At 48.4% G+C, this 141,673-nt stretch overlaps 4 protein-coding genes and 1 long non-coding RNA gene across 9 annotated transcripts; 2 read left to right on the top strand and 3 right to left on the bottom strand.

The window, feature by feature from the left end:
• Positions 1-47,340: 47,340 nt before the first annotated feature.
• On the bottom strand, positions 47,341-48,470 carry FOXL1 (forkhead box L1). The gene has a single exon (XM_056361263.1). It carries the CDS (start codon positions 48,332-48,334, stop codon positions 47,450-47,452), a length of 885 nt encoding a protein of 294 aa, XP_056217238.1. The 5' UTR covers positions 48,335-48,470; the 3' UTR covers positions 47,341-47,449.
• Positions 48,471-54,109: 5,639 nt separating this feature from the next.
• FOXC2 (forkhead box C2) lies at positions 54,110-56,799 on the bottom strand. Its single transcript, XM_056361262.1, is given in 2 exon segments — positions 54,110-56,335; positions 56,337-56,799. Coding segments are annotated over 2 exon segments (1,476 nt in total). The 5' UTR covers positions 56,487-56,799; the 3' UTR covers positions 54,110-55,009.
• A 6,166-nt stretch (positions 56,800-62,965) lies between these two features.
• On the top strand, positions 62,966-78,977 carry MTHFSD (methenyltetrahydrofolate synthetase domain containing). Of its 2 annotated transcripts, none has more exons than XM_056360894.1 (8): positions 62,966-63,029; positions 63,224-63,327; positions 64,749-64,862; positions 65,459-65,572; positions 67,226-67,316; positions 68,213-68,325; positions 68,537-68,662; positions 76,852-78,977. In XM_056360894.1, exons 1-8 carry the CDS (start codon positions 63,002-63,004, stop codon positions 77,365-77,367), a joined length of 1,206 nt encoding a protein of 401 aa, XP_056216869.1. In that variant the 5' UTR covers positions 62,966-63,001; the 3' UTR covers positions 77,368-78,977. The 2 variants fall into 2 exon arrangements, with proteins under 2 accessions (XP_056216869.1, XP_056216870.1); XM_056360895.1 differs by lacking the exon at positions 64,749-64,862 and adding an exon at positions 64,594-64,707.
• A 9,669-nt stretch (positions 78,978-88,646) lies between these two features.
• Positions 88,647-92,812, bottom strand: FOXF1 (forkhead box F1). Its single transcript, XM_056361186.1, has 2 exons — positions 91,666-92,812; positions 88,647-90,086 (listed from the first exon to the last, which is right to left on the bottom strand). Exons 1-2 carry the CDS (start codon positions 92,723-92,725, stop codon positions 89,926-89,928), a joined length of 1,221 nt encoding a protein of 406 aa, XP_056217161.1. The 5' UTR covers positions 92,726-92,812; the 3' UTR covers positions 88,647-89,925.
• A 780-nt stretch (positions 92,813-93,592) lies between these two features.
• LOC130159486 (uncharacterized) lies at positions 93,593-118,023 on the top strand. 4 transcript variants are annotated; one of them, XR_008825751.1, is made up of 4 exons: positions 94,041-94,212; positions 105,538-105,675; positions 111,424-111,588; positions 116,134-118,023. It is a non-coding gene; the product is annotated as an uncharacterized LOC130159486 (long non-coding RNA). The 4 variants fall into 4 exon arrangements; XR_008825753.1 differs by lacking the exon at positions 116,134-118,023 and adding an exon at positions 111,862-113,416; XR_008825752.1 differs by lacking the exons at positions 94,041-94,212; positions 116,134-118,023 and adding an exon at positions 93,593-93,928 and having other exon boundaries at positions 111,424-113,416.
• Positions 118,024-141,673: the final 23,650 nt, after the last annotated feature.

Below are 141,673 nucleotides of genomic sequence, written 5' to 3'. Positions count from 1 at the left end.
AAGGAGAGGGAAGGAGCAGCGGAGAGGGCGCAGGAGGCACTGAACTGAAGGAGCTTCCTCTCACAATTCTTTCTCTCCATTACCCTATTACTTAGTCACTAACCACAGTTAATTAAATTATTTCATATAAATGCCGACTTAATAATTTGGGCTATGTACCTTCTACAACATATCTGTCTGGATGTCCCTATAAATGCAGGAATGTGAGGAACATGAAACATGTCCAAAAAAATCCTAAGGTTAGCTGGTCAGGTGAGTATTAGTACTTTCAAAAAGTTTTCCTGTTGTTAAATTAATTTCTATACAAGCTGCAGGCAGATGTTTCAGTGTAAATCACTTTTTACATCCATCTTAGGGGAAAACCAGAACAGGAGAAAGGACTGGTATAAAGCCGCTATAGAAGAAAGCACACGGAAGGGTATTACATTGTTATAAAGCACCATTTTCTCCCCAGGTCATCCCCAGACAGCAGCTGAAGTGGCAGAGCTGCAGCGAGGGAAACACCTGTGTGGGAGCAGGGATGTCCGTGTCCTTGCTCCTGCATCACCTTTCAGAGACACCCTCTCCTGAACACGCATGGTTCAGCTGTCAGTCCTTGTCCATTCCTACCCCACGTTCTTTGGATAAATGGAATTAAAGTAGACCCACAGCTGCTCACAGCACTAAAAGGGACCATGATTAACAAGCTCCTCACCTCTGTCGTCCACAAGCAGCTCCTCTTCCTGCCCTTCAGCGGCGGGCAGAGCTCCCTTTGCAGAGCTGGCACCAGTCCCACCTGCGCCAGCGCCAGCAAAGTGGCTGTTTTCTCAGAGCAAGGCAGCTGGGTTCCTCACCCTCAGGAGGTCAATGGGAAACTTTTAACTGATGCTAATGAGACCCATGAAAGGCCCAGGAAGAGCTGGGCTCCCAGCAGGGTCATAGGCTGTGCCTACACGAGCCAGCAAGGCAGCCCAGAGCAAGCATGTTTAGGGGGAACCCAGGTGGCACTGAGGACTTAGCACCCTGGGGTGACACGGTGCCTCTTTCTCCCTGGAAAGCACTTAAAATGCCGCAGGTCAAACAGAGATGCTCAGTGTGTGCATGTTTAATTGCGATCAGGACTATAATCAAGGCTGAAAAGAGTTTGTCTGCTTCCTACTGGGCTGTTACAGGATTTATTTGCATCTAATACCCCCTGAAAAAGTTGTATTTAGGTAGGATAAATCTGTAGATGAAAAGAGTGGCACGAACTCAGCTATGCCCCTCAGAAATAAATCACACCCAGGCCTCAATAAGAAGGCAAATCGGTCAAGTAAACGACAGCAAATTAACAAATTGCATCTGATCAGGAAGAAACAGCCTGTAAAATACAGCCCCAGCCAAGTGGCGCGGGGCAGCCAGGGAGGCGATGGGACAGGTTCACCCCCAGGTTACTTTCCCACACATCATGTTCTCCGTTTGCGCAGACGGATCCGTCTGTCTGCGTCTATATTTAACTAGTCCAGAAACAAAGCGAGATAACCAGGTTAAGGTTAGTGTTCGGGGTACATGTGTGCCTGTGTCAAATAGGGTATCCTGATTACATAATTAAATGCTTTCCTGTTGGAGTAATTAGGAGAGACATGCTGAGATTTATAGGCGTCTAATCATGGCAGACATTCTCAGCTCCCTATCTGCGGGACTGAGTCTGTACTTTTTGCCAGATTCTCATTGCCACCACATTTTTACAGTTGCAAAATTAGATTAAAAAATGAGACGAATGCAAAGGCTTCTCATGAGTGAGAGCTAGCTGGCTGCTGGCATTTTTATTTCCAGCTCACTTACATGGACTTTGTTTATGTGTTGCTCCACTTTAAACAAACTCTCTCTTTGTCTTTTCCCCGACAAGAGCTGTCTAGATGGACTTAGAGACCCAGCCAGCCCCGCTCTCACTGGGTGCCGTTGTACCTCTCTGGGAAAGGATGAAGCAACACGGACCACTTTTCCCCTGTCAGTATACATGAAAAAAAAATGAAAGCTGGCCCTTGTCACAAATTAAGCCGGGCAAACCAGAAAGCTGGCTGGCCGTAGCCAACGTGGCAACGGTGCAAAAGCCTCGGAAGATGTGAAGATTTAGGGCTCTGACTCACAGACGGAGCGGATTAAACTCAGGCTTCCCACAGCTTCCTGCCCTGCCCCGTGTTAAAGTCTCCCTCCTCCCCAGCATGGCCAGTTCACCGCCGCAGCACAAGCCCCGCCGGGCACCACCCGCCAGCCCTGGCCCTGTAGCAAAGGCGTTTGCATGGCACCTGCCCTCAGCCATTTGTATTTCTCGCTCCATTTCTGCAGGTGGGGAAACTGAGGCATGGAGACGCTTTGCCCAAAATCGTTAGGACCGGCTGGTCAAAAGCTGTATTTCTAAATCGGTACATATGCACTGACGACATACCTGCGCAGAAATTCAGGCGACTCATAATAGTATCTCAGTGTGGAGTTGGAAATCAGTTTCTTTGATGTTTTCCTCCCCTGGCTTGCCTCATACTATGACAGAGGGTAGAAACCAGACGGTGTGTGTGCCATTGTGGATGAATCATTACTAACAGGATAGGAAGAGTGCTTCCTCTCCGTGTTCTTAGCCCAGCTGACCACAGGCCGATGAGAAGTCTGGGTCCAACCTCACTCCCATCACCAGCAATCAGCTATAAGCCCAGCTCCAGGGCAATGATTAGCAGTCACATCTACATTTAGTTATCACAGCTAAAGATCCCAGGGACTGCTGATCGCAGCCCCAGTTCACAGCCAAGAGCATCAATGTGAGTTCAAGTTGATGGTGGTCATCATTAACACCAACCCCACCTCTGATGGGAGCCATGGGGTGGCAGGGGCAGGTGTAAACTCAACCCATGCGGTCATGAGGGTTTTCCCTTTGCAGTTTGCTTTCAGAAGTCCCTGGTGCCGTGATGTTTCTTTCTGGGGATTTTCATCCTTATCAACACTCAGCATCTGCCAAGCTATTGAAATGTGATTTAATTTCTCATCTATGTGGTCTGGACATTAGTATTCTGCTTCAGTGCTGAAAAGCCCAGAATAAGCCAAGATGTTCCTGGAGCCCAACAGTTAATGAGGAAAAATTGTCTTGGCAAAAGAAACGGTCTCACAGGCTGGTTCAAATATATTAAAGGTGAAATGTTTTGCAATGGGGAGGATGCTCTTTCCAGCCCAAGCTTTTAAGGTTGAGTTTCCTGATTTGCATTCTTTTGAAAGCGTAGATAAAAGCTTGGAGTGATTTCTGCTTCCTTTGCTGTTTTGAAAAGTCCAGGGTCTAGTGTGTGGATGCTAAGGGACATACTTGGCACACACAAAAAAAAAAAAAAAAAAAAAAAGGGCGGGTGAGTGGATGAAGAGAGGAAGAAATTAGGAGTTTGGGCATGTGGTAATGGGAGATGTTGTTCCCCTGATCTGAAGGTTAGTGACTTGCCACCGAGTTGAGCAAACTCATGTCCTGCCTCTCTGCAATGACATCAGCTGCAATGTTTCACCCAGGAAACATGAAATAACTATTTTGTTCAGACTAACTGATATCGGTGGAAGAAGACACCCCAGTGAGCTCCTTCCCATGATGAATATCTCTTGGCTGCCTCCCTTGCTGCATTCCATCTTTTCACGCAGGGCTGGTGCAGAGGAGAGCAGCCTGCCCATGCCTCGGCAAGCCAGGCATCTCACTGTCTTCAAGAGGCTGCTCCGTTTCTGAAAGGAGATTTACTCGTAGGGCAGTCACTGCTGGAGGAAAAGCATCTCTTTTTAAATCATTGCCATTTACCTTGCAGCATGAGAGTCCCTCCTGCCCATTTTCGTACGTCCATGGTGGAATACGATAAGTCATAATCATGCTTTCAAGCCTGCCTGTTTGGCTCCCTCGCCTCGGAGCGGCCACTTCACCGCCGCCTGCCTTTGAAGTGTATCTAAGCTCCCAGTAGCTATAAGATGACACTTAAGTTACACCTCTCCTGCATTCTTATCTCTGTCAGCGGTCTTTGAATCGCTGACACGTTGGCAGCCCAATGGCCCTTCTGGTGAGCGGGTTGTCCCCTGCATGACCTTTGGGTTTCTGAAGAAGACACCTGAAACCCCAAATGGAAGGGCTCAGAGGAAGGGGGAATCCCACCTCTTCTTCATCAGCTGCCAAGGAGCCGTCTCCCCTTCCACAGGAAACAGCATCTGTCTTATCTCTTTATTTGTTTCCCTTTTTTAAACTTTTCGTTTAGACATAGGACCTTTTGAAATCGCTTCTTGTTTTTCCTTCTTTCCCAATGCATCTTTGAAGCCACTCGCTCCTCCAAGTAAATATCATTACAAAAGGGAGGGTCACGGGAGGAAAGGAGGTTGTGCTGCTGTTAGTCGTGCAGAATAAAGATGAAATCCCAGAAAATATCTGCATTTCTGGTCAGCTGCAAGAGCATGGGGTACAAACCAAGCAGCACTGAGGCAAGTTTTCCCTCTTTTTTCGTAGTTCCTTTCACATCAGTGTGATTACCTCTAAAAGGGAGCAGCATGCTAATGCTTTTATATAACGATTAAAATAAAATTTAAAAAAACCCTCCACTCTACTTTGGATAATGTTCTTGAACATCAAAGAACAGCTGTTTCTCCCCATCTAAGGCTTCACTAGCACTCATTTGTCATTCTCATCCCTGTAATGTTACACTGATAATAAATCTGCAATTTATGAGCCTGTAAGTTAGTTATTTTATAGTGTTTTCCAATATGAATGGAGCAATCCCAGAAGCAGCACCAAGCCTGGTACCTCCAGCCAGAAAAGCCCACTGCAGTTCCACGTAGCAGGCAGAAATGGAAGTGTTGCTATGACAGTACCTGCAGGGTTTTGCTCCTCACTTCCCAGACTTGGATTTGCTGAATACCGATGGCAGAAGGTCCCTTGAGCAGTGAGGGGCACCATGGGGCTCCTGTATGTGTCAGATGGTCTTGGGCAGCACCATGCAAACCCACCGCTCAGGACTTTCCTTCGCTTTTTTACGTGGGCAGAAAAGCAGAGAAGCCACCATTTCTCCTCAGATGACCAACTTGTTATTGAAAATCTGCTGCCAGCATCATTCCCTCTTCTCAACTCCCTGTTTGTCCCTCCTGTGCTACAGATCCACAGCCCCATTTGCATTTGTACTTTTCAGCCACGTAACGAAGACCAGAAGGGCTGCTGTGATGGACAGAACCAGTTCAGCTTTTGCTGGATTTTGATGAAAGGCAATTTGATTTCCACAGCCAAGTTATTTAATGAGCCTCTAAAATTACAGCCACAAATTATGCACATACAAAACTATGCATTTGTGCACTGAAGAGGCAAGATTTCCAAAACAGGAAGCCATTGGTCTGCATTAAAGGAAAAACCCTGCCTGCAGAGCTGGGTCCCCATATCAATGCGTATAATTACTCAGTCTGCCCAGCATACACAGCGGATTGAATGCACAATGGCTCTGTAGGTACCTCCCTAGCCATTTTCACATTATAGATGTCTCCTGCTGTGTTTATACACCCACTTGCTACAACCGTGCATGCAAATTTACGTCTGGAACAAGGAAGGACACCGCTCCCATCATGCAAGAAATGTGTGCACCATTTGCTGATGCTGGGTAGGGGGGTAACCTTACCTTAACCCAACTCCCTCCTCCTTCCACCCTCAGGGATTCAACAGCTGCTTAAGCAACTCTTTGCAAGATGTCTGAGATGTCCGTGAGTCTGCAAAGGGCACCAGCTGCCTTTGCACCCCGTGCAGTTGTATGGGAAGAAAATGCCTGCATAAGCCAGGCGGTTATGCATTCATTCGTTTGCTTACGTGGCTGCAGCACTGGTCACAACGCGTTGCCTGCTCCACCAGCAAGCACTCTCTGCTCCCAGTTTTGAGACTGGTCACGATTTGTCAAGATGAGGTGACAGGGAGAGATGGGGAGCTCCACTGCGATGTGCAGGTTTTAGAAAAAGCAGGAGAGGAGAGGTACATGTCCTGCAAATGAAATTACTTTCAATTGATAAACCCCATCTTCCACTACTCTTCAGCAAAGGCAAGTCTTTCATCAAGGAGGCGTTTAATTACTTCTTGTCTTGTCTCTTCAACTACTTGCTTTCTTTTTATTCAGATCCAGAGGTCTGATCGGCCCTTAATTATAACATATCCTTTTTCTCCTCTCAGTGTAAGTGGTTTAGAATCTTATTCTTTTTATGACCTTTTTTTTTCTTTTCTTTTTCTTCTGAGAGTATCACAGGAGCCCACTGAACACTGACCTGTTATTTTAAACCTGTTGGCAACCTTACATCCGATCATTTTCCATCCCATCTTGTGACCCTCCCCTGCTACATCCCTCACATTTCCTACCACAGCCCATGAGAGCAGCAAGATTTCATCACACCAAAGGCAAGAGTCTTGTGTGGGTTTTTTCGAATCCCAGCTATCTTTCCCTGCTCAGTTAAACCTACTCTCAAAGAATTATGTTGGAATAGTTGTCAGAAAGGGTTTTTTTCTAATTCCTCAAAGCTCAAAAAAATCTCTAGGAATAATGGGAAAACTAACCAGTTTTCTGCTCTCAAAGTGCTTTTTACAGCAGAGAAAGGAGGTACTGGACTGACAGACCTACGGATGACAGCTGTCTTCTCCAGAGACCGTAGGGAGCATGACGAGCACTACAGAGCAGCATATATTATCCTTACACAGTGCTGTCTCCAGCACACTTGCTCCAGCTCAGTTTCCAGAAAGTCCAGAGCTCTGAGCCATGAGTTTCTGTTTTAACTCTTGCAAAACCCTCTGCAGCTCTGTGGGCACCGTGAGCAGCTGGAAGATGACTGATCTGCCCCTTTTTTGGCTTATTTTCTTTTCTGGTTTTCTCTTTCTTTTAGCAAGATCATTTTTGCCAATTCCTCTCAAAATGAACACAATCTCAACCTTTGCTTTTAAGAACTCGCACAGCTGCCACCACTATGCAAAAGCCAACAGCATTAAAGGAATCTCAATGCACAGTCAGCCGTGGCATGAATTTATTTTTATTTTCTTCCGAGACAAAATGCACGTCTTTGTTTTTCATCGCGTATTCCCTAATCCGACCTAAGGTGCTATTTAAGCACAGGGGTATTTTATCTTGAATAAGTCCTTTGTACAACCCGGCCATTTACCTAGCTGTTAGAGAATCAAAATTCTCCTGAACAAAACGACAACTCCCCAAAGTGCAGCTCCTGGGAGAGCAAAAGAGGTTCAGGAATAAGAGGAGCTTCCTGTGCAGCAGGAAATGCCACCACGCACCTCCCGGGCAGCGCAGTATTGGCCGGCCAACCCCAGGAGGAGGTGACAGCAAGGCTGGAAAGGCTGAGCGTGGCATTTTCTAACCATAAGCAACCTACGAAAATCGGAAAGGGTCAGCCTCAGAATAAAGCCTGGACTTCTCGATGCAGCTATAATCTTAGTGGTTAATATAGGGGACTGTGAGAGCTGGCAAGTCACTGAAAGATTAGGCAGAAAACTAGATGCTTTCCACAAAAAAAAAAAAAAAAAAAAAAAAAAAGGAAAAGACTGCAAGGAGGTCAGGGCAGAGTATGGAAAATTTTCATCACCAGCAAAAAGATTTGAGAATTCTTCCTCTTCCAGCTCTTCTCTGGAGATCTAAATATTTTGGGGGCACACATGCTGGACGACAGATGATTCCCACAGCAAGCGCTGGAAACCTACTGGTAAGCTGGAGTGAGCTGCCAGATAAAGAGCAAACACTCTGGTGCTGCATGGAGCGAAAGTAGGACCCTACCCCAGGAGGGGGACTTGAACCACATGCCAGTGCAGGGGGACCAGCGTCAGCCGAAGGGTGCGTGGTCAGCTCGGCTCCAACGGCAGAGCTGGGAGGGAGGACATCTTCGCGGAGGCAACTTTTAACAGCCAGTTCAGGAACCAGCTGCGACTGCAGCACTTGACTTCTGCCAAGCTGGACACAGCAGCTCACAGCTGAGCCTTGGAAATGTGCAGCAGAGCATCTCCAAGAGAAATCTTTTAAAAAGCCCTAGCAAAGGAAGCAGCAGAGTTGGTTTCAACAGAGTCGAGCTGATGGAAACCGCCGCAAAGGATGGAGAGAAGTGGAAGGCACAAGTTTCCACCCTGCATGCCAGCATTGGCCCAGGGAACATGTAACATAATGTAAAAATAATATGCTATTAAGCATAATGGACTAGTTGACCCAAATGAGTCAAAGGAAGAAAATCAAAATTAAATGTTTCTATGTCCTTAAGTTAAAATGACTTGCCATTATTAAAAAGAAGTGGGAAAGCCAAAATTCTACATCTCACCTTTTTGGAAACTGTAAATTTACCCCTAATTACTGCATTTCATATATAATTCAGGCAACATTCCAGTGTGGGTAGAAAATTGCTCCATCAAAAACTGTTGGCCAGCTGCACCCAAAAGTTGTTGATATGAGAATGACTATCTTTGATTTAAAATGGAACTTGGGTCAGCACCTTACAGAGCAAAAACCTTGCACAGAAATGCACACATCCTACTTTGTTATATCAATTTCAGCAATAACATCCTTTTAAATATTGCTTGCCAGTATCAGTCCATATTTAAAGCTGATTTCACGGCTATGCTTGAATGCCCAGCCCTTCAATGTCTTACTGTGCACCTGTGGGAGGGAAAAAGGGCATTTTGTGCAAGTGTTTTGAAAGAACGAGGTTCAGCAGAATGTATATGCCGTGTGGGATTGTTAGGACCACAATGGGGGGAAAAAAAGGTAGTTAAAGCATTAGGTAGTAAGTGCCAAATATTTACCACTACGTAATAAGAATGGGAGCGGATTTTATTTTGAAGGATGTCTGAAACCATACCTAATGTTTCTCTAAATATAGACGGCTCAAAGGTTCAAGTGCTTCAGGATGTATAAAATGTGGATTTTCCTCTCATATATTTACTGTTTATAATGCATGTTTCTGGCCATACCATACAGTGTGTGCTTAGTATGAGAAAGGAAGAAGGTTTAACTTATTTCCAGAAAACTTGCCAGTTCCCAATAACTTTCTATTTCTTCTAACACTGAGCTGGGAAACAATAGCTTCCAATTAACTACAGTACAAAGCAGCTGAAGTTTGAAATAAGCTGATCCTAACGACCGCTGAAAGTTCAGACTTCTCCTAGTTCCCAGCCATGCAAGTGTGCTCTAAACTCCCATTTTCAGCTGCTGCACGGAGACAATAATTAACATCTCTGTTGCAAATTGCATCTCCAGAGCACTTGGCACACATGACCTGGGTTAACCCTGAAAGCAGCCAAACGTGGTCGGTGCTCAAAATATTGAGGTCTTTGTCGAACGAGATCAAGGTCATCACGGGCAGGTCACAAAAAAGGTCCCTTTTGCCATTCCTGGAAGCACAAGTGAGAGGAAGGTGGGGAGAAAGGAGAAAATCCCTACACATTTCCTAGCAGGTAAAAAAGTGCTGCGCTCCCTTTCTCCTACCACAGGGATGTTTTCCACCCACATTTGACTGCTGCGGTGATAACTATTCTTGTTTTCTTCTCCTTTGATTTCTAATCCTGTTTTCATTGAACTCAGTTCACCATCTTCCCTCTCTCACGTGTCCAAAAGGAAAAATTGTGGATGTCTCTCTGAGCATCACCTTGCCAAGGCAGCAAAGGCTGGAACGGTATCACAGCTCAGCCATCAAAACTTCCATGCTGAGTATTTTTATGTTATTCAGGGTGCAGCAGTCCCACTTATTGCAGCCCCTGTGTTTTCACATTTTTCATTTCACATTTCACATTTCACATTTTCACACATTTCAGTTGTTCTGGTTTGTTTTTTTTTAATTCCCCAGCCAAGCAGGCGGGGGCGGGGGGGGGGGGGGGGAGGGGGGGGGGCGGGGAGAGGTGGGAATTATGTGGGATTTTGGTACATACAAAACATCTGAAACCAACATTTTTGGAACGTCTTGATTGCAAATAAAGAAAGAGGTGATTTGAGATTTTCATATTTGCTTGCGTCTTTGAGGATGTTTTCGGTCTTTCATCCCGTTTTGAAGGCGTGTCACCTAATTATGACTCTTTCATCCCTCTATTCCCTAGTTAGAACATGCCAATCCCTTTTACGGCAATTGATTATGACTTGGAGGTTTCCACATTCCAGCCAGTTCAGAGAGCTGGGATATTTGTGAATACCTGAATAAACTCCTTTAATCCAAAAACAAACTCCACCTGAAAGCGGCGGTATGAAAAGGCCATTCATACGGTGTTTTCAAACTTACTGGTTCATGGTTTCTTTGGATTTGACCCGGCTTCCTGTACTAATGGTCTCTGAATGCATTCCCAATTGTGGCTTATTGGTCTATAAGGTACCCAGCATTTATGGGGAAGAGGAAAAGGAGTTACACAGCAACTGCTTACACAGAAAACTCTGCCTGAAAGAGCAAAAAATGGACCCAAAGTTAAAAGGAAACATAAAGTGTACAAATAGCCTGCCCCTTCTGCTAAAATTTTTTAGACAAATATTCTCTTGATGTTGCTGCTTTAAAAAGACCTTGGCTTCTTGCAGATGAAAAATACCTTCAAAATTACCACTACAATTGCCGTTCCCAAGTGTGAGAATTGACACTTTGCTGATTAAGGTGGGACCGTGTTTAAGCAATCTGGTAACAGAAGTGCAAATGTGTCGATGATCTCACGGAGCAGGGAGAGACCGCAGAGGGAGATCTCCGCTCGCGATAGCTGGGGGACACGGCAACATCGCCAGAGTCACCGGGACCAAAGTACCTCAGCTACTGCCAAGATCAGACCAACAGAAGGAGATTAAAGTTCACAAACACACATAATCACCTAATACAAGCAATATTTTTGGAGGCTGTGAGAGGGTTTAGAGAGGTAGCATTACACATTTGCACTGTTCTTATGTATTTTCTTATGCATTCTCCACAGACCACTGCCAGAAACAGGACTCCAGTCTGGATGCTTTGTTCAGAACTGGTATCATCAGAACGTTTAATTTGAGCTCAAATGCTTCATCAACCAGGGAAGGCAAGTCCACCTAAAGAAACCTTCTCAGCCTCGTGAGTTCCTACAGAAGTCAATTAAACCTACTCAAGGGCGTTCACCTTTTTAAAGATCAGGCCAATTCCAGTTAGAAAGCCGCAGATGGGTTTTGATGGCTAAACATCAGGTCCTATCTTTAAGAAGTGGGGCCCTGAATTACAGAAATGGGTTAGTCAAAGCACTCCAGCCCCCATAGTAAGATGGGAGATGCCTTCCTTTTGCAGCAGTCCTGCTGTCCCCATCCAAAGGTCTTCCCGATGTTGAGGCCACAAGGCTGAGGTTCAGCAAATCAAGCTCATGATGACGGTCCTGCACCTAAAAGCCCTTTCAAAAAGGTAGTTGGTGCTTTTTAAAATCTTTTTCTTCATTATTGCACTTACCACCTCGTAGAGTTTTACCAGAGAATGTGAAAACCTAAGACCCGTAGATAGCTGCTCATGTTTGCGTTTCCATTATTTGCTGGTCTGAAGTGAGTTATCTGCCCGTGAACACACAGGGCCTTGATTTCAGCATCCTGTGAAAGGCAGGATCTAATAAGGCAGAGGAAAGAAGTGACAGATTTTGGCTTCCTGCAGCCCATCCTCAGAAATGGAAACTCCCGGTGTTGACTGACCAGCTTGGCTGAGAGATAAGCCAAAATGGATTTGGGCACCAGGCCAGGACGGGGACGGTTCCTCCTTCAGGATAAGATTAATGAGTTTCGGGAGGAGGGCAGAGGTTCGGGGCTCCTCTTACATCTGATTTCCCCCCTTGCGGCGGTGGCATTCGTCTCGCTGGCACGGGGTCTTTGTATTGCTTGCTCGGTTGCCATCTGACTCTGGACTGCTCAAGATGCGCCAAAAAAGCCCGTTCCCTGCAAAACAGACATTCCAGCCTGGAGAATTTGGCAGGTCTCCTTCACATACAATATCCTTGGTAAAGGAGATTTTTTTGGAACCTATAGCTAATGCTGCTTGCTGGTAGTGGCTGTTTGCCTGCAAAATAAACAGGACCAGAATATGCCTCATTACAGTCACACAGTGGGTTTTATTTTTCTCTGACATTTCAGGAGGTGGTGCAGAAAATGAGACTCTCTCCAGAGTGATTCACGCAGTGGCCAAAGAGGTCTCTGTGGCTGACAGTAAACCGTGTGACCTACCCATTTCCCAGTAAGGATCCAGCACCCGGCGCCAGCATGGGACAACGGGGAAAGAGGGAGAGGGGAGGGAAGAGTCTTGGTTTGGAAATATCTCTGGGTGAATTTGGGATGCAAAAAAGAAAAAGAAAAAAAAAAAGGAGGGGGGAGAAATGAAGGCAAAGTTTAAAAAACACCAAAACAACTAAGCCTCCTCAAACTGAGGCCAATCTTTGATTCCTTCTCTGAAATGACATCATCGCATACCCAGCGCAGCCACAAAGCATGACAGCTGTCATGGGCCTGCCTTGGGAAGGATATATCACTTCCCTTTGAGAAATACGGAAGGTATTGTCTGTAATCGCAGCCTGCCCCGGCCGGGCAGGGGGGCTGGTTTTTGCAATAAGATCCTTCTGCAGCCTTTTTTGTTTTTCCCTTGGTCTTTCACACAAATTAGACGACTCCCGGAGGCTGGAACGCTCTCCGCAGCGGCTGTGCGCATCCACAGGCATCAAGCGAGGAGGTCAGAAAGGGATGGAGTTGGACGAAGAAGCCTGATTCATGCGATTCATGCAGATGTGGCTGCTTGCAGCCCCGAGGTGAGGGCTGCAATGTCCCCCGGTGCCATCTGTTGCTGGTGGCATTCACTGCTGAATGCTTTCATGCTTAACCCCACGTCTGCCAGGCTGTAACTGCCTCCCGTTCTCCTTCCCTTCTTCAGCGATGGACCAGGAGAAGCAGGAAGGGTCTTGTTCTGCAGGAGGCATGGATATGCGACAACCCAGCAGTGCTTCCTTAGATGCAGGTAGATACATAGGAATTGTATTTCCAGGGATCATCTCATCTTGATGTCAAAGCAAGTCATCACAAAGAATGGACAAACTAAACCCCCAGGAGCAGAAGGTGACTTTGGTCTGGTTTTTGATGTGATGCATATAATGGGCAGCGGGAGTTTTACTGTCCATGACTGAAGGGAGAGAAAAGGAGGTTGGGGTTCCCTGGTGACTTGCTTTTGGCTGGTCAAATGGCCTGCAAGGACACGCATGCATCTGCCTTTCAATAAGCAAAGCTGGGTCAGGAGGAATTTGTCCCCAAGGGAGAGAGATTAGAGCCCTGCTTCGCTCCACAAACTGCAGTCTGGCAAAAAGATGGACAGATGCCATAGGAATCTGAAGGATGTATTATTAGGATATGTGTAGCTCATATTTCATTCTTCCAAATGTCTAGCTACATTAATGAAACCCATGTTTCATTGTTTCAGAGAATTTTAAGGCCAAAGGGACCATTAGATCATCTGGTTTGACCTGGGTAACAGGGGCCAGAGAATTTCATCCACAGAGACAAATAATGTGTGTTTGATTAAGTTCAGTTAACACAATGTTTCACCAAAACAATAGAAATGGATGCACTTTCATAATCCATATTTTTAGGAAAGATCTTACAATTTACGTTTTCCCTTTGGGAATAGGAGCTCAGCCTTTATTGTTCTTTTAAATGGCAATGCTGCCCGCACTGGTGGCCTGGCCACACGCCCACCAAGGGGGAGGATGGGGAGCGGAAGCCACAGCCACATCACAGGGGACCGCGCACCATCATGTGCCATGCCAGTGGGGCTGGAGCCCTCAGAACCCCCCCTGCATCAGGTCCATGGGGGTGGTGGGGTCTGCCCACTGCGCACCTGGACCTGTGGAGCGAATCCGGCTAGGGAGATCCTCTCTCCCTCTCCCAAAACCAGCTCAAATGAGCAGTGATTAGACTGAACACAAGCTGAGGATGCTTCTGCAATTTGCCGTTTTTTGTATTATTATTATTAGCAGAAATGCAGTGGAAGATACTCAGACATTCTGGCCATGAGCAGAGAAAGAAGCTTTGAAATAAAATATCATTATTATGGCTGCATATTTCAGCTGGCACCAGATGAAGACTGTTGCAATGAGCACTACACAAGGAATTGCTGGAAGACACCATGAACAAATGGCAGGAGAAGACTGACTAGTGGTGAGAAAACCAAAATATCTTTAGAACCACTGGAAATTATTGACGTTTTGACAACATTCTTCATGGCATCCCTCTCCTCTTTCATCAGCTGTGGAAATGATCAACATTTTTTCTCATTCAAATTTTGGCAAAAATCTGCCTTTTGCATCCCACAAAAGAATATCCCGTATTCTTATTTCCTTTTCCCAAATTATTGAGTAATAAACAGAAGCACAAGAAGGCTTTCCCAAGGTCAGACAGGAAGCCTAAGGAAGGGGCCAGGAATTAAAACCAGGATTTCTGGGTCTGAATCCATCATTGCAACCAATAAGGAAAAGATTATAAACCCTTTTATTCGCTATAGGATATACAATGCACATTCCTTAGCCTAAATAATGTACATTTTAGACAGGGGATAATTATGAAGCTAGGAAGAGCTGCAGCTAGCTATGATAGTCTCCCAGCTACTGCCAGTGATTGTGCAGTATTTTAAACTGTTTAAATGAGAGGAGAAAGGTTTGTCGCAGACAGCAATCACTGCCACTTTGCATTTTTGTGACGAAACCCATGCAGAAGGTTATGATCCTGAAAAAGAGGTATCTGTGAATGTCATTTTTCACAAGACTTTCCATTTCCAAAATGGTACAGCTTATTTGAACAGAACCTTTTGGTAATGGGGTTGTTCAAGATGTTCATAGCACATAGTAGAAAACACTGACTCTACAGTCTTTTCTCATTTCTTTTTTAAGACGCACTTTTTTTCTTCTTTTTTTTTTCATCTTGTGGTCCACATTACTCATGGACTGCAAATGATTCCCAAGAAAGCCACAATCAGTGGATTCTCCCTCTGTCTGTACAAACAAGACTGGATCCGACCTGCCGTGAGGTCATTGTTAGCAGCCTGCTTTTGGTTGGACCCAAGCCGTGAAGCCAGTTCACACACACACGGCCACCCCTCACGAGGTTTGCGTTGCAAAGGGCTAGCAATGCTCCCACGGCCACTGCCCACAGCTCAGGCAGCCAGTCCTGGCCGGTGAAGCAGGACTTCTTCAACCACCCTGCTATCTGCTGTGCTGGCCAGGCTAGAAGGGCATTATGCTTTCAAAGCAGCATCAGGAATAAAATAATGAGAGCGCAGCAGAGGATTATTTAGTGGCAGGTGCTGGGGTGCCCCAGAGGCATCGCGAGGGGCTCAGCATCTCTCGTGGTGCTCACTGAGCTGAGCTGCTCAGATGTGGCAGAGACAGAGGGACAGAAAAGGCTCCTCAGACAACCGTGGGCAACGCACCATTGCAGCCCAGGATTATCTGGTTTCCAGTCTGAAACATCGTGACCTCAGCCCCGTTCCCTGCAGACTTCAGCCAGCAATGCTAATTTAGCACCAGCATCCTGGCTGGCACAGTCAGCCGGGAGGCCACGAGCTAAAGCTCTCCTCCTCAGTGGAGATCTGAGTCAGACGGAGGGCTGGGAGACGGGTGGAGGAGGCAGGGAAAGGTGTCACTGGGAACAATCATCGTTTGTGCTACCTGCCCCTGGACACAGTGGGACTTTGTTCCTCCACCAGCTCCCACCAGCACGGGAGCCCCCCCTCCACCAAGCGCACGCATCCCCTTTGCCAAACAGTAGACTGAAGAAATTAGCCCTTACCACCAGGAGCGCCTTGAAAGGTGGCAGGTTTTAGCTGGTCATAATCACATTAGAAGGAGGAATTAATTTTAAGTTATCACAAAAGGTGACAGAGTTGTCTTGCTTATGAACTGCTGCTGATTCTGTGTGTACTGATCTGTCGAGGAGAAAAGAGCCAGAAGCCTTTATTGGCTTCGCCGTGCCTAGCGAAAGTGTCTGCCCTCTTCCAGAAGATAAGTTCAGCCTTGTTTATTTTCATTATAGCTATTCAGAAAGCTCCGTTATGTGCTGTACCAGACAATATCGCTGTGCCTTTAAAAAGGAAAGGAAGCGTGGTCCTGGCAAACATAACCGGAGCAATAAAATATAAATCTTTGTAATTGTTGTGGAGACAGAAAGCAAAACAAACTGTACTTAAGTACATTGTAAGAAAATGTCAGAGATTTGAGGGAATGGTCATTAGCATACGAAATCATTTATCTCCCATGAGTAAGTGAGTTGGACGGAGACCAACCCATTTAATTTTCAGTATTTTTCCTTTTGGGATTTCTTGGAATGTCAAAACTACTATTTTTTCCTCCAGAAAGAAAGATTGACTTCAAGGCTGATGTTCAGAGACCACAGAAACAAGTTGATCAGCGTGGCACCTCCCCCGGTCACCCCCTGCACACATGCGTAGCCAAGTGCCCGGCTACGGGTGCGGATGCCCCTGTGCCCAAAGCGCTTGTGCAGGTGCCCCGTCTGCAGTGACATGAAACATTCATGGGTGCTGCCTGGCATTGACCTTCCGAAACCTCTTAGACTGCCTCCTGTATCATCACCCCCACCCATCAGAGTGTCCCCAGGATGTCAAATTTGCTCAAATTAAAATGACGGTTTCCTGTAAATCTGCAATCCACATAGCCACTGCATAAAACCATCCCAAGAGCAGCAGGATCCTTTTAGCTTCACCTCAAACCACCCACTGTCTAACTGGTCCCGCTGGTCCCTTCCCTGCTGGGAATTTGGCCTGAAAGCCACTTTCACAGACAGCCACTTCTTCACCATGCCTGTGTCACCCGACCAACGTCACGTCTCCTTTCTTTATTTATTTGAAAGCTAAATTACGGAGGGAGAAAGCTATTGGGAAAAAAGTGATGTGAAGTATCTCCAACCAGCTGGCACCAGGTGATGGGTGAGGTGTCCCAGTACCCTCCAGCCCCCTCCAGATGGTCCCTCTCCAGGAAAGTCAAGGGACAGGGATGGGTTGAACCTGACGGGGAGCCCCACACCGCCATGCTTGGTTACACAGCTGCTGAGCTGAAATGCATGAAGTTATTTGAGACAGATATGGAAACATTTGGGTACCCTGAGCTTCTCCCTGCTGGATTCTCGTCCCAGATGGGAAGAAAATGAAGTTCAGATCTTCTGGGATTAATATAATCAGAGAATCTGAGAGGAAAACCCGTGAGTCATTTTCCTCCTTTCTTTGATGAGGGAGGGTGTCTCCAAGGTTAATGAACTGCATCCCTCACAGTAGGCAAAATGATATCACACATGTTTCAGAGCAGAGCAAGCTTGGAGGTACCATGGAAAAGGTTTATTCTTTTAATTATAGAACAGGAAAATCGTGTTTCAGCTCCCTATAAGATTGTTTCTAGCAGGAAAGTACTGGACAGGACCAAATGCAAATATCTTGCCTTCCTTTTTTTTAATAAGGTGGTCAAAAGGTCTAAGGGGAAGCAGGGATTTTGGAAGTATGCACAAAGTCAACAGTGCAGTTAGCAATGGGATAGTAAGATTTCACAGCTCTGCTTTGATCAGTATTTCAGAAAAGTGAAGCCATAGTACAGAACGTCCTCTGAACTGAAACCAAGGCAGGCTTTGTCTTTTATCTCAAATATCAGCTAAGAAAATTAGAATGATATGAAAATGCTGAACTCATTACATTTTATTCGCGGTTTTACAAAACTGCTCCAGGAAGGCATATGGTTTCTTAATGAAGGTAAAAATTTCTGAGACACTCTAAATGCTTTGTAGGGTCTATGTGTGAGCCAAAGGAGTCATCGACTCCCCAAAATGCTTTAGAATTTGAAGCTGCTGTCACTTTTTCACTGTCCTTGATTTTTGGAGCATACTGGTGGTTTCACTTTCTTTAAGACACTTTGAGAATTCCCGCTGCTAAAATGTCATGTAGGAAGGGAATGATTGATTTTGCTTTTCAGCCTAATTATTTTCTCCTTCCTCTCACTTTATTTAGTCCTTCTTTGTTATTTTTATTTCAGTGCAAAAGTCCTTAAGATGTTTGTTTGAACTAACACGCAAGCAAAAGGAAAATGCTCATCCATAATTCAAAGCAGATGCAGCTTCAGTACTCAAAGCTTGGATCGTACCTGGAGGTTGTGTTACGGACCTCTCTTCAGAAGATATTACAGATGCATTTGGTGACATCTGTGGCTTTGGTGACTTCACTGGATTTGGATCAGGCCTATAGTTGTATAATAGACATCCATTTTCTCCCTGAACACCAAAGTGATGTCCACCACCTGCACTTTCATGGCTCAGTGGAGAAAGACCTAGGTGAAAGGGAACTTAGGTAGGCAAACCAAGCATGATGTTAAGAGCCCTTGCTAGTACTTTCCTCCCTATCATCTTTTTCCTAAAGCACTTTCTTCCTCCAGAAAGTCATTATTAATAAACAATTAATTAGAGCTCAGAAATGTTCTTTGCTTTCCCCTTATTCTGTCAGCGAGTGATTTCAAAAACTCCTACCAAGCATCTTCTTATAAAAATATCTGCAGAACTGCAAGTGGCACAGAGTCAAGTGACAAACCCCATCCTCAGCTTGCATGAGAGGACCTCATCCTGTGCCACGGCACTGATGCTGGTCCAGACCTCTTGGATGTATTGGGAGGTCAGACAGAGCTGGAGGTCAGGGCTTATTTGTGTAATTATCCCGTGTCTGTTGTTCTTAGCAAAACCACAAGACCTCACTAAAGCAGCCTCACCCAGGATGCTTCTAGCCTGGGGGGTAGCACAACAGAGAGGAGAGTTGAGTGAAATTTTGTTTTCTTTAAAGCAAGCAGTGTCTTTTCATTGTTTGAATTTCAGGCTCAGCATCATAGGGGTGGTTTTTTTGCCCCAAATGATCTGCAAATAATGAGTGACAATACTGAAACCATTCTGCAGGTAGAAGTTCAGCCTGCCTGTGGGGAGGGGGCACGGGTGGTGGGGAAGAGCAAAGCCATCTCCAGCAATGCCACAGACAAAGCCAGGGAAAGCCCGTGCTCCTTGGGACAATTTAGCTTTTAAACTTTAAACTTTATCAATGCCTCTGCACATCGGTACCAGGCTAAACAATTACTGAGTGCATGATGGAAAATAAGGGACGAGGTCTAGGCAAACCAAATTTTGCTGTCCCAAGGATCAGGAGCTCTTCTTCCATGTCACAGTGAAGAAACAAGGGAAATGGTGCTGGTAACGGGGTGGGATGAAATGCTGGAGACCTGGGGCAGGTCTGGAGCAGGAGGTAAGCTTTGTGCATCCCAAACCCTCCCCTGACAGCAGTGTCACCATCACCCTTGGCATCCAGGGCTGCTCTGCTGTCACAAGCAACCCCAGCCCCTTTGCTTTGGATTTCTCCAGAGCAAATATCCATGGAATGATGATTTCTACATTCCATCAGCACATTTTCAGGGAAATAAAATCATGTGCTGTTAAGTGCAACTGTTCACACCAGAAATGCCCCGCATTCGTCCAGCTGAGGAACATAAACAGGTCCAGTGCACTTACCCGTCTGCAATCAGGACACTCAGCGAAAGACTTGAAGAAGCACTTCATAAATCAGTTTGTTCAAATGCACTTTGAGAACATAGTAATCGGCCTGGCAATATTTCTGAACAGAAAAAGAGGTTAAAATTGTGTTCTAAAAAAGCTGTTGGTGATCTTTTGCGAAGGTGCATCCCCACGGAGAGGAGCAGAATGGGACAGGAGAGGGCAGTGGCAATTTAAAAGCTGGTTTGCTCTGTGCTTGCCAGCACCACTCTTAGATAGAGCCTCGGGTCCTGCACTCACCTCCCGCAGCCCCTTCCCCAGCTCACCCGATCGAAGCGAGCTCACACTTTGCCTATGCCTTCCCTAGCATGCATTTTTTTCAACAGCTGCTAATTGACTTAAGATCTTACTTCTAACTCCAAACCAAATCCTGGGCGGCTCGAGGGAGGTTGTTCCAGCCTGTCCCTGCACATGGGGTATGACCATCAAACCAAGGAACAAAAAGCACGTACATGTTTATTTTGGGATGCTCCGGTCACCGGTGACTAACCTCGCTAAACCTTTAGCCCCAGGATGCGTCTTGGCTTGATTTTGCTTTTTGCAAGCTGGCAGGTGACACTGCGCCGCTGCAATTGCCTTTCCCACCCCAGGAAGGTTTTGTGCTGAGGCACACCACACCGGGGGCTGGCTGCTTGCTCAGCGGGGAAAGGCAGTGGTTCCCAGCCCTGGGCAGCACCACATCCTGCCAGAGCACCAGCTCCACGCTGCACATTTCCAGAGGCACCTGGGACACAAGGCTTCAGGGAGACCTTCCCTGTGCTTCTTATTTAACAAGCTTCCTGCTGTATTTAAGGATCACTTCTCCTTTCGCCTTCCTGATGTCATGTAGGGGCGTTATCAGCTCGAATGAGGCTTTACAGAGGCAAGACCCCTGGCCACAGATGAAAGCTTTTCAAAGATTTCCTTTTTTTGTTTTATATTTTTAAGTTCACTAGTCACAGACCCATAAAATGACTTTCTTCTTCCTTCTCTTCTTCCCACAACCTCCTCCAGTTTCTGGTTGGGGGATGCCACAGGAACAGCAGCCCACCCGCTCTGCTCCCCATGAACCCACCCGGGTCCTCCCCCCTGAAGACAAGGAGATCCAGCAATCCCCAAGCTGACCCTTGCAGCCACCCTTGTCACAGAGCTGCTAGAGACTGAGCCAGCCTGAAGCCTTTGCAAACATCTGTATGTGGGGAGAAACAAGGAATTTTACCGGTTTAAAAGTGCATTATTTGTGGGTGGCTGTGGGAACCAAGGCAAGGCTGCTAGAAGGGTCACCCACAAAAAGTATTTTCCCTTTCATTCAGAAACAGCTAGAACCTTCCCCTGCATTGGAGGATTTTTATGATAATGAGTGATGCTCTACTATATTTAAACAATTTTCACTTCTTTCTTTTTAATCATGTGGGATTTATAAGAACCTCCCCATATTCAGAGCATCCACTTAAAACCTTGTCGCCCATACATTTTCCATTGCAGATGTTCTGAGATGACAGAGCTTTTTCATCAAGGGCTTCTCCACAATGGAAAATCTATTAATACTAATTAACTGCACACCAAATTGTGATCCAGTGCTCGGATCCAGCTCACCCTAACCTTCATTTTCCCACTCCATTGCGCAAAAGTCCTCAGTGCCTCTCAAGTGGCACAGAAGTGCTGATTTAGCAAAGCCTGTAAGCAGATGCAAAAGTTTAACAATAAGCTGAAATCTTTTTAATTTCAATGAAACCACTCCCAGGCTTACAGTTAAGCATATGCTTAGAGTCTTTACTGCACCATTGCCTATATATAGAAAATAAAGCCAATATTAGGGTTTTTTTTCCTCTGGCTTCTATGGTCTTTGTGTCATCGCAATGTGGTGACAGTCAATATTTCCCTCGGTAGCATTATGGTGGCGTGTATTTGTTAAAAAGAGCTTTGTACCTTTGTACCAGGAGGCATGTGCCTTACTGCAGAAGCTGAAATGGTGATAATCAAATTGTATCAAGCTGAGCCCCTCTGTTATCTCTCCCTTTGGAAGCATGGACAGGTGGATGACCAAGGGAAAAACAAGCTCATGGGTGTGCTCAGCATGAGATACACTGTTCACAGTGATGTGGGAAATCAAATTGCACTGGAACAGCACAGATCTCTTCATCTTCTCCTACTAGAGATATTTTTATATTAAAAAATGGAAATAAAAGCAACCGTCCAACCATTACTAGATACTAATGTACATTGATATAGGTGCATTTTTACCTGAGCATTTTGCCAGAAAGCTATCATGCTTTTTAACTTTGGTAGGTACCCCACCCCTGGTAAGCCAGCTATCACTGACTTCAGTGATCGCCAAGGAACCATGCCATTTATCCAAATGTTAGCAAAATCGTGCATCACTGTGCTTTTTCCCAGTGCAAATCCATGTGTTGGCTCCCCATTCACAAGAAAGAGTTTAGGCTTTTTCTGTAGTCAAAACTAACTCTTCAAAGTTTACTTCACTGTAATCAGTTTTGGTAAGAAAAAAAAAATAAAAGGCAGGAAAGAAAGGAAAAAGAAGAGGCGGGAAATTCCCATACAACAAAAACTCCATGACAGCAGAATCCAGATAAACAAATAATTAAGAAGGAACCTCCTTTAATTTTACTTGGGTGCCATGGCTTTTCTGGTTTGGTGGAATTAGCTGAGAGCGAGAGTCCCCATGCAGTCCCATCCCCGTTCCAGCCCATACAAACAGAGGAAGTGGTTTCCTGGGAACAAAACCCACATGAAAGTTCTGCTGATGGTGCTTTACTTCCCGTCATTTCCTCCTCTGTTCGCATTTCACGCGTCAACCCACCAGCAGGACAGAGCACCTGGTGCCTGGGTCAGATTTACTCTCTCATCTGAAAGAAGAGGGGTACAACTCATCATCCATGCTGAGTAAACCAAGTCCTACCACGGCTCAGTTCAATGCCTCCTAAAATGGCAGAGGGTCATGGAGATTTGCTTTGGCTAGGCTCCATCATAGCAATTACTGGTGGGGCAAGAAGAGCTGAAAGGGCTTTCTCCCCTCCGTTAGCTCCGATACACATCTTTGTCATGATGGTCCATGTGGTTCTCAGGTCATATAGGTACTGTGTCTGTCCCTACTTAAAGTGATGCTGTTGCCACGGTTACTTTCGTTTCAGAATTAAAAGTTAATTGTCTCAAGGTCAGAGTGGTTGCAATTAAAAATACCTTTGGAGCAACCAAATATCTGCAGTGTTCAGGTCATTTCTGTGGTCCCACCTGGCTGCAAGCAAGGGTCATACAGGTCCAGGGGACGATGCCATATTACCAGTCCCCTGACCTACCCAATTCTTGCTGTGTAGAAGGAGTAAAGCCTAGATACTTCCAGAAGCACATCTCCCAGGTTGTGGCAAAGGTTAAAAGACTTTAATGCTTTAAAGGACCCTTCTCTGGGGTCAAGACTGTATCCAGAATATTGACTGGACTGTCTCTTGAACATGGCATGAACCACAGAGCAGGGACATGCCTGGGTTTTGAGGAACATTGCTTAAGTACATGCTGTTTAGGGAACCATGGGATATTTAATGGAGCAATGAAGACAGTGTGATAAGATTGGGCAAAGTAATCGGGGAGGTCATGGTCAAAAAGTTTCTGTAAAATTCATATATTTTGTTGTTTTGTCAATTACTTTATGTTAAAATACTGAAAGACTACATTGTGCAGATCCATGAAGAACAGCACAAGGTAAGGTGCTCTGCTGAACACCTCAAATGGTAATAGACTGCAGGTCTTACAGTGGTTTATGTCTCAAAAATTAAGCCTTTAGCATATGTTTGAAGATTCAAACTTCAGCTGTTTCAGTTAATTAGAAAGCTTAAAAAATGCAGCTTAATGAATTCAGTGCTTGTTTATGTTAAACTGTCAAGGAGTTAAGCAATGAAAAAGTGTGATTTGGGGAACATCTGATTGCAGCCCATGTGGAATTCCATATGTCAGAGAAGCTGGAAAGCATTTTATTGAACCATTGTCTAGAATGTGAATTAATTTCCTACTACTTCATAAAAGACTTCTTAGTAGGGTTGACAAAGGATTTATCATAATTATTGTTCTGGCTTGGATCATGATTATAAATGATACGTGTGTGTGTTTTGTTTATAAAATTCCCAGTTTGCAATTAAAACAATCTGTAATTTGCTTTTTCCCTGTTTTCTCGTCAGCGGCTGATCTGAAAATCTACCGTTTGTTTTCGAAGTTAATACCTGTCAAACATTTCTTTTACTTTACAGTGCCAGGAAAAGTGAAAAATAAGAAATGTTTGAAAGATTTTAACAGAAGAGGACTGGTACTGAGCTGGTAGAGAATAATGATGCTTCATATTTGTTAAGACAAAAGCTGCAACCACTTTTCTGTGCGTAGCTGTTTCATTGCTTGAGAGCCAAATCAAACACCCTTAATTATGTCAAGGGCTAGCAGTTTGTTTGATTTTAATGAAATCACTTCTGAGGTTCCTGAACTTAGTTTTTCTCTAAATTATCACTGAAAGTGTTTGCATGATTTTTGTTGCAGGTGTGGCTGTCACTTGCATGAAAGGGATGTGTGAAATTAACTGGATTTAATGTACTTCTCCAGGCAGCGTTTGGATGTGTTTCCAGACAAGGAACAGAAACAGCATCACAGGACCTACCTGGCCGGTATGTCCTAGTTGGTGGATATGGAGCAGCCATGCAGGACCAAGCAAAAATGAAGTGGCCACACGAGACCAGGAGTAGGGGAGCGCAACCTGCCGTCCCGGCATGGTGCCCTGTGGGAACCAGCGAACACCAGCAGATGAAAAGGCAACTTGGATATTCATAAATCAAGTGAATTGAGGATGCAACGAGAGGGGTTAGATAGGTCTCACTGGGCTCATCATCCCTAGCAGAATACTGGCAGTTACACAGCTGGGTCTGGAAATGAAGAGTCTCAGCCCAGGATAACCTACACAACTCTCATTGCAGCTGCGTGGATGATCCATCAAGCCGAACGTAACACTGTGCTTCAATAATAAACATATACCAAGGTAATTCAAGCTGGGCACCTGGGGTCCTCTGTCATTCCTCCTCCTTGTTTTTCTGTTACATCCCAGACATTGACCCAGTCCTTTAGAATGCACAAGACTCTGGGTGAGGAGCTGTCTGATTTCAGAGGGACCGGATCGATGGTTTTGGCTTTACAACACTGCTGTGACTATGAAACCAGCTCATCTCATACATGTGGAAAGCACTGGTTGAAGAGGATATTCTGAGTCTCTCAAAATACCTACTGATGGTAAAAGAAGGGACCTGAGTGGAGCTGAAAAGAAAGTTTTGAAAACATTTAACCCAAAGTAGTATTTTGAACAGCAAAAAATCCCTTTGAAGTCATCTTCTCATTTTCTTAACTGTGTACGATAGCTTCAAGTCTTTCAAATCTATTTTTTCCTCTTAGATGTCACCTCTAAGTTTGCAACTGGAGCCACAGCTATCCTGGACTACTTGAGAGCTGCAAGGATAAATAATACTGCAGATGTCGTCCAGCCTACAAGTCACTGGTGTCACTTGTGCTTTGTGTAAAGCCGTGGTCAACTCTCTTGTAAATCTTGTCTTAAATGCTGTTGCAAACACCAGTGGTACTGCATATACCCAAAGTCAATAGATGGTCCATTAAACATAGTAACTGCCTATGCAAAAGCTTTTTCCCCTCCCAGTAAATCAAGCTCCCATTTTCCATTCACAAAATTTGTGTGTCTGTGTGTTGTTTCTGCAAGTTGACTGTTTTGGACGGTGTTCAAACATCAATACATTTTTATCACAGTTTTTTGGGGGTTTTTTTTCATATGAAAGTTAAAAGCCTAGTGGGATCGCTGCACAGAGACGGAATAGTTCCAGGGGAGGAAGTAATATATGATAAAAAGAAGGGTGTTCGATTTCAAAGACTTCTCATAGAAAGTTTCAGAAAACCATGAATAGAAAACACTTAGGCTAATACTGCCAGCCTACATTATGTATATCAAATAAAATAAAATAAAAAAAGAAAAAAGTTTCTTTTTTTAGCTCTTGGGGGAAATTAAAATAACATACTTATACAGGAGAATATGCAATCGAAGCGAATGCTTTTTTTATATTTAATACAACACAGGGAAAGTATTTTTGAATTCACTGGAGCAGATCAAGCTGGATACAGTTTGGTGCCCTGGACTGACCATTGCAATGAGCCTTCTGTGGGGCCGTATCCTGAGCTTGGCTTCGGGGCCACCATGCCGATTTCACTGATTGGCATCACCAGGGCATCAAACAGAGCCCAGACATTAACTAAACCCCTTTCCATAATCTTAAATCTGTTTCCTTTCTTCTCACTCCTTCCTTTTCTTGCTTGACGTGAAGTTTTCCAGAGTGTTTTTCCTTGGTTGGGTTCCTGATTTTTTCCCTGGAGAGAGGATTGCATCCATCTTCCTGAAAACATTTTGTGTCAGTTCTCTGTCCCAGTTCCATAAATACGTGTGAGTTCATAAACCTATTTTCAAAAGGCCAAGTTTTCTCTGAAAAGAAGATATTTTGTAATGTATGATGGAAGTGATAAATAATAGCTATTTGTACGTGTAATGCAAGGTTTATGGAAGCTTCAGCCAGCTACTGGAACCTATGGAAATCTAAAATGGAGCTCTCAGTGTTGCTTCTGCTTGGTGGCCTGAGGAAAAATGCTTGGATCATCTGAACTTGAAACCAACCTTTTCTCTCAGTGGAAGCATCCCACCAGGGAAACCCACCTCTGCCTTCAGCCCAGCAGCAGTTTAGCAAACCTTGGCTCCAACTATGATGCTGGCTTGATGAGAAGCTTTAAACCTAATTTATTTTACTTTTTGGCATTTCTTTCCCTTTTTCCTTTCTCAGGCTTGTTTGTGAGCAAGCACTGCTTGGACAGTCCTGTGTTTGCCCCCAGCAACGCCCTCCCCGGAGGGTTCCCCCCAACCAGGACCCCTCCCCAGGCAGCGCAGGCACACAGGCTGCTCCGTCACACTGAGGTATCGTTTGTGCAGCATCAGCCTCTGCCGGCATCGCAAGGCAAACAGAGGAAAGATGTGGCTGTCTTCCAGGAAGCAGGATATGTCCCTTATTACATGGGAAGTAGCAGGACACTCACTTCAGTGCATCACATCTTCGCAAAGAGTATTCACAAACGCGCTTGCTAACTCCAACCTGCAGCTGGATTCAAGTGTGTGCAATGGCTTTTCTTCACCGTTTTTCTGCTAACAATGTTTGGCCCTTATTTATTTGTTGGAGTGTTTGAAGAGGGACGTTTTATTCATGTGAATACAGGTATTCATCATGTAAATGAATGTATTTATTCTGTAAAGGCTCACCCTGTCTCTGCTACACTCATGCAGTTACTTGATAGGAATGTGACAAGAGGAAATTGAATATAAAGTCGACTGGACAGCCAATAAATCAGGCTTATATCTTTCTCTCTACCTCAGACAGGAAGGAACCCAGCTATTTTTAAATCTATGGCCCATATAACTAGCCAGAGTTGTTTCTTCTGTTAAAAAGAGAAGGGAAAAAAAAAGAAAAACTAACAAAATTTTACGTACCCTACAATTCCTTAGACTTGCTCAGCTGGCTATGTGCCTGTCCCCCACCAATGGCATTGCCTCCCCTTCCCCAAGATGCCCAACATGCTCCCGACACAGCCAAAACCCACTCAAGGACCCAATGTCAAATCCAACATAGGGCATATTCATCACTCCTAACCAAGAGCTGGATAAAAAATACAGCAAAAGAAACAGTTCTCAGACCATTGCCAACGCCCTGAGCCTTGGTCACGATTCTGGAGCCGTCCTGTCCAGATGTGACAAATGCTCTCTGCCAAGCAGGCTGTGGCACAGGTCTTTGAAAGTCAAATTTCTCCAGCTCGGAGCATTTTTGAGTCGGCAGAGCCGGTTACACACACATGACCTCGCCAAGGCTGCCGGGTAGGAGTGATTCATTCCAAGCAATCCCCCAGTGTGAATCTTTGCTGATTAACATTTTCATTTGTCTTCCTTTAACAAGCAAGTTACTGCTGATGAGGAGATGAGGGATTCTTAAGTTTCCTAGAACTAAATTAACTATTCCTACTCGATTTGCTCTGGCTGAACTTATATTATATTGCCCTCAAGGCTGCTAATTTGAAAAATGCTCTTGGATATTTTATTTTATTTTTTTCAGTGTTCCTGATAGAAATCCAAGTGCTAATAAGGAGTTAAGTTACATTTTTTGGTAACATTTCTTAATTGCCAATGCTGGCTGAAACTTGAACAGTTCAGAGATTGTTGATTATGTCGGCATGAATATTATTACATAGAAATCCCTTCAGGATAACTGCAGCTTTTGTTGTATCCATTGCATCATTTTCCTAACGTTGTTCAAACCCAGTACTGCAATAATTCAGTGGATTGGAATGAAATTAACTGTGTTCATAACGCTGTGCCTCTCGAGTAGGCTCTGCCTTGTAACTGTCTTACAAGAGGATTTTTGGTTGTGTTTGCTCCACCACCTGGGTGAAGCCTCACAATGTTTTGAAGGAGATATTCACCAGTCTGTAATTCTTCACCCACACAGCTCAAATGTTTTAGGACAGTATGGGAGAATTCCCTGTGTCCATAAGCTCAGAAACAAGGGCTCCAGAAGAGTTAAAATCCACATTTGCTCCAGGGAAACCCAGTTTGGGAAGGGTGCTCTGGTCTGGTGGGGATACCCACATGAGGGCTGGGTGCTCTGGAAGGGAGGTGGACACCTGGAGTGAGTCCACTCCAAAACATACTGAAATATTTCTGCACAGATGCAAGGCAGAAGATCTGGGTCCTTTGAAAGCCCATTAGTGATTTCAAGTAGCAGGTCAATAAGCCGGGGGACACATGGCATTACCCCACCCCTCCCAGGGTCCCTGTTCCTGTACAGCTTCCAACACAAGCAGCCACAGTGGAACACATCCCCAGACACGGAGTGATGCTCATCCCCAGGCGAGGCATGGAAATCAGCCGGGACGCTGGCCCAGCCTGCCTGCACGAGGTCTGTGCTGCCTCGGCGGTATACCTGCACCCCCATTAGAGCTCATTTAAAAACATGACATTTCTACACATGCACCTAAAAAAACCTCAAAATGCCTTCAAACATATCATCCGTTACTCTGAGTCACCAGCAGCTTCAGAGGCCATTTGTTCAGTTTGAAAAATCGCGTCTCTGAAGGTACAATATTAGCTTTAAGCTGCAGCTATCACTGTCTCATATATCAGCTCATTAAGAACACAGCTCGTCTGGATGGGGCCGATGCAGATGATAAGAGACATCAAGTAGCAGCCCGTGACAGGAGGAGCACAAGAGCCTGGCCAGGCTGATTGGACTCAGCTGTCCTTCCCTCCCCATCCCATCCCCAGCTCTGTGAGGAATTCACATTATGTCTTATTTTTGTGGTTGCTTTTAGATTCCCCTCACTCAAGTCGCAGTGAGGTTTCTTGTTTGGTTTTATTCTCTTTTCAGGAAATGCACCATTTTCTTCCTCACCGCTTGTTACAATTGGTGTGCCCACAATGTGTCCTCTGCAAATTCAAATCTTTGCTCCACCAGGGAAATGTGTTTCTCGTTTTCCTGGTGTCAGTTTCTCAGAAGTAATTTCTGTATAAACTTTCCACCCTTCTTCTCCTGCTGTTTTCTGTCTTGTGTTCAAAAGGCCTTAAAACATGTCAATTTTCTGTTTCCTTCTATGGTACAACAATCCTTTTAGCAAATATGATAAGCATCTCTGTTGAAGATGCAAAAACAATCCACTGCTGTTGACTGTTGGGTAGGCACCAGGAATAAGCAAGAGATTACTTACAATCCACAGAGTCTGACTGGATCTCTGAGATGAATATAAACACTAGAAAAATACAATGGACATCATTAGAAAGTCTCATTTATTCTGTATTCACATGTACTTGGTTATTTGCAGTTTTCCCTACACCTAGGAGGAATGGCACAAACCTTACACTAAACAGGAACCTCAGAGGTGGCAAAGATGGGCAGGATTAGCAAGATATTTAAGGGTCTCAGTAATTTTGCTACTGTCATGTTTGCTGTTGTTTCTCATGTCCCCCCTCTGAAAGCAAGAATACTTGCTGTTCTTTCAAAAGCACAGAAGCAGGGATGAATTTGTCACTCAGATTAATGAAATCGAGTTTTCAGCCTTGGTTTCTAAGCTCTGCTACCGATTGCCTGTGTGGCCTTGGTTGGGTCTTTCCATCTCCTTATCCTCCACTTTCCCCTCCAACCATAAACTTGGGACTATGTCACAAGAAGCAGTTTGAGACCACAGATAGGAACAAATTCAAAAGTGCAAAATGTGAAAATGCTAATTTTTGTTTTGTTATATCAAATTTTGGTTAGGAAAAGAAAAAATCTTTCCACGCGGGGAAAGGGAGAGTTGTTGCTATCCTCATTACTCAGCACATCCACCATCTCATCGTCGCTCACACGGGCTCTGCAATGCTCAGCCCCCGCGGCACAGTGCTCTCTCCATGCAGGTGACACAGCCACGTGAACGTCACGTCTGTGCAATGCAATTTTCTCTTATAAGCGTGAACAGGTTCTTGCAAGGTGAAAAGTTCAGATCAAAACTATTTCCATCCTGAGCCTAACCTTCCTGCCATCAAAACCGATTGCCAGATTCCTATTGATATAAGTGAAAGCAGAATCAGCACTCGCATAATGGCAAGCTTTGTTTTTTCATGGTTTATTATTACTGTCAGTGACTCCTGGGTTACTGAGGGCTTATTCACGCTGTCTCCTGGATATATCTCTCTCTCTTTTCATATTCATTTTTCACTTCTTTGTGCTGTTCCTGTTTGGGTGGAGGAGATCATGGACCTGGCAGTGTTGGTTTTGGACAGACTCTTACCTTATCAGATGGGATCAGAGTATCCCATCTATTTGACAAAGCTACATAACTGATGGATTCTGCATTTTATAGGAGCTCAGATAGCAAAAACTGTGTGTTTGCTTATTGACCTGAGCATCTGTTTGGTAAGAAAATGCTGTGATGAACCCCATCTCCCCAGGGCCAGTCTGGGCAGCCGTGGGCTCGCCTGCCCCATGCATCCCAGGAAGCAGCTCCGACACACTGGGTGGGGAGCCCAGGGCATGGGGAAGGAAAGCAGCTGACCCTGACAGGGAATTTTGCGTAGTAGCAACTGCAGGGTGATGGGTTTGTGTCATCTGCCTTGCTGTTCCCAAATGCTGTGCACTAGAGCAAGCCAGAAAAACAAGGGGAAATGTCTTCCCGCTGCACACCCCCCCCACACACACTTTGGTCAGAGTCTGAAATGTTAAGAAGTCTTTTGCTGGCTCTCAGAGTAATGCTTGATCTGCTGCTGTTCCCATGTAAAGGGGAGAAATCAGGAAAATGCCATGTAACCCTCTGACTTCTTAAAACAAGAGTCTTCAAAAGAATGAGAACCAAATTATTTCCCTCTCCCTTTGTCTTACAGAAAATCACAAACCTGCATTGCAGCTTCCAGTGCAGCTCTCTGAAGGATGAAAGTCTCTGCAGTGAGTGATAATCTGATTTATTGGCACTAGGGCTGAGAAAACAGGGGTAAGTATATAGGAAGAGAGAAAGGGAAATGCAGGAGAAAATAGAAGATAGAAACCGTAAAAAAGTATGTTCTTGCTATCAGACTTCTCAAATCCTTTCACTGATTCAGCACACTTCTGGCAGCAGGTCCCACTTCCGTGACTAAGCTTTGCCTGGGCTGGCAAGCCCACTTTTAAATGCCACAAACCTACTTGGTGTCCCAACCCCTAGTTTGGGATCCACAGCTGGGAGGGATGCTCCATGCAGATAGAGAGCCTTTAAAAGCACCAACAGATCCAAAATTCCAATGTCTGAACAAGTAAAAATAGCAAGAGTTGATGTCAGTGGCTTGATCTTATGAATTTTATTCCGTTTAGCAAGGAAAGTCTTTATCAGATGAGAAGGTTTGGTGACATTTCTAAAGACAGACAAGCTTTGAGTTCGCCTGACACTCACTAGAAGCAAAGCTGATTTACTAGGAACAATATGTCTGGGGGTGAGCGAGGCAGCGTGCTTAATCGCATGCCTTCACCCAGCACCTCCAACTGGCATCACACCAAAAAGATTCAACATTCAAAACATTCCTTTGTTTTTCTTTGGGTTTGTTTTTTTTTTCATTTGCTGCACTTTTAAGTCCCAACCAGAATGAGAAAAGCCCAGAGCACTGTCAGAGAAGACAGCTCACTCTTCACCAGGAACAGGGGGAGAAGAAAATCAGAACATACTTTCAAACCAGATAAACCAGTTTCCAATATTTATCTTCTGTGATGCACCAGTTTCATTTTTGCTAAGTGAATAGCTCATTCTCTTTTCAAAACCCACTTGCCCGGAAGAAGGTTGATTAAATAGAGGAGAAGAGAACATCCCCAGAGCCAGTATCTAGTTAGCAGATGAACTGTCATCAATGGAAAGAAGGCAGAGGATGATTTCTAGCAGTCAGAGCATTTCCAGTGATGAAGAGGGGGAAAAAAACAGGGAAAGTTTAAGATAGGGTTGACTTGTTTAAGCAAAAGATCACATGAAGTGGCTGATTGTGCTAGGAGAGAATTTGACTTGGCAATTAAAATTTTTTCTCTCCATGAACTGTGTGAAATCCCCCACTGCCATTTTCAGCACAATCCTCACCTTTTGAAGAAAAGCCTAAAACTTTCTCCAAAGGCAGATGGTTTGGTTTCCATGTTAAGAGCTTGCAAAAACTTGCATCCTACTGCAGCCGGGTGCACGATCAGGGATCCCATGGTCCCAGTTGTGTTACGTGTGAAAACCCAGGTGCGTGTGGATGAAAAGTTTAGGACTGCACCAGCACGCTGCCACTGAGCGCCTCTCTGCAGAGGAGCCTGAGGTTACGGCTGCACCAAGGGGTAAATCTGCTAAAGGCAGACACTGCTGGTGTGCCATGAGATTGTAGCCAGGGGAATTCATCGCCTATCTCTGATTTCTTCTCTGGTGTGCTTCTCAAGGGGAAGCAAAGCATCTATAACCTTTAGCATCCTCTTCCGTTAAGGCAGGGAGGAGGAGAGGTGGGCACCAGTCCTCCAGCTGCTGGTGAGATCAAGCTTCCATCACTCAGAAGAAGCACGGTAAGCAGACTAAAGGGATTTACTCCCTTAACTAATATAGTGTGAGCAAGGAGAGAGACATTACCCCCAAATGTGAGGTCAGGGAGGCAGGAAAGTTCCTGGAGCCCACCACAGCATGCCTCTGTGGGGTGGCTGGAGGGCAAGGAGGATGCAGGAGACCCGGCTCTCACCCACTGAGCCAGCCAGAGAGAGGAGCTCCAGCGCACGAGTGCAGAGCAGCAGCGAGAGCTGACTGCTGCAAGCTCAAAAGACTAAAGGGACTGAATGCAAAGCTGATTTATTTCCCCTCACTTTTGCAGGCACTAGATGAGCCCGGATCCAGCCAGTCCAGCCTGGGGACGAGGCACGGGCTCTGTTTTACCTACTGTCACCAAGAGAGGGATCCTTTCGCCTGTCCCTGGAGGCTCGCCTGACATTTCTTTTAAAAATTAAAAAAAAAAAAAAGAAAAAAAAAGAAAAAAAATGTGTGAGTTGAGTGAAAGTGCAATTACACAACGCTTTGAAGTGCCTTGCTAATCCTCTTGCTCCCTCGGGACATGAGGCACAGGTTTGCAGAGTGACAGCCACATGGATTCACCCCAGTGAAAGGTGGTGGAGGAACTGCTGCCTCAGGACAGCTCTGTGCTCATGGACAGAAAGTGGCCCAAACCCCCTGTCCAGACAGGCAGCCCTCTGCTTCTACTATGAGCATAAAAGGAGAAATCCCACCAGAGAATATAACCCCAATGGATGCAGAAGCAGCCAGTACTGGTGATAATTATGAAGCCAATCTAACCTCCTGGGGACGAAATCAGAGAAGATTACGGTAGGAACGTGGGGTCTGTACTATTTTAGGACACCTCAATACAGCTGCTAGGATGCTCTGTAGAAGTAAGGACAGGTGAGGCTGGTGTGGACCCTGAACTTGGTTTTTTTGTTGGGTTTTTTTTTGAAGAAGGTTTGCCTCCTGCCTTCCCAGCCCTGCCCTCTTGGACTCAAGGATGGCCCAGCTGTGAAGAGAGCAGCAAGCCACGGAGCTCGCAGAGAGACTCGGGAGAGGCGTTCCCACCTGCCTCCAGCACGTTGGCAGAGCTCTTTGCCCCAATCTATTTACACAGCGTTTAATTCTCTTGATGTCAGTGTGGAGATGTGTTAATAACCTAATTAAACTGTTCACCCAGCTATGTCAAATCCAATAGCTTGAGGAAGACTTGTGTGTTTTGCTTTGTAATTCTTGTACCGCGTTACAGCATGCAAAAGCGATGTCCTTGCAGCTGACAGCTAGCCCCAGCTCATCGTCAGCAGGAACTCATGGAATATTAGGCAGTGAAGTGCTAACATCTAAAGTTGTCTTGTATGAACACCACCTGCACTAGCCGACCACTTCCTCCCCATCGTGAGGATGGAGGCAAAGGCACACAGGTGTGTGAGATCACATGTGACACTTGGCAGAAGGTGCCCAGGAGTAGGTCGTGGCTTTCTGAGGTGGGAAACATCAACACAAGATTTTGGCAAGTGGGCTGCAAAGTTGGGCAATTAAATGCTGCAGCAAGGACATTGCCTTGATGGCAGGACAGCCCAGCAGCTGCCCACTGGTAGAGCACGGTGCAGGGTGTACGTGGCACCTACCACACCAGCTGTGGCTACGTGCAGGCAGCGGGCTGAGGGCTCAGGTCTGCCTGAACATGCCCATGCACGGCTGACAGGACTGTGTCTCTTCTTTCCCGTCCAGCAAAGGAAGGTAGGAATGTTTCCCTGCCTGACTCAGTTGCTTGGGAAGCTCCGTTGCTTCTTTCTGCAAAGGGATCACAGGTCCAAGGCACTGTTTTGCAGAGGTGTTTACCAGAAAAGACCAGCTATTCATGTCCTTCTATCATTATCCGTGGCTGTCACCCTCTGGATGTGAGTGAGCAGCCTGTGAAGCACAGCATATGCTGTGTCCACATGTATGTGTCCATGTATACCCATATATGCAACGGACCTATGTATATATATCTCAGTGTATGAATCACCCAGTATTTGAGTGATGTGGTTTGTATTTCCCTTAGATTGATCTGATTTCCTTCTCTACTGATCAAAATCTGTAAGCTCTGAGTGTCCTCAGCGCTGACCTCTCAACTACAAATTTAATACAAACCCCTCCTGAAGCACAGAAATGGAAAACGGTGTTACGTGCTCCCCTAGAAGAAAACATCTCCCCTCCAGACAGTTCTTAAGCATGTACTTAACCGTAGGCATGTTTAACGCCAGCCGGTATCCACAGAGCTGAAAAACACATCAATAAAGCTTCAACAATTCACTTAAGGGCTGTTCTGAAGAGGATCAACTTAAGCATGTGCTTAAATATTTTCTTGAATTTAAGCCTATATTAGTGGAAAAGCCATTGTTCCATACTAGATTTTTATATGTCTGTGACTTTAGGATAGTTTTAGTATTCTCAATAGATTGCTTCTTTGGATGGATTCCTCCACTCATCATTAATATTTGGCGTCAACTGTCTTTCTTTCTCATCCATTCCCAGAGAAAAGGAAAAATTTTCCCTTCTTTCCACGGATGTATTTATGTTCCCCATGGAAATTCTTCTCTATGATATATGAACTATTTTCAGAGAAGTTTAGCAAAGCCTAAATCACAAAGGGAAAGAAAACCTCCTCAGCTTGAGTTCATAAGGGGAAAAGTTGGGATGGCAGTGACCTGTGGTGTGAATTTTTTCTCGAGTTTAATTGTTATTTCCATTCAAATCCCTTATATCCCTAGCCATAAATAAGACTCCTGAATAATCCTTAATTGTTGTCCCCATATCTGCTTCCCGTAAAATTAGGAGGAACTATTTAGGATCTGCCAAAATGACAAAGTGTCCTTTATGGTGGCCGAATGAAAGAAAGAATATAACTTTGGGAGAAAGCAACATGCTTTCCTTCAGCGTAGGATTTCCTCCACAGAGACATCATCACAGACTGTCAGAAGCTGGGCAACCCTCCAAAGGTTAGAGACGGGGCCAAAACTTATAATTTCTGCTTTACAGAGGGCCATTTCTGTCTCTGAGATTTTAAATACTGTCTCACCGCAGCTGTGAAATTCAGAGCTTGCAGTTCGCAGCTCGCGCAAGACGTGAGCTCGCCAGCCTGGGATATTTCACATCCAGGGCTGTACAGGCTATTTCGAGTAAACTAGCTGGAAATGAGTTTGAAAGCGTGAATGCCAGGACAGGCGCAGCCCGATCTTGCGAGATGACTTGCAGTCATTGCAACCGCCATGGGAAAGCTCAGCTCCACCACCCTGCATCCCCCTCCCTCCTCTGCGAGGGGCACGGAGCTCTCCACGGAGCGCCCACACCAAAGCACCCTCAGAGCCGCTTCCCCGCAGAGCCTCCCCTCGCCCTCTCCGTGCAGAGCCAAGTGTGGTCCGCTCAGCCGGGTATGTACCTCCGTGCCGGCGGAGCTGAGTCACCTAATTGTTGTTGGGGTGGTGTGTGCAGCCCGGGACACAGGACCCTTTGTGTGAGGGCTCTGGGGAGACACAGGAAGACGTGCGGTCTTGAATATTTCACATGTGAAGTTTCCATGGTCCATAAGGTCACCCTCTGGGTCGGACATCCACATGGGGCTCAACTGCTATGCCTGCCACCATGACTAAGCCAGAGAGAGCTGATGGAGAGCAGCCAGGTTCTTCTCAGGCCACCCAGGAGAGATGCATCGCTTACAGGACCCAAATGATTCTCTTGTTAGCTAAGGAGGGGCTAGGGGGTAGCTGCCCTTGGCAGAAGACGAGGTGACTTCACCTTCAATGCCAGGGCAAGCTGCTCTGTTCTCTTAAGATCAGGGAGTATCACCTGCTGACATTATAAAACACCATCCACAACATCCACACCCCTATGTCACATACATGGGACTGCAGAACTTTGCACAGGACCCTGTGCAGCCATGACCTCAGTTTTGCATCCGAGCACTTTTCAATCGATGCAAAGCAATCAGCCCTGTGAGAAGCTGAGCCTGTGAAAGCCCAGCCTGGCTCTCCCGTGCTTGTCCTTTGGGCCAAAACAGAGCTTCTGGCCTTACCCTCACTGGGGCAAAGTAAGCCAGGATCTACGGGTTCACAGATGCTGCTCTAATCGCTGCAGGCACGCACAGGAACCCCCAGTTCATCGGCTCACAGATCCTTCCCAGCCTTAGGAAATAAAAGGAGATGGATTTTTCCTTAGACATCATTACTGTGATGGAGTTTGGGAGGCAAACGCACAGCCCTTGGCACTGATCCAACCAAGTAAGTCTGGGACAGGTTTTCTTTCAAGAATTTCAACCCATTCATGTACTTTCTTAATGATCCAAAGTCTTCAAGGAGTTGCCTTTTAGCTTTAGCTCCCTTTCAATATTTGTCATGTGTGTCAAAGTTGATTCTTCATGTTTCCTCTGGTAGCTTAACACACTCGATGAGAAACTTCCTTTCTTAGGCGTTTGAAAGATATTTTTTCCCTATTGATTTATTTTCTTAATTGAAGAAAAGATGATCACTTTTAAAGGAAGCCGCAAGAATATACAAGGATAAGAGCAGAGGCAGCATTATCTCATTTGGACACTTGATGCTAATGTCCTAGCACGAACAAATCTTAACGAGTGACTGGAAAAGGCGATGGAGTCACTTATTCCTCATTATGGTTGGATAGACCAGCAAGTTTTGGTGCAGAACTGATCCCTTAAAATCACCTGAGTAGAGAGAAAATGAACTATTTTTCCTTTTTGGCGTGGGGCAGGGTTGGGGAGCTCACGTGTGTTGTCCACGTGCCCCAGTGCGTCTGTCCACCCACTGTGGCACGACTGGTTCACAAGTACCTGTGGGCAGCGACCACTTGTCCAGGCTGCTGAGTTCTTGGAAACCCTGGACAAATGCCCTACACCACGTGGTCCTGCTAAGGAGCAGGAATGGGAATGAAAGCCTCCCACCCTCCAACTTCTCCAGGAACTTTTCTCACAACATGCTTACACCTTCAGAAACCCAAGGAAAGGTCAACAGGCCTTCAGCATCTGCTGAGCCACCAGGGTGGAGGATGACTAGTCCTGTCTTGACTAAAGACTTAACAAAAGCATTTGGTAGAGCAAGGTTGAGCGACCAATCCAACAAAGCCCTGTTCGATGCCTGTCCAGGCAGAGCCTGAGCATTGCAAATTAAGCACTCAGTGAAGCTTGCCTGAACCCTGAGACAAGGAGAGACAGTGGCCCTCCAGACACTCCTTTCGGCTCTGGGCCTCGAGGAAGTCACACCAGCAGGGGCTTCTGCTGCCAGGAACCCAGTCCCATGTCTGGAGTGGCAGGAGAGCACCTCCAGGACCAGCTCCCAGTCCTTTCCTGACAAAGCATTGACCTGGATAGTTGCTTGCTCTGCACCAAAACTCAGATTCTGCATTTTGCACACACCCTCCAAATACCTGATCTCTGGGTTCTGGGAGACACCTCTAATTAAAATGCACAGGTTTCCTTCTGTCAAGGGCTTTAGTTGTGTTTTTTTTTTCCTCCACAACAGAAATCATATATGGATATGAAAAGAATTATTTTATGAGACTTCAAAGGGCTGAATCACATCTCAGTCTGGTCTTGGGCTGTCTCTGTTCAGCCACAAGCCTTATCAGACAAATGTATTTCTGCATGCTTTGCTGCATGATTGCATTTCACACTCTAAACACAATTTTCTTAATTTTATATAAACTACAGCTACAGTTTTTTCTGCTTTGTTTTGCTAACAACTGACCTGCTGTTCCTTATTGATGCTCAAGCCATAAGTAAAATATCTCTGAAAAAAGCCAAGAAAATTCAACTGGTCAATCAAAGGTTTCAAGAACCCTATCATGCTGCAAAGGAGTCCAGAGCAGTTAGGTGCCCTGTTTTAAGCTTTAACTTAGTCTGTTACCATTTATTCTCGTTAAATCCAGAGTCATCTGGCTTAATTTGGTTTGCCAGGAATTTACTTTAGGATAATTTAGAGTAGGATCAGAGTCACCAGGCTTTTCCCCCCTCCTTTTAGGACAGGGGATAATAATAGAGGATTTTTTTTTCCATGAAAGCATATGCAGTTTCCTCTATAGCCATCCAAAACAAATAATCAGAAGATTTCCCCATGTTTACAATGGGGCTTTCTACTGACCTTCCCTGCAAAGCACTTTAGGAGAAATCAATGAAAAATACTCCATAAGAAGTGGGTCACAACTGCTGTTACTGTTTCTTAGAATTTATGTAGCATCTAATCTGAAAGCAGACACCACAGTTAAGGGCTCCTCTTTGCCCTTCTCATAACAAAGCAATTATATTTAACAGTAGGTACAGTTAAATGGGAATAAATCTGGTTTGTATATAAAGACATTTCATGTTTGTTAATAAACTTTGTGTCCACAGCGTTTAGACCAATTCCAGATATAAGCTATAGCAACGTGTAAAAATTTTCCTCATTGGCATAACTGACGTGGCTCTCCCACTCCTTTTGAACGGCTGCAGTTACAGCAGTGCAAAACTGGGTACATGACCCTCAGAACTTCTCAAAGATGGACCAAAGTGAAGGCAATGCTTTCAGATCTTAAGGGGAATGGGATTTATTTGGCCCATAATTTGGTGAGTTTGCGAATGCCTTTATGTAGTACCTCTGGGGAAGCAGCTACTGGGCTACTTTTAAGTCACATCACCCGTGGGGAGTCCCTGCTCTAAACCCTCAGGAGAAGGAAACCCGTGATGTCTTACCTCCACTGCAGCACAACCCAACCAGGAACGGCTTGTAAGGAAAATAAAGGAGCTTTCTGGGTGAGTTTAGAGAAGAGTGTTTAGGCAAAGGTTGCATTTGCCAAGCAAGCTGACAGCTGGTCTGGAAGATGCAAACTGCTGCATGCAGATTTCAGTCCCCTCATTCTCTAAAGCACAGACCTTATCCAGCTCCTCCATGTGTAACCAAAGGGTGATTCCATCCACCCTAAAGCTTGTGCCTCAGGTGGTTAGAAGTTCAGCCCTCTGAAGGTGCTTTGTGTCCCAGCAGGTTCTGGAGATAAATTTGCTGGCCAGCTTAGACCAGGCAGTGAGTTGTTAGATAGCTAGTGCTGACTGAGATTCATCCCATGCAAAACGCCCTGCCCAGGTTTGCATGAGTGATGCAAAGATGTAAAGAGATCTCTGGGAAACAGTATCCCCACCTCTGTGCTTCAATGGTTGGAGATGTGAGTACAGTATTTTTACACAATGCATACCAGGAGCTTGAGGTCCATATTGCTTTCAGGGCTCAGATCCTTGTGATGGAACAAGTGAGTCTGACTGCTGAGCTCAAAAAAACGGTCTGAGGATGTTGTTGCCATGACACAACTGACCACTGAGTCCATGATCCTGCAAAAACCTCCAGGAAGACCTTATCCCTGTGGAGCTCTTAGCAAAAAAGCAGAGAGACCATCTTTCAGATTATGGTTAATTGCTAGGATATAAATGAAATGTGTTTGGATCTGATGTGGCTCCAAATAGTCCGGCTAAAAAAGAGACCTGATCTGTTCTGTGAGGACCGGTGCTGGTACAGGAAAGACCAGCACTAGACCACTCATACATCTCTGTTCCTGCAGGACTAACTATCATGACCATCAAAACCAACGCTGCACAGCTCAAGTACAGAGGAAGGCACAATAAGAAATAAGAGAGAATAAGGATGATGAAATACAACCTTTTGCTATTCTACGGATCTACCTTTAGGGAGGTGGATGCTATTAGTTGCCTACTCGTCATCTTGCTCATCAGGCTTCTGCCGCGCTGATGGATGGGCGTGTGAGCAGCTGAGACAAGTGGAAAGACAAGACCAGCTTTTGCAAGAGATGAAGAGCTCCTTACGCACTGCGAGATCACAAATCCATCATATGAAGCCTAATGAGGGGGCTGAGCCAGAACAAATACAACTGTTTAACAGTTTATTTTAACCATCCAATGAGAATGAAATAACTTAAAAGGATTCCTGTTGCCAATAATATTTTTTTTTTCCCTCTTCCCCTCCTTGCATGGTATTTGTTAGAAATCGGGATTTTCCTTAACTAAATGTCTTGTGGTCTCCTTAGCTTTGTTTCTTAACAGGGTTGTCTTTATGTTAGTTTTCTTTGGCTTCCCAATAGAAGAGTAACAGATTTCTTTTGAAGTTTTTATTGATGAATGAGCTCCTATAAATAACTCTCTGTGGCAGCAGCTTGATCTCAGAGTTTACTCTGGAATAATAGTAGCAATGGGAATGGAGGAAATTTATGGCAGCATGACATGAAATAGTTTAATGGGCTTCATACTGTTTAACTTAATCTTTACAGATGTAAAAACAGAAATACAATTATTTTAACAACCGTTATTACATATTGCTTTCTAATGAAAACAGCGACTTAGTAAGCAACTGAAGATAGGTAGTGCAGAATTAAGGAGTTCACCTTGCTGCGGATTCAGGAATTAGTGTGTTGGGCCAGTATATTGCAAACCTTCATCTGGAGAGCTGAGGGAGAGCCAAGGTGGCTGGGGAGGAGGGGGCTACAGGTGGGACTTGGCACTTGCATGAAGGGCTTCAGATTAGGATGGAGATGCTTGAAGCTGCCTAAAACCAGTGGAAGCAGAGGAGTCCTGTCTTTGCAGGAAAAAAAAAAAAAAAAGAAGAAGAAGAAAAAAAACCCTCTGTGTTTTCTTCCATGTCTCCTTATTTTACCTGTCTGCTTGGTGAAGAGCTCATCCCAATCCCACCAAAATCCATGGGTATCTTTGGTGACACAGGGGGACCCTTTTCCATGTCCCTTTTGTTTTGTAGCCCTGTGAGCTGCAATCCTCCCACCTTGGAAGCAGAAACAGGTGTTACACTCGCACCAGCCAAAGGATGGAAAGAATGGAGGGAGATGATGAAAACAGCATAATTTCCAGGCTCCAGTGCTCTGATACCGACTCAATAAAAGAGGATTTAACTGCTCACCATCGCGTCTGCTCATCTTCCCATCATGGGTTTGCTTGTTTCTCTAAGTCAATGTCACTTATTGTAAGGGTGGCCCAGACGCGCCTCTTTTACCTGGGTAAACTCAAGAAGGAAGGAAAAGGAAAAGAAAAAAAAATGAAAAGGAGGAACTTAAAACCATCTGCCTTCTGTCTAAATGCCCAAGCCGCAGGCAGGCTGGCATTTAACCCAGCTAAGGATCCGGCCAGCAGACTTCGACAACCGATGTGCGAGAGGTGGGTGTATCATAATTACTAGGAAGAGGCACAGGACCTAATCCAAGCATAAGATTTCCTTTGCAGGGGTTTGAACATGGCTCGTAGCCAACCACAGCTCCCTCATGCTTTTTGGTGCCTCACAAAGAGCTTGAGTAAATATTGAAACATGTTGATGCTCTGCGTAATTTCTATTACAATAGCTGACAACTATTGTTTCCTCCTTGAGGGAGCATTATTTGAAATGAAATTGCAATGAAAATTATTAGCATTGTGTTTTCAACTGTCTGTTTAGTGGGAAATTTGCATGATTCACAATACTTTCCAATCCACAGAAATTGCCCATGCAAGAAATAACTTGCAAATTCTTACTCAATTTCCAAAAATGTGGGAAAGTTTATTTATTTCTTCATGCATTCCTGATTTGCAATGTGCTCTCTAAAAATGTCGCTAAGATTTAGGCTAACCGAGCTCATGCTAAATTTAGCAACTATATTTTAAATAAACATTCTTTACGCTTTACTGAACCGGCTTTGAAGCTGGCTTAAAACAAATTGCACTCACATGAACGTTAACAATGTTTTACTTTGGACTAAGTGAACATCTGAATAAGTAATAATGTATTATTTGGTATAATCCGAAAATGAGATTTAAGAGATCTAATTCAGCCAATTTAGGAAAGATTCCTATGAGGAATACTGAATCAGACCCATATTTATTTCTGGAAGAGTCCGTTCTGTTCTCCTTGACCACTCAAAACTTTCTCTCCTGGTGTCTTGTTAGATGCTGCAAGCTACGAGCCTCAGTGAAATCAGCTGTGACTTAGCACGCATTGCGTTTGAGGAATCTGGCCCATTTTAAAGCACTTAATGATTTGTCTGGATAAAGCACTAAAAATATACTGTGGGGAGCAATTATGCAATGTCCAGACTGATGGATTGCATAACCTCATAGACCTTTTCCATCTGTAACTTCTCTAATTCTGTGATCTTGTCTTCTTGCTCTCTCTCTTAAAATCAGAGATGTGATCTGTTAAACATCCCAGTGCTGTCTCCCAGGAGATCTGTTTTCTGGGTGTGCGGGGCTATGAATTAAGGAAGGAAGCAGATCCTTCTCCCCCTCTCGTTTCGGGAATTGGCTGCTCTTCACAACAGGCTTAGGAGCAATTACCAGGAGGCCAGCAGGTTTTGGTGGGAAGAGGGATGCTCTCTCCATTGTGGGTTTTCCCAGGTAAAGGATGGAAAGAGAATTAACTCTTCAAAGGAGCGGGGAGAGGGGGACGACATGACACAGACATGACAAGCAGTTACAAAGCCCTTAGAGTCATGTCACCTTGAAATCAGACATGGACAGCCATGCACTTCGAGTGACGAGTCCGGAAAGCGGCTTCTGCTCACGTGTAAATACTCGATCATTTATTATGTATGCTACGGGACCAACTTTAAGAGAACACACACTGAGTGTATTTAAAGACTGGAAGCCCCATTTATGAGAAATTAAATTCCTGAATTATTTTAATATGCCAGATTTTCAGTTCCTCTCATAAGAAACCTGTGTTTGGAGCGAAGCTGCTCTGCGAACTGAATGACTCCGCTGTGAGCCTCGTCCACGGTGTGCTCTTCTGCGCTCCTGCGATTTAAAACTGGCTGCAGACCTCGGAGACATGAAACCTTGCTCAGTTTGGAGAGGTCATTCCTCTCCAGCGGAACGGAAAGGCATATATATCGCCCACACAAGAAGCATGCTGTTTATACTGCATCATAGGCTATTTTCTACATTTCTTCACAGTATTTCAGGCTTGTGTTTATAGCCAGCCCTGAGAGGTTGGGAAAGCCAGGAGGCAGAAGATTCCAGGGATGAGTTAAATACTGGGTGGCAGGTTTGTGTTTGGCAGCTGCTTTTTTGGATTGTGAAACAGGTGTGAAACCATGGGCATCGATTATTTGCAGCTTGTCAAGTCCTGGATATTTGTACAACACGTCGTCTGTTTTGTACTGCAGAGCACGAAAACTCACATGATGTAGAGAGAATTAAAAGATGCTCAGTGACACCCAAACAGCTGGTACTGGTGTATTGACATGCACACTTACTTCTCCACATTGAAGCACCGTTGGTTCTATTGTTTTTATTGTACCATTACTTCTTCTCCCCTCTATATATAAACAGATGACGCGCAAGAGCCATGTGCGGTTAGTCATCCCGCGAGCTGGCAATAGGACCCTTTTTCTCAGTATTCATCCCCTGCAAATTACATCAATGGCCTGATCCCAATTAATTCCAAATTGCCACTCGTAACTATTCACTCAGTTCTGAGTTCATTTTAGTTAGTGTCACTTCTGTGCAGAGCGTGTTAAGTTTACTAATTTTACCCTCTCAAGTGAAACCAAAATCAAGCCCAGTGTGGCTTTTAAATACTGCAGCTGTACTTGGTCCTGCTCCACTACAATAAAACAGAAAAAAAATCAAATGTCACCATGAGCAAAGCTTCACAAAAAATAAATTCCCATTGCACAGAAAAAGCTGAATCTCAAAAAAAGTGCCTGTGATTAAAAATATACATCATGTGCATACCAAACCGCACTCCTAATGTGAAACTTACTCCTTCAGATGATATTTTTTTGACCAGGACCTGCCACTAAAAACTGCCCTTGTAATGAAAGGGACCTGAGGTGGGGGGGTACACAAGTACGAGTAGGAAAGGAACAAAAGCCCTGTTTGCAGGTCCAAAAAGGTACTTTAGGAGCTGGAATAGGAGCTGAAGGGTGCCAAAAGTGGGGGTCACGGCTAAGGTGCCAAGTTAGGAGAAAAGGAAGCAAAGGAGCCTGAAGACACGGTTAAAACTTCGGGGGGGGGGGGGGGGGGGTGTCGGGATTTAGTGGGTTTTTCTTCACGTGGGGCTGTCCTCATGCTCTGCATGTGCAGAAGCAAGCACTTGCCCTCGCTGACAGTGGTTGCTTGTTGGCACCTCCCGGATAGGTGCAGGCACCTGGGGATGGTGAGGCTGCTCAGCTGGTCCCTGCCCCGTGCAGCGTGCCTGATGGGAAAATCCACTGCTCCTTCAGGAGAGGGTTTTTAAAGAAGCAAAAAGAGTTTTCTAGTAATAAATCACCTCATAACTGAGAGCGTAACTACTCTCTGGGGGTTAAACCCTTCTGTGGGCCAGGCTGCAGGGAGAGCAGGGATGCAGGATCCCCACCAGTGGGAAATGGCTCTGGAGCTTGTTGGAGACCCAGCTTCGGAAGTCCTTGGAGGCAGCGTTAACCTCCCGTTCCACACACGTGCCCCAAGTCCTAGCACAGGCAAGCAGCTGGGGCTGGAGAGATCTGGGGTCTCTGCTGGGCAAGAACAAAGCTGGATCTTTTCCCTGCCCCTGCAGCTTCCCATGAGTGATGTTACCACACATGCCAAAAAGATGGTGATGTCAGCCCGGAGCCTGGAACAGGATGGCCACTTATTTAACCAGCTATAATACCTGTCTCTGATTACACACAGGAGTGGCACTGTAGGGACATGGGGTTTCACTCAGAGAGCATTAACCCTCTCAGCACTTGCCCAGCCTTCTAAATTATGGTGGGGACACATGTGGCTTTGACTGGGCAGTGATGGTGGGTTTTGGGTTTTTTTTAATTCAGTGCCATAGCTTTAAAGAATGGACTCAATGGATATTCAAACAGGAACTGTCAGAAATAGGAAGCATATAAAGGATTTTATTTAAATAAAGTCTATCTTGCAGATCTATATAAAAAGCCCCATCTTTTTTATTCTCTTTTTTTCACAGTGAGAAGCTGTAGCTCTGCCTATGAGTATCCTTCTTTTGAGGAACTCTACATCATTTCCCACCTTTTGGAGATTTTCTGTACTTCCCCACACAAGAGCTCTTTGCCTAGTGTTGAAATGAGCCCCCCTGAGCTCCTGGTCCAAAAGTCAAGCCACTTTGATGCTGGCCTTCCTCTGCAAAAGCTGAACCACAACTCACCTGAGAAATGCAGATTTCCAGCAGTCCAGGTGCCAATTTAAGGATGGGCTTTGCTAGTGAGACGGGGCGGAATGGTGGAAGGAGAGAGGAGAAACAGAATCATCTTGGTAAACATTATCTCAGTTGCAAGGAACGGGTCGTTTCCCAGGACCCTATTTTTAGTCCCTCCCACGTTTTACCTCTCCTGGCAGCCTGGTCCATGGTGCCATCACCAGAATATTTGCACCAGAGCTCGCTGCTGCATCCCGCGGCAGGCCCTGCTCCCCGGCCCTCCGGCCGCACGAGCCAAGGGGATTTCACAACACATCAGCCACAATCCTGAACAAAATACTTTTATTGGATATAGGTTTGGTTTCATAATGAAAACTGAGAATATAGATTTTTTTTTTCCAAAAGGGCATTTATCAACTAATATACAAAAAGCCTCTATTTATGGGGGGAACAAAAAAAAAAAAATCCTGATTGCTTGTAATGTGCCTGGATTCTTCCTTCTTTAAGAAAAAAGAAAACCTTAAAAACACAGCTGATGTCTTTTTTTTTTTTTTTTTTTTTTTTATGCTGGTAGTTGTCGAGGTTGTCAACACAGCTCCTTCAAAATGCCAAGACCAGCCTCCACAACCCTCCTTCAGTCTTTTTTGGTCCAAAGCAACTGATTCCAGCAAGACATGGAAACCAGCCGCATCCCCATGTTCACAACGTGTTTGCTCATCCATCCCCCTCTCTCTGGCCACATCAGTGAGACAAATTATATCTCTATACTCAAGAAGCACAAGTGCTAGGCAGGAAAGCAGCTTGCATTAACGCCACAAGTTATACATGGTGCTGAGTCCAAGCAAGCAGAATTGTGCAGAATGAGCCTGGATTGTCTGGTCCGCCCTTATTTCAGCTCTGGTTACCTCCCTTTTTCCCACTCGGAGGACTGGGCCAGGGGGGCGATATCAGGCATTATTATGTGCAGGCACCCTTGGGTATTAATGGCAAAACAAAACTAGAGCCTCCTCCCCCAGGAATGGAAGGGGTGGTTGTGGTTTCCAAAAGAAATAAAAATAAAAATAAAAATAAAAATAAAAATAAAAATAAAAATAAAAATAAAAATAAAAATAAAAATAAAAATAAAAATAAAAATAAAAATAAAAATAAAAATAAAAAAATAAAAAAAACCAAAACCAAAAACAAAAACAAAAACAAAAACAAAAACAAAAAAGAAGAAAACTGGAGACCTGAAGGATTCAGCAGAAACCAGGTCTGAGGAACCTGAGGGATGCAAAACTAAAGGTGCAGAGCAAATCTGGCGAGGCTTGGAGGGCAGCGTGGGACACCCCCCCACCGCCTGCCTCTATCTCCACCACCCACGGGAAAAGAAAACTGTTTTTACCTTGAAAAGTCGATCTGGCGGGGGGGTGGGAGGCAAGCTCTAAGGAGATCTCCACAGCAAGACGTGCCTTGAAAATCCCTGAAATCCTGAGTCACCTTTAACATCGTGGGGTTTGGGGGTTTTTTTCGGGGTTTTTTGTTAGGGTTTTTTTTGGGGGGGTGGGGTGTTGGTCTTTACCCGCTTGGTGAGGTCTGAGTCCGGTCTGTCCCATCGCGCCCCCGCCGCACCGAGTGGGGCAGGGGGGTACAGTTATGGGGCAACTACTGGAAATTAAATACCGCCTCGGAGAAGTGGAGAGGGAAGCAGGAGAGGAAGGGGATGCCGATGTGGTACAGCCTCCCGTGTACCTGGGAGTCCAGGGTGAGGGAGGCGTTGAGGGCCGGGCCGAAGCCGCCGCTGGCGAGCAGGGAGCCGCCGGGACCCTCCCGGGCCGCCTTGAGGGGCGCCCCGGGGGGCGGCTGCCCCAGCCCCTGGGCGAGGATGCTCTCGATGCTGAAGCTGCGGCCCCGCGGGCCGCCCTTGAGCGACGGGGCGGCGGCGGCGGGCGGCCGGGGCGCGGCGGGGGTCCCGGGAGGGGGCGCTTCCCCCTCGGCCGGCTTGGGGACCCCCTGGTGGCCCGAGTCCCCCCCCGCGCTCCCCTTGGCCCTTTTGGGCTCGTCGGGGCGGGCGGGTGGCCCCGGCGGGCCGGCGGGAGCGGGGGTCGCGCCGCCCTTCGGCTCCGGCGGCCCCGGGGCTTTGGGCTTCCTCTTCCTCCGCCGGTAGTTGCCGTTCTCGAACATGTCCAGGCACCGGGGGTCCAGGGTCCAGTAGCTGCCCTTGCCGGGCCGTCCCTTCTCCCGCGGCACCTTGACGAAGCAGTCGTTGAGCGAGAGGTTGTGGCGGATGCTGTTCTGCCAGCCCTGCTTGTTGTCGTGATAGAAGGGAAAGCGGTCCATGATGAACTGGTAGATGCCGCTGAGGGTCACCTTCTGCTCCGGAGCTTCTTTGATGGCCATGGCGATGAGGGCGATGTAGCTGTAGGGGGGCTTCTGCGGGGGGTCCTGCCGGGAGATGGCCCCGCTGGGGGCAAAGCCCAGGGCGGCCGGGAGGTACAGCATGGAGGGGCTGCCCATGGGCGAGAGGGGGCTGCCGTAGAGGTGGCTCATGGCCCGCGGGCTCTCAGCTCCTCTCGGAGCCCAGCGAAGGGACGGGGCAGGGCAGGAACCTGGGGCGAGTCCACCGGGGAGCGATTTGTGCGAGCTCAGATCCCAGCCCTGCCTGAAGGAGCTCGCTCTGCCTCTGTCCCTGCTTCATAGCTCTTAAAAAAAAAAAAAAAAAAAAAAAAAAAAAGTTAAATAATTGTTGTAAGTTTGCTATTATATGTTGACTTAGCACTGGAAAATAAATTGTCTCTGATAAACAGTCGTTTGTGTTCTCAGCCCACCCACATTAATTAAAATTTCATTGCTACAAAACTCCAAGCTCTCTCCACGTGTCTTGCTGGTACCAGCCAATGGTCTCCAGCTTATTCCTTCATTTGTTTATAGAATTAGTCTGTTGATAAGTCTGCCCACCCAAGTCGAATCAAGCTGTGTTTATTTGGAAAAATTTCCGGGCACCCAATATATAAACGCACTGATCTGATGTTTGAAATATCACGTCCACCCTTTGACGCTGCAAGCACACAGAGCAGAGCAGGATGTGCACTGCTGGAGCGCGGAGGAGCGGGCAGGGAGCCCCGCAGGACACTGGGGCGCTCGGCAGCAAAAAAAAAAAAGAAACAAAAAAACCCCAAAAAAACATGGAAAGAACGGAAAAGAGAGGGATGGGTGAGAGGAGAAGGCAGCGCTGCGGCGGGGAGGGAGGCAAAGGCACCGTCTGGGTTCCCGAGGAAGGGGGAGCTCAGGTGTGGCGGGGGTCCCCCGTGCGGGGTCGCGGCTGGGAGCGGCGGCCGCGCCCCCCCGCCCCGCGTCGCCACGGGCCACCCGGGCGCGGGCGGAGAGCGACCCCCGGCCCAGCCACAGGGCTGCGGGGGGGGGGGTGCTGCAGCGAGTTCCGCAAAGGGGGGGGTTGGCAGGCGCGGGGAGGAGGGTGGGTATTTGTGAATGCGGGCCTGTTGCTTTATATTATGTACTTTCCTGTTTATAACAAGGAGGGGGATTATAACAACTTTACAAGTGCACACAGCTGGCCGGTGCTTACATTAGGAATTTGTGATGCTCTTTTTCTGTATAAACGTCCAGGTTTGGGGCTGTGTTTTCTGTTGTTGGATTTTTTTTTTTAATTTACTTATGTAACAGCTTTAATCCGAGGCCCCGAGGGATTCCGATGCAGTTGGAGGTGTCTGTTGCTCCCCCAGCCCCCCACGGCCCAGACCTGCGTTGGACCCTGGGGAGACCCTGTTCCGTGGAGCATCGTTTCTCTGGGGGAGGGAAGAGGAGGCCTGAGCAGCTCCTATCACTGCAGCTCCCACGTCCGTGGTGGGACTTTTACCTGGAGGGGAATATGTAAAACCCGGGCTCCGAGGTGTCCCCCAGCACCGCCCGGCCCTGGCGATGCCCCCTCACCCACTCCACGACCTCCCTGCAAGCTCACCCGTGGGGTTTCTCGCCCACTTCTGCTCCCGTCCTGCCGTTCCCCCCGCAAACCATCGGGCGAAGGGTTTTCATCCCTGGGGTAGAAGTTACCGCGATGGCTGCGGAGCCGCAGATGGGCGCTACAGCTGCAAACCGCCTTGTCAGCCTGGGAAACACAGCCGGGGTGTCGAGGGAGCTGGCTTCGCAGGCGGGGGGGTCACCGGCTGGCCCCACGCGTGAGGGGGCAGCCCACCCCTCTCACACTGCCCTTGCCGGTAATCCCGCATCCCGCCACCGCGGTGCGCACACCCGCCGGCCCCCGGGAGCTGCACGACCCAGCCGGCGTGCCGCAAATGCAATAAGCCTCCAAATAAATAAATAAAAAAAAAAAAAAAAAGAGGCAAAAGAACGGTGTGGGGAGGGAGGGGGTTCCCCTCACCTCGACACTGAGGACCAGCATCCCCGGGCAGGCCCCCCGTCCCCCGGTAGCATCCTTGCTGGGGAGGGATGGAGCAGAGCCCGGCTGCTCTAACCCGCCCGACGCATCCTCAGGGCAGCCTGCCGAGGCTGAGGGTCATCCCCCCCGAACCTCCTCCTCTCCCCACCTCGGGGAGTCCTCCCTTCCTTGGGACACTCCAAGCACGGATTGTTAAAACAATAAATACTCGCGTGTACGGCAGGAGACAGACACACGGGCTCCCGCTCGCTCCCTGAGCTCCCTCCCCCAGTAAAATTCTTGCTTCCTCCTTGTTTTCCCCTCTTGGCGGTAGGAAATCCTGGGAGGCAAAGATGCGGCTTTTCTCTCTGCTCTTTCTTCCCAGCTCATGCGCTGCCCGCTGTCCCGCTCCTGCCGGCGGCATCGCTGGCGCTCGCCGCGTTACCGGCCCGGGAGCAGCCCTCCGGGCGGCTCCGACGGCTGCGGCGGGACCGGGAGAGCGAGCGGCGCGGCGGAGGTGGGGGCTGTGGTTGTGGTTGTGCTTGTGGTTGTTGTTACCGTCGCTCTTCCCCTGAACGGAATAAAAAGAAGAAAAAACCAAACGCGGAGCCAGCGACGGAAGCGCTCCGGCCGCGTTTCCCCTCCTCTCCAGCTGACAGGCCCCTTTTAAAGCATCATCGAGGAGAGCTCCCGCCCGAGCGCCCCGGGGGAGCGGGGTGCAAATCAGTGCCCCCCACTCCTGCTGCATCCCGGCCCCTGGGGGAGCGGGGTGCAAATCAGTGCCCCCCACTCCTGCTGCATCCCGGCCCCTGGGGGAGCGGGGTGCAAATCAGTGCCCCCCACTCCTGCTGCATCCCGGCCCCTGGGGGAGCGGGGTGCAAATCAGTGCCCCCCACTCCTGCCGCAGCTCTGCCTGGGGGCAGCAGGGGTGCAGATCAGTGCCCCCCACTCCTGCCGCAGCTCTGCTCGGGGGGAGTAGGGGTGCATATCAGTGCCCCCCACTCCTGCTGCATCCCGGCCTGCGCTGCCTTAGACACGACCTGTCGGAGGGGCCCGGTGGCAGCTGCCCACCCCTCGCCCCCTCACTGTACAGCTTCGAGGTGGCTCGATATGGGCCCGGGCTTGGGGGTGTATTCCCGTCTCTCCCGGCCCCCCAGCGCCTGGTACGGATTTTCTGCAAAGTCCCCTCTGAAGTAACAGCAGCGCCAGCGGCCTTCCCCCAAAGCCTCCTGTCCGGCTCCTTCCCACGGCAGTTGCCGAGCTCTAAGGGGGGCGGGATGGCTTAGGGGGGGCACCAGGCAGCTCCGTGGTTGTGCAGAGGCCTGGGGGGCTTGCTGAAGGCACGTGCTTTACCCGGGTCCTGCAACACCAGGGAACGGCTCCCTGGCCGGGCTGCGGGGACCTTGCCGGTGGGGACAAGCTGGAAAACCGCCGGTCCTTCCCCCTCCCGAAACCCGGAGCTGTCTGGGCTTTCAGACAGGTCTGCAAACTCGTAGGTTAATGGTAATGCAGAAAGAAAAAATAAAACTAAAAACCCTGTCCACCATCCTCATCCTCTGCCTCGAACTGCGCTGGGCCACGGCTCCATGCAACCGGCCATGCAGCAACTTCAGCCAGCGCCCCCGGGGCCGAGCTTGCCCCCCTGATCTGCTGCGGGGGGCTGATGCTGGTCCTTCAGCTGCGAGGGCCTGCGGGGCCCGATCCTGCCGCGGCTGTGCGGCAGTTACCCTGGGTCTTCCCCCTTTCTTCCTCCCCCTCTGCCCCAGCCAGGCTGAAGTCACCTGTCGCGACAGGCTCCTATCGCGTTATCGAGCAGCCTCGAAAAGACCCCTGAGTCCCGCACCTGGCTCCCGCCTCACCTGCACAACCAGCCCCCCCACAAGGCTCCCCTCGGGGTGGAGGGGGCGATGGGGGGCGACGCGGTTGCACATGGGCTCTGACCCCCGCACGGGACGGGGCACAGCAAAGGAACGACGCTCTCAGCCCCCAGCCCCTGGGAGGGGGCGGTTGGATGCCCACCCTGCCCTGGATGCTGATCCTGCGGCTTCAGAGCCCGCGCTGCTCCCAGCACCTGATAGAAGGTTTTTCTTTTCCTGCCAAGCTCCTGAAATCCTGAAACCCTGACAGCTGCGAAGCAGCAGTGCGGGGAGGGGGAGAGGGGCCGGGACCATCCCACCCGATGGGGTGGGAAAAACCCCATTGATAAGGGGTTGCGGGAGCAGAGGGGACCCTCAAGCTCGGCTCAAGCTGTGCACATACCCCCCCCCCCCCCGGAACTGTCCAGCAGCAACATGGGGGAGGTCGTAGAGCCCCGGGGGGGCCCTGGCCCCAGCACCGCACCCCCCGGCATCCCTGCCCGCCGCCGAGGGGACGGGTCCCCGTGCGCCCAGCACCCTTCGCCGGCGTGGGAGGGGTGGGAGCACCAGCGGCCCCGGGATTTCTCGTGTGGGAAAGCCCACGGCAGGCACGTGAGCCCCGCCGCCTCCGGGGGGGGGGGGGGGGGGGGGCAGGCACCCCCCCGGCGCTCCCCTGCTGCCGGGCTCCGCGCCGGGCGGAAACCCGCGGGGAAGGGTGGCTGGACTGGGGGAAGAATTCTTCCCCCTTTTGGTTTGAATTTTTTTTACCCTATTTATTTCCTTTTTTACCCTTTTACCCTATGATTTTTTTTATCCTTTTACCTTATTTTTTTTTACCCTCTACCCTACGTATTTTCTTTCTTTAAAATAACATTTTAGGCTTTGTTGCATTAAAAAAAAAAAAAGAAAAAAAAAAAGAAAAAACACAAACCACGAAACACCCTCTGAAAGCCAGGAAAAATGGCAAAGAGTTTTACAAGAGTGTTCCTTAAAGCACAAGATCAAGTGAGGCTCGGACATTTTTTCGCATTCAAACCGAGAGCTTCAGTGGGTTTTGCCAGCTTTCCAGCGCATGCGAAATTTACCCGATCAAACCCAACTGATATCACGGATTTTAACAGCCTACCGCGGGTATAGCCGCTCTGTAAGCTCAGCGGCGCACCGGGGGGCTGCGGCGGGTTGGAAGGGGCGCACGGCCGGGCACTGTTGGACGGCTCGGAGCCTCTGCGCGGTCTGGGCAGCCGGGGAAGGAGTGGGGGTCCAGCGAGCTGGGCGGGCAAAGCGGCGGAGCCCCCCCGACGGGCCGCCTCGGCAGGGCCGGCATTCCCTGCCTCTGGCACTGCTGCTCCCTGCTTCAGCAGGTGAAGGGTGACCTGGGGGAAGGCGCAATCTCTGTCAGTGCCCGGCGTCGCAAATAAGAGTTTAAATAGATAGAGGTGGTTAAAAAAAAAAAAAAAATAATCAGCCCAGCCTTCCTAGGGAAGAGTATTAAAAACCTGTAAAATGATGCCCAAGCTCTAGACTCCGCAGCGAGTCCGGGTTTAAACGACCGCTCTCAGCACCAGCACCCACTCGTAGCCTTTGGGGCTTGTTTTAAAAATAAAAAAAAAACGGAGGGGTGGGATTCTGTTTGCTTTCTGTGGTGGAAAGAGCCAGCGGAGACACGCAAAGCACCGCACAAGGCCTGCGCTCGCAGGGACGGGGCAGGGGAAGCAGGAGTCCTCCTCCCTCCGGCTCCTTCTTCTTCCCCTTCTCCCCACCGCGGGGCTGGGAAATTTCCCTAAATTTCAAGCTGGGCAGGGATTTGGGATTGAGACAGAAAGCCGGTGCTCGCCCCCGCGGTGCCTTACTCCTTTCCCCCCGCAGCTGTACGATGCCCAGCTCTCCACCTGAACGAAACCTTTTCTCACCGAAATAATCACCATAATAAACGTTCAAGGCTCCAGGAAAACGACTTTGTTAGAAGAACAACCAGTGCCACGTTTTCCGCACGAAGGAAAGGTGAAGGGAGGAAAAAAAAAACACCTGCAAAACCCCACATATATACACAGACAAGCGCCAGACTTGGAGCAGAAAAAAACAGCATGGATTTATTTTAAGGTAAGTACAACAATTAGGACCACATAAGACAAACGAACTTTGAAGCAGGTTAAAGCAAATAGTCCTTAGGAATGGTCAAGGTGAAATCTATTATACAAAACATCACACGTCGTAAATAATAATAAAAAAGTATTAGAGACTTTGTCTTTTTTTTCTTTCAAAAAAAAATCCACCAGCAAAAAATAAATTATTTCCTCGTCTTGCGAAAAGTACAGCTCTAAAACGAAAGAAACTATTGCATAATTGTACACAGAAGAAGAAGAAATCACTTGTGATTAATTTGGAAGTTAGGAATCGTTGGGCGAGACAAAAATAATCCAGTGAACTCAACTTTAAATATTATATTAATGGCTCTGAAAATCAGCCTGATTAGAAATCCACACATTTTTTACAGCACAACAGAGAACTTAAAAAATACCCAGGACATATATTTATATATATATATTTATATACTTTTTTCCTTTTAAAACGTATAAATGGTCGTTGTGATATTGGTCCATAACTTACTTTTCTGAGACCCCCTATACTTTAGCATATAAAATTTGCCACTTTTAGATAGACATATATATATAGAAGTATTCCTTTTTTTTTTTTTTTTTTTTTTTTTTTTTTTTGTTTAGGAGACATCCCCTTTTTCAAGTAGAATTTTACTTGCCTGGAATTTAAGGAGGCCCAAAACGGGGCTTGGGACCTACAAACTCTGTGGCTGCCAGGTCTACGGGGAAGCTGTCAGATTTAATTTTTTTCCTGCGTCTGAAACGATTGGTGTGGTTTCCTTTCTCCTGATTTTTTTTTAATAATTATTATTATTTATAATATTAAAAAAAAATATTTTTTTGGAGGATGGCCCTAGGCGGGGGGGGTCGCGGCTACTCAGTACTTAGTGCAGTCGTAGGAGTAGGGGGCGGCGTGGCGGTATAGGGAGGGCGCGGATCTGTAGGGGATCTGACAGGCGGAGTTGCTGCTCACCTGGTGGTCGCTGAGCGAGGCGCTCTCCATCCCCAGCCGGTGCGAGGTGAACATTTCCCGGACGTTGGGAAAAGTCTGCTGCTGAGAGCCGAAAGTGTGCCCGGGCAGGTGGCTCAGCTCAGCCCCGTGGTTGAGGTACCAGGAGGCGGTGGGCTGCCCCCCCGCCGCCCCTCCGCCTCCGCCGCCGTGGGGATGGCCGGCCCCCAGCGCACCCTCCTGCCCCGACGGCAGGCTCAGGGTGCCGAGGGGCGACGGGGCGCCGGTGGGATGCTCGGCCAGACCCTCCTCCAGTGGTGCGGGGGGCACGCACATGTGGCCCGGCCTCTCGCCGCTGTAGAGGCTCATGGCCCGCATGCTGCAGTGGTAGCTCCCACTAGTGTCCAGGGCCTGGCTGCACGCCGCGCTGTAGCCCGACGGCTGCCCCGGCGGGTAGCCCAGCGGCATGCCGGCACCCGTCCTGCCCGAGGCGGCACTCACCGGGCTGAGGTCCCCCGCGGGGGAAGTCCGCAGGGTCATGATGCTCTCCACGCTGAAGCCCGGCAGCCCGTTGCCGGCGGGGTGATGCTCGGGCAGCGAGGCCTCGGGGGAGGCGGCGGCGGGGGGCGAGGCGGCGCTGCGGGGGCTGTCCCGCAGGGCCCCGCCGCTGGCCGGGCTCAGCGTCTCCACCTTGGTGATCACCGGCAGCTCGGGGGATGCCGTCTCGCTCTTGATCACCACCTTCTTCTCGGAGGCCGGCGCCGAGGCGGAGGAAGAGGAAGAGGAGGAGGAGGCTTCCTTGGGGAGGTCGGCGCCGGGCAGCCCGGGGGGCTTGGGCTGCTCCTTCAGCAGCCGTTCCCGAGCCTCCTCCTTCTCCTTGGAGACGTCCTTCTTCTTGAAGCGTCTCCGGCGGCGGAGGAAGCTGCCGTTCTCGAACATGTTGTAGGAATCGGGGTCCAGGGTCCAGTAGCTGCCCTTGCCTGGCTTCTTGTCGTCGCGGGGCACCTTGACGAAGCACTCGTTGAGGGAGAGGTTGTGGCGGATGCTGTTCTGCCAGCCCTGCTTATTCTCTCGGTAGAAAGGGAAGCGGTCCATGATGAACTGGTAAATCCCATTGAGCGTGATCTTCTTGTCGGGGGCGTTCTGGATGGCCATGGTGATGAGGGCGATGTAGCTGTAAGGTGGCTTCACCAGGTCCTTGGGGGCGGTGGGTTGGTGGGGGTGGTAGGGGCCGTAGGAGCGCCCCATGCCCGCCCGCGTACTGCTCGGCGTGGCCCGAGTAGACGCTCATGGGGTTGCCCATGCCGCCGTACGTCCCCGCCGTCCGGTAGTAGTTCTGCTCGCTTAAATACGGCACCACTCCCAGAGCGTTGGGGTCCGAGACGGAGTAGCGAGCCTGCATCATGGAGAGGGGCTTCCCGCGGCCGGGGAGGAGAGAAGGAGGGAGGAGGAAGAGGGGTGGAAGGATCTCACCCCCGTCCGGGACCCCTCTGCGGAGAAGGAAGAGGGGAGAGAGGGAGAGAGCGAGGGAGAGAGAGTCTCAGAGGCGAGCTCAATCCCAGCGTGTCCTCTAGCAGCGGCACCGCAGCAGCAGCATCCTTCGGGTCGCGGGGGGCAGGGTGGTCTCTGGCCGCCTCTCCCTCCCTCTTTATTACTGTGATTCTTGTATGCACACCTACGGCCCGCGGCGGGCACTGCTGCGGAGCGGGAGGCGGGGAGGCGGGGCGGGGGGGGGGGGGGAGGGGGGTGGCCTGTTCTCGCAGGAAAAGGGATTTATAAAAAAAAAAAAAAGTAATAATAATAAAAAAAAGGGGAAAAAGAAGAAGAAGAAGAAAAAAAAAAAAGCAGCCTTGCGGAAACCCAGTTCTTGTCACAACAACGGCCCGAAATCTTCCGGCGCCGGCGGGGCCCCGCCGGGTACCTGGCGCGGGGTGCGCGGGGGTGCGCGGAGCCGCCCAGCTCCTCGGCCGCGCTGCGCAGCTTCAAAACTCGCCCCGCGCCGCCGACGCGCTTTTACTCCCCGCTGGCCCCGCCCCCCGCCGCCGCCGCCCGCCAATGGCGGGGCGCGCACACCCGCCGCCGCAGCCAATGGGAGGGCGGCGGCGGGATGCGGGTTGGCGCTCGCGAGCATCGCGGGCGGGCGCGCGCCCCACACACGCGCGTGGGCGCGCGCCCGCCTCGCCTTCCCCTAAAATCATATAGACGCACATTAAACAATTACATACATCCCACCCGTCCCCCCTTTTTCTATCATTTTAACGGTTTAGCCCTAAAAGGAGCCAGCGCGGGGCGGCTGCGGGCGGGGGGCTCTGCCGGCCCCGCGGCACCGTCCCTCCCGCTCCACCAAACCCCACGGTTTTAAGCACTTTTGGGAGCCAGGTTGAGTCGCGACAGCGCGCGCACCGCCGCATCGCCCCGCGATACCGACATAACGGTGCCCCTGTGCCGGGCAGGTCCTTCTGCCTTCTTTTCTAAATGTATTTTATTTGAAGTGCCAGAGCCCGGGGGTTCCTCGCCCGGCGCCGGGAAAGGTCACCCGGTTCCCGCCCCGCCGCTCGCCCGGTGGCGAGTGGCACCTCGCCCCGCTGTGTCCCTCGCACTCGGACCCCGGCGGCCACCGGCCTCGCCGTGGCTGGGGGCCGGGAGCTTCCTCTGCCGCTCTGGGGGACTTTGAGGCTATTTTTTAATTATTATTTTATTTTTTTAAATAAAGAAAGAAGTGAGGGCACTTAAGTGGTTTTGGTTTTTTTTTTTTTCGTTCCGGCCATTGAGGCGGATTTTCTTCTGCATGTGAAATCCGCCCCTTTGCCTTTTCTCTAATGATTTCATTACAGGCAATCAGAGTGGAACAATTAGGGACGCATGGTGACCAAGTGTAAACCCAGGTATTGGGGAAACTGCTGCACGCTGCCCTGTCCCAGCCGGGAGAAGCGTGGATCTGCCCAGCGAAGAAATGAAGGTGGGAAACAGCGGATTCCCCCCTCCCCGCTCCGAAAAAAAAAATAAAAATGTGTGTATATATATATATATACATAGTCACTGCAAAATCGATTCGAGCCCGAAAAGACCAAGATAAGATTGAAATTAATTAGCTGTCACTTCGGCAGGGCTCCTTGCCGCTGCCTCCCCCGAGCCCGGCTGCTCCTGCTCTGATGTCTAAGCGGTGATCTTTTGGTTTCTTACACTGTAATTCTGCCTTTCCCTCCTGGCAATTTGTGTGGCTTCGTAGGGCTTTAAACAAAGCTATTCCCCACACACACGCCATCAAAAGTCAGACTGGGATTTGGGCTGGCTGCTGGTACGGAGGGTCCCTTCCCCGCTCCCTGCCGGGGCGGTGGGGACGAGACCGCAGCCGGCTCCGGCCGTGGGAACTCGGCGGTGCTACTAATTACCGGGGGCGTTCTTAATAAGAAAGGAAACGATTTTATGTGATAAGGGGGGGGGAAGAAAGAAAAAAAGAAGGAGCTCCTCTACAAGGAGGTATGTTTAAGAATTATCCGCGATGGAAAAATTGATTGGAAAGTTTCTCCGGACGCTTCGAAATTGTTATTTAATTTTGATGGAAATAAATGTAAATGTTCTAGGAGGGTTTCATCGACCGAACAAACGTCCGGGAATTTTTTTTTACAAAAACAAATAGCAAATTCTGCGAGGTCCGTTGGCACTTTTCACGTAAATGTAGGACCATCGAGAAAACATTTTATTTATTTTTTTCTGGAATAATATGAAAACGACTTCACATTTTTTACTTCGGTTTTCAAAGAAATAATATTTCTCATAAAAACTAGGGCGTTATGTTAGCGTACACAAGCACACGGAATTTCTTAAACGATATAACTTTTTAAAAGGCAGGAATTTTTAAAAGCAAAAGTTTGACCAAAGCCACCCCTGCGGCGTCCGAGAGCTGTCCCTTCCTAGAAGCCTGTACGCTCTTGAGAAATAACCTTGCCTGAATCTTACCTCTCCTCGGCTGCAAACTTTTACCGAGATGAATTTCTACAGAAAATCAAGGAGCAGCGATAGCTCTTTGCTTGCTGCAGCTGGGAACTGAACAGAGTAAATCAACGGGCTCGGGAAAGCCCAAATTTCAAATTGCAGGAAGAAAAGGAAAAAAAGAAGGAAAAAAAGGATCGGTATGAAAAATAGCCAGCTTCTAAAGGGGGGAGCGCAAGGAGAGGGGTCCTTCCGAGCAAGGGAGCTGGAGGCACCGGGAGCCGCGCTGTCCCCCGGGCACGGCGGGCTTCTCCCCCGCTTCCTGCGCGGGACGCGGGAGCGGCGGCGGCCCGGGCTGCCCCACTGGCCCCGGGCTTCCCTCCGCAGCCTCACTCGCCTTTGGCGAGCGCCCGAGAGCAACAGCCTGACCCCTTCCCTTCCCCGGGGGCTCTCCCCGCGCCGGCTGCCCGGGCCCCGCGGCGGGCGGGTGCTCGGCGGGGCCGGTGCCGGCAGTCGGTGCCGGCGGCGGGCGCAGCGCTCACCTGCCCGCCCCGGGGGCTCTGCGCGGCGTGTGCTGCCCCCCAGGGGACACCGGGGGGTCTGCACGGCCGCCCCGGGCCCGGCCCGCGTCCCCGGGTGTGCGGGAGCACGGCGCGGCGAGGGGGAGAGGGGCCGGGGGCAGGGAGGGGGAGATGGGCAGAAGGGAGGCGAAGGGGGGAAACGGGAGGGGGGGGGGGAATGAGACATGGGGTCGCAGAAAGAGAGGGCGAATGAGTGAGCAGGCAAAAACCAGCGAGCAAGGAGTGTGTGAGAGGGAGAGAATGGAGAATGGGAACGGGAGAGAAAGAAGGCATAAGAGTGCCAGGGGGTGGAAAGGAAGACAGAGAGAGAAGGAAGGAAAGAAACAGAGAGGAGGAAAGAGAGAGAAAGCAAGAAGAGAGAGTGCAAAAAAAGATGGAAATAAAAAAGAAAAGGCAAGAAGGAAGGAGACGGAAAAAGACAGAGGCAGAAAGAAGGAACGACACAGAGAGGAAGACAGAAAGATGGAAAGGACAGCAGGAAAGAGAAAGAGAGGGACAAAGAGAGGAAGAAAGATGGAAAGAAAGAAAGAAAAAAGAAGGAAAGAAAGAAAGAACTTAAGAAAGAAAGAAGGAAGGAAAAGCTATGCCAAGGCAATGCAAACAGTGGCATCAGTCCAGCTAAGACCCACTGATACACATGGCTTTCTGCTCATTCACCAGTTTTGTGTCTGTCCTGGTGACCAATGCAGGAGAGAGCACCCAGCGCTGGTTACAGGGCCAGTACACAAACTGACACAAACCCACACCTATTTTCCAGCAGCAGGCCATGTTGTTGGGCTCAAACAGGTTAGCGTGGGCCAGCTCCACCTGCCCTAATGTGCCTCCTTTGCCAGGTTCTTTCGTAAGCACAATAACTTGGTGATACACCGTTTATTCACACAAGGAAATACATTTCACAGTGGTCCAAAAGACTAGTTTCTAGTACCCAGCTAATATTCTGTGTGAATGAAAACCTCATTAAAGCCTGTTGTCTTTAAAATTTGCAGCCTATTTTCAATTTTCCATATTGAAAAGCAAGCAGAGCAGTATCACTAGTTTAGTGCTCCTCTTTGGGTGCATTTTGTCTGTTTCCCGTGGCTGCCCCTGTGTATTCAGCCTGCACTTCAGAGAAATTATTCCCACAGCACAAGGAGTTTCCTTCTGCATTGCTCACAGGGTTTGCGCTAATCTGGCACTCCCTTTTTCTAGGTGTTTTCCCAAATTGTGGGTGTTTCAAGCAAGAGCTGCATTCCACCTTTTGTATGAAAGCCCAGGATCCCTTTTTAACCTCTTTCACTAGAGTATTTTATTCAATTTGGAATAAAAGGGATATTGGATGTGAATCAGGCACCTCCAATAGACTACTTCCATTTATAAGTTATACAGGTAGCCCTGTGTGCTTCCCACTGAAAAGAGAGGCTTTCCAGGGGCATCCATACGAGCCACATCAGGCTGCAAGAGTGAATGTTAAAGGCTGCAGTACACGTGATAGAAGAGAACCTGGCAAAGTAATTTGGAGCAAATTTCAGACCTGTAGAATCAAAGCAGAGAGCTGGACCAGCAGAAAAGACATCACCCATTAGCAAACTCCTCATTTGCTTAAGGCAAAGTACCCTGATTTCTGGAAAGCCAGCTCAGACCTTCTTTCTTGGAAGCCAAATCCATGTAAGGAACAGTTTTACTGAGCATCTTGCATGGAGGTTGGATGGAGATGTAGGTGGTCTGGTAGGATATCAGCCCCCCTTGATTGTTAATGTATTAATTAATGGCATTGTTGCTACCTCATTCGCTTTCCCTTCCTCAAAGGAGAGGAGGAAGAGAGTGTGTTGGAGTGGAAACAGGTCACACAAGCTGCAGTGTGGCAATTGTGGGTGACAGCCGACAGACAGACAGCGCTGGCACTCGCAGCCTGGGAGTGAGTGCAAATCGCAACACTGAATTACAGAGAGATTGTAAATTGCTCACCAAAGGCCCGATCCTGAAGTCCCCGTAGAGATATCAAAGTCGCTGGGAGTTTTCCGTGAGTAGGAAGTAGAGGAATGAGCTTCAAACATTTAGGCCTAGCTCAACATGGGTGGTCTATTATGCCTGGATGGATTCCCACTGGCTCCAGCAGCACTCCGAGGTAGTGAAAAGGCTATTCCTAAATGCACCCCATTGCAGACCCAGGGCTTTAAGTACTTTCTTTGAATGCTTAGGAGGAACTTCACTGCAAAGGTGAAGCCTCAGGCTCACCACAGCTGCTCTGCAGCATTTAGTCCAATATGAGTTTGAAAAACACACATAGTTGGAGGGGGGAAGACTCCTGAACCCAGCGGAGTCCTGGCCTTTGATTTGCACTGTGAAAAAAACAGTCCAGCAATCAACAGCAGCCGCAGAGAGAAAAGGCGTTTGCATCTGCCCAGCTACATCTGTAACTATTCAGAGAAGAGCATCCGAATTTGTTCCGCTTTTTGGTTGGCAGAGTAACAGTCAGCTCTGACAGTCGATGTGTACTGGTAGCATCCAAGCCAAGCAGATTAGAAACCAAATTCAAAAGCCGTTTCCCCCTCTTCTCCAACACACTTTAAAATAAACCTCTGTTTCATTGTTCCCATGACCCTTCCATCCCACTCTGCTCAGGAATGTCGGGATTCTCAATGTCCTCCCTCTTCTTGGGGTAATTGTCAAATACATTAATTCCATAAATAATAAATCATACAAATTATTTACCGCCCTATTAAACACACACAAGAAGCATACTTTCTGAAAGCTGGCAGACTTGGAATCCCTCGTAAAGGCTGGATATTGCTTTACTCACAACCAGCCGATTTTAAAGGGAAAAATAACTGATTTGGGAGTTTATGAAAAGTGGGGTGGGTTTCTACTGCAGCTGTTGCACGTGATTGGAACTCCATAGTATTTCTATAATGCTGGGGGTTCCCTCACATGAACGATACGGCACGTCCCTTCGCATGTTTGGCTTTCAGGAGGAATGGTGACACGTGGCAGATTTGGGCCTGTGCGGCCCCAGAGGGAAGATGCTGGCAACCCCCAGCAGCAGGGCGCCATGTCACAGCCTGGACGCTGCCCGCCGACAGCGAGGGGAGCGAGGGGAGCCCAGGCCGCCACAGGCCCAGCTCCTGCCCAGCCACACTTCGCCTCACACACGCCAGGCCCGGCACCCCGAGGAAAGGACCCTCCATTAGGCCTTCACACAGCAAAAGGAGGCTCTGGTGGGAGCACGGGCCTCCCCCTCCCTGGGGGTTCGCCTCGCTCAGGCGACTATAGCCTCCGAGCGGCCCTTCCCCTGGCCCAACGGCCCCACAGCCGCCATCTCTCCCGCTTCGCCTTCGCGCCCTTTTGACCCCTCCGCGCCGCCGTAGACGCAGAAGCGGGGCCTAAGGCGGAAGCTCCGCCCCCGTCGCGGGCCGCCGGCCGCGGCGCCATGGCGGGGGGCGTGCGGCTGCGCGCGGGTGAGCGGCGTGCGCGGAGGGGCGGGCCGGCGGGCTGCGTCACGGCGCGGCGGGAGGGCGGGTGGGAGCGCGAGCGTGGCCGTTGAGGGGCGACCGTCGGTGTGAGGGAGAGGGGCGGGGTGGGCGGCCCGGCGGCGGGCGCGGCGCTCCCCCGTGAGGCGCCCGGCCGCGCCCTCAGCTCTGCCCTCCTCCAGGTGCCTCCAAGTGGGACGTCCGGGAGAAGGTGTGGGACCACCTGGAGGCCAGCGGCCTGGCCGAGTTCCCGCGGCCCGTGCACCGCCGCATCCCTAACTTCAAGGTACGGCGGCCTGCCTGCGGGGCTGGGCCGCGGCCTCTGCGTCAGAGCCTCGGGCCTCGCCGGGCTCTGGAGCCCGGAGCCCGGGCCGGCAGGGCCTCCCAGCTCCCCTGCCTGCGCCCCCCAGGCTGGCAGAGCTCTAACAGACACCACCATGCAAACAGCATGCCTGTGTAATTCATACCGAGTAAAGAAATGCAGGTGCCTGTACCTGACAAGATGTGTCAGGTGTGTGTGGTGTTTTAATTGGTGGATACACACTCACCTTGTGAATGCAGTAAACATATTTATGGATGGGAAGGCTGAGGCATTCAGAACTGGATTTCACTCAGGGCCTTAAGTAGGTCCGTGGGATTGGAAAGCTGAGGTCACACATCTTGTGGGACTTGACGTAGGAACATACTGTGTGCTGCCAAAATGTGGATGGTGGCCGAGTTATTGCTGACAAAGTGGTGCTGGCAGAACCTCCCTCCTGCTCTGGCTTCATTGTGTCCCTAGTTTGATGGTTGGGAGAAAGAAAGAAGAGGATTTTCAAGCATTCAGTTGGTCAGGCCACTGCTTTGTCATCTGCCTGTTTTAATCTAAGCTCAAGGTGTGTAGCCATGTATCTGCCATGCACTGAAGAAACAATGACTAAAATAGCGTTGTGGGGGTGTGCATTGGCTGTTTTAGCCCATGAGTAGTGTTAGGAGATGGGCTCTGCTTTTGCTCAAGGGACTGCCAGAAGTGTTGCACCTTACTTTGGTGCTGAGGTAAAACGGGTGCTGAAGCAGGTGGAGGAAGCCTGGGACTAAAGCAAGGGGATATCAGCTTAAATTACAAGAGGAGTGCGTGCGCTGCTAAGCTTGAGCACCTTACTCAGTTAAGAAGCACATCTTGTGAGTTCAGTATAGTCTCTAAAGCGAGTGCCTTGTCCAGAAAGTCTTCATCCAGAGAGTCTCCAACTATGGCTTGTGTTTGAAGAAATCTGTATGTATTGACTAAAAAGGGAAATTGGTCTTCTGCTTTCAGTTAGCTGTGAAAGAGGGTGAAGTTAGGCAAAGTGACTGTACTTGGATCCCCTCTTTTTCTGAGGTCTGTGAGATACTAGTCAAGCGCTCAGCATCTGTTGGCATGTGAGAGTTTCCCATAGAAGACATCACAAAATTAACACTATGTCACTCATATTCAAAATCTGGGGAAATCAGCCTCTCTATAGTGTGAAAGATTGTAAATTGCCCATCTCTGCTGTGAGCTCCTTGGTGATGCACTGATATCTTGTGAAAACAGGGTGCCTCGCATGCTGCAACAAGGCTTCTGGGTTTACAGGAGTTCAAAGCTGCCAATACTGTAAAAGTAAATCCTGATGCTCCCCAGAAGAATGCTCGCTTTCTAACGCTGGAAGTAAGTGAACGAGTTCTCTCCTGATTCCTTTCTTCATGCAGGGGTCTTACCAGGCTTGCTGCTCTATTAAAGAGCTGGATGTGTTCAACAAAGCACGTGAGATTAAAGTGGATCCTGACAAACCTCTAGAAGGTGTTCGGCTAGCTGCGCTGCAGGTAACAGCACCTTTTCACCCCTAAGGAGGAGGGTGGTACAGCAGTGTAGCGCTGGGCAGCATCTCATGGTCAGTGCCAGCCTTTTCTCCAGAGGGAGCTTTACCAGTCCCAAGCCTCATGAGGTTGCTTATGTAAGGATGTCTTTGCCTTTTTGGCAAATACCAAAAGTGCAGGTGGGGCTCGGGGATATTAATATGTTTCTGCAGAGCAATAGCTGTTTCACCATTACTGTATTCTTATTCCCCAAAACACGTAAGGCAGCCTTGCCTCTGATTGCCTTGTGTTTATTGCAAGATGAATGTGTGACAGACTTACCTCGGACCTTGGCACGTGCTCTTGCTTATGTGGGTAGCTCATTCGTTGATGTGCCCTTTAAATCAATAGGTGTCTCTTGCCATTTGTTTCTTAAAACCTTCTCTGGAATTTTGCTGTACTGGAGGGGTTTCACCTACAAGTGCTACACAATCAACAATGCGAACTAGTCTATAGCAAATAAGATGATTGACCACATGGAGACCTCTGGGATGGTAAGAATATTTCTTTAGTGTAAAACGTGCCCACCTCCTTTTAATGTGATAATTTCTTTTGTTACATAGGCAAGGAAGACTTTGTTGGTTCCCACACCACGTCTGAGAACTGGCCTGTTCAATAAGATCGTTCCCCCTTCAGGTGCAACTAAGGAGATCCTGCGAGTATGTGCTACGTCCCAGGTAGGAATGAAGAATGGGGGAGGTCTGAATTAACTTGTAGAAGAGTGTTGTGTTATGATAGTCTAACTGGAAGTTGGAAAACCAAAATGCTACCTGAAATACTGTTCTGCTAGTGTGTTACTCCTGGTTTTGTGTACGCAACCACCATTAATTATTTTTTTGTTGGTACTTAAATCATGAGGAAATTTAGAGTTTTCACTATATTTTCTTAACAGAATGGTATCAGTATTTTCTGAATGCTTTTGGAACATTATGAGAAAATTTCATAGGTGAGTTAGATCTTTAGGTTTCTAATAAATAGTACTCCTATATTATTCTGCAATTTTGAGCTAGTGAACCCTATGAGGACTATTTTAGTGTTTACAGTTTTTGCATAATCGCGTCGGCAGAATATTAGATGTTAGTAAATAGGAAAGATCAGTTCTTTTAGAATCCTAAGTCTAAAATAACGTTAATTCAGTCATTTCATCAACCGAGGTTCAGAAATGTGTTAACAGTTTTATTTTGAAGTGTGGTATGTTGCTGCCCTCTGGTGTTAAAATATCATACTGTACAGCTAAAGTCATTTGGCAGAGAAGCCTGTGTTAGTTTATATGTGTCTTTATTTGATATGAAAATGTAACTTGTAAAAAATAAATAGGTCAGCTGTATAAGTTTATTTCCTTCTTTATCTCCTGCTAAGGGCAATAAAGTTCCACAGTAATCCTGTATATAACTGAGGGTTGTAAATGGATGGTAATTAGTAGCGACTTTCTTTGTTGGAAGTTCTATTAAAGTCATTAACTAATTAAGCTTTTCAGGGTTGAAGAGCACTTTTGAAAGAGACCTTTCTCTTGACCTGCTTCAGCCTTCATATCTCATCTGTGATCTTACCACCATGGGTCTGGTTTTTCCCCCAACCAGGCTTACTATGAGTAGATGCTATTAGCAGTTTATATTTACAAAGCACTGTGCAAACAATTCTTACCACGCTGCTGTGAAGTGGATAACGAGCATTATTACTGATAGTCAGCCACAGATTGCTGATCTCTCAGGTTTTGTGCTCTGCATGGAAAACGTTTGGCTTTCTATTGTGAGGATTAACTTAGCGCAAAGTTGCATTGTTGTGAGGAGGATTTACATTACACTGTGTACCTGGTTGTGCTGCAGTAAAGCATTTTGTGTGACTTCAGGCAAGCAGCTTAACAACTTTATGCTGTAGTGGTCTGTGTCTAAATTAATTTAGTAATTTGTACATGAGAATGAATTTAAGAATTTGTTGTGCTCTGGTACTCCTCATGGGTGTGAATTTACATATTATGACTTAAGGTAGTAGTAGGGTAGGAAGTGTAATTTGCTCTCATTTTGAAAAATAGATGTCCAATAAAGGGTTTCAAAATACGAGTTTGTCATCCTAAATAAGTAACCTTGCTTTAAAAAGTGCCCACCTCCCTTAGCTCTCCTTGAATGTGCCAAAATTCTTCTTGCTGTAGTAGGGAATCTATTCTAGGATTCCCTAGAGGACAGCTTTCCAGACATGTACAGCTTGGCTATACATGGAAGAAACACTTTGAAATGTGGGGAGTTACTTGTATTTATCAAAATATTCTGGATCTCTGCCTCACTGGTTGGAAGACTGCACTCTGCAAATCTAAAACTACGTTTTTCTTGCAGGGTATAAAAGAATACAGTGTGCCTGTAGGTCTTGATGGGAAAGCACGGGTGGACTTGGTTGTTGTAGGATCAGTGGCCGTCTCTGAAAAAGGTAAGATAAAGCCATGTAAGCTTTTCAGGAGGAGGGTCCTAAGTCACCATGCACAATGTCAGCAGGCTATGCTGTCCTGTTCCTTTTGGCAGACCCGAACATATCTTTGGAACTGAATTATGGTCTTGCATTTTTGCCTGTTCTGTGTGACAAGCCGCTGATCCCAATCCAACCAGGAAGAATCAGTGCCCGCTTTACAACAGTGCTGCCAGGACTTCAGTGGGCAGAGAGCAGTCCGGTTTAGAGCATGTGGGCCAGTGTTTTGGCCTTCAGTAGAATTGAAGCAAGCAATTTTTGATGTTATATATTATTTTTTTAAAGAATCAAGGAGGGCTCCCTGTTGAGAGGATCTGCTCTGCGCACACAGTGTGTGTGAAAGGACATGTGTTAACGGCTGCTGGTTCAGTACCTATTTGGGGATCAGATTTTGCATTTTTTGGTATTTTGAAGACCTGCTGGTGATGAAAAATGTTCCACTGGCTTTATCCATTGCCTAAAAATAATGTGCTTTTTGTATGTGACCCAGACTCCTCTTTACCCACATGAAGTTAACCTATGTTTGACATGAGTAAAGGGTTCTAATTACAATGGTGATTTTTACAAAAATAGGTTTCTATGTTAATTGAACTGGACTAAATTTGGGTTATTCTGAATGGGAGGCTCCTGGGATCCCTTAGTTCACTGAAACTAATGTTTTATTTTAATTTCAGTGCTGATTTACAAGGGAAGTTGCATTCTGTGAGAAATACTGATCTGAATTTTCCCTGAGTTACAAGTCTGTGCTTGGTTTATCTGTTACAGACTGCTTAGCTTAATTGCGTGCTTTTGACAGCTACCAGCCTTTCCACTCTGCTGTTTCTGCATTTACTATCACTGTTCACTTTTATGTATTTTAGGCTGGAGAATTGGAAAAGGGGAAGGTTATGCAGACATGGAATATGCAATGATGGTGTCAATGGGTGCAGTGCAGGAGGATACACCTGTAATTACTATTGTGCATGACTGTCAGGTAAGTTAAAATATCCACTCTTGAGTGACGAGTCATAACTGTGTGATACTGAGTGGTATGTCCAAAGAAGAGACAGGGAATTATGTTGGTGTGTCATTTACTTTGTTTCCACTGGCATTGACAGATTGCCTGTGTTTCAAGACATCAGGAATGGTGCACAATGTTAGTGAACTTGTTTTTAACTATTTAGCAAATCTCTTGTTCTTTGTAGGTGGTTGACATAGCAGAAGAGCTTCTTGATGATCATGATTTAACTGTGGATTATATACTTACTCCAACAAGAACTATCAAGACTAATTGCAAACGACCAAAACCTCAGGGAATAATATGGCATAAGGCAAGTTAACTCTGGTAACAGTGGCTTGTTGCTACTGACGTTCTGTTGTAAAACCCCCATTTTTTACATATAAACACATTTGTTGTATTAGAAATACTTGTAAAAGAAGCAGATGTGTTTGTCAGATGAAACAAAACTACAGCATCTGTGTTCAGTGTTTCGAAGTGAAGTTTTGAAGTGAGAAGTATATTCCTGAACCTGGTGTTGCTGTATCAAATGGGTTATAGGGCAAGAGTCACTGGAAACATTGTAGATTTTTAAGATAAATGTTGTTTCTTGTAGTTGTTAGCGTTATAATAGCCTGTGGAAGCTGAGGGGCTTCTGCACCTTAGGTGTTGTATTCCTCAGGGCTCTTTGGAATTGGCTCTGTCTGTTTTCTGGAGACCATGCCGTAGGCAGAACTTTATGGCTGTGTGGGATGGGTAGAGTATGTGGTGCTGTGATTGTGAAAGGAAGGCATGACCTAGTGGCTGGTACGTTGCTGTTTATGTAGTGGATGTATGGGGTTAACTTTCAAAGAACAGAGAAATCTGTGGCTGGAGCTTGTTTTCAGGTGGAGGAATAATGACTTTATACAGCCTTAAATCATGAATCATTATTTACTGATAATTATTCTTTTATGGGTTTGGCCTCTCTGCCCCCCCGCCCCCCCCCCCCTCCCCCCCTCCCGCCCAAGATTGTCAGAAACTTCAGCAGCTTCACAAATGGTTTCAGAAAAGCATTTAGTGAATTGTTTTACTGGAAGTTCATGCTGGGAAAACTTTTTCTTTGTCATTAGATTTTCATTCCTAAAGTCATGCAGTTAGGGAGCAGACACAATCCTGCATGATTGAGTAACAGTAGGAGCACACATGAGGAATAGTATACCCGTGTCTTGCAGAAACCGCTGAGGAATTGTTACTGAATACTTCTAGGGAAATCAAGAGTTGTTTGCTAAGCACTTGCCGATTAGCAAAAAGAGTTAAATTTGTTAAGGTGATGTATCTACAACAAATAATTCTAGCCAGTGCTATTTTTATTCCTATGGTGGGAGAGTATTTTACCCTGCATGTGGTTGCGGAGTTGAGGTTATAAATAAATAAATAAAAGCTCTGTCTGTACTAGTGCATTTTTTCCATTGAATTATTTTTGAATCATAATTTTTTAAGGATATTATTGAATGTAATTGTTTTGAAGGCCTACCCCTCGTGGTCCATCCATCTTGCCAACATACTTTTGATCGCAATTTGTCTGTCTTAGTGTCAGACTTCAGCCTCAGTAAGTGGCCTTGCTAACACATTTTTTCTTTTTTTCTGTCTGATTCCCTTTAGCAGCAACATTTTTCAAAAGTCTGGGGAAACAGTCTCTTGCAAGGGCCATTGAGTTTTTGTGAAACTTTGCCATTCGTGATAAGTCAGTTAGTCTCAAGCGATGTATCAAATGTGATGTGACCTTGGCCTGTCTTTGCTTTTCATAGGAAAACATCAAGATCAGTATTATAATACATGCCTGATAACCTAATGAAATTTCTGCCACAACTCCTTTGCGCTTGTTTCTAAAGCTTGAGGAGAGAGGTTTAGCAGAGTTGCCTAAAGCTTGCGCCACACTGACTTTAGCCAGTTTGCATGAGATAGTGAAACTTTTTCTAAAGGGTTTTCTACATGAGTGGTGTTGTCTGAAAAAATACAGCTCTCGCTGAATTTTCTACACCGTTCGCTAAGAATGAAGCACATTACCTGGTTGACCCTTTATTTGAATAGCTGAATGTTGATTTAATGCCTAAAGCTGCTTTTGGCTGTTGATCAGAGCATGCATTGATTAGCTAAGAATATTGGAGAGCACTAGCCAGAGCAGGGATAATCATTACATTTCTGTCCATTTGGGACAAGTGTTGCATCTATATCAAGAAGACAGAAATTAGCATTATTCTTTCACAGGGAGCTGAACCACATGTATATTTGTTTTGTACTTCTGGTGGTAACTGTATGTTCAACTCTTGCACAGAGGGTCTTGGAGGTGGGAGGTCTAGTTAATCAACAGGGTGTTAAAAATGCAGGATTTGATACAGGCTATTTAAGTGTTTGTCCTTTGACTTTTCCTGGCTGCTTCTGCATCCTTTTCTCTGCAGCCTTTTCTCCTTCAAATCCTGGCTTTACTGATGCATTCATGTTCCTCAGAGCAAAACTAAATGAACCAAGAGGTAGTGAGTAAATAAATAACCCACTTCTAAAATGCAGTGTTTTGTCAACAGAAAAGTAGCTTAACTTTATTGTTAAAATGTGCAATGTATAAAATACATTGCAGAAAAAAAACCCCTTCATTCTTCAGGAACATGGCTGATCAAACCAAGACAATGATTTAAGAGCTTAAATTAAAGGTGTTTGCAAACATGGGATTACAGCTAAGCACTGTTGTAAAGGATGTGTTTTCTTGAAGCTGTTAGGATAAATAGCCGTTAATACATGCAGTCTGTTTTCATCTCCAAAAAGGTAAGAAGGTACTTATGCAACCAGCAAAGTGCACGTCTCCAGGCTAAGTTTCTGTGCTCAAAAAGGTACTGCATTCTCCTGGAGTCTTTCTGTTTATGTGCTATGTAGGAAGGAAGTAGTACATCAGATATGGGGACAGGGTACACAGGTGTTCCTCTATGAGTAAATGATTCACTTCTTGGGATAATTGGCATGGCTTGTCCTCAGTTGCCTTCTTTCAGTTCTTGGTGCATAATTTCCAGTTGAGCTATTCCTTGCTGTCAAGGTATTAAGGTTTTCCAAACAGGAATATGTGAATCACTAGCTGTGATTTTTGTCATGGAAATGCTGATTTAAATACTTCCAAGGAAATAAAAGTTACAAGATTATAAATATGGAAGAAGCATTATCGATATTAGTGCTAGGCATTCTAGAAACACTTCTAAATACAAAGGCAGTACTGGAGTGTGTATATGGATAACTTTTCTGCATCTCAGTTCAGGGTTTTGAGAAATCAGTGTGTGCTGTTGGAGGACAGCAAGAGCTGCTAAGAGCTGAGCACTCTGGAAAACTTTATTTGGATGCCAGTGGAGAATTATTTGGCTTCATCTGTCTTGAAAATCTAACCCATTGTTTCTGGGAACTGTAAATTCATGAAACGACTTACTTTCTCATTTAGTATTTTGCATGGGTAGCTGTGATCTTTATCTGTGACGTTGTCTATTATATTTGTTGCAATTATGAAGTTATTTGTTCTGTGCTTATTTTAAATTGAAACTGTACAGACCAATTAAAATATTTGGGGTCATGAAGAGGGAAATGAGAGTAGTTGGTGGAAAAATCACTATATTCTAGCAAGCATTTCCTTCTGGTTTTTTAATCATTCTTTTGCTGAGAATCTTGTAGAAGTAGGAAAATCTTTTTCTCGAAATGAAATGAACTGGGGGGAATCCCTGGGTCCAATGTTGAAATTTTAGTACACAGTGGCAGAGGTGGAAACTATCTGACAACAAACAGCTTTTGATTCAGGTCTGTGATAGAATATTTGGAAAGCAAAATTATGTTGTATTAAAGCTCAAAAAAATTCACATATTCAAGCTGGTAAAACCTTTACCAGGGACACAGCATTGCCATCAGAAAAAAATTGTTGTTCCTTAAGCCAAGGTTTGGTTTGGTTTGGTTTGGTTTTTTGGAGGGATGGCATGAGCAGGGCATGCTTCCATGCATGGCTAAACATCTCAACACCTTTGCAAATATGACCCTTGCTGCAGAGTCCGCAGAGTCAGTTTTTGCTGATGTATTCCAAATGTGGATTGCATAAGTTTCTCCTGAGGGACACTAGCAGACTTAATGGGCTGCCAGCTCCCAGAAATATGCCCTCAGATTGTGTGCACATATTTGGACATTTTGTGCGAATGAATGATAAAAAGTTCAACTGTGCTGGCCTGTCCTAGCTGTCTTGACTTTATCTGTGTTTTAAACCCCTGTGAGCTCAGTGCTCCTTGAAACAAGCAACTGATTAAGGAGGCAACATGAAGAGTGGGCTCAGTCCTGGAGGCCTTTATGAACAGTCTTGGGTCAGAGACCCCTCAAGGTGGGCAAAGATGAATCTCTCAAACACGTTCTGCCTACCAGCCTCAGGACTTGGAAGAGCTGGTGGATGTGCTGTACTAAAGACTGGTGGTCTTTGCAGCCTTCCACAGCAGGGCCAGCAGCATTTTCTGTCTCCGTCTCGAGCCATGGGCTTTTCTACCAGTTGGTGTGTGCAGATGGGTAGCTGTGTGAAGCAGAATTAAATAGTGGACTTAGCATGCTCTCCAATATATCGCTTCCCTCATCTGCCTCATCGTATAGCTCCAATATATGTCCTTCCCTCATCTGCCGTAGATCAGAACTGCACCGCCTCTGCTGCCAGGGAAATCAAAGTGGTGTTTGGCTTGGCCTGTACTGTATCAGGGGTCAGCATTACTCATTCTGTCAGAGGACAAACACATCTTTCATTTTCCCCATCAAAATATTGAAAGTGGCTGTGTTCACTGTTCTGGAATAACAGAGGTTGAAGAGAGCTCTGATGTTGCAGCAGAGACGTTGCAGTAAGTCCATCTGCCACCTCATTGTTTTGGGACCAAACCAGGTGTCATAAGAGTGGATGCTCAGGGTTAAGTGCTCAAGATTTGTATTGGCACTCAGCATCCAAGGCGCTGTTTTCTTCAGGTTTCTGGCAGAAAGGGGCCACATTTCCCTTCTCAGCTCCTTTCTCATAGCCCGGTAATTGTGTGCCAGAAGAATTCATCTACCCTGCTGTCCTCTTTCCCCAAGGCTCTCCCAGCTATGGCAGGGAGTAGGCAGGATTGTTAAATGATTAATTGCCTTTGGTGGAGTTATTTTTAACCTGAATCACTTCAGTTACTGAGTTCATAGCGCAGACCCACAAGCACTTTTGTTGGCCAACTCCAGAGGGCTGAAGTATGGAACTGGCCTGGGAATTGGTGGTCAAGGGATAATAGGAAACTTCTTCAGCTGGCTTCACTGCCAAAGCCAATCATTTAGCTAAATCCCAACACTCAATAAGAAGTTTACAAACATCAATAAATGGTTTGGCCTTGACCTTGTAGGGATAGAGGGAGCAAGGGAAGAAGCTTCCCACCACTGGGTTTACCCAGGTCCACATAACGGGATCAAGTCCTTTGCATCCTGGCTTAGCCTAAAGCACTAGGCAAGGCTAGGGAGGAGTGACCAGCCGGCACAGGACCAAGAAACGTGCAGCTTGTTTGAAAGAGAGGAGGAATATCTTTGGCCTCTCTCCACATGGAAATAAATCATTGCAATCCTCCACAGCTCACAAGACAAAAGAAACTTTTTGCATGATCGTAATTAGCAACACATTGTAGTACCACAGAGTTCTTTTGTTTGTTATTTTGCAACAGAGCAGAGCAAGTTTTTTCCTCTCCTCTGCCACCCACTGCCCTCTTTGCCCTTTTGGCTTTCACCCCCTGCACCCCAGAAAAGGTAGTGGCTTGGTTTGTTGAATCAAAATTCTGAAATCCCAAACCGAGTTTCTGCCTTTCATTTACATAAAAGTGGGGAAAAATAGGGGAAGATTTAGAAGGTTTGGCCCAGCTGAAAGTTTCTCCTAGACCCAAGGGAAAACAACCCTTAAGGTAAATCCTCTGTCTCTCTTTTGTGGCAGAAGGATGTAAGTTGATAGTGTCAGAACTTGTCTAATGTATGTTTTTTATGGATTGTTTTCTGTTACAAAAAAATCCAAGTGCCAAAACATCTGCCTTTGTTGCTTTGGTATTGTAAAGGCTACGTACTCTTATACCTGTGTAGGGCTGAACTTAAAGTAATGATGGGTTCACTTTGTGGTGGTGTTTGATCAGAGCTTCAGCTTTTATAGAAAACAACAGTTCCTAGCCCTTACAAAGGGGCTGTTGTAACTACATCTTCTTGAGTTTGCTGGGAGCCTGAAACAGATGCCGAAAACTACTGGGCACTCTAGTGAGAGGAGAGGCCATGTTTGAGCCTGGCCAGCTGGAGTCTCTTAGAGAGTATGCTGGCCCCTGGATCATCTAAATCCTCTCCTTGGTTTGTCCTTGAAAGACTGAGAGTTCCAGAGTTCATCCTCTCAGTGCCCACCTCTTTGATTCCCTTGATGTACAAAGTGGTGAGGGTTTGCCCTTGGTGGCATTGATCTTTCTAACTAAACACCCAGTCCATGCCTTGGGAACCGAGTTTAATTTCAGGGTCAAAGGAGCTGTACATACACTTGGTAAGAGGTTGAGGTTGTGCTTTGGGCCCAGGAGTGATTACTTGCATGAGGATAGAAAAATGTTTTTCCTGTTTTGTTTAATTAGCATAGAGCTTACGTTTCACATAGAAATTTGACAGAGGACAACAAATGTTCCTAATTGCTGGCCAGTAAAAACAAAGTAAGATGGCTTCAGCCATTGGTTTGATGTTGTATCACCCAGGGAAGGGGAGTTTGCTGTCAAACACAGCAGTCTGAATTCTTGGCTGAGAAAAACAAATCAGGCCAGGAATCCACAGAGCAATAACTCTTCAAAATCTGAAAATGGCATGTACCTTTCAGAGTGCAGAGGCTCCCAGAGCCCCAGAGGAAGTCCTTGCCTCTCTGTACTGGCAGCCAGATCAGGCCAAATTTGTTCAGAAATTGTTCTCAGTCATGAAGTTTAAAGGGTCTGATCCCAAACACCCTGACTCTGGGTTTGCAGTGTGGCAGAATGGAGGTAGCCTCTGCCCATACTGGTTAGTCCTATTCTGCTGTTTGATACTATATTAACAAGACAGAGCTAGGACCCACTTTATGTAAATTGGATTTTTATTTAGTTTCAGCCCAAAATAAAACTTGCTTGTTTGCTTCTCAGAAGAGAAGCCCTGGGAACGTTTGAGATAATTCTGTTGACTGGCTTTCCCGTTACCTAAACCCAGCATTGCCCCCACCCCATCTTTGATTTATTCAGGTCACTTCAGAGCTGGGCTACTCTTCCTGTACGTTTTAGCCTTGAAGTGGTGCAGGCAGATCTAAACTCAATCTGACTGTAATTGTAGAATTCAGGGGCTCTGAGATGAGAGAGATCTGAGCTGGGAGATCTGCAGGCATATTCTAGCCGGGATATGGTGATGCTAGTCCCATACAGCCTGCTGAGTAGTGACCCTGCTCAAGTGGCTTGCTCACACTGTGTGGGCTACTAGCTTGGGTCTCTGCTAGCTCAGGCATCGCTTCCCTAGGCTCTGTTTTGCTCCCTAAATTTAAGAATTGAATCTTGTGTTGATGGATGTTCTGCTTGTCCAGCAGCCAAGTACGAATTATTCCTCCTTCCAACTGCAGTCTGCAAGCCAAGAGCTAGACCACATTAGCTAGGGAACCACTGCGTTTCCTGCCAGTCACTGAGTGCAGCCTAGGGCAGCTCATGCCTGAGATGGATAGGGTTCAGCTGTTGAGAGGAAGAGCCCTTCCAGAAAAGCTGCTTGTGAGCTGGGGATGGGTGGAAGGGATAGAGGGTTCAGTTTTGAAGTATAGTGTCCAGGCGCTTTTCCGTTCTGTGATCCAACCCAGCAGACTGATGTGGGATCTGATGAGTAGCTGCAGGTGGTGTGTGAGGTCAGATGACAAGAGGGAGGCCGTGCTGATGTGCCACAACCAGAGAACGTGCCTCCAGCTGGGCCCACATTCATAGGAGCCCTGCTACAAGGCACGCTCCCCAGCTGCAAACTCAACACCATCGTCCCTCCCCATTGTATGATCCAGCCTACGGGATATCCTGTTTTGAGAGAAAAGAGCGCAAGGAGGTCTGCAGAATGAAAGTAACTGATGGTCTGATGAATTGTAAGCATTTAAGATACTGCCAGAGCAGGAGCACAGGACCTTGGTCAAAGCAATCATTAAGGGATAACAATGAGAACACGAATCTGAAAGCACTCTGATAAATAAATGTCAAAATCGGATGGTTCTGAGTTTGGTTTTGATTTTCCTGCTGGATCTACATTGTGCTGCTTGCTTAAAGAGTAACTAATGTTTATTTTTGTCCTGCAATGTGTATTTAGGGAGCAGCTTCAGAATCAGGCCAGCAATTAGTAACATTTTGAATGCTCTGGCACTCTGAATGTAGCAATGTAATAAGGTCCTCTCTTTTTATGGCACAAGTGGGTCCTGATGGTGGTTGTCTTTTTCTGGAAGGCGAGAAATCTCATAGTTGTATCTGTCTTCCTCCTTTTTAGGTCAGCTATGAGATGCTGGGAAAAATCCCCATCCTAAAGAGTCTTCGATACAGAGAGAAGCAGGCTGGCAAGGATGTCACCCTCCAAGACGAACATTCAGACTTGGCAAATGCCAACACACCAGCAGCGTTAAATGAGGAGGTAGTGGCTGAAAATACACGACCGCAGGCTGCTACGGGCTCAGCTCAAATAGGACAACATTGTGCTGAAAGTGATTCTCTAAGTCACAGATTAGAGGGATCTGGCATGATTGCTACTGTGTATGTGGGGAACATACCTCCCAGCCTAAGAGTGAGCGAGCTGAAATGTGCTTTAAGGGAATTCCATGCAACTCCTTTACGACTGAATTGGCAAGCGGCACAGCATAGGGCTTTTCTCGATTACAAGGATAAAGCAACCGCAGAGAGTGCTGTATCCTCTTTGAAAGGCTTGAGCCTCGGGGGTAATACTTTGCGAGTCGAGCTGGCCAAGAATCAGAGAAACAAAGGGCAAGTAGAAATCAATAGTCAGAAATGAATATGAATAGAGGAAAAAACTGGGCGTGTTTTCATTGTTTTGTGAGAATCCAACCTAAGTTTTCAAGGATATTGGTATATCCTCTGATTTCTGCAGGCTGAACAGCAAAGTGCAAGGCCAACTTTTCACACAAACAAGGCATACATCTCCCAGCTGACTTGCCTGCCTCATCCTGCAGTTGTACATGCAAAGTGTACTTGTCTAGACAGGTGTCAGAGGGGCCGTTTCTCTAAACAGTTATCCACAAAGTACCCACATTCTGTGTATTTGTGTTTTGGTTGGCCATAGGTTGATTTGCCATTTGGTGTGTACGTTTGTGAGGCCTGGATCAAAAACCTGCCCCTTGGTAGCTGCATGCAGCCACATGTAGCAAGGTGGCTATGTTCTGTCATTTGAAGGCTGTACCTGCGAATTTGTACTTGTGAGCTTAAAAGCCAGCTGTGGAAAACCTGTCTTAAGGGTTACAATTCTGTTTACTAAAAAATGGCTTTTGCCTGTTGGGAATTTTCAGCATATTGTTCATAAAAATGGCTTGGGGGAGAGATTGTCCATTTTTTGTGCTCTTGAAGAATGGCTGTGGAAACGCTGGCTCAGCCACTGAGTTCTAGTAACAGCTGTTAACATCAGGTGGAAGAGATGGTAGCCCCTTTCTCAGCTTTGTTGGGTTAATTCAGCCCTTTGTAAACCTTATATTTCTTATTTCAGTCTGGCAGAGCAAAGTAAAGACCAGTTTTCTGCTCTGCTTTTCCCCAAAACACTTCAGCTGCCTTTTCATGGATGCAGAAAATTATAAAATAGATGCTTTTCCTGGTTGTCTCATAACTTGCTGTGATTCCATTGCTTCTGTGAAATGACATTAATATTAATCATTGTAGTGGAAATGAAAAGCAGACAGACCACAGTCAAAACTTGTGGGTGACTAGTCTGGTATGGAGTTGTTTGAAAAGTTGCTGGAGATAGTAGCAATGCCTGTTCCTGCTGTGCCTTTGTCACCACCAGTGTGGTCTTCCTGCACCCGCAACATCAGACAGCGAGGAGGCTTAGGCAGCAGCGCTGGCAGCTTTTCATTGTGAAACTGCTATCAAGTACTAGCTTGAACAGTAAGAGTTGTACGCACGTGAACGTTCACTTAGGGTGTAAGGGCAAATGAGGATTTATTTGGTATGGCTTTTATTACTTTTCTTTTTTTTCTATGGTTTCCTGTTCCTGAAAAACAAGTTGAATTTTGGCCGAACGATCCTTTCTAAACAGAAGCACTTTTGCCATTGATGCTGGGCACATAGTCAAAGTAAGCATCTAAATGGATATTTTTTTTAAGTATGAGTTGGAAACTTTTTTTAGCCAGAGGGTACTGTTAAGTATATTTTAAGCACATTATTATGCCTCAAGGGTCAGGCATTTCATAAAGTATTAAATAAAAAGTTCTCGTCATTATCAAGCACTCTGTACGGAGGGGCTGAAGGAAAGCATTGCTTCAGCTTCTTGTAAGGTCAACAAAGGAAAGGTTTCTGGAAAAAAAGCAGTACTATGCTCTAAAATGCTCTCTTTTTCTCTGACTCAAAATTATTTTCAGTATCACTTAGTCTGAATTAAAATATAAGCACTGTGAAGTCCTCTGCGTCTTTTTTCAGTAGTTGTGCATTTCAAGGATGAGTCAGGTGTTATGTTACTACTTAAACATACAGGTTACATCATGAGCTTAGAAAGCCTGGGCAAGAAAAGCAAAACAGTAATTATGTATCACTGCCTTCCCCTTCCAAATGAGGGCAAATAAGTAACATGATCATGTGATGTTCTTTTTGACTCTTGCAATGCTGCTTGCATTGGTGAGGATGCCCAGGTGACCATAGCAGTTAAAAAGCAGTTACTTTGCCAGTGAAAACTTCCAGCATCTCAAACATCCCTTGTTGCTTCGCAGATTGAACCAATCTTTTCTGGTCAAATTTCTGGGAATGTTATCTCCTTACCTTATTTGATTTCTTAACATCTGAAGTTTCAGTGCAGGTATGTTTATGTGTTACGTGATACATAAATGTGTTACGTTTGCTTGCTTTGCTCTCAACATTGCATGCAGTCAGTGGCCAGTTTTGTTCAGACAAACATATCTAGATGGTTTTCTGTTTGCAGTTGTGGTTCTGTGTGTAACCCGGAGGGTGAGCTGTGCTAGCTCTGTATCCAGGTGGGCAGATCTCTGCTGACCCATCACTTTTTTCCATCATGTATTGTGAGGCCACATTTCACAGTGCTAGCTAATACCTCGTTACTTTCCCAATAGGCAATTAACTGTCCAAAACACGCTACAGAGAAGTTACTAACTAGACAGAGGTATGTAACAGTAGTTGGGCTCAGAGAAGAAGAAGAATTACTGTTAAGTTCAAGCTAATGCACCATTCATTAGCATTTTGAATGGCCTGGAATAGTGATGTTGATGCTATGATAGTTGGCTTTCCAACTTAAGTAGTCATTTTTGATCCAGGTTACTAGTAAATGGCAAGGTCTTTTGGGCCTTGTCATTAAAGGTGAAGACAGGCTGAGAGAGTTGGGGTTGTTCAGCCTGGAGAAGAGAAGGCTCTGGGGACACCTTATAGTGGCCTTTCAATATTTAGAGGGCTTATAAGAAAGATGGGGGCAGACTTTTTCATAGGTCCTGTAGTGATAGGACAAGGGGTAATGGTTTTAAACTGAAAGAGGGTAGATTTAGATTAGAGATGAGGAAGAAATTCTTCCCCGTGAGGGCAGCGAGGCGCTGGCCCAGGCTGCCCGGAGCAGCTGTGGGTGCCCCATCCCTGGCAGTGTCCCAGGCCAGGCTGGACGGGGCTGGGGGCAGCCTGGGCTATGGCAGGTGTCCCTGCCCGTGGCGGGGGGGTGGAACTGGGGGGGGCTTTAGGGTCCCTTCCAACCCGAACTGTTCTGTGATTCCATGAAAAAAGTGGGTTTAATTCAAAGCGGCAGGTGCTCCCAGTCAGAGTTCGGCAGCCTGTTGCAAACCCATCTGCACCAGCAGCTTTGGCGAATCAGTAGCAAGCGAAGTGCAGGCACACAGGTACACGTTCATTTCTGTCGTCTCTGCTTCAAGAGCAATAACCTGCAGGGAAACAGGCAGCTGTTAAAAACAGAGACTGAAGCTGCAGAAGGCTTACCGGGGTTCAGAGCTTCTGCAGAGGTTTAGGAGTAAGGGGTTACGTGGAGGCAAAACAGTACTCCTCAGAAATCACCTTTGGGTTGCTATAGGGTCCCTACAGCAAAAACAAGAACTTGCGAAGTTACATTCTGCAAAAAAACCAGCATGGCTTGCAGCAAAGCTGTTCTATAAGCTTCCTGTGAGAGGAGGGTATAGCTTGTGCTTTTTGAAGTGGCATGTACCAATGCAGCCAGAGTTTGAGCCTGTGCACCCTGAAGTTAATGCAATTTCTGTCTTGGCCAGCGAGGGAAGCAGTGACAAGGATGGGGCCCTTCCTGCTGCTTGAGAAGTTGCTCATCTTTAGCTAAAAGACATTTCAATGCAAGATGCTAAATTGCTATTTAATTATATAATGCAAGACTGCCCAAGGCAGACGCCTACAAGGCCTTTTGGTGCCTTTAGATGTAAGATGTGGATTTTTTCTTGTGGGCTGACCAAGTTCCTACTTGAGGAAACAGCAGATTTTGAAGAAAAAGTGAATGGGGCAGCCTGCATCTCTTAGATCTATTGTTTCAGGCTCTCTGCATGCTCAGGAAGACATCAGTTATACATGAGTCACTTCTGACTTTTCTCTAAATCCACAAAACTCTGAAATGCGATACGTTTTAGTGAATCCTTGGACTCTGATCTCATCATGAAACTCAAGGCACTGAAGGCTGCTTATGTTTTACTTTGGCCTGGACCAAGACTATACAAGATAGCGTACCAACAATCAAACAGTAAAGCCTGTGCCCTGAAGAATTTACAGTCCAAATTAACAGGCTTTAAAGATGAGAACCTTTACTCAAGTAAGAATTCTTGGGTTTGTACCTGTTGTAGCTTTGGCCTTGCCTTTAGCGTGTGTAGGTTGAACTGGGCTGCATCTATGTAGATGCAGTTTGTGCCTCATCTCGGGTGGATGCCAGCCCTTACCTCCCTAGGACTGAAGCACCGGTCTAAGACTTTGGGGGCCTCAATTCTTCAAACCAGTTCTCCATAATGGCCTTCCTGTGACCGCCAATGCCTGGAGCAGTGGGGAGAAGGTATCTTTTAAGCGCTGAACCCCCACACTCTTTCTGTAAGGACGGTGGGGCATCCTTGCTTCTTAAGACTCTCATGATAAAAACATCTGCAGTGGCAAAGAACTGCGTGGATGCTGCAGGAGAGTCTGAAACGCTGGTGACGGATGGGTAGTCTGCTTTTAATAGGGAATGAAGTGATCCCTAACCAGGCTCGATTTGAGTTCACTTGCAGCAGCAGAGGAGCCTGTGTTTCGCTGCTGTGTGATGAGAAGAAAAGTTCAGCAGTACAATGGGAAATACTTTACTGAGCCAACTTTGTTCAGAAGTAATTAAAAATGAGGTCTTTCTATTCTCTGCGCAGCCTGATGTCCTCGCTTGTCATGTGGTTCAGTGCATTCTTTCCAGCTCCTTTCATGGCACAAACAAGTTAGGATGTTGTTACTGCACACCCCTCTTTTTGAGGGTTCAGCGGGGAAAGATGCTGAACAGCTCTGGAGGCTGGTCGGTGTGAGCAAACCCCGCTCCACCCTCATGGCAGCCGGGAGGGTGTGGGATCCAGCAGCGACCACCCTAGGTGTCACATCACGGACGTGAGCTTCCCAGGGCAATTTGGCCCTTCCTCCTATCCTCGCTCATGGGAGAGATGCGAAGAGAAAACAGTATCGGATGAATGGAGCCTCTACCAGATCCACGAGACTTGAGAACATGGGTCACTTTGGAGGGGTTTTTCTTTTGTTGAATGATATTAGTCACAGCGTGGTGTGTGGCACAGAGCAGTGAGGCAACATTGTAATCTGCTAACAATAAAAGCGAGGTGGCTAACTGCCACTCAGTGCTGAAAACTATACAATAATTAGGGTTTTCCTTCAGACAGCTACGTCCATGCATTTCCTGGAACAAGGACAAGGCCACACAGCTTCAATACACCGAAGACAACAGCGGGTAAACAAGTCCATGTTGCTGTGTAGTCTTCTGAGTGACAGGACTCAGAGATTGTTTGTTTCCATGGAGAGAGAAAAGAAAAAAAAGTATCTCCTCATCAGGGTAGGGAGGGAGGAGAGCCCTCCCCTGGGCCCCGCAGCCAGGCCCCCTTCCAGCATCTCCATGCACATCAGTCCCTGGTCCCACCCCCCAGAAAGCAGGCCTTAAGGACAGAGGCTTTATCCCATTATCTCTGGAGACCAATAAAATATCGTAGAAAAGGGACGGTTAAATACTATCTTCAAGTCATGTCTGGGTTATTTTTTTTTTTTATGATTTCATCGTCTTTTGCTGCTCCAAAGGGAGAAACAAATGTTTTCTAGGGGCATGTTTCCATTGAAAAATCTAGCACTGGGGCTGTGTCTGCCTCCACAACTGCAGCAAGAGGTGAGGAGCTGGGAGAAAAGCATGTGCTGGGATTTCTCTCATTCCGGTTCCTCAGAAGGAACAGCCCCGTGCAGCAGTTCTGGCTTTAGAGGAAACATCTGTGGCTGTAGCCACGTTATTCAGGCAAACATACCCCTCCGTGAGGTAGGCTGTTGTGTACAAATGCTTTTATTTCCTCATTGCCATCTATTAAAGATTATCTCCCTACAAGAAAAGTGCACCATTTCCCATGTTTTCATGTGTAATGTCTGTGATGTCTGCTGTAAACATCATGAAATGTTTGCCTGCTCCTACACTGACATAGGTATAAAAGTCACTGCTTTTCATCTTTCAAAGCACTGCAGAAATGTTTAGGGTCGTGTATCCTGCCATTGTTCTGGGCTGGGCATCCCACTGAAGTCACTGGGAGAAATGAGTTCAGGATACGGACCTATCTAGTCAATCTTTACATGGCCCCAGTAACATCCACGTTTTACAGATGGGAAAATGAGGAAGACGGAGATGGCTCCTGATAGACTAGATGCAAATGGCAATTCCAACCACTTTGGAAAACAACTGGAGGGAACAGACTAGAAACTCATCAAAAATAAAAATAAAAATAAAAATAAAAATAAAAATAAAAATAAAAATAAAAATAATAAATAAAATCCCATAGCATGGTAGCCTTTGGACTTTTCTATGTGACAGGTACCTGATGTCCCAGATGGGCACCTTGTTGCTGCTTCCCAATGGAGAGCCGCAGTGTTGTGGTTGCTGCCTCCACGCGCAGGTCAGCCCTGCTGTGGCTGGGAACGATTCTGCCCATCCTGCTCCACAAGCGCCTTCCAGTCAGGGCACCCAGCACAAGCCTTTTCCCAGCCCAGGGACAAACCACAGCTCTCTTGCCCTGTGAGACCAGATGTGCGAGAGAAACAGAGATAATTTTTTCCAAAACACGCCTCCTCCCCAGGTCTAGCTAGTCACATACATGTGTTACAGTCCAGCCATCCCATGCAGGAACACATGGAGCTAGACCAGGGTGACTTTCTTCCTTTAAGGAATAAGGCAAACATATGGGATCGTTAGTGGGAGAAGAAAAAAGGGGGCACAGAAAGAAGGGAAACATGAAATGCTGCAAAAGCTTCTACGTTTCTAGGCATTAGTGTATCCATTGCTGCCACTCCTTAGTATTTTTAAGTGAATAATTAGTCAGACAAGAGTAACACTTACATTTTTCCAGAGGGATATCATGTTTTCGGAGTCTTTCCAGGCACCTGCACTGCTCAGACTCTGCAGCATAGTGTTTCCATCTCTCTGAAGGCGGTGATTGCTCGGGTAGCTGGTCTGCAGCGGCTTTTCTTGACCACAGAGGAACACCATTGCTATGGCAAGTGAACTCTTGGTACTGTAAGTCCCTGCAAAACTTTCCAGGCCATGTCATCTTGCTTTCCCAGGTGTGTTTGCTTATTTTTTCAGTAATTAGCCTGAGGCTGGGCTGAGCCGCAGAACTGCCTTTTTGCACCACTTTGGGTTTTTCAACTCCTGCTGCTTTAAGTAAACGCACGCCTATGTTCAGGCTCACACCCATGTAAGAGCCACTGAAGTAAAGTGGCACTGCCAGTGTCCCCGCATCTCTTTCCATGATCAGGGAGAGATGCTTTGTCCTCTAGAATTGTCATTTGCTCTTTGCTGCTTGTACCAGTGGCCTGCAGGCTTCCTGGGATCTCTCAGAAGACCTGCGAGAAGTGTCCGAGAAGAGGAAATTCATGTTTATGACAAAGTGATTCACCTCAGTGACATTTGCTGAAGGATCTGCATCTCCCTTGCAAAAATTTAGCTCATTTTTAAGATTGGAGTTAAAACATTTATTAGAAGTTTGATGGATCAGAGCAACTATTGATCATGGGAATTGGTCTCAAAGAGCTTTTTGTAAAACTGTGCAAACAGACAAATCCCCAACCCAGAAGCTCAGTAACAGGTTTATTCGTTGCGTTGTCTTTCCTCAGCAATATTCTGATGTTAAGTTCTTATCGGGTAGGATGGATACTGACGGTGCAAGTTACTTAAAAACCCCTGAGCTGTGGGCCTTCCCTCGCTGATCTGATCTGGTAATTGTTTCTATGAATAACATCAGCCCCTGATTGCAGAGCTGCTGCTAGTGCCCAGGGCACCTCCTGCTCATCGGGGGGTTGGGGGTTCTCCTTTGGCCAGTCACGCTTACCTGCATCAGATATTTTATCCCCAAGGATGGCTCCCAGTGACAAAGACTTCTTGGCAGGGATATGCAAATGCAAAGCCCACAGGAGCACCCCAGCACTGTCTTGTCCTGAGGAGATCAGTGTCAGGCAGCAGCTACGCTCGTAAATATGCATGGAAAGGGAACAGATGTTCAGGTGTGGTCTTCCAAAAGCTTTTCAGTGACATAGAAATCCAAGTCCCCTTTTCAAAAGTGACAAGAACTGTGGCTCGGATGCCCTGTTGTACACAGGTCCCAGACTTCTGGTTTTGAGGGAGAAATCAGGCATCCAATTGTTCTGATGGATCTGAGCCTTTGCCTGCTAAGAAGTTGGTACCAAAATCAGAACTTGGCCTTCCAAATCCTGCTTAAGATTCAAGGTGTCTGTTCCCCTCAGTTAAGGCTCCAGGGTACCCAGTTTTCTGCTACTCTGGGTAACCAACCCCACCTGAGAGCATCATGGGCCGAGTGTCGGCATTTATGGGCTACTTCATGCTATGCCATGCCAAATAGCCCCCTCTGTCCCTCCCGGGCACTGATCAGAAGCATCCCATAAACCAGTTTGGTGTGGCATGTTCAGTCACCACTATCACGATGCTACATCTGAAGGTGTGATAAAGGAACGTTCACCTTCAGAGCTCCGGATGCCAGAAGCCGGGGGCGGAGGGAAGGGGGGGGGCAAAAAGAAAAAAAAAAAGTAAAATAAAGCAAACCTTTAACACCCAACCCTTGGAGAAAAGGTCAGAAATCCCCAGAACCGGCCAGGTTTTAAGCCCAAATTGGGGGAACCCGCGGCGGGGCGGGGAGCGGGGGCGAGGCGCGGGGGGGGGGGGCGGTGGTTCCGGTCCCCGACACCAGGTGGCGCTGCCGCCACGGGAACGGCACCGCCCGCCCCCTGCCGGGGCGCCCCCCACCCCGGCCCCGCTCCCCCCGCGGGGTCCCCCCGGCCCCGCCCCGAGAGCCCCCCCCCGGCATCCCTGCCAGGATGCTGCCCCCAAAAAACGAGCCGCAGACCGCCCCGACGCCCCCCGGCGATGTGCGTGTCCCCCCGGGGGGGCCCAGCCCCGTCTCTCCTGTCACAGCGGTGGGCGCTCCTGCTCTGGGGTCCCTGCGTGACCCCACGCCCCTCAAGCGTGTCCCCACGCGGGACCATCCATGCGCCCCTCATCCACATGCCTGGGGACACAAGCCGGGGGGAGGGTGACAGGGTGGCGGCAGATCGTGGTGGCCCTGCGAGGGTGGTGGACGTGCCGGGAGGAGCAGAGGGAAGGGTCGAGGTCCCCAACTCCTGGCCATGGCAGGGCACGGCCGGGGCACAGCTCGCCTGTGAACCCCTGGTCCCCTGAGCCAGGGGTTCGCTTTGCATCAAACCCAGCTGGAGACACCAGGCCCTGTTTCTCGTCATGCTTCAAAATCTCAGCCCTGTAGAAAACTCATGGGCCTGCATCTGCAATGAGACCTTTCCTCCAGGAGAAATCCAAAGCCCCAAGGAAAAGGTGGGGGTGTAGCACCCACAGACTGGGAAGCGGGTGCCGAGGAGCAGCGAGCGGGTTGCTGGTACCCAACGCAGCCACAGCAGCTGACCACGCTCAGATCTGGGCCGTTACGTGAGCAAATACCACATTTCTGAGCAAGCCCATGTCTCATCTCCTGTTACAGGGCTCCAACAGCATTTCTGAGCAGGCTTCTCTCCTCGCCTCCCACCAGAGCCCAAACCAACCCTGCAAACACAGGCGCGGAGCCTGCATAAAGGCACCGTTTGTGATAGCGGCTGGGGGTTTTGCCATCCTCTGGGACAATACATGCAGGGGAAAAAATCAAGTTTGTCTTGTGCAGAAGGGCTGGGGGCAGGAGCCTGCGGGGTTTCATCCTCTCCTCCCTGGTGGAGGTGTCTGAGATGGAGAGCTGTCTGTTTAGACTGCGCTCACTGGCTTGAGGAATATGTGGCGTCCGTGGTATGCGGTGGCTCTGTTTTTCCAGATTTAGGAACCGATGGGAGGGAGGAAAATAAATCATGTAGACCTTTGTTGGGGACCAGATATCAACCCCCTTCAAGCTGGACCTCAGGCTTGCAAGGTACCTGCTCTGCCCTTTCCAGCCTGGCGGAGACCAGGCTGTGAAGGCACCAGTCCTGCACACAAATGAGCAAGTCCAAAATTAATCTGAAGGATGAAAACGAGCCTTAGGAGCAACAGCAAGATTTCAAGGAAGGAAGAACCACTTGGCAAAGACTGAACTCCTAACCCTGGGCCTTTATCTCAGCCACACCTAGCGCAGTTATGTGCTTCAGGAGCAAAACCCTCAGTCCTCAGCTGGTATATGAAAAGGATGGCAACAACACGGCTCACCTCCAACGGGGACGGGCAGCAGTGCAGACGATGGAAAACAAAATCCACCCGTAAAGGCATAAAAACAAGGAAACCCCCATAAATACTGCAGGCTGCTTGCCACTACAGACCAACTCTCAAAAAAAAAAAAAAAAAACAAATCCAAAACCCCTCTCCTCCCCCCCAAAAGAACCCCAAAACAACAACAAAAAAACTCTCTGAGAGGCCTCCACCAACTCTGTTAAAGCCTTTCCCACCTGCTTAAATTAAAAGAATAATTAAGCTGTTGTTGTTACCAGCTAACTTTGCTTTTAATTAAGCTGATCACACACAGCTGGGCTAAATAGTGTACAGTAACCTAATTTCCCTATATAAAGACAGAAATACACAGCCAACTAATCAGATTAATTCACACGCTGTTTTGTATGTGTATATTCATAGTATGAGTGTTGATATAGATATACTGGCCCATGGGTTAAAGCAAAATTTCCTGGGTATGGTGGTACCCTCATTTAGATCAAATAAACCCAAACTTTGCAAGGGAAAAAACTACTTTTTTTTTCCAGTCCCCGCTGCCTGCTGTCCCCTCGCTGCGGATTTATCCCACAGCATGGGATGGTGATGGTGCAGGAGATGATCTGCTTAATTTTTATTATTATTATTATTTTTCACGCAGGGGAAGGAGCCGCGGGAACTCGCAGCGCCGTGCCGTTCTCAGCGGAGGTTCCACGGGTGGAGCACGGCGGGGATCCGCGGGGATGCGCGGCTCGGGCTGCCCCAAAAATGCCCGTGTCCCTCCCGGGGTGGGGGGGGGGGGAAAAGGAGGCACAGGCTCCGTCCCCGCTGTATTTTCTCCAAGAAACAGGCAAAGAGCCGTGAAACACCGCCTTTCGCTTTCTCCTTGGGGGGAACAACGTGAAATAATAATAACCGTAAAAAGATAAAAATAAAAACCGTCTCCGGTTTTTCTTCCCTCCTCCTTTCGTTACCCGCATTTTAAATATCCCCGGCGCGGGAGGACCCCTCGGAAGCCGCAGCCGAACCCCAAAAAGGGCCCTTTGGAGCCTGCACCGAGGCAGGGAACTGAGGCACCGACCGCGGGAGGTTTGCGGGGCCGGGCCGGGCGTCCCGCGCAGTGCGGAGCGCTCCGCGCAGCTCGGCGGAGTTCACACACTCCTCAGATATAATTACGCGTGTTACACCGCATGCTCGTTTATTTGATGCTCATACAATCGTGAAGCCCATGTACAAATAACATACATGTTTTATTTCGGTTCGATTTTTTTTTCCTTTGGGGACAAAACGTACACAAAAGGGCAGGGCGAAAAAAATACCCCCATAATTACAATTTTATACAGTGCAGAAAGAATTAAAATAGGTGTCACCGAACTGTACAAAGACAGGGCGAAAAAAAAACCATAGAAAGGGGAGGGAGGGGAATAATCCTTCATTATATATATATTTCTATAAAAACATATGGAGGATTGTCTTTACAGAGACCATGATCGGTTTAAAATTTACAAAGGTTAACTAAAAAAAAAAATCTATATGGCAAATATTGCCAACAGAGATTCACCGATTTAATACTGATCAACTGAGACTACTCGTGTCTCGATTATTAGCAACAACAAAAAAAATATGTAGAATAAATAACAGAATGAGCATGGCTGTCTCTTGTCAAAGTGCCTTATTCTCTCTGCATAGGGTCTGATCCTGCAGTCTTTATGCAGGCAAAAAAAAAATTAATAGCTAAAAGGAAAAAATCCCTCTGACAGATTTCTGCCCCCTGGGTGTTTGCCGGAAAAAAAAAAAAAAAATTTCTCCTAAGAAGGGGCTCGAAGTGAGACGGGACCGACGGGGCTGGGGCGGGGGGACCCCGGTGTCGGGCCTGCTCCTGCTCGCGGTGCAGCGCGGAGGGGACCGCGGGCGCAGGATGCGCCGGCTTTGGGGTCGGGGTCCTTTCCAGCACATCCCCCCCCCATCCCCAGCCCGATCCGGCTGTCCGCCTACCAACCGTGATGGCGACACTGCTCAATGCCAATTACAAAACTGAATTAGTAATTTAATTTTATCTTTCCCCCCCCCCCTTTTTTAAAGAAGCATCAAAACCTCAGTTGTCAGACTCTTCACCCAAACTCGCCGTCAGGGTTCTCAGGGCGGAGAGGGGGCTGCTTTTGCTTTCTTCTCAACCCAGCCCCAAGCGAAGAAGCAGAAGAAGGCAGAGACCGTCGGTGACTCAGGCCCGTGGTGGCGGCCGGGCCCGGCCGATGCTCAGCTGCGGGCAGGCTCAGCCCCGGGGCCGCACGCCCCGTCCCCTGCCGCTCCCCGGGGCGCCTGTCTATACCTCCCGAACAAAGCCAGTCTGCAGAGACCCCCCCCATTCCATCGAGAAGGTCCTGGAGGGGGGGGGCTCGGTGCCCGGGTCAGGCCTTGCCGGCCCCAGGAGGTGTTTTTTTCCGCCCCGTATCACATAACGCACGGCTTGATGTCCTGGTATGTCACTTGTTGGTGGTAATAGGAGCCGCTGCCCGCTGAATGCATGGAGGAGGAGGCCATGGCGTTGAAAGAGAAGACGAATTCCTTTCTGTCGCACATGCTCGGAGACTGGGAGTGATACCGCGGGATGCCTGCGGGACGGGGGGGGGGGGGGGAAGATAGTCAGCCATGGGAATTACATTTAGTAGAGGAGGTTGAGCGCGGAGGGGGCGAGAAAAGAGAAAGCCGCCGTCTGGGGTAAAATAAATAAATAAACAAATAAATAACCAGCCCACCCAGCCCCCGCGGCCCCCGGGTGTCAGCGCGGAACTGGGTGTATTTTTGCACGCACACAAGCACCCGGGCACCGCAGGGGCTCCGCGGGCGCGGACAGGTGCGGTGGCAGAACCCCGCGGCCGCGGGCGCTCCCTGTCCGGCCTAGGGGCGCTCCGAGCAGCCGGGGTCCGGCCGCGCCGGGTTTAGGGCTTTGCTGCCCGTTCTGCGCCCTCGGAGGTGCCCGGTGCTTTTCCCACCGCCTCCGCCCGGGCGCAACATCCGCGGGGTGCGGAGCGGGGGGGAAAGCGCCTTCGTGCAGCGGGGCCGGCGGCAGAGCCCGGGCGGGGAGGCCCAAACGGCACCGGAGCGGGGCCGCTGCCGCTGCTGCCGCCGCCACCCCCGGGGCACAAACCCCAGGTGAACGCGGGTGCGACGGGGCGCGGTGCTCGCCCGGGACCCGCGCTGCCGCCACTCCGCCGCCCGCAATTCCGCTGTTAATCCGGAGCGTTTCGGTGAAGGCCGCGAGCGGGCCCGGTGGCTCCTCGGGAGGGATTTTTCCTCCGTTTTCCCGCGGATGCGGGCGTGCTCCCCCGGAGCCGGGCCCGCACGGTGCCCGCCGGCGGGTGCTGACCCCCGGTGCTGGGCCCGGGCTCGGCTGCTCCCCACCGGCCGCCTGACGCTCCTGCCCCGCTTCGCTTTGCCATTTCTGCCCCGCTAACGCTCCGTTTCACACCCGCCTCTGCCAGGCGCTTCCCGCTCCCCCGAAAGGCCCGGGGTGATGTGCAGGGACCCCCCCCAAACCTGCCCCTTCGCCCCACCACGGCCCCCAGGGCTATCCCCGCGCCCCGAGGTGAACGCGGGCGGCAGGACGAAGCCCAGCGCTGCCCTCGGCCCTCCCCAGGCCTCCTCCCAGCCCAAGCACCGTGACCCCCTTCCGAGAGCCGGGGCACGGCCACCCCCGGCAGCTCCATCCCCTGGCCGGGGCTGGGGGGCGCGGGGGGGCCCGGGCCACCGACAGCCGCAGGGGCGGAGGAGCGGAGGGCGGGGGGGGGCGATGGGCCGGGAAAGCGCAACCCCGAGCGGAGTTGCCGGCGGGCCGTGGGGTGCGGACAGCGGACATTCCCCCTTTCCTCCCTCGGGGTCCCGGCGGAGGCGTGAGACCCCCCGGGCCTCGCCTTCCCGCAGCTCCCGCCCTGCCGGAGCCCACCGGCTCTAGGCCCACGGCTGCCCCAGCGGCGGAGCAGCCGCCCCCGGGGAGCGGAGCCCCGGCCCGGCGGTCCCCAGACCCGCAGCGGCGGCGAGCCCCGACGGCCTCCCGGTTGCCCCCGGGAGGGGAGGCGGGGAACGGGGGTCTCCTCCCGGGGAGCGCACGGCCGCTGCCCACGGAGCGGCTGGGCCGGGACCCACGCGTGTCCGCGGCCGTCGCGGTGTGTCCCACGCGTGTCCGCGCCTTACCTTGCAGCTCGGCGGTGTTGTGGCTGTTCTGGTGCAGGTAGGACTGGTCGAGGGAGTGCGTGGAAAGGCTGGAGGAGAGCGGGTTGGCCGTGGGGTTGCAGGGCGAGAGGGGCTGCTGCTTGATGTAGGACGCGCCCGTGTTCAAGGCCGCCGAGGCGGAGGGAGCCCACGCCGAGGCCGAGCTGGAGTAAACCGAGTGGGGCTCCATCACGCCGCCGCCGGCGAGCAGCGGGGAGGCGGGCACGGAGCTCTCGTGGTGCGGGTACTCCCCCGCCGAGGAGCCGGTACAGCTGCCCATGTAGGAGTGCCCACCGTTGGCGGGCAGGTGGGGCACGGAGTGTCCCGCCAGGCCCATCCCCTCCACGTTGCTGGACAAATGCCCGTTCATCATCCCCAAGCCCCCTTCGAGGGAGAGGCTGTTGGGGGGGCAGGAGAGCCCGCCGGCCGAGCCCTGGAAGCCGTAGCTCTCGGGGAGGTGGTTGAAGCTGAGCCCGTTCATCATGCTGTACATGGGCTTCAGCGCCTGGCATTTCCTCCTGAAGCCGCGGGGCCGGCGGCGAAAGGAGCCCTCCTCGAACATGAACTCGCTGGCCGGGTCGATGGTCCAGTAGTGGCCCTTGCCCGGGCGGCCCAGCCCCTTGGGCAGCTTGATGAAGCACTCGTTGAGCGAGAGGTTGTGGCGCACCGAGTTTTTCCATCCCTGGTAGGAGCCGCGGAAGAAGGGGAAGCGGCTCTGCAAGAACTGGTAGATCTCGCTGAGGGTCAGCCGCTTGGAGGGCGAGCTCTGGATGGCCATGACGATGAGGGCGATGTAGGAATAAGGCGGTTTCTCCGGCCGCCGGATCCCCGCGTTAGTCTTCTTCGCCTTGGGACCGCCGCTGCCCGGGCCGCCGCCGCTCCCCGGAGCGCTGCCGGCCGCCCCGCCGGGCGCCGCGGAGGCGGCGTCCATGGCCGAGCTCTGCGGCTGCTTCTCGGCCACGGAGGACATGGGGCCGTAGCTGCTCTGCACCGGAGGAGGAGGGGGCTGAGAGGACAGAGCCTGCTGCGCTTCTGCAGTCATCTACGGCCAGGTCCGCGGCGGCCAGCCCCGGCCCTCCTCCGCCACCCTCCCCCAGGCGCCCCCCCAAAAGGCCACGCTGCCGGGGGCTCGCCGCCGCTCACCCCCCACCCCCCCCACCCCCCCGGCCTCCTCCCGGCCCCCCGGCGGGGTTTCTCTCCACCGGGAGACTTCACCCCTCCGCGGATAAACAAATGGAAGCGACGCCGACACCCCCCCCCCCCCCTCCGCTTTCCCTCCTCCTCCCACTTTATCCCTAAATCCGAGCCCGGCTGCAGAAGGCGAGCGAGAGGCGGAGGGTCGGGAGGAGGGGGGTGCGCAGGGAGGCGGGATGGGGGGGCGGGTGGAAGCGATCTGAGCTCGGCTGCTGCGAGAGAGAAGCCGGCGGCCGCCGCCTGCGCCTGCCCCGCTGCCCCTCGGCGGGCCGGGCTCCGCCGCCGCCGTGCCCCCCCCGCCCCGCCCCGGCTCTAGCTGGGCCGGCGCTGCCGGTGCTGCGGGGAGCTGCTTCCCATCGCGGTGGCTGTCGAGTCTGCCCCCGGCCCCGCCGCTCGCCTTGTACTTTATCTCTCGCAGCGGCGTCTGCCGCTCCTTGACAGACGTAAGAGCGGAGCGGAGATCCCCGCCCCGACCCGCTCCCCCACGCCCTCCCGGGCGGCCCCCTCCGCCGCCCTGTCCCGGCCCCCCTCCGCTCCCCGCTCCCAGCTGGTGGGCAGCTTTTAAAGAGCCCTTTCCACGCCGCCCTACCCGCCCCGGGGGCCGCATCCCTGCCCAGGACGGGGCGGGGGGGGGCTGTCCCACGCGTGACCGCGGCGCTGCGTGGGCAGGCCCCCCCCATCCCCCTGCCACCTACTGCTGAGAACCACGGCGGGGGGGTGGGGAGGGCCGGGCGGTGCGGCCCGGGCTGCGGGCAGCGCAACTTCCGCGGGCGGCGGGGGCGGGAGGCGCTGCCCGGCCGCGGCCTCCGCGCAGCGCGGAGCTTCACCCACCTCAAACCCCCTCTTCGTGCGCTCTTTTAAGCTCGGCGGGCCCGGGCAGGATGTTTATACTGCGCAATGTAAACACGGGCTCGGGGGTGCTTTAATAAAAAGAAATCGGCGAAAACTCCCGCTGCCGCTCGAAATGCCCTTTTCTGCCTGCGCCGCCGCGCCGGGGATGAGAGCAGGCGTCGGACCCCTCGCCTGCTCCGAGGCTGCTCTAGGGATGAGGGTGGGTTGGTGTTTCGGTTTGTTTTTTCGGCTGGGTGTGTTTTGGGCTTTTTTTTTTTTTTTTTTTTTTTTTAGCGGGGGGGTGGATATAAATCTGTGCTGAAGTTTTGCAGTTGAATCCTAGGAGCCTGGTGCTCGGCTCTGGCGGGTGCCACGGGCACGCACAAGGGGGGGAGGGAAGGAGAATAGGAAGGCAGGGAGGCAAAGACCCCCTTCTTTACCCTGCCCCCCAAAAAAAAAACCACCCTTTTGAACCTCGTCCCATCAGGAGACCTGTCACTTAAGGTAAGTCGTTTGAAACCTTTGTCACCTTCTTGTGAACCGCGCGTGGAAACCTGCGCTCCGGGGGGCGGCAGGGCGGGTTGCACGGCTGCAGGAGCTTTCAGGGCTGCTGGCTGCCGCAGAGTACTCCCTTGCAAGACTGGGGAAAGGAAGAGGGAAAGGAAGGGGAAAGAAAAGAAAAAAAAAGAAAAGAAGAAAAACTTCCCCCCCCCCCCCGCCCCCGCCCCGCTGCAGGCCGCAGCGCAGTGCTGTGGGTCCGGCCCCCTGCACCCTCTGCACAAACAGCGAGCGGGGGACACCCCCCAAGCCCCCCGTCTTCCAGATTTGCTTTTAAAGTTTTTAATGACAATTTAATACCTTTTAAAAGAAAGATACCGATCGGGTTTCCAAACTCCCTCCGCGTTATTCGCGAGCAGTTGTGAGCAGCCTCCGGGGCGCCTGTCACATCTGTGATACAACCAAGAGGGATTCCACATCAGGGGCTTTTCTTTTTCTCCTTTTTTTTCTCCTTCCTCCCCGTCTTTCTTTCCCTTTCCCATCCTCTGCCCCCTCTCCGAAAAATAAATCCTGCCGAAAGCACCGGCCCTCCTGTTCCCGGGGCAAGGGGGGGGAGGGGGGGGGGAGGGGGGCTTTGGGGACAGGGACAGGCAGAGAAGAGCCCTGGACGAACCCCAGGCCAGGGGCAGGTAGCCGAGGAGGGGGTGAGAGGAGGTGGGGGAGTTACTTCTGGAGCTTTTCCTTTGAGGAAGAGGAGAACGGGCCGCCCGGGCTGTCGGGGGAGGCGGCGGCCGCTGCGCCCTCCCGTCCGGGGTCGCGGAGCAGAGCGCGGAGCGGGGCGGCTGCTCGGCAAGGGGGGGAAAAAAAACCCCAAAATGCTTTTTCGGAAAGCGATCACCTTTCCTGGCTGCTTACAGCTCCGGGGCAGCTGGTGCAGAATAAATCCTCCGCTTCTCGCTGTATTTCTTTTTATTTTTGCGGAGGGAGGGCATCGCTGACCCTGAGCTTTGCTCCGCATCGAATTCCCCGAGCATCCCCCCCCCTCCCCAAGACGCCAGAAGGGTAGGTTTCTTTGCTTTACATCTCTCTGCGACTGAATCTTCCCGATCTGTCCCCAAAACACCCGGGGATGAGCTCGAAACACAACGTAAAGAGCTCCTGTAAAACCCGCGTTCAAAACCGTCGCCACCGGCAGCGTTTCCACTAGGAAATAAAATATCTCCGAGCAAAAAACCCAAAACCTCTCCGTGGAAATCAAACCATTCCCCTTCACAGACAACCAGCCCCTGCACCAGTGCCCCTTTCCCCCCTCTCGCAGTATCTTTTTGGAGTGCGAAGATTTGGTTTCCTCTATATTTATGATAGCCAGCAAACGTTAAAAATGGAAATATATCGCTGCAGGTTTTATAGGCCTCGCCGTGGGAATAGCAGGAAGGTTGGAGGGTTTTACACCGAGCCCCTGAACCGGGGAAAGGCGAGCTTGGGGAAGAGAAGCTGTGCTGTGCCTGATATTCGAGGGGGGTGATGGTGTGCGGGTGGACAGGACCCGCTTGTCCTGGGGTTAAGGGGGGTTGGGTGGCCTAACTGCCCCCCCCACCCCCGGCAGGGGAGAGATGCAGGGAAGGGGGAAAAAAATGAGGAGAAGACGACAATAAAAGATCATCTAGAGCAATTAGCCCTGCTAATCCTGGCACCGTTTGGAGCCCGTTTTGCCGCCCTGGCCCCGCATATTCCCCGCGACCACCCCCGAGCCCCGCCACGCTTCCCAACCGCCACCCCCACCCCCCACCCACCCCCCCCGAAACTCGGCAGTGTTTTGTGTAAAAATAGACAAATCCAAGCTTTCTTCCTTTTCCTGCGCCGAAGGTATTTTTACTAGCTAATTGCTTAAGTGAAGTCAACTTTGCAACCAGGCCGGGTGTAATCCGAGTATGGAAATGTATATAGGTGGTATTGTTATAGGCGGGCTGGGTGCTGCTCGGAGAGGGGCCGGGGTGTTCCTGCGATCCCGGACCACCCAGGGCGAGGGGAGTGACCGCCTCATGTCCCCCTCCCCGCTGCCCCTGCTTTGCATTAACACCACCCGCAGGACACCCCCCCACCCCACCCCCCCGCCTCCCTCTTGCCCAGCACCATCCCTTTTCCCTCGGCTGTTTTTTTTTTTTTGTTTGTTTGGGTTTTTTGTTGTTTTTTCTTTCTTTTTTTTTTCTTTCAGTCGCGACCATCCCCGTGGCCGCTGGCTCCAAATCCGTAGCAAAACGATCCCTAAAGGTTTATTTAAGGCCGAGGGGGTACGTTCAAGCGAGGGGCTCAAGGCTGGGGACATAGGCGCTTGGGTGTGGGTGGGTGTCAGGGGGTGAACGGACCGAGGAGAAGTGGGATCTGGGGGGACACACGCACCCCCAAACCATTTTTGAGAGTCCATCACACGGCAACTCTTTGCCCCACGCGTGTGCGTGTGCCCGGTGGCAGACGGGCCCTCTCCCGGTGGCAGCCAGAGCCCAGCCCCGGCCCCCGGGCACCCCCCGCGGGCAGAGCTCGGCCGCCGGCTCCGAGCGGGACCTGCGGGAGCTTTTAGGGAAGAAGAAGCCGCAATCGGGAGCGGATGCGAAGCGGAGCTGCCGAAGCACCTAAGGCGGCTGTGGGGAGGTGCGGGCTGGCTGTCAGCCGTCGTGTCTCAGGCAGAAGTTCAGGCTTTGGTCAGAAAGGGGGAAAAAAAAGGAAAAATCTTACACGTGTCCCCCCCCCTTGTCACCCTTTTCCCCCCTCTGCCCGTCCCGAGACTGCTCCCCCCCCCCCCCCCCCCCCAGCCCACATTTTCCATGACGTCCTTCGATGAAATATTGCAGCACAGGAATTTACAGCCCTTTTCAGCGCTGGATTTTTTGGGAGTTTTCTGGCAGGACGCAGTCCCAGCAATACAAATCGGTTCCAGCGATAATAAGCTCCGAGCGCTACCACTTAGGCACAATCGCTTCCCACAGAGATCTTGAAAATATCAAAGTATTTACATCCCTGCTCAGGGACGGATAGCTTTCCCGGGGGGGTGGAGGGGGGAGGGATGCTTTTGGACTAACTGGGATTCAGAGCGACCTGGGTACCGGGAGAAACAGCGGGGCTGAGCCGGAGTAGAGCTGGGACCAGGCGAGGGATGCTCCCGGCCATCCCTCAACAAATTCGCCCTTAAAGACAGCTCGAATCGTAAATTCAGGTGTCAATCCAGAGGTAAATCCAGGCTGGCATTGCTGAGACATCCATGCTTTCTCGGACAAGTTTTCTTCCCTGGGGGCTCCTCCAGCGACGGGGCCCGGTGCTGGGGATGCCCCCGAACCCCAAAGAGGACCCTTGGGAATGAACACACCCCCCCACACCCACCCAGCTCCTTGGCAGAGCAGTGTGGCGTGCAAATAAAATTAGTAGCCATTTCCAGCTTTTCTAGCCCCAGAGCCCGGGTTAGCGGTGAAATGGGGACAGCGAGGTCGAAAAAACATTTCGATCCGCTGAGCTTTTTGGGGTCGGGAATCCCCTCCAGCCCCCGACGGCTGCAGGAGCGACAAGCCCGGCCGGGCCGAGCCGGGCAGGGGAGCCCCCTCCAGACGGGGAGCGCGAGGGGCTGCCCCGGGGCTCAGCCTTATTTCCAGGCTGACTGAACATTTTCGTTGTTTTCTTCCCGACTTTAAACCAAAACCCCGCCGAAATCGCACCGACGTGCCGATGCTAGAGGAGCGGTGTGTGTGCGTAATTTTTAGCGGCGGGCAGGCGAGGGCCCCCGGCCCCCTAGTTTCGGGGTATCACGCAAAACGCGTCTCCACGGAGAGGTGCGAGAAGTTAAAACGGAATAGCCCAAATCAAGGAGAAAAGGATTATTTTCTTCCACGGGTACTAAACCCTGCGGGGACGGTATATTGCCGGGCTGAGTAACAGCCAAGCTGGCGGCTTCGTCTACTAAAGATCGCGGAGAGATGTGAAAAAACAAACCCGCTGGGTTTGGGGAAGGATCTGGCCTCCCTGTGCTGGCCCTCGGTGCTCAGTCCCGGGGCACAGCAGTGCCTGGACGTGGGGGCCCGCCCGGCTGCGGCGAGGTACCCCGGGCCGGGGGTGCGGGCAGCGGGATCCCTAAGGGGAAAACCCCGGGACGGGGGTGATTCGCACGGTCTCTGCCACCGTGTGGAGCCACCAGTGGGTCCCCGGTGCTGCGGGTGGGCTCCTCGGAGGAAAAAGAACCTTGTGTAGCACGGTCCTTCCTGAGGCAGGAGCATCACCCGGCTCCGAGGGAGGAGGGGGTGCCAGCACCCGGGGGTTGCCCAGGGCAAGTGTCCCTGGGGTCCCCCGCAGCCACCACCCCTTCTGCCTTGTCACCTGTAGAGTGGGGAGAGAGGGTTGCGGTGGCAGAGCCATCCACGCAGGACGCGGCGGTCCCCCGTGGGGAGGGATGCGACAAGAGGAGCGGCTGCCAGCGAAGGATGCTAAGGGCAAGGCTCCTCCGGGAGGGCCGGGCGAGGCTGGCACCATCTCCGGGTCGTGACAGCGACCTGCCAGGAGGTACCGGCCCACCCAGGTACCTGCCCGGGGGAGGAAAGCCCCCGTAGGGTCCTGGCGTGCGAGAAGGTCCTGGTGCAGCAGACGGGCTTTGTCCCTCTGGGCTGTGCCCACGGAGCTCCCACGCTGCTTGCAAAAGCGGCTTTCGCTGGAGGGACCCCTGGAGCATCCCTCTGGGGGAAAAAACCCCAAACTCACCCGTGGGCCGTTTCCCCGAGTTTTTTGCTGCAGGGAGAGGGGCTGGGCTTCAGAGCGGCCTTGCAGCCCCCGGGCTAAGGGGCAGCACGCGGCAGGCGGAGGGGGGGACTGCACTGGCCAAGGCAAAGGCCCCCGGCCCGGGTCGGAGGGGCTGCAGTGGGCTTTGCCTGCCCATCCCGGCGGGACCTCCCGGCCGGATCCAGCTCAGCCCGCACAGCCACCACCTGTGTCCCAGGGCAACCTTCTGATTTTTTAAACTTTTTTTCTAGAATAAATCCCGTATCTAAACTCTATTCCCCCCCGCCCCTTCCCCATCCCAAAGCGGGGGTTCGGGACTCGTGTTTTTTGTGAAAAATCCCCGCTATAAACAACTGCAATTCTTCTCTCCCTGCTCCCCTCCTTACAGAGACCTAGGGATGCCTTTCCTTGGAAGCTGCCCCGGCAAAACCCGTTTCACATCGTTATTATTATTATTATTTTAAATAAGTAAACACCCAAGTAATGATGTGGAGCCACACTACGCGGGGTGCTGCAGATTCGTGTCCCCCTTTGCTTCGCAGTTACCGGTGCAGAGTTAAAAGACACCAAAAATTGGTTAATCATCTTTCCCACCTCCTTAGCAAAACAGCAGAGCGCCTAGCAAAACGATCCCTTTTGCACAACAGGTCCCTAGTTAAATATTATAAGCGATTTTGGGGGGGCTTTAAAAAATGTTCTGCGGGGAACAGCGTGGTCGGTTGGCATTCCCGGGAAAGATGCTCAGTGGATCCTTGAAATCCCCGAGCCAAGGTGGGAAGGCGTCCCGCAGCGCTGGTGGTGATGTCCCGACGGTAACCGATTTCTGCAGCAAAACCGTTGCTTTTTGCGAGAATCGGGCTGATAACGGGAACGGGCGCATTCACCCTCCCCTTGCGCATCTGGGTTTCTTGGGGAAGGGGATGTGCGTGTGCGAAAGCCGGAGAGGAAAGGGGAAGAAATCTGTAAAATAACCCCACCAAAACTGGCGTAGAACTCACGAAAAATTCGAATAACGAATCCAGCAATGGTTTTGTTTTTCCTGTTTTCAGAGTCGCTCTCTGAATTACAAACCCCCCCAGCGCGTTTCTCACAGCACCCTCAGATCCGCGCCCTTAATCTCCCTTAAATTCCAGTTCTTAAAATATACAAAATCATTTTACATCTAACCCCCTTAAAATCGATGAATGAGGGAATTTCTGCCTGGCCGCCAAGGCACTGGAGGCAAATCACCTTCTCCAGCAGATTTTGCGGTCTACCTGCGAGGAAAGATGCTGCCCGAGGGCTTGGGTTGCAGCACAGTAATTTTTCTCGCAGGATTATTCGTTTCCCCTCTGGAAACGATCGAATTCGAGCGCTTCACGCAAAGCGCCGAGGGCTCGGGGACCTCTGTCCCCCCGCAGCCGCGTCTCCCCCGCCGGAGCGGGGCTCCCGTGGGACTGGCGGAGCTGTCGGTGCTGGGGGCAGAGGCAGCCCCGGGCCGCCCGTGCACCCCCCCCCTCGCCACGCGTGGGACGGGGCGAGCCACGGGCGGTGCCGTCGGGGCGCGGTGCTGAGCCCTTAACCCCGCTCGAAACGTGTCTGCGCAACCCGGCGCTGGGAGGGAGGGGGTCCGACCCCCGGGGGTGTTCAAACCCTCTCGGTAAGGGTCAAACGGCGGGGATTAAACTAAATCCAGGCGAGCTGTGACATTGGCATGGCATGGCGGGAAAGGACATTTTCTTTACATCGGGAAGAGGCTCCAGAGCAGGACTGGAGCGGAGCCCGGGGTCTGGTTTGTCCCCCAGCTCCAGAAGAGGAAAATAGAAGTGCCCCCAAACACTGAAATAGATCCATGGGTATATAGAGAGTGTGTGTGTCCTGGAGGGGAGAGAAGGAGGGAGAACAGGAGAGTGAGGAAGAAGAAAGAACAGACCAAACTACACACAGTAAGGCAGAAAGAAAGACATAGGGAGAGAAAGAGAGAAAAAAGAAAAGGAGAGAAAGAAAAAGAGATAAAGAACGAGAAGTAACAAGAAAGACAGAGAATATGAAAAAGAGCGAAACAGGAGAGAAAAAGAGAGAAATGAAGACAGACATGAAAAGCAAGAGAGTGAGAAAGAGAGAAAGGGTGAAGGAAAGAAACAGAGGAACAGGGAAACGGAGAGGCAAAAATGAGGGCGAAACAGGAGAGAAAAAGAGAGAAATGAAGACAGACATGAAAAGCAAGAGAGTGAGAAAGAGGGTGAAGGAAAGAAACAGAGGAACAGGGAAACGGAGAGACAAAAATGAGGGAAACAAAAATTAAGAACGAAAGAGAGAAAAATAGAGGCAAAGAGAAAAAATAGGAAGAGGAAAAGCTGGAAAGAAGGAAAGAAAGAAAAAGAAAGAAAAAGAGAAAAAGACGAAGAAAGGAAGGGAGAATAACAGAAAAAGAAACAAAGAGGGAAACCAAAAAAGAAAGACAGAATGAAAGGGAGGAAGGAAGGAAGGAAAGGAGAAAGGGGTAGAGAAAGGAAGGAATAAAAAAGGGAAAAATGGAAAAAGGGAAAGACGAAAAGAGAAAGAAAAAAGAAAGAAAAGAGAACGGCAGGAAAGGGGAGAATGAGAGAGAGCACGAAAGAGAAAAAAAAAAAAAAAACAAAACAAACGCAAGAAAGCAAGTACGAAAAGGGAAATTAATTTCCTGCAAAACCAATAATGAGACATCGACAACCCAAGTTTTCCCTGGAAAGCTGGGCTGAGCCGGGAGGGAGCGGCTCCTGCGGGTAGAGCAGCGTGGCCGCGGGCGCTGCCCGTCCCGCCCCGTCGGGGCCGCGGGTACCTGCCGCCCCGGCCGCTCCGCCATGCCCGCAGCCCTGCCCGCAGCCTGCCCGCTGCCTGCACGCAGCCCTGCCCGCAGCCTGCCCGCAGCCTGCCCGCAGCCCTGTCCGCAGCCCTGCCCGCAGCCGCCAGCCCTGCCCCGGGCGCCGCCGAACGGCGGGAGTACCGGCCCGGCACCCCTCTGCCCAGGGGGGATTGCTTCAATGCTTTATTGTTCCCTTCATCTTTCCCCGGAGAGGGGAACTGGCAGTGTGGGATGGCTCTGGATACTCCCCGCGCCCCCCGGGGCAGGGACACGATCGGGACCGCGGTTGAGCACCGGCTCCCGCGCAGCTGCGGCCCCGCCGCCCGTCGGGGAGCGCGGCCGCCCCGCGCCTCTCGGACCCGGCTCAACCCCGCGGCGCGACCGGCTCCGCGTTTGCTTCACCGGCTTAGTAGGTGGCCGTGTATATTTTTGTTGAAGTAGTGTTTATGTTAATGAAAAAGGCTGAGATTACAAACAGACCACTGAATGCCCGGGATGTTGCTGCCGGATTGGTCTAAGCTGTGTATTTTAAACCTAATCAGTTTTTGGGAGCAAATACGACTTTTTTAAAAAAAATTATTATTTTTAGTGGAAAGACATTTGGGTTCTTTGGGGAACCCTGTGCTGCCCCTTCCCTCCGGTGTCAGGGCTGCATTTCCCGGTGTGGTGGGGAGGGATGGAGGAGGGTTGCAGTGAAAAGCATCTCTAAGAATCAGCCGTAAAAAACAACGAAAACGAGCCCTGGGCTCCTGGAGGAGGGCAGGGGAAGGGGGCGTTCAGCTCGCCCTCCCCGAGCACCCCCCAAGGATGCAGAGGGGTTCCCGGTGGCAAACGGGGCATGTCCCCCAAAATGTCAGCTGTACGGGGGGACAAACATCGGCTGTGCTCAGGGGTTTGTCCTTGCCGGGTGGAGCCAGGCAGAACCTGAAATTTGCTTCAAAACCCCATGTAATTTACCATTTGAGATGGTAAAAAATAATAATTATATATAATATAATTCCAGTCCTTTTAAATGCTAACTAAGCATGAATCAATTAGTCAATTTACATAAAAAGAAAAATACAGAAGTTTTTTTTTTTGGGGGGGGAGAAGCAGCTATCCGTCTCATTACTTTGATTTCAGGATCTGACTTTGGCGTTAGTCTCCTAATTTTCTTAACAAAACCCCCTCTCTCCAAAATTATTCCTGCTTCCCCCACTATTTCTATCCCCATCTGCTTTGGCATGCTTGAACTGTCGATAGGTAAAAAGATCAGATTTTTACAGACTTTTTTCCCGCCCCTACTAGATAATTTCCCAGCATGGAGGGATCCACTTTGGGAGCGGGTTTCTCCCCCCCAGGAGCTCTGGGAGCAAATGTGTGCGCAGCGTTTGGCATCTCCCTCCTTTTCAACACTTTCCTTTTGTGGGCAAAAGCTCTGGGTGAAGGAGCCTCTTCTGCAGGGACAGGCGGACCTGGAGGATTTGTATGTTCAGATGTTTTACTACTGCTATGATTCCTCATTGACTCGAGCACAAAGAAAATCAGAGTGTAAACAAGTTGCTGTTGGAAGGGGATGGGAAAAAATTTGGGGTGAGTGAAAACGTAGCAGGGAAGGGATTAAAAAAATAAAACAAACCAAAGGAAAAATGGGAAAATGCAAAAACCCTACCCAAATTTTTCCCCATGTAATGGCTGTGCTGTGCTAGAGCTGCAGGGGACTTCTTGCCAGGTTTGGGAGGCAGAGGAGTGCTCTGAAAACAGCTTTTTCTCCCTTAAAAATATCCTTAGGGGGTCAAACCTTGTGGGAAGGGGAGATTCCCAGCATGGGGCTTAGTGAAACCTAGAGGAGTTTCTTTGTTCTCTCCTCACACCTGGAATTAGCCTTTATTCAATTATGCTTTTCTTTGCCCCCCTCCCCTTTTTTTTTTTTTTTGGGGGGGGGGGGCGGGGGGAACATCGTTTTGTCCCAGTGACATTCAGCCATTCTGTAGGAAGGATTCTCAGGACAAAAAAAAAAAACCCAAACCCAGTAGAGCAGATGGCTTTGGAGAAAATGTCACCAAAAGTAACCCTGTGCTGTTAGAGCCAGCTAGGCCCTGTGTATGTGCTGGGGGTGAGGGTCAGCAGGGCAGGGGGTCCAGGGGTCCCCAACCACACAGCCCCTCACTGGTGCCTGCCCTGTAGCAGGGACCTTGCGCTGGTCACTGCGGGCAGCCCGTGCTGGGGACCAGCTAAGGACGGGCACACAGGGCTGTCCCCTACCCCACCATGCACACGTGTGCACCCATGCACCCCCACGTACACATGCTCCGAGACCACCTCCCCCCCAGGCCCCCATCCAACCGTGCTGCTCTCTAGAAGCACTAATGATGCCGCAGACCAGCTATGCGGTGTGAGGCAAAAGCAGATGAAAGTGATGTCACATTAATGTCAGCTCACAACTCGAGCCCACACAGCCTTGATTGCTCTTATTAATCTTGCCAATTTGTCTGTCAGCACTTGGCTAATCCCTAAATAGCCTCCCAACAGGTGCTTTATGCTTCCGCCACATCCCTGCTCCCCGGCACCCCCGGGGAGCCCCGCTTGCCCTCCCTGGTGACACCGGCTTTCTCCTGTCCATCTGGGACTGGCTCTTTTCCCCGGGGAGGGCTGGGGGGGGAGAGAGGCGACTTCGCAGATGTTGTTTAGTCTGTCCAAAGAGGGGTCGGAGCTTTGGGCTTCCCAAAAGGAAGTGATGACCAGGCAGAGGAGATGCTGGAGAAACTGGGGGATGTGGGGGTGGCAGAGGGGAATCACCTGGGGGTGGGCAAACCCTCTGCATGGGTTACCCCCACATGGCAATTAGAAACAGCACTTACAGGACCCTCCGTCTCAGCTGTCGCAGGACAGCAAGCCACGCTGCTTTTACTTATCGTGGCTTTGGTGGTTTTACTGAGAGGGAAGAGAAGATTAAAACAAAAGGTCCGAGCTGAAGTTGCAGTGGAAAAGCCACGTTACACCCCAAGCAGTTTAATCCCGCGGTTAAGCTGTGGGTCGATTATTTCCTTTAGTATGCTATCAGAAAATCCGCTGGCTTTTACAGTGTATATTTAGCCATAAAGTACCAGTCACGTATCGAGTAGAAAACTAAAATTACTGTGTTGCAAGGCTTAATCTTCCAAACTTTGTTATTTAGCACAGTAGCCTTAATCACAAACCACAAGTTTTGTGTTTAAGACTGCTAAACCTTATTAACTGCTAAACCTTATTAACTACTGAAGTAGAGTCCAGGCTGCTTTCCTCTACCTGCATTAAGATTAAAAAAAAAGAAAAACTTTTGTTTCTGTTTGGCAACGCTGCTGCGTTAAACGGTTCGCGTACAGATTACAAACCCTGTGCATTGCAGTGGTCTCCTCCCGCGGTTCACCCGGGAGATGCTCTGGTCTGGAGGAAGAGCTGCCAAACCCGACTTTGGTGCAGCAGGCTCCTATTTTATATCCGAAGTTGGCTCGGGCTATTTCCAGCCCTGTGCTCAGCACAGCAGGAAGGAAGAGCTTTCAGGAGCATCTTCAACCATTTCTCCAAGAGCCTGGTCCAAAGTGGTCCGAGTCACTGAGGGAAGTATACCCGCTAATTGAGCTCAGGGCTATTCATCATTAACCCTTGGGTGCTTCAGATCAGATCCTAAAAGCTCTCTAAAAATACCATTCATGACTGCAAGCTGTTTCATTCCATCCTGACCTGGATATATTATCAGGACACAGATTTTTTTTTTTTTTCTTTCTCCCCAGGACATTTATTTCATCCAATAAGACTATCCATCACAGCACACTGGAACCGACCTACGATCTGAGGATATTCTTAGACATGCAGCATGTCAGGAAACGGCTAGCAGCCCTGCATGATGCAAATATTTGGACGACTGAGAGGTAGGAAGGATTGTCCAAATGTTTACTAAAGGCTGTTGATAGCCTAAGGATTTATAACTAGTGCATAATGTCTGCCCCCACACAGCTCCTCTAGCAGGTGCATCCAGTTTTAACATGACACATGGTATGTGTGCGCTCTGGGAAAGGGGATGCAGGAGAAAGCCAGTTTCGCAGGTCTCGGCTCCCTTTCCCCAGCTCTGTTAAGCTGCTTACCGGTTTGGAGCGCATGGAGCAGCAAGATGGGAGCCCAGGATCTGCTCCAATGATGCATGCCCCTGGTAACAATTCAAACCACTACTAACATTTAAAAACAAAACACGAGCATCAAACATGTTTAGTTGGAATTTCCTAAGTGAAACCAATGCTCTGAATTATTTAGGCCCATCAAAATATTCCCTGTCACCCTCCTTCAGTGCTGTGGTGGAGGAAATTCATGACATTGTTCTAGTTATTGTTCTTGGCATTTCACTTCCTAATTTCCACCACCGGGATTTGATCTCTTCTGTCTCACAGTAAGCCTTAATTGCTGCTACAGGCATATCAGAAGTGCTAACAGATCAGTTTTAACCATTTCTGGTGTTCAAATATCTACAGCTTTCCAGTAGTGGTGCAGAGCCTGCTGGAAATGTCTCATACCTATCGCCCTCTACCTCTGCCCTTCCAGCCAAATGAGGAGTGTACATCCAATATTGTCCAGGCTGACTGACTAGAGCTGGAGATATAGCCAAGGGAAGATTTAGCTCCTTGCCCAAAGCCAACTCTGGTGCCTTGATACCCCATCCTGTATCCTATTGTCCTGATGCCACTGCCTCAGCAGGGATCTGCATCATCCAGAGAGACCTCAGAGGGCTCTAGCCCAGTCCTCTGCTCAAAGCAGGTCCATCACCAGCACTAGACTGGGTCAGCCATGGCTTTGTTTAACTGAGCCTTGAAAACCTCCAAGGACAGAGTCCAACAACCATGAACATTGATAGTCCAGGTAGCAGAGGAGCTGTCAGTGCGCTTGTGTCCATCCCACCAGGTTGCCAAGCTCTGCTATCAAAGCAGCAGCTGTTTTGTCTAGAAGCATTCCTGCTACCGTGTTATTGAGAAATAATATCCTACGAAATGGGAGACGACAGCAGAGAGTTGAGTCACTCAAGCCTGGTAATCACCTTCCTCTCTGCTATTTTGCAAGTTTTAACTACGCTGGGAACATGAACGCTTGCATTTAGCGCGCTGCAGATGCCCAGACAGCCTGCTTTTCTTAGTAACGAACAGCAATTGTATCTGCTGCAGAAAAGCCTTTAATTCATTACAGCCCCAGACTAGTAGGAGTTTACCGACTTCTCAGATGGGGAATACAATGACCCTATTGTTTTGCCAAGGGAAGATTTCTTAGTTGCATGCTGTTGCATAAACTGTATGTTTTCTATTTGTTACCTGATTCATTTAAATGAGCTTCCTTAGATAGGGTTAAGACCATTTGTGGTCCTCACTGCAGCAGCAAAAGAAACAGTTGCAAGCTGTGCACCAGATTATTAGTATTACCTCTTTTGGTTTGTTTAAAAAACTAAGAAGAGAACTTGGTGTTCTTCTAGGGAGAAGAAATTGCGTAAGAAAGTATATGGGGAAAAAGAAGTAAGTGCTCAAATTCCAAAGTCATCTGTTTGCTTGATGAACATTTTTTTATATATTAAATTAGGTCAGCCTTAGGTTTGATGTCATATCCTCAGTGTGACCTTAGATGTGGAGTCATAATTCAGACTAATTTGGACTCTTCTTTCCCTGAATGTATTTCTCAAGAATTACCCACCAGTGCTGGAAACACATTGGCCAGGCAAGGCTCTTGAGCTGTCAGCTGGTGCAAAGCCAGAGGGATGCAAGGAGGAACCAGTTGCATCTGGAAAAGTGGCTCGTTGGTAGCTCCAGGTTCTCACTGGGGCTGGTGGCATCTGGACTGGGTGTCCCAAGGGCCAGCACGGCAGGTGTAGAGGGACCAGAGGCAGGGCGTTAGCTGCAGCGTTGCTTCTACTGCAAGAGCATCTGTTTCTGCAAATGCACGTGCTGCTTATCTTGTGGTCATACTGTGCACAGTCCAGAGCTTTCCTGGCGGTCACGCCAGCCATGCTTATCCATGAGTATCTTCACTTTTTCTTAGCTGTGAGCCTTCGAGTTATATTTGCACTCCAGTGGGGATGAGTTAATGGGGCTGGAAGAGTCTTCCTGCAGGTCTCCTCCTTCCATGGAGACTGGCCAGGGGATCGCATACTGGTGTGGCTGGCTCTCCCCTTTCCCCAGACGCTGGCTCTGTGTCTGCAGCACGGTGGGAATGTGAGGGATTAAGAGAAGGAAATGGCAGGCTGGGCTGGTGGGGACATATACACCAACCTCCCATCAAACTGCCCAAAGAAATTCCCCCTGGAGAGAGAATTCAGGCTCTGTCTGTGTTATCTTTCCATACTGCTGGGTCGCTGGGTTGGGAACTCACACCCTCTATCCCAGCCAGCTGTTTTGTGAATGGGTTATGTCTTTTCAAATACTGTAGAGACAGTAATTTTGAGATTACAATAATAATAAAAAAAAAGGGTAAAAAGATTGGATATAAGGCATTCCAGCCCAGAACTGCAATCCTAAAACCTTGGTTTACCTGTTGTCTAAACCTAGAAGCACCCATGCTGTGTGGGGGCAATCGCAAACTCGAACACCCCCATCAGAAGAAAGAACCTGTTGGTGATCCACTGCAGATCTATTCTTTAGTCTCTGTGACAGAGCAGTTTTAGGGGAGAAAGGCCACCAATACCAGCTTTCAGAGAGGGTGTTGAGGGATGGAGGCCACTCTTCTGTTTTTTAGCATTCACTGCTCTCTTCCCAGCTGGCCCAAAACAGTTGCATCTGGAGTTGCTGGCTCTAGGAGGTGTATGCTCACCTTGGTGGGGGAGAGGTTGATCCTTTTTTAAAGCCCTGACCCTCCCTAAGCCCTGAAATTTAAGCATCTCATGTGGGCTCTTCTTACTTGGAAGTGCTGCTGCTCTTTGTCTCACCTTTGCTACTGAAGTCCAACCAGGAGAAGATTGAAAAACCAGTAGGATTTGGCACAGGGTTAACCAAAACAGAAATAAATGATCTCAGTCCCTGGTAAATTCCAGTGCGTTTGGGCTTGGAGACTGGGAGCGATGGCTTGTGGTCCAGACCAACATGGTGCTTTTAGCTATATACAATCAGATGTTTTTCTAAAGAAAATCGTTACTGACAGATTAAAAGGTTTTTATTCTAAAGGCTTTCCCCTGCCTAATCTGCCAGGGAACATGCAAGACTGACTCAGACTCCGCTTCCTTGGAGTAAATCACAGCATGGGGCTGCCTTATCTCAACCGGAGACCCTGCACAGGAATGTTGCACTGTCCAGCCCTCAGGCCACCCACCCCTGATCCCAGGCATCAGCATCTGCTCCAGGCCCAAGCTCTGACCCTTCAGAGACATATTTTTGCAAGGTCAGGAGGTTGGGTGGCGAAAGGGGAGTGGGGAATAGCAGAGGGAGAGTTGAGGCTGGCTCTGCAAAGAGGTTTCAGGGGGATGTTTATGCTGGCCATTAAGTGCAGGCTTGAGCCTGTTCTCTCCAGATTTGCTGCCCATCTGCGTCATTTGCATGCAAACATGCATCAGGCACAGATGCAGTCCCAGCTTCAAAGTCTTCTGGATGAGGGTGGCCCGTGCGTGCTCTGCACCCTTGGTCCTTGGTCATGCAGCTTGGTCCAATGGGACCAAGGACGGATCTGGTAAGGCAGCCAGCCCTACTAGGCATCATCTTACCCTTTTGTAGGGCAACAAGGGTGCTTTTAGCATGAGCTGCAGCTGAGATGCTGTGGTATAATCAAAGGAAAGTATAAATAAGCAGGGGAGCACGTAGGAGAAGGGGAGAAACAGCTCTGTCAGCTGGAAGTAGATGGGTGTCCATCTCAGGTGGATGGAGCTGCAGCACTGTCTATGGCTTTCATCCATCACAGAACATTTCTTTTTGTGCCATGTTGTGGTACTCACCATCTGCTAGCTTGTCAGTAGAAAGGGTTACAGAAAATACCATTGCACTAGATAGCTAGGGTCCTCGTACACATCGATGAACCATTCACCCCTGTGCAAAAGTTATCCTCGGGATTTATGGTCAAAAAATGATTTCATGTGAAGCGTCACTGTGAAATTTCTGTTGCATTTGTCTGGAAGGGCCAACTAACTGGCTTCATCCAAGAAGCAGCTGTGGAAGGGGTCACTGAACGTGGGCCGACTGTCAGGAACAGGGAGAGACTGTTTCTGTGGGCATCACAGTGCCTTCCCAGGATGTATTTCAAGAGAGGGAAAGGGGAAAAAAAGAGAATGCTCCAAGCAAAATTCTGATTTTCTGAAGTAGCTAAACTGAAATCAGGTTGTTATTTTTTGCACAACTGCTTGTGTATAAATCCTTCGTGAACGAAGGGGAAAATGTAATTTCCTTTTCTCTAAGGGCTGGAACCAGCGAAGACTCCAATCCATTGCCCGGTGAAACAAAGAAACAGGGTCCAATATGGAGGATTTTACTGTGAATTCCTCCCTAACTACTCATTAAAACAAGCTACTCCAGCTCCTACTGAGCCTTTTAAGCAAGTGGCTCATTTTCAGAACTGAATTTGTAAGTCTGAAGTCTGGGAAGTCGGCCCTGCCCATCGCCCAGCCCAGGCTGCACCTCACTGCCGTCCTGTCCCTGTCCCACGGAAAAGCCTCGGGCTGAGCCATCTACTGCAGCATCCATGAATTAAATTCCCATTTCAGCCCTCGCTTTCCTCTGTGGCAGAGCATGGGAGTCTCCCTTCCTCCCTCCCTCCCTCTCTCACCGTGCAGCTGCTCAGCTCTGCGAAGGAAAGGCTCCCAGATGTGCTTGGGAGGGAGCGGGCAGAGTCCTGAATTCCACTCCATGCCGGGTGGACTCTTTGTATATTTTGTTTTAAGGAGAAAATATGTAGAGAGTCCTTGCAGAAAGGCCGAGGACCAGGCACGTCCCTGTGAGCGCAGTAACCACAGGGCTAGGAGGTCTTGCAAGTCATTTGCCCTTGGCTTACCCTTTGCCTACAAGATGGACCCGTGGCTGGCAGGCAGCCCTCGGCACCGCCAGCAGCTGAAGTCCATCTGCATCACACAACAGGTCCCTAAACCCTTTCCTGGAGATGGCTCAAGGTGACCAGCTCCTTTGAGAAAATGAGGCTTTACTCAAAAGCCAGTAAGTGCTGCAACACCTAAACACCCACGTTTGGTATTGTTGGCATTTTTGGCTCGTAAATGATGTGCCGTATCAGCTCAGTAAACATTCACACACTCGTAAGCGTTTTATGGAGCTGGTTTCATTGCATTTTAAGTGCATTTAATTGTGGTACTTGGTAGCTACTTGATTATTGCATGAGACAATACATTTACGAAGTGTTGGCCTTCATTTAGTTAATCACTTCATTGATGTGTAATATGAAAGAGGGTATGAAACTAATTGTTTCCATGGAAACAGGAACCCAGCAAATGATTTCATATCGCAGCTTGGCAAAAGAAAAAGAAGAAACTTCTGTAATTGTTCCCATTAACCAAGCGCAAAGGATTCATGCTCAATCTCTACTACACTCTGCTTGACTTCTGCTGTGAATTAGGGGACGAAAAGTCATCGCAGAACCACATAAAAAAGCACCGAAACAAGCTGTGTTTTATTGAGTATTTGTAGTTCTGCCACCAAACCCATTTCCCTTCTGCTTTACAGGTTTCTGGCCAGCAGCACCAATGACTGTCATGGCCAAGCCACTAATTCGGAGATGTCATGGACAGGGGCTTTAATCATGCGTGAGCTGTGTGCGTGCAGGAGGGAGGACGTCCACGCTGCAGGACTGAGCTGTGGGTTGGAGGCAGGACAACCCTCATCTCAAGGGTGAGTGCTTAAGGAGTGTAGGCAAGGCCAGCTTTTGGAGCAAGTAACTGAGGTGACCCTCTCCAGCCCCGGGCAATCAAGATAGACCGCCATGCAAATCAGGCTGCGTGCGCACAAAATATCCCAAACCTCACCTTTAGTGAGGTTTTCCCCTCTTCTTCTCTAGGGTGTACTGATTGCTGGGTCATCTCTAGGGCTTTGCTGTTGTAGAAACCCCCAGTATCACTGTACTAGAGAGACTCACATTTTCCACTTCTCTGAATTTGCCACCAGACCAAGATTTCCTCATCCCAGGCGTCCCAGCGAGGAGCAGCAGGTCCTAGCAAGGTACTTTATGGTTATGGAGCATCATGTGCAAGATCAGCCAGGCCAGTTTTAGTAAGACCAATGGTTCTACAACGCCATGGGGTGGGCTGCCTGTGCACCCATGTGGAGGTGTGAGCCTCCCACACACCCTCCCACCCCAGGGTGAAGGTACCTGCACCATCCCCTCATTTGCCTGGGGATTCTGCCCCTAAACGCAGCCCCATCATGCACAGGGATGTGGCAGCACAAACCCCATCCTGGCTACCAGGCCAATGGCCACCCAACCCCACCAGCTTCTCTGGATGGACCAGGAGACATGGACCTGCTCCATCTCAGGAACCACCATAGAACAGGTTTCTCACTAGGCTAATTACTGCTAATTGTGCCACTTTGCTATCTCACCAGCCTTGCCCTGAACAGGGCTGATAGGGTATCAGTGAGATAAAGAGCACTCAGCACAGGTAACTGGTGAATGTGGGACCTGCGGTGGGGTGAGCTGCCTTCTGGAGGGGTTATCTCCTGCTGAGAGCCTGAGGCACCGGCCTCCTGAAGGGGGACACGGTGGTCCTAAGGGTAAGCGGAGGGAAGCTGCCATCGGCACACTCCTCAAAGCTTTTTAGGAGGTGCTATAAGGGATTTTGGTGACTCAGAATTTGCAAACACTGGGAAAGCAAGCTGGCATTCATTTTATAGTAATTCTTTTAAATTTACTTAACATGCAGTTTGTTCTTTTGAGTGGTTTTTGCTGTTGTTAATTTAACACTCTAGAAATGAAGGTTTCATCATTTCTCCTCCCCCTCCCTTCCTTTTTCTTTTTCCCCACAAAAAAAATAAATTATGTTTTTTTCACAAACACAGTATCTCTCAGATCTTTTGTTATCTTTTACCACCTCTGCTGACCTACGCGAAGTAATTCAGCTCCTACACCGGCCTCAGAACTAGGTAGGAATCGTTAACACCTGCTTACCAAAGAAACTTGGACAAGGTATTGTTGTTGTTCTGCAACATTTTTCAAAGATCATTTGCAATAGAAGACCAGAAAATTTTGCAGCCAACTCAGAGACAAGTCTTGTGTGTAGATGTAGTTTCTGGCTGTGTGTGTAATCACACATTACACTTGGCAGGTAAAACACACCGGTACACAGTGCCTGGCCGTATCAGTACCTACATTTTGTCTCACATTCCGTATCTTGTAAAAATGAATAGAGCACCACTACTTCATCTGATGGATGAGTCAACAGAGCTTGTTCATGACTATCAAAGTCAATGGCAGGACAACTCACACACTGCAGAAATCTGCTGGGTCCTCTAATCCAAAGCTTGGGATATTTTCCATACCAAGTATCTACATATACGAGCAATGTAGGAGAGAGAGATAGGCAGGCAGGCAGACAGAACATTTTCTTCCTCGAGGTACCTCAATCATCTGCTTTTCCTTTTACCCTGCAAGTCCGGTCCGCTTTCAGTTTGGTTTAAGTTACCAAAATTTCTCAGCTTGTTACAGTAAAGCTCATAACAAAGTCTGTGGCCAGCTCTTTCTTTGATAATTCCTTTCCCCCCATTTGTTTATCTCAAGTACTGAGCTTTGTTCCAGGCCCAAAACCAAAAGCCTTTCTACCCTGTTCTCTTCTTGACTTGTTGCAGATGTAACGAAATAAATCTTTAGAAAGAACAAACCTTCACTTCCTCTCTCCCGTCTGATTCAGTCACAAAGCCCAGGAAAGAAAAATAAATCACAGTGTGAGCTTGCCCAGTCTGGAAGGATACCATGCCTAGTCCTGTAGGCCACCATTCCAATCGGACGTGTCCATCCCTTAGAGAACTCAGCGAACGCATCAGCAGCATCAGCCCGTGCTGTCATGTGAAACCACCCATGCAAAGCAAAGCCCCATGCGTTGCCGTGAGCTGGATGCCCATCTCACCCCCCTCTTCCCAACTCTCCGTGTTATTTTTCCCCTCATGATCTGACAATGGGAAGTAGATCTGATCACCATGGAACCCTCGTTTTGAGCATGGCCAACGTCAAGGACCGACCAAGAACTTGTGATCAGCCTGAGCCGAGGCTGATGTGAAGGTCATTGGCAGCAGCAAGCTGTTGGTGCCTTCCCGGAGCTTGTCCCCTGGACACCGAAGGGCGATGGGTATCGCTGGCTTTTCTCACAGCCCCACCTGTGGCTCTGTCCCTCTCATCTCCCCCTTGCCGCCCACCTAATGCATTTTAAACTGTAATCAGAAAAATCAGCTGCAGGATGTGTTTGTTTTTGAAAAGTGGCCGTAGCAAAGAGGTAGAAATGTGCCTCCAAAGGGAATTTCTCCTTCTGAGAGATGTATCCACGTAAAAGCTGTGTTGCTCTTCCATCAACCATTAAAGGAAGGCTCAAGTGATCTCTAAGCACAACCAAATTATGGTGGCTTGCCAAATTGATGTTTTCAGCTAACGTGCCAGAGATCCCATGTATGTTCTCCTACCCTGTGGTGAAACACACCAGCCCGAAGCCCTTTCCCAGTGCCCACTTCACTTGGCATTGCCTTGGACTAGGACCAGGCAGCCAGGCACAGCATCCTCACCACGGGGATCGCAAGTGAAGTGGGGCACAGGCTTGTCTAGATGTGCCTAACCATCTCGTCAGTTGACATGGATCAAAGTTAAAGACAGACGTAGCTTTAAGGTGGGGAATATTGGAACTGTATAAAAGGGATGATCTGGATTTACACCAGGTAGCATCTGGCTTGTTGTTTTTTTATTCTTTCAAAGGTACTGGGGGGAAGATGTACAGAACCATGAAGGGTGTTGAAGTCAGAAGACATTTGGATTATGCCTCTAGTCCCAGACCTGCATTCTGGATGGATGAACTGAGGGTTTTCTTTCTTTTTTTTTTTTTTCTTTTTCTTTTTTTTTTTAATTTAAACAAGAGGTCTTTGCACATTTGAAACAATCTGTACAGTTAGCATTGAAGAAAGTGTAATTAGACACTTTGAGAACTGGAAGAAATTAACTCCAACCACAGACCGTCACTCAGACTATTACTTAATAATACTTCCCAAATGTGCAAAGTACTTAGTTTTAGAATAACAGGAAAGAAGTAAAACTTCTCACTGAGAGCAAAGGCTTTGGCTTGGGAAGCGTGCATGGAAAAGTCAAAAGCCACCGTGCTCCAAAGCCAGAAGATGCTCGCCACCTCCCACCACCGAGGTGTACCAGCGTGCCAGGCTGGGTCAAACCTGCTCAGCCATGGTGCTGGGCTGTGAAGGATGTGGTTCATGCTCCACAGCCTCGTGGCCCTTAAATGGCTGGAACTGAGTCAACGGGAGCGACCAGCCCGAGGTGCAATGAGCTACGTGTGAGAAGATCGCCTTCAGTTTCCAACATGCCAAGGAAACCGCTGAGAAATTGCTGTTTTCCTTCTTCTCCAGCACCAGGCAGAGCCGTTGACTCACCCCGCACTACAGAAGCCTGGCTAGAAAGAGATTATTGTGATTTCTGCCCGTTTCTTTCCTCACTACAAAAGGCCCCATTCATCTGGGCTAATTTTGAAGGGCGAGCAAGGGGTATCAGTAGCATGAACTGTATCTGAGTGTCTCAACCACATTTCAGCAAGCCACGCTTGTTGGCCAGTCCAACGCGGTGAAATAGATATCTTTCATTTGAAGCTTTTTAGTGGATCATTTCTCTGATTTTAAACAGAAGTATCTTTTCTGGCCGTGGCAAGTTTAAAAAGTCCTGACGAAGCAGGGACGGCCATTTTCATTGCAAAAACAAGAGGCCTTTCAAAAAGTGGGGGAAAAAAACTTGTTCTCGCAGCAGATATGTGTTTCTGCTGCTGCAATCAACGCACCTAGGCTCGCCTACCTAAATGCACCCCACATACATGCAATAAGGCCATGTCCAGACATTGAATCTCTTGCCTTATTTCAAAGTGCTGAAAAAAATGGATGTAAAAAAAAAAAACCAAACCCATACATGATGCCTTATATGCTTAACTGCTGGTCTTTGTGAAGCACAACTGGGACTGCCTGTGTGTGGGAAGAGCTACAACATAATTGCTTTCAGCAGAATATCACTGTAGTCTATAATTAAAATATATGAGGTTGCCAGTTTCAAAATTTTTAAGTGATTTCATCTGTATTTGGGTGATTATGTCTCTCTGAGTGGCTCATTTAAAATGATACTTCTATTTTCAGCACATAAAATGGTTGTTGGGCAAAAAAGAAAGGTAATTTTGTCTCTTCTTCTTACAGTCTCCAAGAAAGCGCCTAGGGAAGGCTGGAGAGGCAGAGCTCAGACTTCAATGACATGTCCCATCACCGGGGAAAGCCTTGGTGAAAGCTGCTTGTGAAGTGTTATTCCAGAGACGGAGTGGAAGGTGTCGAGAAAAAAAAAGAAAAAAAAAATCACTAACAGAAAAATCTGGCACCTCCTAAATCACAGTGACAATTTCAGCACAGTGTTTACGCAGGGTAGTAAAAATAAATTGCCTGAGACTGATTATACCCACATGCCACTCGCCAGGCAGCAGGGATGTCCCGCAGTATCGGAAACCAAACATGAGGAAACACGTGCCAGTGGCAATCATCATCAGTGCGACAGCACTGGGGCCAGGACTGCCTTCTCCCCAGCCCCAGCAAGTGGAAGCAGCAGTGGGAAAAGGCATGTGTTGCTCCCCCCCTGCCACTCGGACATGATCACACGAAGGGTGGCTTTTGAGGCCACCACAGATGAGGAGTCCTGCAAGGACTATGGACAAATGAGCAATGTGGTTTTAGGGTATCCTCAAGCTTTGATAAATCATGCCTGCATAGTCATGAAGCCCCTCTGCAATTTCTCCCACAGGTGGGACCTGTGAGATCAGCTGGGGAGTCAGCAACTCCATCCCTGTCCTCTCTTAAAAAGCCCTCATGGTCCACCCCGTTTGCAGCCAGACCTACCCAGAACCTCATGCAAAAGCGGAGGGACCTCTGCTGCAACTTCATTAGGAACAACAGCAGGGGAATATCCTGATCCCATCTTAAGGAGTAAAACTCAGGGCATGTCTGCCCTTAAAATATAACCCACAAAGTGTTCCAGATTACCACGGGTGGGAGATAGCCCTTTTCTCATCCCCATCATAGAGCCCTTCAAAGCCTTGCTCTCATTTCTGGTCTTTCTCCACAGTAACCTCTGTCTTTAAGAAGAGGTCTGTGCCCCAGGAGCTGTGTCACTGTGTCACAGTGACAGTCATAGGGCATGGCTAGTTTTGGTGGGATTAATCTCCCCAGAAAGCTTGTAACTCTGATGTTATCCTTTGCTGGGGGCTGTCGTGGCACCAGTTATCTGCTGGGCTGCAGTGTCCCTGCAGGAGTCAATGAGCCCCATCCCTGGTCTAAAAAAGTTGCATTGTACTGATGTAACAGAGGGGGTAAAAAAACCAGAGAACAAGAAACTCAGCACAGTTAACACAGGCGCCCACGTACAACGATCTCCAGCAGAACAGGGGCTCTGCGGTCGATATAGCTGGTTACTTCAGCTGGTGGGCTGAAGGGCCAGAGAAGGCAATGCAGACACTGAATTACCTTGCCAGGGCCCTGTTGCTCTTAAAAAAAACAGGGGAAAAGGCAAGAGAGAAACCCTCTGGAGAGCAATTTTGAGCAAGGCAGGTCAGCACCAGTGTACTGAATGCAACATGCAACAGCTTTCAGGACACCCCAATGATACAGATATATCAAGAATAAATTCTGTGCTTATTCCAGTCACTTGTAGGTGTTGGCTTTGAGTATGTGTAAAATGTCTTGACTTCGTGGCTTTCAGCAGAGTGATAAACCAGCTAGAGATGTGCTCGGTTCCCCTTGGCGGATGCCAAGGCCAGCCATGCCTCAGCGCTGCTGGGGAGCATCGCCTTCCCGGTGCAGGAGGGATGCACACCCGCGAGCTGCTAAAGGTATGCGTGGCATGCAGCGTTTTTGATCAAAATAAGTAATATAAGAAGGCAAATACGATAGCATCGCTGTTATAATTGTAATGAGTCACAAATGCTATTTTGATGGTTTTCTTTGAAAGAAATACACAAAACCCAAGCGATTTAATTAAAGATCTCCAAGGCTTTGTAATCAGCATGGCCACAAATGAAGGCAAATCTACTTTCATGTGGCAGAATACAAGAGCAGTTTTCCCATTATAATAAAAGGAAAGAAGAGAAAAAGACATTTTAAAGAGTTTTGTTTATAACAATACTAGGACATGACATGAAGGACCTATATCCCCCATGTGAGAGAAAGACTGTGATGAGCTTAGATAAAGCACGGAGGGTTTGGGGTTTTTTTTAATGGTTTCTGAATACATGCATTACATTACACATGTCTGCTTAACACTGAGCACATCTCCAGGGAGTTCTTTGGCAAATGTGTTTGGGAACAAGAAAAGGAAGAAACTGCCAGGGAGTCAGACACCAACAGGTAGCTAGAAACATTCACCCAGCTCAATTCCTGAAGCTTGTTCTGAGCTTTTTTCAAAACAAATGCCCAAAGACCAGGACACAGAAGCAGTCTTTGAAGCTGCTGAGATCTTTGAATCAAAGAAGTAGGACGGGTCACTCAGCAAAAGGCTTTTATTTTTGCCAAGCAAGCATGGAGAAAGTGAGCATTTTTGACCTAACTGTGCATGGGGCTCTGACCACCTGGGACTGATCTGCTCGGAGGAGCAGGAAACACTGTGAGGCTTGACCTGATAGAAATAGCTACTGTTTCCTTTGCATCGTACGGCCACCGAGCCTGCGAGATGCACAGGATCCTGCATGCATCCAAGATTTGCTGCAAAACATCAGGGAAATGGCGAGAGGGCAGATTAATCTCGTTTACTCTGAAGAAGCCCATGATTAATGCAACTTGGATAGTGCTGTAGGAAGGGGGATGGCTTAAAAAGATGGAAGGAAGTCTGTGGCTGTCCTTAGTTGATACTATATATGGTATTTGGTCAGTTCTGCTTTAGAAGCTGTAGCCAGAATCGCATTTTTATTGTATTTCTTTTTTAAAGCAGAAAAAAGGTCAAATAACTTCACCGCACTCAAAGAGCCCGCGGTGATGGATAGTGCTGCGAGTGGCAGCTGCTCCGTTTCGAGCCCTGGGAGCGCTCGCAGGGGCTGCCACAGGGGTTACGCCCCCCGCCTTGCCCTCTTCCAGACCAGTGAGCCCTTAGACTGGGTGGCCTCTCTGCTCCTGCTCCCTTGGGACTCCCGTAGCTCAGATTTTGACCCACATGGACCAGCTTGGTGGGGAACTGTGTTGGGTCTGACGCATGAACCCTCTGGACCAGAGCTGCGGTGACTGCGGCGGGGACAGCTGCTGGCTGGTAGGGGCCAGGGTCCAAGGAAGGGAAGGATCTTTCTTCTGCTGTTACCGATTCCCCTCGTGACAGTAATGCCAGGACGGTGCTAGGAGCTATACGGGCAGTGATTGCAGATGTTCAGCTGACAAAAGAGGTGACTCATAGGTAACGAGTCAAATTGATGGCCACAGACCATCAGAGTATCTACATGTGGGACAACAGGGCAATCAGCAAAAAGTGAGTCTGGGTCTACCTCGGAGGATCACAGCTTCTTCTCTGTCCCATTCCAGTGCCAAGAAAGCCATAAGCTCACCTTCATCCTCAGTCCCCTGAAATCTCAGTGCTCCTTTCAGCAGCTCAGGTTCATTTAACGGGATGGGGCTTTGCTAGCAGGGCAGGTCCACCGAGTGGACTCATTCCTGCTCTGAACTGGCCACCCCAACAGGCTGATTTCTCAGGACTAGGGCCATCTGGTTGACCCACCCCCTCTCCAACAGCCCTTGTTTAAAGTCCAAAGCATTTGGGGGCTGCATTTTTTGCAAAGCCTAACAGTTCTTTCCCTCTGATCCAACCAGCACTGATAACCGGTGCTGCTGAAAATGCAGGAACATCCCCCTTTCCCTCCACTCCCCTTTTACATCTGCTCTACATTTGCATCTCAGAAATTAGAGAACTTAGTTATGCGGAATTACATAGCTCGGGCTGGAGTATGGAACTGATTGGGTATTCAAGCTAAATAAGACGAGTTTAAAGATCTTTCCAGGAAATTGAGTGGAACACCCAAACTGACATTTGGTATTAAATATTATATTTTTGCAGTTGCTCTTTATAGTCCGTTGGCATTGAACATCTGGGAGCACGATTCAGAACATGCAGAAACTGAATACCTGCTCAAAATTATGCTCATCAGAGCTCAGAAATTAAAATATTACTGTGTACACTCCAAGCCAGTCCATTCCTAAAAGGTAGGGCTATTAAAATATGATTAGTTGAGCCATATCTGGTCTCAGAAATGTCATACACCATTACAACTGAAAAGACCTTGATGCAATTCTATTGGCAACGTCCCCTGCTTGATCAGCAGCAAGATGCCAAAGAATGAACCTTGCAAATACTTGCTCCAGTGCTAGGAGGGAAATTAAAGAGGGGGTGGTGGTGTCTCAGAGCTCTCGGTTGTACAGATTGGGGTGGCTTTGGGCTCCTCCTTAGGGCAGGCAAGAGCTGAAAGCTTGCACATTTTTTTTCCTGATGTGTGAATCGCTTTGCTGCCTCAAGCACATGTTACATCTTCATCTTCACCCAGGTGGGGATTGTCCTCTGCCACAGCCCCCCCTCCCAGACCCCAGCAACTGCAGCTCCCCATTCCCAACATGTTCACATTTCCAAGAGCTCCGCGCACTTCATGGGTGGTCAGGATTGCATTTCCCCCCTTGCCAGAGAATAAAATCCAAACAACAACCACAGAAACCTGCAGAGACTAGGCTCAGGTTGGGGTAATTATAATTTCCTTCCACTTCTTGCAACACAGTGATTGATATATATATATAAATATAAATATATATATAATAATTCTTTGCAATATGTGGTCATTTCTCCTAATGAGGTGTATTGCCCTAATCAGGTTGGCATTGCACAGCATTAATCACTGTAAGCATTTCTGTGCTGAAATCTCTGCAAGGGCAAATCACCACACAGAGGGCTCAGCCAAGGGGGGCTGGTGCTGGGTGCCCCATCCCCCGTGGACACGGGCCGAGCCCTCCAGGCCTGGGCTGCTCTCAGATCCAAGAGAAACCTCCCGCAGGGATGGCCAAGGGGTTCAAGGCAATTGCCTGCTCTGGAAAAGTCAGTCCGAGGGACTGATCGGTTGGTGCAATTACAACAGCAACAACATCCCCCAGAGCCAGCCCTTGTTCTCTGTAATTGAAGACATTTCCCATAGGCGGGTGGCATATTTTTTTTTTCAAGCGTGGCTGCACTAAACCAGACATCCGAGTAAGATGCAGTTTTGCAAAAACAAGGCAGAAATGCGGTTATATATTTTTTTAAGGTCTTGGGACTGAGGCCAGGCAAGGTCCCAGCCGTGGTGCCCCCACTTTGCTGCTCTCTGTCCGCCCTACACCGCACAGCAATCCCCATTAAAGCAAAGGCAGTGCACCATGCCCTGGCCCGGCGGGAGCTGCTGCTCCCTGACTTTGTCAGGGCTTATTACTCCGTGTTTTCACACTTATCCCCAAGGTGTTGAACTCGCCCTGAAGGTTAATTAGTAATTTATTGCGCTGTCATCAGTTCGAGGCTACTAATGGCTTCAATTTAGCCCCAGGGCTTTTTTTTTTTTGCTTTTTTTTTTCTTCTTCCTTTTTTTTTTTCCTTTTCTATTTTTTCCTCCTTTCCTCTCCTCCTGCCTGCTTTGGAGGAGTTGGGAGTTGCAGCGCGTGGGAAAGATGCAGATCTACTAGGAAAAGCATGTGGAAATAAGGTCCAAAGGAGTAGGTGAAGATGGCCCCTTCCCAGCTCTGGGAGTGGACCCCAGTGGTCCTGTATCCCTGGCCCAGTTTGCAAAGAAACAATTTAAAGCAATTCACAGAGAACTGCAAAGCCGAGGGTGTTTTGGGGTGCTCCTAAATGCCCAGCTTGAAGCAGCATCCTTTGGACAGCTTTTCCAAGGCAAGGTGGCCATGGAGCACGAACCTTGGGCTGAATGGTCTCTGTGGCTAGCAGCATCCCCTTCTGCCCTTGCAGGGCACAAAATCATCTTGGCTGGAGAAACCTAAACCAGCTTCACTCACTGTGAGACATCTGTGAGTGGGCAGAGGGCAGCCTGAGAGGACACACTGAGCCCATCGCCCCAGCCTCTGGGTGCCTGGTGTTTGCATGCACAGCTGCAAGGCTTGGCAAAGACCTATGGTTGGATCCAGCAAGGACTGGGGTTGGGGATACTGGGAACAGGGCTATTTTGATGCGCCTCCAGTGTGCCTCAGTTTTCCCATTTATTTATACAGCAGGTGTGCAGCCCACCTCGTCCAGGTGCACACGCAGCCCATCAGGCAATCTGAATAGCAAAGCACCCCCCACCCACCCCAAAAGCCCTCCACACACCCGAAAAGGACTTAAATGCTGTCCCACCAGCAATCCCTCTTCATCCTGCCCTCAGATGCTTCCCTGGGGCTTTTGTGCCCCCCCTCCCCACCACGGGACAGTGCGTGGGCTTGTCCCCCCTGCTGTATTTCATAGAATCATTTAGGTTGGAAAAGACCTTTAAGACCATCAAGTCCAACCATGAACCCAGGACTGCCCACACCCCATCAGCGCTGCTTTGCCTGATGGTGTGCCTCTTGTGAACAGCCGCGCACAGATTTTTTTTGGAAAATAACCATGTTTCCTGTGTTTATAAAGGCCATTAGGTAAACCGGCCATGGGGAGGAGGGCAAAAGCATGGGAGGTGATGGTGAGGTCCAGCTGGGCGGCTGTCTCAGCGCTGCAGCCTGCATCCCGGGCAGGAAGGGGTAGCTGGGATGGAAGCATCCCACCGGGGCTGAACCACGAAGGCACAGGGTGCGGGGACAGGCAGCTTAGGTAGCCTTGACACCACCAGCCCTTCCCTGCGTGGGCACTGGGGACACGGGGACAGCAACAGTGGGCTGTGCCTGGGTGATTCTGGGTGCCAAGCTCCCAGTGCATCCTCCCCAGGGATTCACGGGTGAGAGGAACTGGGAGAAAGAGAACTGGGCCGTTTTAGGAAAAAAGGGAAGAAATAGATCTCATCAAGAATACAGGGGGTTTCTTTCAACCAAAAGGCTGCAACAGATCCCTCACTACTGGCTCTTGGGAGTGATGTGGTGGCTGAAGGCAGATGCAGAGCGGAGCAGGGGCAGCGGGATGCCCGCATCCTGCTCAGCCACGGGACCATGCGGGGGGCGAGGGGTGAGCCAGTCCTGGGGGGGAGGGGGGAAAGGTGCATTTCTCAAAACTGTGTGACCTGTCAAGCCAGAAAGGAAAAAGGTATGGACATTTCTTTGGATTTTGATTTAAAAAGAAATAAACCCCCTATATTTAGCTTTCACCTTCAGACACACACACGTGGATTCTTAGAGTAACATCTGCTGTTCCCCTCCCCTGTTTAATTTATGGCCGTTAACTTCAGGGCTAAGGACAGTTTATGGAAAAAAACACCTGCTTTCCCCTGCTCCCAGGACAAGGGTGGAATTTTCTCTGACTCTGCATCCTAAATAAAGCTCCGTTCCAGGCCCCAATGATTCATACCATGGCTCACGCACACATGCCTTATGTTAGGAGGCCCTGTCAAGATGCTCATGCCCCTTTGCAGTTCACGGACTCGAGCACAGGCTTTGCACAGATCTCATTTATACACATCACCGGGGCTTTCTGCAGAGCCCAGGGGAAACCAGAGCCCCGGACACCAGCTGTCCTGGTGTTGGGGTATGGCCGTGCCATGGGCCAACCTCTTGAAGAAAGGCATGGGGAGCCCTGTTATATATAAGGGTCACTAGGAACGCAGTAAAGCCACCCAGTTCTGGCTGCTAGCCTGTTTTTGCTACATCCCACACTTATTCCAGTGGGCTCCATCCTTCCCATCTCTTCTCCAAATGCACCTTGTACATGCACCAAGCTCAGGCCAGCCCTTGCTCTGCTTTCTCAGCAAGGCAGTATCTCAGCCCTTTGACACAGATCCCTGGCTCTGCTTCTGTCATTATAAAAGATTGTCTTTCCATGATGGAGCTTTCACTCATGGATGCTTGTCAAGAAAAAAAAAAAAAAAAAAAAGAGGCGGGGGGAAAAAAAAAGGCAAAAAAAAATCAAAATGAGAATTGTTGGCAGCAAACGGAAGATAAAACCTGGACACTCATCCAAGCTTGTATTTGGAAACTGATAGCCAGTGCTCAGGCGGCACGCAAAGACCCCCCACGTAGCAAACCAGCCCTCATCTGGAGCACGGTGCAGCACGCAGGGCTGGAGCCCGGGGAGGCTTCGCCCCCACCAGCAGCCGCGCCACGCACCCCGACGGCAGCGCGAGGGGAGGGTTGCTGGCTCCCATGCATTTTGCAAGGGGGGAACAAAGCAAGGTGGTGGCGGCGGGGGGATAAGCCTATGACTAATCTTGTAACCTTTCCTTTTAGTGTTTAAGAGAACCTAAGTCTGTTTACAATAAAATGGACTGATATTTTTCATCCTTCCAAATGGAACAAGGATTATATAAACAAAGTAACCTCAGACACAGAAAACACCTGTTGAAGGGAACCGGCTTGAAAAGACATGCAAAATCTATCTGTCTATCTATCAAGGCCTCCTGTTGACTTGTGGTCAAGTTCAAGTTGAAGTGCACGGCAGAGATCTGCTGATGGGGGAAGGCTGCGATAAGCAAAAGCATTAGCAAATGTCCATGGTTTCTGCTTGGGAAATCAGGGAAGGAGCAAGGAAGAGCTTTCTACCTCTTGAAACCGAGGAGTTTAGGTCTGCACATTCCTAGGTAACTTCTGAACTGGATTGGAGCCGTTTTCCCTGTTCTCTGGTATCTCGCTTCCAAGAAGAAATCCCAAATTGGGAAGTTACGGAATAACCTGTCAAAAATCTCCCTCTCATCTTCTACCCTTTGGCTCAGGTTTCAGTCCTGCACCAAAACATGTAGGATTTCATTTCATCCAAACTGCTGTGGTTTTGATTTTTTCCCAAACTAATCAAATTGAACACAACCATGGTCACATAATCCTACAGGCTGGGTTTGAAATCATTAAGCCCTTCAGCTTCAGTGGTGTCTTGCGGTGGTGAGTTCCACAGATTAATTACGTATTTCTTACCACAATATGAGGCTACATCGCATCTTTGCTAATTACCAACCTAAGGTAACTAAATCAGTTATGTCATATCCTTTCATTTGGCTTTTTTTTTTTTTTTCCCCTCTTTCCCTCACAAAGGTTTGCCAAAACCACGCAGCTCCTTGAACAGAACCATGCCAGGGAAGTCCTACACCTGTCAGCCAGCCATGGTTTCAGGATGAGCTCTAAAACAGCGCAGAGATGAAGGATACCCAAACCCTGGTTCAGTCTGTTGTGCTGGCAGCACCTCTCAGCATCTTGGGAGCCTGCTGGGAGGATGCCCCAGGAGATGCCTCAGGTTTCAGCCACTCTGAGGGTGCTTCCAGCAAGCCTGGAAGCTGCAGCCCCCGGGGAGCACAGCAGTACAAGTATCGAGGCCATGGAAGACCACGCTCCTGCAGTCCTGCCACTGGATCAGGCCCACAGCCTAGGGTGGTCCGCAGCTGGATGCTTTATTAGGGTCTGGCACCTTCCCGTGAAATGCAGAAGACATCAGCAGTAGGTGTGCTCGATGACTCGTTTTATTGTGTTGTTTGGTTGGTGTTGAAGAAACGAGCACAGACTTTTCCAAAACGGAACTGGAGGAAGCTGTGTCATCCTCTAGAAGCCATTCCCTTCTCCCCTGAGAAGTGATATTCCCCATGAGCTGCGAGAATAGAAATTTCCAAAGCCATTGTTCAAAACCATGACAATTTCATCCTCATTATAACTTTTTTCCTTTTCCCACCCCTCCAAGAGCAAGGCAAAGAAAAATTATCTATTCCAGCACACCATAGAGCAGATTTCTCAGCTTGCATAAATCAGCGCAGCTCCACCGATGCCATGGAGGCACGCCAGCTTACACCTATTCAGGAATCTGGTCTCCTATTTTTTTATACCTCGGATTTCAGCCGACTTCCCTGGCTGAGGATGAGGAAGGCTCCAGCAAAGTACAAACTACCTGTTTATCTGACATCCCATCCCAGCGGACGAGCTGACACTGTGGGACCACGCGCATCGGAAACACGGCTGATAAAGTGCAAAACCCTCCGCTGTCTTCCGCTGCGTGCACACGGTGGTAATTCTACAGAGAGCTTTGCTTAAAAAATGTTTTTCCACCTGTAATGAGAGAGGCTGTCTTGCTTTGCCTGGGCTCTGGAAGGGCGTGCTGACAGGCTGTGTGTAATGTCATCTCTCTGCTTTAAATCCCGTTCCAAGCTTGGAAATCCAGCGGGCTGCACGGAGGGCTGTTCCGGTGGAAGTGGGAGGGGGGTTATTTCACTTTTAAAGTTTTTTAAGGGGATTGGTTTTGGTCCTAACCTAACAAATAGGTCGACACAGGTGATTATTAATCAACATGACCTGAAGTCAAGTTGTCCTTCAGACCAGCAAATGTCTGTGGTCACTGGGTGCCCAGTTCACCATCTACCCACAGCAGCCTCTGCATGCATTCCACATTAAAAATGCTCAGGCTTTTGCTTCATATGTATTTTATGTATACTGTCACATCAATTAATACTCACAACCTATTCAGGTGCAAAAAATTAGAGGAATTAAAGCCTAGAAAATATATACTAGGTTGTCGTATACTTTCTCGGCAGCATCCTCTCCACGCTAAGGAGCTGCGCACCCACAAGGGTGCTGGCTGCAGCACCGCATCCCCGCACAGGGGCTGCTCTGTTGTGCCAGCTCCTCCAAGCACATTTTGCAAACTCTGGTGCTGTCACCCCGAGTCCTGTTTTCCAGCAGACACAAGTCTGCAGCAATGGGAAGAACGAGGCATGGTGTTCTCAGTGATGGTCCCTTCCGAACTTCCAACTATAAACCTATAAGCCTTTAGAGTCTCAGCATTTTCCAGTTACACCACCCGTACTGGACTGGTCCTGAAGTCACAGCAGTCCTTTGCATGCTGCTTGGTTTTACACATCCTCCGAGCACCGTACAGTACATCCCTTAACCTGCCCTGCTTCTATACATTTTTCTAGACCATACTAAGGAGGTAGATCCTTGGAAATGGTTACTTTTCCCAAAATCCACCTTTTTCAGCCTTTCCAGGCCCTGCTGCACCAGACTTGGTATGAGATTGCACTGCCATTCCTCACTGCCTACCGAGCCTGTGCTCTGTGCACAGGACTGAATGCAGCATTTCACCAAGACACTTGTTGCTCTGCGGTATCAAGCCTTGGCCACAAATGCCTTTTCTTAATTCATACCTGTATCTCTTACCTACCAAGGCAGCGTTATCTAATAAGCAAATAACAGTAATCTGATTTCCTGGCACTGCATGTGGGACACACTTTCTGCCTCGTTCCTTGTTTTTTTGTTGGTTTTTTTTTTCTTTTTCTTTGGGGTTATCAGTCCTTTCCTGTAAAACTCTTCTTGTTGGAAAGGAGACGGTAAGTCACAGAGCTCTTAACATTTTCTTTTAGTGGAGAAATGTGACTTTTCATCTTTAAATAATTATTCAACTTGTTGCTTAATATAGTCTTAACATAGCTGCTTTACAGTGTTGCAGTAACAGCCAGGCACTATCTCATAAACGTGACTCATCTTCTTATCCAAGAATATACATATTCCTTACAAAAACACACAGCTGAGCACTCTTAAATATTTATCTCATCCCCAAAAGAGAGATAGGACTGGTATCAATAGATCTGAGCCAAGGCTCACATCCAGGTTTAGAGCCCAAGTTCCCAGCTCACTCTGCATTTTCTAGAAGGGTCAGACCTGGGCACCAAAAGTTTGCCTCTGGGCTTGGCTCGGGGGAATCTAGCGCACCCTCTGTAGGGCCAGTCCTGTGGGGTGGGAGATCCTCAAGGGCCAAGAGCGTGACTAGTTGGGTGGTCTGTGGTCCACGATCTCAGAAGAAGCAGGAAGGGATATGACTGCAAGTTCAGCGTTGAGTTTCTAACACGACATTGTAGGATCGACTCGCTATAGATCAGGTCGGACCAAATTCTGATCACACTTCCACTGATTTTGCAACATTGCAAAAAGTGCTGACACTAGCCAAGTCATTCCCACATAAACAAGAACAAAATCAAGCAGATGAAACTTGGATCTGGACAAGGGTGCTCAGATCCAACTTGTTGGCTTGAGCTTTGCTGTAACTAACATCCAGCTTGGGCAATGAGAACCGCAGAGCAGAACTTGCATGACTTTTGTCTCCTTTCCCAGCCTGTCCAAAGAGTCATCGCTGTCCCAGGCAACAACCATAGTTTCTAACACTCAGTGCTTTCTGTATTTACACATACGCGCTCCCTCAAGGTCACCTTTTGGCTGCTTCTTTTCCACCTCCTGGAGTCCAGCATTATCTCTGCTGATTGTTTCCAACTATAACACATTCTTGATTTTTTGACTTTTCAGATAACATCGAAACTTCTTCCAAGCTACTTTGTCTTCCCGCCAGTACCTTCTCAAGCCGAAGTGAGATGCACGTATCTTGTATCTCACCAGCCTGGCTTCTCACTCAAGGCACGTGGGCACAATGCGAGAGTGCCAAAACATCACATATAACACAAACCTGGACTAATACAAAGGCAGCTTTAAATTAATATCAGTTCAAAATTATCAATACATTCAGTTTGATTACTAGGCTGTTAGAAATCCGTACTGAAGGTATGGACTAAGAAAACAAGGACAATCACTCCAGAATAAGATAACATCTCCCCAAGCTGCCTCATACAAATTCCTGCTGGGTTGGTTGGCTGCCTTTGGATGGAGCTCCACAGTTCGGGGCCTTTCACTGGTTTCCACAGACTCAGCAAGGAACCAGCTGCTGTAACTCAAATTCAAGCATGAAGGGCAGATGACCTGCCCTCACCCAGGTGGTTCCACCAAAAGCTTTGCAGAGTCACAAGTCTGGGCCAGCTCTAGCTGAGCAACTACAGCTGTTCTGTTCGTGCCAACTCAACCATAAGGCTGGCCATTACCTCATGGCTCTGTCTCTCTGCCTTCACCTTCCTCCTCCAATTCCTCCTTCCAACACAACAGCAGCAAGAGCCCAGCTTGGCTCTGGTTCCTGAGCCTTTGGACCACAAGATGCAGCTTTGCCTAAACTGATGAGAAATCTTGAACTGCTTTCTAATAATCCCACTCCCACCAAGGCCAGTGTGTCAGGTCCTTGGTGACTGCACATCCCACTGAAGCCACCGAAGCCAACGGGGCTGTGCTGAAACACGCCACCTGACTCACTTGGCTCTAAACCTTTGATTATTGTGACTTCAATGAGAAGAAACTCCAGGCCTCCATGACCTTTTGCTGACCCCAGAAGAGTTTAAGTAATAAACTGTTCTCTTGTCATGTGCAACTCCCATAGGATCCCTCAGCCAAGCAGACCACGGGCGTTTGCAAGGTAAGCAGCCCAGCATTTGGAGAGCACAACGACGACGCTACGGCTGAGAATGTTAATTGTTCTCCATCGCCCCCAGTGATTTTAACATTTCATAATTCCTCTGCTGCCTGACAGCTGGATTCTTCCCTAATTAGAAACCAGTTGTAGTTGAAAAATCAGACATTTCCTGGAATTTAAATAACCAATTTTCCACCAGTCAGCATCCAACAACACAATCCTACAGCTCCATTCTGAGCACATTGGAAAAAAGATCATTGGGACATGCTGCATAAATGGGGAGAAAAGGGATTTTGGTGACTTCACACATTCACATACACCATTCCTGAATCTTTGTATTCCAGTTTTTGTATTTTTTTTTTAAAGGTAGACATAATACCATTCATTGATGAAACCACAATTCAATGTGTTTAAAAGGCAAGCACGTTCTTAAATACTGTGAGTGTACCTTTAGATACAGAGCTGGCATCTGACTATAGCATTATTCATCTGTGCTTTAGGAAACATGTTGTGATTCGTAATCAATGCAGAATAAATACTGATTTTTCCTCAGTCAGTTGCCACATGATTTGTTCATTTTCTCTCTGCAGTAAATTGCTATGACAGTAAGGAATAATTCTAAATTCCCAAGTCTTAGGCTATTGAAAAGACAGAAGGGAAAGCCCTTGGACAGCTGCTGGCCTCCAGGAAACTCCATGAATGGAGACCTACGGCGCTGCATCCTAATTACATCCTTGGGGAACAGCAAAGACAGAGCCCCAAGCACTCACGCCAGTGGAGGCAGTAACAGCAACACCATCTGACAATCCATCTTCTCAGCTGCTATTTTCTGTTCCAGAACCCACAGTTTCAGGCATATGTACTTTTTTTTTTTTTTATTCGGTTTCTATCTCTTGTGGTCGTGGGAAAGAAATAACCCTTCAGCTGTAACTGATTAAAGAGGTTGGTGCTTGAGTTTGCAAGCAGCCTGAAATGAGAGCTGGTAGAAATTTGAAGAGCCTGCTTGTCCTTGTGAACCGTGTGCAGTGACCTCTTGAATGGATGTCACTTAACAGAGTCCTTGCCTTAACTAAGAGGACAACTGCAAATGGAAAAAAAAAAAAGCATTGCCTGCTCAAAATGACCTTTGAATCTGCGACTATGTGAATAAGCTGACTCTGATTAGAAACCTTGAGGCAAGAGCTCAGAATTCATTGTGTCTGGGGCATCTGTGTACTGAGTATGTTCCAGAGAAGCTATTTTACTTGCACAAGAAATTAATGGGACTTTGAGTTCTCTTTGAATAATGGAACTCAAAGAATGTATATATTTTACATAGGGATTTTTTTTCCCCCCTTCCCTCGGGAGCAGCTGGGTTTTCCCCAGAATATCCCATTCTCATGGTCTTGTCTATTTTGGCGTCACCTCTATTTCACTTGCTTTGCCTCAGGGAGGAGGGCTCCACAGACAGCCCAGCTCCTTCCACCCCCTGCCTGCGAGATGCAGACTGCCTCCACCTGTGAGCACGGTGCTGCGCGTTGGGCAACGTGCTCAGGGAGGGCAGCCGAGGAGCCAGCAGGTATTTGGACACGTGGGCACATCTAGTCAAACGGGAGGCAGCTTAGGACCTCTCTGCTCGGAGCGTTTTGTGCAGCTGAGCCCATGAGGAATGATGCAATTGGGAGCGTGCAGCATTACCCCATCCCCAGCTCATTTAAAGCACAGGTGAGAAGCTGTGGCAAATGCTCTGGAAACGACATAACTCATCACGCGATATAATTTGTCCCTAGACAGCATGTTAGCCAGTGTAGGGTTTGCCAAAGGCATTTAAAAAGCTTTGGCCTTCAGCAGGGAAAAGAGAAACCAAGGAAGAACACCTGTTTTAAGGAATAGGAGCAATTCTGGAAAGCATATGCAGAGGCTTCCAGAGGGGTTTTAAAATGGACTTGTCAAGCAACTTAAATGGAAACGTTACTCCCAAAGTTTATTCTAAGATTTGTGCATACTTAACCCATAAACCCACAGCAAACAAAACACCGTCTAAAAGCCCCAAGGGTAAATAGAAAGAACAAATCCCACGTAGATCGCTACAGTTGTGTTGGGGGAAATCTTTTTGGAAGGGGCTGTTTGACTCGGTTTCAGCCTTCCTGCCAGCACTCGGTGGTATATAGCGCACAGGAGAGTATGCTTCACCTGGTTAAATTCTGCTTAGCGGAGGTATCGAAGCCCGTGGAGCAACACTGATGATGCTGGGCTAAATCTTACCCCAGTTATTAGGGTTTCCAAGGTATGTGAAGATTTTTAATAATAAGGAAGGCTAAACAGAGATGTCTGTTTTTCATAATTGCACACTGCTCCCAAGACAGCTGTTCAGCCATCTTGAAAATCAATGTTTTGATGCCCTTTGAACCTTCTTTTCCTGTTGAGTGTCTCTCCTACAGGTTGCTCCCCAGGATGAAAACAATAAAAGCAAATATATAACAGTAAAGGCCTGAGGTTAATGTCTTTAACAAGATAATGTTACTTAAGGGAACTGTAAACCAAATCATTCCTAAATTCCATTTGTTCTTTGCAATCTAGGATATTATGAAACCACATGTGTGCGTGTGGATGTGTGCATAGTGGGCAAGATTTTTTATAGTAATACGACTGCGTTTTCATATTGCGTATTCCAGTATTCCCATATCACATAGTTTGCTGAGAATTACTATTATTCTAACCATTAATCCTTTTATTAGTAACTTGCTATTGCAGCTGTGTCATAAAGAATCACATCGTAACGTAGCTGGCTACGAGTCTAATGCGCAAGATCTAAAAAAATTTGCACCAGGTCATTTTACCAAGCTGAATTTCTTTCTTTGGATCTAGTATCAAAAAGCCAACAAACTGGCACATGCCCTTAATATTTTTTAATTTTCACCAGAGAAGAACTTGCTAAAATGGATTCAAGCTGTGTTCCTTGTGTGTATATGAACTTTTTGGAAAAAAAAAAAACCAAAACAAAACAAAAAAAAAAACCATGAAAGGGTAAATAGTCTCCCGAAGCAAACATACAGTTTTTTATACCCACTGAAAATTTATCTCAAGACATGTTCAGGTTACTCTCTCCAGAAGTTACTTTTGCAACATTCTTAGATATTCCCTGCAATTCAATTAACTTCAGGCAAATTCGATATGGAACAAACCTCTGATCCTACATGTGTGTGTTTTCTTGATTTTCATGGAAATGATAGATATAAATAAATGCAGACTAAAGGAGCGAGACTAGTTTATTTAACTTTATATTATCTACAAGACTATAAAACCTGGAAATAAAACAGAAACATAATCCTACCAAAAGGTTTTGGAGGTTTTCCAGAAAAAAAAATATCTAAGGGCACTTGTTTCTACTGATATCTACATCACTGGAGTCATTTCCATTAACACTAACAAATGAAAATTCCTGCCAGTGGGAATCAGAGGGGATCAGAACCACTCTACAATGACAAAAGTCTTATCTCCATGTGCCTTGAAATTGCAAAGCTACGTAGATGTTGAGGTAAAGGATATGAGAACTTGAGGATACGGTCACCCTGGCAGTTTCGAAAATGTTGGCCTGAGTCCAATTCTTCCTCCTCCTGACTCCAAGCCTTGCTCCTGCCCATACATAACTCTTGGGTGTCATAAGGCAACGGATATTTGGTGTGAGGTCTGCCATAGGGATCAGGCAGTAAGGTATTTGACTGCGAATGAAGAATCTCTACAGGTGATCAAGGTGAAAAAGAGAAAGATCTTCGATGCTATTTATAGCAGGAATAGGCTTAATCGTCCTCTGAATGATCAACGCCACACCTAGCGATGTTCCTGCGAACCATCACGGCCCCCTGAGGAGCACCGTTGTGCCTTGCAGCACAGCACTATTTGTACAGCCACACGAACTGGAGGCTTTAGAGGTGGCCATGGGTGAGCACGGAAGGACTACAGGGTCTTGCCCAAGAGAATTTCCTTGAATAGGTACATCTGGCAACCAGGGGGAAATGCCCAAGACCTCCCAGTGGCGCAGTGGTGGAGCCAAGGACCCACATTTTTGCATCCTCCCATGGGACCACTGAGTTTCTCATTAGCCTAAGAAGCTTCAGCAGTTGCTTCCTCATCCATCCTTTGTGGAAGAGCAACAGCCTTCAGACCTCTGATGCCAGTCCAACCTGCTCACCCCACGATGGGCACCCGTCATCTACAGCAAACCCTAGAAGGCACAACAGAAGGATGTATGGCCAGGAGGAGACCCCTCTCCCCAAAAGGAGGAGGTCACGGACTCTGCTTTGACACGAGCCACCTGCATGGTGTCAGCACGTGCCGCGACCTTCGCGGGCAATAAAGCCGCCGTGCCTCAGCGAGCTCAGGCTTAACGGGGCTTGTGCAGGTTTTTACTGCTGCTCTGTAAAATGCCTTTCATAAATGGAAACATTACCTCTTTCTTCTTGCACAGATTACAGGTTTTCACACCCAAACTTATTTTTACGTAGGTTCCAGGTATTTAATTTTCTCTCCTAGTATTAATTACAGATTAACCCAACCTCAGCATGCCGTCACAGCTGCTGGTATAACACAGCCTTGGGGCAGTGGATACGTTTACTTCATTAATTGTCAAAATGCTTCCTTCTAGGCTATCAGCAGAAGCATCACCCCACAGTCCAGAGCAGAACTGATAAACAAGCACCATTCTCCCATCCTTCCCAGGATGCAACTACACTTTTCCCAACTGAGGGTACATGCCTTCATCTGTGCAGTATTTCTAAAGGGAGAGGAGAGAGATGCTGTTTAAACCAGCAGATCAGCAGATATTTTCATACATTTTTGTTAAAGAAAACAGATAAGCCAGGTGATAGATTTTCCTGATACCAAACATATTCCCAAAACTAATAGCTTTTGTAGAGGATTAAAGAAAGATCCTACTGTATGAATGAATGAAAAAATGGCAGACAAAATTCACTGTAACTCAGCTTGAATTTTTACACTTGAAGAAAAACCTGAATTACAGCTTAGAAAAAGAGAAAGCTCAAAGGAGAGGAGGAAGATTTGACAAACATTTAATTATGAGTGGCAGGCAAAGGGCATAAGGAACAATTTCTCCCTATTGCTCAGAAGCTGGAAATTTCAAATGAAATGATCAGGCAGTGGTCCTGAAACAAGTAAGAGTACGGAGTTTTTTTACACCTCATCATTGTACGCTGTAAAAAATCCTGCCCGGTGGCTGTTTTGGGTACCAAGTGTACAAATGGATCCAAAAATCTAGCGTCCTCTCTGCTGCCACTGGGAAAAGAATTATAAATCTGAGTACAGACACGTAGCATTGAATAAAATCAGTGTATTTGTATCAAAAAAACTCTTAGGACTTTTGGATCTCAGCTATGTTACCACAGATTTCAAGTTCCCCATGTTTTGCAACTGATTTTTGAAGTGATCAAATACTGCAGCTTTTTACTGTGTGTTTACTAGAGTGAAATTTTCATTCCCGAAAAAGGATCCCCATTAGCATGAGATTCGGGACCCCTGGAGGTGGAGACATATGTATTTCTAACATTTTTGCCAGAAAGACAAACTGACACTCCACACTAATAAACATATTCTGAAACAATTGAAAAGAAACATTTACCTCGACCTCCCACCCACAGGTTATTTTTAGATTTAAAAAAAAAAAAATTAGAAGAAAAAAACAAAAAACCACAAAAAGCCCCCAAAATCTTTTAATCTAATCTTGGCTATATTTTCCCCTTCAATGCCTAAGGGATACAAGATTATTTATAACAGGAAACCTTTGATTTCTGAGCTTTTATGTTTTTGCAATGTTCCAACTTACAAAAAAAAAAAAAGTGTGTTGATATTTAAGCAAAAACCAAATGGCAGTATGCACCCAGGGCTAACTGTCCCACCCGGCGGTGCTACCCCTGCTGCCTCCTGCTAGCGTGACCTGGAGCAGACTTAGGTCCACGTGAAAGGTGTTGATAATTCCACACTTAAAACAATGCAACCTCAGGAGCACGGAAAGTCATCAGAGAGCAGCATCCCTTTCTGTGCCTTACCCTTACCGGAACAGCCAGGAGGCAGCAGTGACAGACGCGTTAAAGACACCCCTGGGCATTTGCCTTCCCATTAGCACGGCCAGCATGAGGTTTGCACGGCGGGTCAAGGAAGGGACCAGACATTTCCCTAACCACAGCACAGCCAGGGGGTCCTCCCTGAGTCTTCCCAAGGTCAGCGGAAAGTTTCTCACTGACTTCAGAGGTTGGAATTAGGGCCACGAGAAGCACGTGGATGGCACTAACCCATTTTTCCACATTGCACAACATGCACGTATGTAACAGTAAGTGTAGAATCCAGCTCTACCTCTTGGAGAGGAACCCCATCTCCTCACCATCGCCCCATGCTCTCCAGCCCCTTCCAGCGTGCCTGTGGCCCTGCGCACAAATAGGTCTGCTGTAGCTCTGCCAGCCTTCTTTTTAAGAGGATCTTGCTCCACTCTTCCCACCAAGCTGTCCTCGTTCTTGTATCTGTAGCTAAATATCTCCAGTCCCAAATGAAGAAGTCACTGCCTTTCTGACTGACAGGTGTCAGTCACTCCAGGCCATAGCACGGGCGCAGGGCTGTGCCTGATCCAGTTTGGCGATTCATGCAGGCGCAAGGTACGCTATGATTTTCAGTAAAACTTTCCCTACAGGACACAACCCAATGGAAAGAACTGCCGCTGACAAAATTTCAGCTGGCTGGGGGCCAGTACAGTGGAGACAATTTCAGGATCAGGTGTTGGATCACCATCTTCCTGCGACTTCCTCTAAGTTAAAAAATAAAAGCTTCTTCGATACCTTGATCCTTAGGAGTGCTCAGGATAATGTTACTATGAGAGATTAATTCTTCTTGGAAATTTCTGCTTTGATTCGTTCAACAATTAACGGGTTTACTGAAAGCAAAACCAGGGCAAGATGCTGCTGCCAGGTCCTCTCTCTTCCATTGACAATTTCTGTCTAACGGTATAACACACATTGAACTACAAGGGTAAAATTGGATGGGAATATGTTTGTAAAGAGCAGCATCAGTCTAAGTGATTACAGACCTTTGAAAAGTTAAAAAAGAATAAATTAATGTGGTGGTACATTTCCTGCAAGCTTCAATAGCCAGAAAAACAGGAAAATCTCTCCACATGTTTTAAAGATATATGTATAAATATATGTATATAAAATTTGGTCTTTGCAGATAGTCAAACAAATGCCAAGTTCAGCTTATGAGGGGTAAATCAGATTTCTGCACACAGAAACTTTCCCCTGCCTGCATGTGCAGGTTAAATGGGATTTTAATAAAGGCATTTAATCAGACCTTATATAATTTCAACACCAACAGCTTCACATGGTCCTTTTCAATCTTGCCTTAATTATGGTTACGAAGAACGCGATAATACTACTTCTTTTACTGGCAAGCTGAGAAAACTAATTTTGTTGCTGGCTTTGCCAGGCACTTTTCCAGGCAGATGGCCTGAGCCCAGTGCCAGTCATGGTCTGAGGCTGGTCGGTCTGCCTTCCTCACCGAGGTGATGAGGATGGACAGAGGCAGCTGCAGAGGGGACACAGCAGTGTAGCCCTGGCTGCACCAGGCAAAGTCCCATCTCTGGCCCTATCATTTTTTTCTGGTTGTTTCTTCACTCCTGCTCACACGCACAAAAAGCCAGTGGCTTCTCACCACCACAACAAAAACTGGAGCCATCACACATTTCCAGCAGAGAACCCACCAATGTAGGACAAAAATTTGGCTGATCTCGTTGAATTTTTTATTTTAAAAAATATTATTAGAACAGGAGCTTACTCCTCAAGTCTGGATAGAGAGCTTTTCAGGGGACAGAGAAAAGATGGGGCAGAGAAGAGCTGTGACAGGTGGGGCTGTTTTTTCTCCCATTTTGTCCAAGTTACAACCGCTTCGGCAACGGCACAGACTGCTCTGCACATGGGTAGAGGCTTGATCCAGTCTGGATTATTCATGTTTCAGAGGTGGTCAGCTATCGGCTAGGAATCCAAAACCACAGACTAGAATAAATCTTCGAAGATCACTTTCAACTCACAACAGTTAGAATAATAAAAAGGCAGCACTGAGCTCTGGCAAAAACATGTCTTTTAAAGTTCAGCTCTTTTCTTTCCCTGTGAAAAATCATATTCCCCCTGCCTTTTCTCTACCTTTAATCCCAGCAATGCTGCATTTATTCTAGTTGACCATGTACTTTCCTTTGCCTCTGCCTCCCTCTTGCACCAGAGCATTAATGAATGGGAACATTTTTCTTACTTTCAGAAGCATTGCAAAAGGTTTCAAAGTAAATTCTCTGGAAGCCCAACAAGAGCCCACACTTCCCCCTGTAGCGTGCTCATGGCGAGAAACCCAGCAAGGAGAAATCACCGTGACCCCATCCTCATCAGGAAAAATAAATATGTTTTCTTCCATCTGAGCCGCAATTCTACACGGAACAATTTAAGCCTTTCCTGCCACCTCCAGGCATTGAGGTTTGTAATTGAAATCCTGAGGAACAGAATTGGCCAGCAGACAAACAAGAAACTGTCATCCTTTTGCATCTGCTTTGCTTTTGGATGATTTAACTGGCCAACTGATCTTTGCTTTTTATTAATATTTAATTTTTCCGCCTCCTCCTGAGCAGGGCAAGGTGTTATGAGTGTTAGTCTTTGGAATCGGGAATGAAAGCTTCAACCCACCGTGCCCTTCTGCTGAGCTACCTCCAATGCAGCATGGAGGGATTGCTCTGGGGGGACTAAGGAAACCATCTGGCTTTCTGGGATGCTTAAAGTGCTCAGCCTTTCTGCCAGAAAGCAGCTGATCACTGCCAGCTCTGGCAGAAGGTCTTCCAGTGTGATACCTGCCTAGAAGAAATTCAACAGACCTGAGCCACCTCGTGCGACTTGAAAGCTGGTCTCGCTTTGACAGACCAGGGGATCTTCAGAAGTCCCTTCCAACGTCAATTATTCTGTGGCTATCACAACTGCTTAAGCACAGGAGTCTCAGTGTTCATAAGATGATAAAGCCCAGAGGCAGGCTCTGATTTGCAGTGCTCCAGCCCCAAAGCAAGTCGATATGTCATGAAAGAGGACTTAAAGTGAACCTTGAATCAGAGAAGTGGGGAGAGGGAGGCTGGGGGGCAACCAGGTAGCTGGGCTCTAGAAACCTGGAGGCATCGAGATCCAAACCTCCATCACCCGGACTTTTTCTAGGGTCTTTCCAAACACCCCCTGTGCCTGAAAGGATCCAAAAATTATTTCAGAGGACACCCACATCTAAACATAAGAGGTTGGCAGGTATCGGCAAAGCTCCAGTAAATTCTTACAGACCTCCTGGCTTATTTACGAGGTGTCTTAGGCACTATAAACAGATTTTTTTTTTGTGTGTGTGTGTGAATTGTACCAGGAAAGGAGCAGGGGAGCAGGACAAAAGCAAGGAAACTTGGCTTGAGAAAACACCCAAACACGTCAAGATGAAGAAATGGTACAGTGCCTGGAGCGGGCATCCGTCCTCTGCTCCCCCTCCCCTCCTCGGAGCGCTGGGCTCCCTAGCACATCAGGGCTGGAAACAAAGTGTCATTAACATCCATTGTTATTTACCTTGGACTCGAACTGATGCTACAACAGGCTACTCATCCATCTGCTCTAGGTGACCCTGACATAAACCTCTAAGGAACGTAAGCAGTGATATCCCAATTAAAACTAGCTGGAAACTATTCAAGACACATTTTTCCCTTTCTAAGACAACAAGGCTTTGACTAACCAAAGACATTTGGGAGAAGTCATTTGCTTTCCCTGGGCATGGATTTTTATTGGTGTTTTTTTTTTTTTTTCTCCTTCCTTTTTATTGGTGGAGAAAAATGGGATGCCCAGATAATTTCTACAGCATGTTTTGTCTTTCTTTTGGCTTTCTCTGTCCTTTTTAAAAAATTTTAACCGGTTTTGGGCTGATCTCTTTCGAAAGAGTAAAAGCATCCCTCAAAATATGGGCAACACAAATGGGTTGGAAAAAAAAAGCCTGTGGTTATGAGCAAACCTAGAAAGCTCAGCTGACATCAAAAGACACTTTGGGATCCAGCCTCTGGGCTCATCTGCACACTTTGCCCACAGAAGATGCCCTAACCCAAAGCATCTGCATGTCCTCCCACCTGTGCACCCTGTTTTACCTCTGGAGCTAGAAACAACATTTGTTGACACCTACAAAAACCCTGCATAGCCACAGACATCCCAGCCGTTTATTAACTGTCTCTTAATTAAGTTGCAGGCAACTTTTTCATGAATGCTGTCATGGGGGGGAAGTTCTCCAGTTTGTCACAGCACATCACAGGAAAATCTGGGAGAAAACAACCAAGGTTTACTGGATAGAGAGAGCTCGTTTCAGTCCTCCCAGCTTTCTTTTCCAGTTCTGACATTCTTCATTTTACTGTCTTGGACTCCAAGAGTTTTGATGCCATCTTTGGGAAAAAAATAATCTATACACACATGTAAAAAAAAAATGAAAAGACTATCATCCTGCTGTATTGTATATTCTACCCCTATGAGCACTTTAATAAATGTAAATAAAACCAGCTTTTCCTCGTCTGACTTGTCCTGTGAAGCTCTAGTTGGGCCTCCACATAATCCATGGGAGTTCTGAAGCTTTTAGTTTTAGCTAAGTAATTTGTACTGCTGCCTGAGATGCTTCCAAATGTGCGGTAATTCCATCTTGGTATGCTCCCAACTACCTAATTAAAACCACGGAATAAAATAATTTGGCTTAGGTGATTTTTAATTCTTCTTTCTTCCTCCTTTTATTTTTTAATCAAAAGAAGTCTTCTGAGTCACATATCAAGGGGATTATTCTGAGCAGCACTTTGGAAAGGGCACATGCTGGAAATCCTATATAGCGGCGGCAAGTTGTCACGCATGTGTGTAGAGCTCGTTTAGACTGAATGCCAAAGGTTATGGTACACACAGGAAAAAAATCAAATTGCTTGTGATCCTCTTACTGTAGCATCCCTTTCGGAATGATGTAATGAGGAAAAGAAGATTTCCCCTTCCAAAGCCTTAACGAGGATTTTGGAACAAGTAATGAAGGAACAGCCCTGGGGGAGCCCGGTGCAGACATCAGATGTGCTCGAGGAGCATCGGAGAAACTGTGCCCTTCGCTGCACACCGGCCCAGCAAAACCTCATGTATCGTGGGAGCAGGGAAGAGCTTTCCTCATCCGGAGGAAATCTACAGTCTGCTACAGACTACCCTTCACTGGGAGAAACTTGAGCAACCAGATGCAAAACTTCCCCCCCCTCCCCCCCCCCCCCCCCCCCCCGTCACACGCAGTCTGTTTGGGAACAGCAGCCTGTGAACAAGAAATGGCTTTTCTCCGGGCTGTGTCGAAGCAGCCAACAGTCAGGGTCTGAGCCTTTCACTGTAATTGTTTGGTGCAATAACACACAGGCTGAAGTTTGGTTTTCGCGGTATCTGGCTAGGCATGTTGACCTGATGTGGATCAAAGACTACATGGTAGAATTAAGCAAATATAATCAGTGTAATATGATTCATTCTTATCCTGCTGAGCAGATGTTTGAACAGATGTCAGGTAAAAAAAAATGTGCTGGGGAGTTAGTGCATTATTTTAAACTAGTGCATTTAAGAGAAGGGAGTATCTTTATTAATCCCATTTAAGGTGAAAGAGAGTATTTATGGCTTTGGTTACTGGGAAGTTATCCTCCCTTTGCCTTTTAGTGGCCAGCAATCACTAGCTCCCCTATCAGAAACACGGAGTGCTGGTGGGCTAGGGTGCTTGCCTATCAGCCTGCTCTGCTGAAGTCTCCATCACCTTGGGAAGCAACATTTAACACACTAAGCAAAGAGAGGGTAGAAAACTGGGAGTCATTACTAGCCTGCTATCTGGGGAAAGCATCCAGTTTGGATTGTGTTGTACAGCTTCCAGCAGTGTATTCTTGGGAGCCTCCTAGGTCCCCCATTTGCTGTTTTGTAAACATGCTAGCAAAATCTGAGCTCCTCCTGGCATTTCTAAGTCAGCACTAAAACCAAGCGAGTCCTATTATGCACCTGATTAGTCACATAATTATAGTAACTGGGTACAAATCTGGTAAATATTGAGGCAACACAAAGCTTAACAGTCATTTAGCCATATATCTGCAGACTTAGTAACCGCACAGAGATCCCATTGCCCAATTTAAAGTCCATAGGCATGACGACTGGGGCGGACCTCGAGCATCCACGCTTTCTTAGCCAAGAAGGTTTCTGCAGCGTTTAAAAGCTGCACCTCCTTTGTTAGTCACAACTCCACAAACCCTAAAAAAGAACTCTT

This window comes from Falco biarmicus, chromosome 15 (assembly GCF_023638135.1).
Source record: "Falco biarmicus isolate bFalBia1 chromosome 15, bFalBia1.pri, whole genome shotgun sequence".
Lineage (NCBI taxonomy): Eukaryota > Metazoa > Chordata > Aves > Falconiformes > Falconidae > Falco > Falco biarmicus.
This window is presented reverse-complemented; position numbering and strand designations above follow the sequence as displayed.

Excerpts from the sequence above, each read along its gene's own strand:
- FOXL1 (XM_056361263.1), bottom strand. The coding sequence starts at position 48,334 with ATGAGCCACCTCTACGGCAGCCCCCTCTCGCCCATGGGCAGCCCCTCC.
- MTHFSD (XM_056360894.1), top strand. The coding sequence starts at position 63,002 with ATGGCGGGGGGCGTGCGGCTGCGCGCGG. Across the intron at positions 63,328-64,748 it reads GCCGCATCCCTAACTTCAAG|GGGTCTTACCAGGCTTGCTG; the intron begins GTACGGCGGCCT and ends TTCTTCATGCAG. Across the intron at positions 67,317-68,212 it reads AGTGGCCGTCTCTGAAAAAG|GCTGGAGAATTGGAAAAGGG; the intron begins GTAAGATAAAGC and ends TATGTATTTTAG.
- FOXF1 (XM_056361186.1), bottom strand. The coding sequence starts at position 92,725 with ATGACTGCAGAAGCGCAGCAGGCTCTGTCCTCTCAGCCCCCTCCTCCT. Across the intron at positions 90,087-91,665 it reads CAACACCGCCGAGCTGCAAG|GCATCCCGCGGTATCACTCC; the intron begins GTAAGGCGCGGA and ends CCCGTCCCGCAG.